General features: G+C 39.0%; 1 protein-coding gene and 2 long non-coding RNA genes across 3 annotated transcripts; 1 reads left to right on the top strand and 2 right to left on the bottom strand.

The window, feature by feature from the left end:
- Window positions 1-7,436: 7,436 nt before the first annotated feature.
- Window positions 7,437-13,860, bottom strand: LOC105728156 (uncharacterized). The gene is made up of 3 exons (XR_001109948.3): window positions 13,713-13,860; window positions 12,093-12,219; window positions 7,437-7,996 (listed from the first exon to the last, which is right to left on the bottom strand). It is a non-coding gene; the product is annotated as an uncharacterized LOC105728156 (long non-coding RNA).
- Window positions 13,861-39,782: 25,922 nt separating this feature from the next.
- On the bottom strand, window positions 39,783-111,155 carry ACTR3 (actin related protein 3). Its single transcript, XM_012468418.3, has 12 exons — window positions 110,915-111,155; window positions 88,938-88,993; window positions 85,442-85,566; window positions 75,182-75,292; window positions 70,993-71,088; window positions 68,613-68,720; window positions 62,962-63,105; window positions 60,405-60,578; window positions 47,299-47,391; window positions 47,004-47,129; window positions 42,588-42,671; window positions 39,783-41,021 (listed from the first exon to the last, which is right to left on the bottom strand). Exons 1-12 carry the CDS (start codon window positions 110,956-110,958, stop codon window positions 40,926-40,928), a joined length of 1,257 nt encoding a protein of 418 aa, XP_012323841.1. The 5' UTR covers window positions 110,959-111,155; the 3' UTR covers window positions 39,783-40,925.
- LOC105728158 (uncharacterized) lies at window positions 110,199-119,883 on the top strand. The gene is made up of 3 exons (XR_010344627.1): window positions 110,199-110,346; window positions 116,892-117,039; window positions 119,640-119,883. It is a non-coding gene; the product is annotated as an uncharacterized LOC105728158 (long non-coding RNA).
- Window positions 119,884-144,179: the final 24,296 nt, after the last annotated feature.

Raw genomic sequence — 144,179 nt, 5'->3', positions numbered from 1 at the left:
TAACAGTTCAGCCTACCCTAAGTAATATGACCCATAATGGCACAGCCCAATGATAAGCTTATTTTGATGTACATATTTACAGTTTATTTTGCATGAATATAAATTTTTAAAATTAACAAACCAGCTAATATTCTGTAAACTCTACTTTTTAACTTAAATGATTGTAACTACCTTTCTATGTTAATAAATACACTTTTTCATTTCATTTAATACCCAGCATTAAAAATTTTCTGTTTTGTGGTAGTTTAACATGTTAATTTTGACAAACTACTAAGCTTTATCCTTCCTTTTTATTTTGTCAAAGTAATGTTAATTTTTTAACTTTTATTTTTCCATTTCTTTTTGCTCTTGTTATGGTTTACATTCTGGAAGATTTCCTCAACTTTCTGTGCCAATTCTTCTATAATATTTTAAAATTCCTATCCTCTATCTTTTTCTCTGAATGGTCTTTTTAATAGTACGCTCTTCTTTTTCCATATATGTGAAATCCTCTCTTATGTCTCTGAAAATATTAATTATGGTGTTTTGAGGTGTTTGAGCTCTACACTGTCTGTTTCCTCTGGGTTCTTTTTTTCCTGTTTTTCAGTTTTGGTCTCTGTATTTTACATTAGAGGATGCTTCAAATGTATGTTCTTCATTGGGTTTCTGTACATGTTTAAAGTAACACATGAGAATGTAACCAGAAGCTGTGGGTGTGGGAGTGTAATATACTGACTGGTGTGTCTCACTGTACCGTCATGGGGTGGATATCTGGTCCCTTTGTTTTGATTCCTCAGATGTCAGTATCTGCAGTTCTTTTGTGTTCACTAGACAGTTTCTCCAGGCAAAAGTCCCCCAGCCTCCTGCCTTGCACACATAGGCATGGCTGCCAGTATTCTGACTGCTGAGAAAGGCAAGGGCACTGGTGGTTATCCTGCTCAGTGTGGAGAGTTTCCCTTGGTCCCTTTTTCACCTCCTTGCCTTGCTTCTATCCTCAGCTGTGTGGCTGACCCAGGCCCAGAGTTTCTCCATCTCAGTTTCCACCCAGGGCACCATTCTCTCCTCACCCCACTCTACTCAGTTTTCCATCATGATCTCTGCAATGAAGATGCTTTTGCCCAAGTCCTCAATGGCTTCCACCCTGCTGAATCCAAGGATGATTTTCTGCCCTCATGTTACTTAGTCTTTCAGAAGAATTCAGCACAGTTTTAGTGTTCTCGTAGTCTAAAAATTCCTTATTGATTCCGTGACAGGCAATTTCCTGGCTAAACTTGAAATCCATTTCCCACAAACATTTGTAAATGTAAAACAGTCATGACACTCTCCGGCTTAAAACACATGAAAGCTTCTCATCACACTTTGAACATACCCAGTTTTCCTTGCTGTGGCCCACAGACTCCACATCAGCTGCCCTCGCCTGTCTCTAGCTCATCTCTGACCACCCTCTGTGCATTCAAAATGTGCCACTGGCCTTCTTTCTGTGGCTCAAACATACCCAACTTAGTCCTCTTCAGGGAATCTGCATTTACATTCTTCTCCACTAAGTATCATTTCCTCAGATCTTCCCAGGACTGGCTACTTCTTAGGTATTATTCAATTCTCCGCTCAAACATTAACTCCTCAACCAATCCAATGACATATTCTCCCACCACTACTCCTGTCAACCTGTTATATCAATATGTTCTATTGCCACCATGACATTTATAATCATGTAATACAATCGTGATTTTTTTTTATTCTGAGTCCCCTACAAGAACGAAAGCCCCACATGGACAGAGGTGCTGTCTGTTTTGCTCCCAAATGTCATCAAACAGTGCCCAATACATAGCAGATCGTTGATAAGTATTTACTGCATGGATAAATGAAGTGGGCAAGCAGTCATGTGCTCAGTCCTCCACGGGAATCACTGCAATACTACCAAGTGAAGGATCCATTTTCAGCTCAGACTACCACCTAGATGGAACTCTTCCCACCAGAATAGATTTAAAATATTCCTCAACCATTATGGTACCCAAAAGTACTCATCACCTCAGGGAGCACAGAACTTCTACCTAGAAAGGCAGAAGACAGACCTCACAGTGCCATTTCTCATCCGTAGAAAAGCAGGCAACTAGTAAGCAATAAAATCTTCCAATGAAAATATTTAAGAAAAATCCAGTACATTAAGACGGAACATTGAGCAAGTTAGCAAGCAAATACTAAGAACTTAGCACAAATAAGTGCAGCATGTGAATAATAGAAAAATATCAGAAATAGCCTTTAAGAGAGATTATTCGCTTGGCCCCACCAGTTATGGATTCTAGTCACTTCTTTGATGTGAAATAACTAAAAGTTGCCATCAGAATTTGCTCTAAATATTTTATTATTTATGTTACATAATTATGCATAGCGAGCTGCATTTAGGTATAAATAAAATGATAATGGATTAGTCAATTACCTAAGTTAACAAATCCTGACTTAAAGGCTGTCTCTCAGTATTGCATGCATATAACATACAAACAGGTGGATACTAACTACGCTTTCTTAAAAATGTGAATACTTTTTGATTCTATAATTCTACTTTAAAGAAGTTAACCTAAGCAACTAATTAAGAATATGAATTAATTTTTGGCTATAAAGATAGTCATTACAATGTTATTTACAATAGCAATCTAAATGTCCAACAATAGGAGACTGGTTATAGTCATTCAAAAAATTATTCTATAGACAAATGTTTATTGGCAGAGAATGTGGTCATTAGATTGAAAAAACACGTTACAGAGCAATGCAATCCCATTCTATTTATTATATATACATGTGAACATGTAAATATATGTGTGAATATGTAAATGTGGAAGAGACAGAATAAAAGAGCAAGGAAAGGCATACACGAAACAGATTTTATTAGGTTGGTGCAAAAGTAATTACTGTTTTTGCCATTGAAAGTGATAGCAAAAGCCACAATTACTTTTGTACCAACCTAATAAAAACAGTTTTCGGAATAGGAAAGATATTTCTTTTACATATTTTTTGTTTTTCTTTATCCTAATCTAATTTTTCCTATAATAAACAGTTGTCACCATTGTAATATGAGAAAAAAACTGAATTTTTAATCAAAACTATGTTGGTGATCAGAATGGGTGTTTCTTAATTCATTTATTCTGTCTGAAAGTACCACGTATCATACATACATGGACAACACCACAAACCTTTAAGCACAAAATAGACCTATGTACCCAGTGGACACTTGAAATTTGTACCTTTTCTTCACACACTTGAACTGTCATTTCTCTTTACACCAGCTTAATTCTTTCACCTCTATAAAGCTATTATGCCCTGCTTCTCCCCTTAGCCCTCTTGTTAACCGTCTTATTTATTTATTTATTTATTGACAGAGTTTTGCTCTTGTTGCCCAGGCTGGAGTGCAAGGGCATGATCTCAGCTCACTGCAACCCTGCCTCCTGGGTTCAAGCGATTCTCCTGCCTCAGCCTCCTGAGTAGCTGGGATTACAGGCACCTACCACCACGCCCAGCTAATTTTTTGTATTTTTGTAGAGACAGTGTTTCACTATGTTGGTCAGGCTGGTCTCAAACTCCTGACCTCAGGTGATTCCCCACCTCAGCCTCCCAAAGTGCTGGGATTACAGGTGTCAGCCACCATTCCCGGCCTTGTTAGTCTTTTTATTCTTTTTTGCAGGCTCCTGGTTTTAGTCAATTTGGGCTACTATAACAAAACACCATAGACTGGGCAGATTAAACAGCAGAAATTTATTTCCCACAGTTCTGGAAGCTGAGAAGGCCAAGACCAAGGTACCAGCTGGTTTGGTTCCTGGCGAGGGCTCTCTTGCTGGCTGGCAGACAGCTGCTTTCTTGCTATGGCATCACATTCCTTTTCTCAGTTTATGCACATGAAGAGAGAACGAGACTTCTCCCTCTTACTTCTTATGAGGCCACCAATCCCATCAGAAAGGCCCCATCCTCATGGCTTCATCTAACACTAGTCACCTCCCAAAGCCCCATCTCAAAACACCATCAAACTGGAAGTTAGGGCTTGAACATCTGAGTTTGAGGGGAACACAAACCTTCAGTCCATAACACTTCTCTTCTTCTGATTAAATATGAATGTTTCACAGGCCCTGTCCTGATGTTCTGCACATCCTCCGTCCTTCGGACACACACCTTTTTAAAATCTCAAATATGTACTACTATCCCAGGGAGGCCCAAGCTGCAACTCCAGACCTAAATCTCTCTGGAGTCCCACAAACAGCTCAAGCACACATGCCCTTAAGTTTCTTCCCTTATCAAATCCTATTCTTTTCTTTGTATTTACCATAGGGTGAATGAATGGCATGACCATGTACCCAGTCACCTAAACCAGCAGCCTGGCAGACCACCTACGCTCTTCCCTTTATGATACAAAGAATCATATGGAGAATCATAGGGAGAGAAAAGAGAAATTTTCTCAGTCCAGAACTTCAAGACCCAGAATTCAGACTTTAGTGTGAGGAGTGTGACCTACCTTACACAGAACTATGAGCGGTTCCAGGTGCTAATGGAACCAAGCCCATACAACTCACAGATCTTAGCCTCTCTGGCCTGGTGGACATACCATTTAAATGGATCTCCAATAGCTGCAAAATATGAGAAATCTCTAGAAACAAGAAGAGCAATGGGAAGGCCTTTGTTCTAATCCCACAAATGGCATTTCTTTGCTGATTTGAGGTTCTGTAAGCAAACAAAAGTAAACGCAACCTTGAACAGAGGTGAAGTCCTGCTCCTCACCAGATTTGGCTTGCCTCCCATTGGTCCTGTAGATTTCTCAAATACATCTCAGATTTCCTTTTTCCACTTCCCTCCTTAGTTCATGCTCTAGCCATTTCTCTCCAAGATTAGGGCCCAGCTCCTAGTTTTCTCCCTCACTCAAATCTTTTCTGACTCTCACCTGTCCTCCACACTGCCCAGGAGCCGCCTTTCTACCACTGAAAATCCCAGGACGGCTCTCCATCTCCCCCTGAAATAGAAATTCTCTCCTGCGGGCTCCTGCTGGCCTGTCCACACCTTTGCACCTGCATCCTCTACACTGAGGCTGCACTTGCCATTCTCAAGCACTCTACGCTCTGCTTCCTCCACTCGGTGCAGATGCCTTCGCTCACCCGGGCTCTCCCTGTGCACAACCTCCCAACTCCTCTCCTATGAGAACTTCCCTGGGAACACTTCACAACACCACCCCCGAGAGGTGTCAGAGTTCCTTCCTACTTGCTCCTATCATTCCTCCAGGGTATAGCCTCCAGGGTAGCCAGACCTTGCCGTGTTTTATAGTAGGTGTTTATTGACCTCTCTCTCCACCACACTGCAGGCACTTAGAGGACAGGCATGGAGGCTTTTCACCTTTCTTCTGACATGTAATTCGGGGCTTAGACATAAATGGTCAAGGCGTATTTCTAATAAGTGGATTAAATAAAATAATAAACAAACCAAAGAATGACTGAATGGCACCCATGATAATAGGTATTCACCTCTAAGATGAAAACCTGCTTCGATAGAGCTTAGAAATTCTTGCCTTTAGAACATTGAAACTGGACAGTGAGGTTAGCCTTGTGAAGTTATTTGGGTTACATGGAAATCAGAGGAGTCGGGATAATCCAAAGAGAAAAAGGCATAAGATGCTGGCCTGAAGAGATTTGCAAGTTTCTATCATATTGGCGTTTTTTAAATAGCCGCAAGGAGATATTGCGGCTCAAATCCACCTTTTCTTAGCAAATAAGCTCCAAAAGATGATCCAGAGAAAACAAATTCCATTGAAAGCAACGTTCCATTAATCAGGGGCTCTGAGATGTGACCTGCCCAGGCAGCTATTGGCCTCTTCTGCCATTTTATATTTCCTCTTTAATCAAATCCCTGGATGCTACAGTTCTCAACTTGCAGAGATTTAAAAGGCACTTTGATTAATGGACTTGATCAGTGTCCGCTCTTGTTTAACCATGGTGCTCTCCTCTGCGTTTCACACCCACATCACACCATCCCCTTTTATTACAGGAACTGAAGAATGTGATGGCCTGCCAGACAGCAGAGTAATTTATGAAAAATATATTTTTAAAGGGAGAGTATATTAAAGCTTGAAAAGAACTCAGAGCCTGTTGCTATTTTAATTTTAAATAGGCTATGCAAATAATTAAATGTCAGGTCATATTGATGCCATCAAATTTAGGAGAGTATAGATGGTATACAACCCCAGAGTCCTAGAGAATATTAAATCAGATCTATCAGGGCACTGCATCATATCCTGCTTTTGACATGAAACAACAGTATCGATTGAGTTAAAAATGAGCCAATTTTCAAAAACCTCTACCTGCTACAAACGTTTCCATATATACCACAGTTCTTTAAAAAGAGATAAAAAGAAATTGAGATGAATTCATAAATATATTTAAGCACTAAATCTCTCTTTGGTTTTTTTTATTTTTCTTAAGCCTCTCCTGCCTCACAAAAGCCTATTTCAAATATTGACTTCAAGGAGATGATGGATAAGAACAGCCAATATTCAGGGCTAAGGTAATGGATGCTGCTCACTCTTCTTTAGAACGGTTTAATTTGGATATTTACCTGAACTTCACTCAAGGCTTTGTACACCGGAGTCTCAATCAGGCACACCAAAGCATACTGTGTACTGTGAGCTGTATACTGTGTTCTGTGGTGCAGCTCTTTCAGACTAGTAGGAAAGTTTTTTTTAAATCCTCTTAAAATGACATTGAGAAAACAGAAATTGTCAGTGAATAAACATTTATTGTGCACCTACTATGTGCTAAGAATTCGGCTACATTGTAGAAGTGTCAGGATGAATAAGGCAATGAGGAGAGGAGGTAGCAGAAAACGTGCCTTTCTTCTTTTAAGTTGCCTAACTGGTGATTCAGGGAATTCTTCCTTCCAGAGTACCTAATAACTGGTTATCTCACAATGGCTCAGAATCAAACTGAATGTCAAAAGGAAACCAGTCTTGCATCCAAGATTGGCTGGTTGGCCAATAACCACCAGTGACAAAAGCTCAGCATTAACCCTGGTAATTTGTCTCTCCATTGCCCATGGCAGACATCACTAATCAATTACAGCATTTGGCCATCTAATCCACAATTATTTATTGAGTGATTCCTACATGTCAGCACTCTAATAAGCACAGCAGACACTGCAGTGGACGAGATAAACAAAGTCCCTGCCCTCTTGAAGCTTACATTCTTACGGGGAAATGAGGCAATACACAAGAAAGATAATTTTAGATAATAAGAGGTGATAGGAATACAATTAGGCAAGGAAAGGGGATAGTGTGTGCCTGAGGGAAGCGGGGAGAGGGGACACTTTTTAGCTAGGATGGTCAAAGTTCTCTCAGTAGAGGTCACATTTGCAGAGAAACCATGAGATCTATTCCACTGGCTCCTCCTCAGGACAGCACTCTGGGCAGCCATTACCAGTCAAATGCTGATCAGACATTTCTATGCTATGAATGAGTCCTGAGTAAGGCATACTAGGGGATGGAGAAGAATCATTCAATGTAGCTATGGGATACATATTTAACAAAATCAGACATTGCAAGATTGAAAGAAGACTTGAAATACTTGGATTCTAGTCTTATTTTAACCTTTTAGACTCTCAGTTTCCTCATCAATGAAATAAGAAGGTTGGATGAAATAATCTATGAAATTCCTTTTAGATCCTATGGTCAATAATTCCAACTAAGAAGTAAAGTGGGTTTTTAGACAATTGGAGGGAGAGGGTAGTTTAAGTAGAAAAGTATTTTTGTAAAAGAAGTCATTTGAACAGTCAGAGGAGAAATGAGATGTAGCTATGACTTCCTGGAGGCTTCTGGGTGACCAGCAGCACCACAGTCAGCTCCTGGTTTTGCAAACAGCTTCAACTACCACCATCCAAAGCAGTCTTCACCTTGAATTCTGCATATAAGCCAATTGGTGTGGTCTTCTCAGCCACGTGCACATTCAAAATCTCCAGCATTGCAATCTGTCATCTGCTCATCTCGGAACACAAAGACCTACACGAAGGCAAATCATCATGTTGTGAGAGAAAGAAGAAAGGGTTTTTAGAGATTCCCAGGAAAGAATCCACATTTCACTGCTGCCTGCGACAGGAGAGCCACCACTTTCAGAAGTGTCACAGGAGAGAATTACTGGTTTGCACAGTAATGACGGGTCTGGATCAAGAGTCAGGTATTTATTTTTTAAATTCTTGATTTTGCTGTACAATAGCATTAAGAACAGGACCCCAGTGCATTAAGATGTCCCCTTTTTATACAGGTAGTAGTTCAAGATTAGGTCCTTAGCCATAACCCAGATACTTATATGTTACTATGACACTGTGAGTTTGGATGATAAATGATTCAAATTCATTTTGTGGGTACAAAGTGCTTCATAAATACTTAATATCCAGAGTGATTTCAACTTAGAATTTCTGACTTTATTTGGACTTCTCTTTATCCAAGCCATACCAGGTCCTTGCTCTATTTGTAAATATGTAATCTTCTACACCGGCCTCTGCACCACTTCCCCTGCTGCTGATGGATGCTGACTTGGGTCTTGCATCCAGGCAGACTGAGAGATGCAAGATAAGAGAGGGATGGTCTCTTGAGTAACCTACGATCCAAGAATAGCCCCCGCTGATTTATTGTATCTCCCATTTTCCATGCTCTGGTGCAAAGATGGAACTATCTTTGTGACTTCTGCCAGATCACAGGGATGGATGTTTTCATGAGAGGATGCTCTCTCCAGAGAAAAGCACATGATAGCAATCCAGCATTTTGGACCCACCAACTGTTCATCCACCAAATTACAGCCCCCACCCTTCTGCCAGGAGCAGAGCAGAAGGGTGACCAGGGGCTTGCTTTCTCTAGGAACATATAAGAAATGGCAGTAGAGGTGTCATTTCTTCTATTTCCTTCCTAAAATAACACTCCTGAAGACACTCACTCAGCATGGCTTTGGCCTACACTTCAGAGAGTCTGGAGGATCAGGCTGGAGTCTACTGCTGTGCTCTGTAAATAACCACATCAGAGAATGTGTGGTTAGTTACAGAGCACAGCAGCAAAACTACTTAATCTCTCTGGTCTTCAGTCTTCTCATTGATAAAAAGAAGGTTTGGGTTTGTCTCTTAGGCATTAATGTCACGGTAGCCTATTTGGTGAACAAGCCTGGTTTGAAATCCTGTCTGGCACTTACAGCTTGTGTTGTCTGGCCTCAATTTTCTTGTCTGTATTATGGAAATAATACCGTAAGAAAGAGATTAGTTAAGCACATAGCACAATTGATCAACTGCAGTAGCTGTCTCGCCTTATTTTTATAGGGAGAGTCCTCTTACATTACCATTCAACAGAAATCTCTTTCCCATGGAGGTGCTCGCTAAACCTGAGCACCTCCAAATCCAATTTGACAACAAAATTGCAGAGCAGCCCAAACCCTGTTTGAATGAAGAGTTTATCTGGATCATTTCTGTTGAAGATGAATACCCCAGGCTCATCACACCTCCCCACGCATTAAATCTGTGAGAACAACCAGGCACGCCACACAAAAAGGCGAAAGGAAAAGCAGGCCCCCAGGAGAGAGTGTTAAGTGCATATATATCTGTTCTATTATCTTAGTGGCTTGGGACAACAACTATTTTAGTTTATCTCATGACTTTGTGGGTCAGGAATTCAGGCATAGTTTATCTGGGTGATGATATCAGCTGAGGTCGGTCTGTGTTATTTAGATGTTGAGTGGGCTGGACTGGAAGGTCCAAGACAACTTTGCACATGGTTTGAGGGCTGGGCTCAGCTGGGACTGTCTACTGGAGCATCCACCCATAACTGTGCCAACAGGGCCATCTCAGGGCGTCAGACTTCTTACACAGTAAGGTGACACTTTGAGACAGTGTTTCAAGAGACCAAGGCAGGAACTTCAAGGCTTCTTTTAATCCAGCCTTGGAAGTCATGCAGCATCACTTCTACCACATTGTAGTGAGCAAGTCATCAAGGCTGGTCCAGAGCCAAGGAGGAGAATAAGACTTCACAGCTCAATGGGACAAGTAACAGAGAATTTGCAGCCATCTTTAATCAACCTCAATACCTGAGCCTCAATTCTACTCTGTGGGGCAGCTGGGATCCAGGAAAGATGAGATTGAAGCTTTGAAATTAGACTAACAAAGCTCCAGATGACTAGAGCCCAGGTGCACTGCTTACACCCCCACCTGAATTTTGAAGTCATATTCTTTTTTTTTTTTTTTTTTTAAGACAGGGTCTGGCTGTGTCACCTGGGCTGGAGTACACCGGCACCATCACAGCTCACTGCAGCCTCCATCTCCCAGGCTCAAGCCATTTTCCCACCTCAGCCTTCCACGTAGCTGGGACTACTGGTGCACACCACCATGCCTGGCTAATGCTTTGTATTTTTAGTAGAGATGGAGTTTTGCCATGTTGCCCAGGCTCCTCTCAAACTCCTGGACTCAAGCAATCCACCCACCTTGACTTCCAAAGTACTGGGATTACGGGCAGGTGTGAGCCATCATGCCCGGCCTTGAAGTCATATTCTAAATTGTATTTGAATTTGTGCCTCTTTGTTTTTCCCCCGAACCAAAGCCCTCAATTTGTAGTCTCTGTCCGCTTCTGCAGAAATCTGGAAAATGCCAGTTTTCCTCTCCCCCCTTTCTTTTCCATACAACATATTTATATGTTGGGCTATGGGTAGACCTCTCCCATCTTCGCACCCTTTCCAGTGTCACTGCCAATGTCTTTAATATCTAATGAAGAAGCCAAAGGCGAGAGGCCACAGGGCAACAGAAAAACTACAACAGGTAGGGCCTAGAGGCTCCCCTGACTTGCCACCATCTCAAAATGTCTGCTGGGTTCAACTGCCTTTCATCAGCCTGGAATCCAGAAAGCCAAAGACTCTCACAATGTCTGCTTCACAGAGACCTGTACTGTGGATGGGAGGCCATCTGGAGGCTGGCGCCGCTGGGATGCTCTCTGTCAACTACCGTTTTCCTGAGGGGAAGCCTGCTGACATGTGGCGGGGTGGGGGGGGAGGGGTGGGGCGGGGAGGGGCGGGGGGAGTCATTTCCTCAGGAAGGACAGGGAAATTGGGTGTCTGAAAAGGCTGTGTCCTTTTGCAGCTGTTAGCTATTATGCTAGAAGAACTCAGGCCCTGTTAGGTTTCTCAGGGTCCCCAAGCCCTTCCCATTAATTGTGAGCATCCAAGGGCTTGCAACAACAAAGAGTTAATTTTTCATATGCTGCCTTTGCTGTGGGTCGTTGTGGCTTTGTTCCACATCATCTTTACTCTAGAACCAGAACTGAGAAAGCAGCTTCTGTCTGGAACAGTGTCAGTTGCCATCACGGAGGGAAAGGTAAACACAGTGATTCCTAATCCTTCTACTCAGAGGCTGCACCTGTCAGTTACACTCGTGTCATTGGTTAAAGCAAGTCAAATGGTCACACTGCATTCAACAGAGCAAGAATGTAGAATCCTCCCACTGCAAGGAGAAGCCCCGCAGAGGAGGGTGACACAATATTTGGTGAACATTAATATGATCCTCCACAGTCTGTGCTCTGGTAACCAAATACACAGTCCCCTCCCCTCCTCTCACGCAGAGCACACTTACTGCTCCCCAAGGGAAACAGCCCAAAACTCCCCTCCAGGCACTGTTCGGAGCTGAAAGTCCAGAATCCGTGCCAAGGCAGGAGCCTCTCTAGAGCAAGGTTGGACACACCTCCTTCTGACGGAGACAACTAAGAAATAACAAGGCAAATCACCTGCTCCCACGCACAAACCCAGTATGCAACTTGAGACAGGGACACAATAAACACTCTCATTTGGAAACAGAAGCATAGGAGACACAGCAGTCACAGACCCACGTCGTATTAAAGTCCCCCCAGGGTACATCCGAGAAGCCCTTTTCCTAAGGAGGGGGACTATTCCTTGACCAGCCCCACTGACCGTTTTCCCTTGGAGAAACTTCCCGGCCCATTGCTCTCTCTGGCCCCAGGCTCTGCCCACTGGGAGGGCCTCTCAATTTCCTACCTGCCTGAGCTGTAGCTGAAAAGGGCCTTAGAGAATGTGCATTCCCTGGGGTGCCAAGCAGGCCTTCAGCCTGCTTCCTACCTGTAGACGTTGGGCGTCCAAGGCTGTTTTCAGTCTCAGGCACAGTCTCTTTACTCCAGCCACTGGCTCCTTCGCCTGTGCAATTCTCTTGCAACGTAAATTGGTTTCTTCTGTGTTTGAGTCTAGTCTGTATCCAGAACCATGAAAGATAATAATAAAATGATACTTTCGCTCCAGGACCCTTACTTTTAAGTTAGCTTGTTATGCAGCTCTCAATAACCAGAAGAACATTGTTTAAAGAATAGAGACCGGGAGCGGTGGCTCATGTCTGTAATCCCAGCACTTTGGGAGGCCAGGGTGGGCAGATCACAAGGTCAGGAGATCAAGACCATCCTGGCTAACACGGTGAAACCACGTCTCTACTAAAAATACAAAAGAAATTAGCCGGGCGTGGTGGCTCGTGCCTGTAGTCCCAGCTACTCGGGAGGCTGAGGCAGAAGAATTGCTTGAACCTGGGAGGCGAAGGTTGTGGTGAGCGGAGATCGCACCACTGCGCACTCCAGCCTGGGCAACAGAGCCAGACTCGATCTCAAAAAAAAAAAAAAAATGTACCGATACCCAGGCCCACTCAAGGCAGATTCAATCAGAATCTCTGGCAGAGAAGCCTCCACAGCACTGATTAATCTCTCCAGGTGATTCCACTGTGGTTGAGGGTTGAGAAGCTGCTGATCTTCTATTGGTGATGCCAGTGAAGAAACCCAGAGGCCTAGGCAAAAAGTCATCTTTGGTTTCTCCTTACCAGAAACTACCATTTTTTTCGGGGGGAGGGACTCTCACTCTGTCGCCAGGCTGGCATACAGTGGCACAATCTCAGCTCACTGCAGCCTCCACCTCCCGGATTCAATCGAGTGTGGTGCCTCAGCCTCCCGAGTAGCTGGGATTATTGGCGTGTGCCACCACATCCAGCTAATTTTTGTATTTTTAGGAGAGATGGGGTTTCACCATGTTGGCCAGGATGGTCTTGATCTCCTGACCTCATGATCCACCCGCTTCCACCTCCCAAAGTGCTGGGATTACAGAAACTACTTTTTTTATTGTTTCTCCCACTGCATTCACTTAGTGTATACAGCCTGCTACAATTCAGTTAGTATATATTACCAATGGTAAATAAAGTTCTGGAAATTACGTCATATGAGGAAAGTATAGTAAAAAAAATGGGAATGCACATAATCCTGAGAAGAAAAGATAAGGCACAATCTCAGCATTTACTTATTTTCACGTATTTAAATAGGCATGGAAAGCTTTTTTCTGCTCACTAGAAAGCAATGGTTAACCACTAGATAGAAATTACAAGGAAACAGATTATGCTCTATACAAATTTCTTTTTTTTTTTTTTTGCCTTCACCCCCAACCTCACCTCTAATTTTTTAAAATAAGATAGAGAAATCACTTTTTCCTAACAGCAGTTATGGAACTATCTCTCACCATGGTAGTGATTTGGGCTATTTACAAATTACCTGGCGCTCACGCCTTCTGAGCACAGGATAGGATTTCATATCCCGCCCCTTCCAGGTTAGGAATGGCCTGCTGCCTGGCCTTGACCACAGACATGCGATTGGAAGTGCTTTAGATTACTCCACCCAAAAAACTTCAAGCGCCAGTGTGCAAATTCCCACATACCTCTCTCTCTTCTGGGATATTGACATGTAGAGGCACTGTTAGCCTGAGTCCTGCGTGAGTCCATGGAACAGAGCCCCCAGCAAGACTGACAGCTCAAATACAGGACGCCCAGTTACATCTAAATTTTAGGAAACAAATAATTTTTAGCATGCAATATTTGAAACATACCTATACTAAAAAAAATCACCGATCATCCAAAATTCAAATTTGAATGTCTTGTATTTTTCTTTGCTAAATCTGGCAACCCTATCCTTAAATGATCCATGGTAGTCATGTAACATCAGGAAGAAATAAACCTTGTTATTTTAAGCCACAGAGATTAGGGATTGTTACTGCCAAATAACTTAGCCTATCCTGACTTGACAACTTCCAATCTTTGATGAGAAAATCTGTTGATGAGGCCTAAGTGTAGCCCCAATATTTGAAAGGAAGAAGGCAGTTTCTGTACATAGTAAAAGAGAAACTTGGGTGCTCTGGGATATAATTTGAGAAGAAAGGATGGGTGAAAAATTGGTATAACACAGCCTCAGCCATCAGGGAATTTCACCTCTACTTGGAAACTAAAAATTTTTTTAAAAATGAAAAATATAGGCCATGTGAGTTTGGAGTACACATGGAAGGACTTCATGAGGAAAGGTATGCCTGACCAGGAGATAACCAAAGAAGTAGGACTAGGGTTGCAGAAGGGCTGAGTATCATGGTTTGTGAGGTTATTTTCCAGAATTTCCAGAGCATACAGGACCAGCTGTCCCTGCAGGGCTGGAGATAAAATGCTAGGTGGTGTGGAAGTTGTAAGAATCAAAATAGGTCGGGCACGGTGGTTCACACCTGTAATCCCAGCACTTTGGGAGGCCAAGGCGGGAGGATCACAAGGTCAGGAGATAGAGACTATCCTGGCCAACATGGTGAAACTGCGTCTCTACTAAAAATACAAAAATTAGCTGGGCGTGGTGGCACGCACCTGTAGTTCCAGCTACTTGGGAGGCTGAGGCAGGAGAATTGCTTGAACCTGGGAGGTGGAGGTTGCAGTGAGCCAAGATCGCCACTGCACTCCAGCCTGGCGCCTGGCGACAGAGACAGACTCTGTCTCAAAAAAAAAGAATAAGAAAAAGAATCAAAATGAAGTTACTAATTTTTTTTCTTTAAAAAAAAAAAAAAAAAAACCTTGACAGGCCAGGCACAGTGGCTCACCCCTGTAATCCCAACACTTTGGTAGGCTGAGGCAGGTGGATCACCTGAGGTCAGAAGCTCGAGACCAGCCTGGTTAACATGGTAAAATCCCCGTCTCTACTAAAAATACAAAAATTAGCCAGATGTGGTGGCAGATGCCTATAGTCCCAGCTACTCGGGAGGCTAAGGCAGGAGAATTGCTTGAACCTGGGAGACGGAGGTTGCAGTGAGCCGAGATCCCACCACTGCACTCCAGCCTGGGTGACAGAGCAAGACTCTATCTTGGCAGGTGGGGTTGGGGCGTGGAAACCTTGACAAACAGAGCTGGGGAAGGCCAAGAAGGAAGTGTTCACACACTTGCATGCCTGATAATAAAAACTAACACAAAAGACTCTGCAAAACCACAGCCTTGCTCAAAGGCCATCACAGCCTTACATACTTAACAACAACAAAAAAAACTTCTGCAAGGACATCCACCCAGCAACTGCCTCTAACCTTGGACTGGCAACCCCTTTGTTATTGATCCTTGTAGCCAAGGATAACCATTTCAAAACAAGTATGAAATCCTCCTCATTTTTTTCTTTAAAAACTTTTCTCTTCTTTCTTCCTTTGCCTCCTTGAATACGCACATAGTTCACTATCACATGCATATTCCCATTGCAATGCCCTGCTCCTGAATAAATACCTTTCTTTAGAGAGCCTCTCTCCGTGTGTAATGTAGGTTGCCAGTGGCCAGCTGGACCCAAGTTTACCAGACGTCTCTGAAGCTGAAGGACTGAGTGCATCCACGAAGCCCACGTCGGTGCCTCTAGCAGGCAGTGGTGATGAGACGGAGTAAAAGCACCTTGGTGGCGGGTCGAAGGGGAAGATATTTCAAAGCACAAACCCAGGCACTTTTACTACCTTTTGTTTGAAGCATCAGTGTTACAGTAAAGCTCCTTGGCAGCAAGGGCCTGGCTCTCTTTATCTGCATGTATCCCCACCCCACGCGGATCCCATGCTTAGCCCATGGCGAGTTCAAAAAGCATAGACTGTATGGAGGAACAGGGTTTCCTTTGTATATATTGTGACACCCCTTTAGCCGCGACAGTAACTCCTTTTGACCACCAGGGGGAAGCATGGTGCCTCAAACTATAAACTGTTCCGGGCTTCAGAATCCGAGTGGAACAGCGAGTGATTTGCAAAAGCCAGTTGGTGCCTGGATGCCAGTCTCTGCCAGCATGTTCATGGGATCACGGCAAAGGGGGGTAGAAAACAGCATCACAGTCATTTTTCTTCCATAAAGCTATATGCATCTAACGTAAAGGATTATCCTTTCTTTGGAGATTGTCCTTTTCACTTTTGTCATTCAAGCATCCTTTCTTTTAAGAATGGTGGTAACTACATGCGGTAGAGTTTTTCGGTTTACTGTTAATATTTTCATATAAACAAATAAATAGTGGCAACCTTTCTGCGTTCCAGAATGTTTATAGAAAACTACTTTTTAGTCTTGTGAAATCAAAACACAGAGACCCATTAGCATGGAATGTGGGGATCAGCTCGGCAGCATAGGGGGGCAGTGACCCCCACCCCGGCTCCCAAGTCTTCTGCCCTGCCACCCACAGCTCCCTCCTTTCTGCTCACCCCTTTCCCGGTCAACAGGTCAGTTCAGGGTCCTGCTTCCAACTTCCTCCTCCTAGTTAAAGCCGGTTCTCAACAAAGAACCTGCCATCCACAGCCTACACCTCAGAGAGAATTTAAGTCACTCTTTTCCTGTCTCAGGAAACCATGCCTTTCCAATCTTATCTCTGATTCCAGCATGCAGGTCTGTGTGGCTGCTTCTAGGAATTTCAGGCATCAGCAGGCAGAGGAAAATACCAGCGTGGAAGGCAGTCTGCAAGATGTTGAAATCCTGCCACCCAGGGAGTCTGCAGATCCCACCCCGTCTACTAGAGAGTTTGCTGGGGAGCACTTCCAATGCAGGGAACAGGGTCCTCAGCTACAGTGGCCCCAACTGCTGATTCTTTCTTTATCTTTCTGGATAGTCACTCATCACCCCCATAAGCACTGTGATATTCTCATCCTGCTGACAGGGACCCTTCCATCTCGTAGATCATTGCAGCCCTGGTGAGAGATGTCACCCCAAATCATCGAGGTCCTGCTTCGGTCATAAGTCAAGCGATGTTCTCTGTAAGTGCCCTGTGGAATAGGGTCGTATTTTTGCAGTGATTACACCACACAAATCAGCAGGGCTGCAAGGAGGCTACCACAGGAGGCTACCTCGCCAGTGTTACAGGCGCCACATAGACGCACAAGAAGATGCTGCCTTCAAAGAGATCTCACAAATGCTCCCAAATTGCCAAGTTGAAAAAGAGATGCTGACTGTTTGGTGGGACTAAAGAAGGCTTCACACACTGGGTCTGGAACAATGGGTAGGTTTCTGACTGGCAAACATGAAAGGCAGAGCCTATCTGTCAAAGATACAGCCTGAACTAAGGTTCCAACTAGGAAGGACGAGGCTGTGTCCAGGACATGTGGCGCAGTGGAGCTTGGCCAAGATATCAGGCTGAGTAGCAGGAAATGGATGGAATCAATAACAGAAGGCAGGAGGGCTTGGCACGCAGGCAGAGGTGGGCCCAAGTCCCACTGCCCCAGTGGACCGTGTGCTGGCCTTGGCTGGCTTTCTAAGTCTCCGCTCTTTGACCCTCAAATGTGGATAACAGCCTTCACTCGGCGGAGAATTAAATAAGGGAATCGGTGTGCAGCTGGTATTCCATTTTAGTCCACAAAATCAAGGGTGAAAAAAAATGTACTTTTTACTTTTTTCTGACTCAATTTCTGTTCCAAGCCCCATTGCACCTAAGAGCAGGGAGGTCGTTGCTTCCTGTCAGGACTCCTGCTATAGGAGGTCCTGCAGCCCTCGGTGGTCCTTTCTCCGACACCTCTGTCTCCACCTGCTCCTCAGGTGTGACCCACACTCACCACTCCTCCATCCTTCTCATTCCTGTCTGTATTAGTTTGCTAGGGCTGCATAACAAAGAACTGTGCATGGAATGGCTGAACATAGCAGCAGCATATTCTCTCACAGATCTAGAGGCTAGAGGTCCAAAATCAAGGTGTTGCAGGGCTGTGCTCCTTCCAGAGGCTCCAGGGAAGAAGATTCCTTGCCTCGTCCAGCTTCTGGCCATTGCCGGCAATCCTTGGCCCTCCTTAGCGTGTGGCAGCGTCACGGCAGCCTCCACCTCCATCTTCACACGGCCTTCTCCCTCTCCACACATGGCTCTGTGTCCAGATTTTTCTCTTCTTGTAAGGGTGCTAACTCTTGAACTACAGCCCACCCTCATCCAGTATGACCTCATCTTACATTTACAAAGACCTTATTTCCAAATCGGGTCACATTCTGATGTTCCTTCCAAGTGGGTATGAATTTGAACAACTGTTCAAGAGACACCTTGGAGCCTAAAGATTTCCTCTGTTGTTTCTGTGCCTCTCAAAGGCACTGGAATCTCTCAGTATGCCCCTGCTCAGGGATGAGAAAACAGCCCTCTCCCCTCTGATACCTCATATCCTTCCTTTGTTCTACTCAGAAAAGGGGGCTCACTTCCCCACTCCCAGACCCCATGAATCCGTCCTTCCCCAGGCAGCATGGCTGAAGGCAGAGAAAGAGACATCCCTGCTCAGAGGCTCCAGCACCCAATCCCTCATTACCCCTTCACCACCCCCACCAGTACTCTCTTTTCTCTCCCCAACCTGGGAAAGTTGTATTTATTTACCAGATGTTCTCCCACATCTATTGGGTTTTACCTTTCCATAAGGCTTGAACTTCTAAAACTCAAAAGCCAAGAAAAGATCTCTTTCTCCAGAACTTTACCTGTTCTGACATATGCCTCGCTGGCAAAATGAAGTAGGGAGATCTGGTAAGAAAATGCCAAGAATAAAATGATTAATAATGTGAAGAGAGCATCTACCACCTCAAATCGCCCAGTTCATTGAACCTGCGTGAGGATCCAGCATTGTGCCTGGTGTGTACAGCTCAGCGCACCGAGATGACCAACCGCCTGGGTCTGATTTACTGTCAGTGTTAAAGGCAGGAAAGTACCTGCCAAACCAGGACAAGGTGGTTACCCATGGTAAACATCAGTTACCCTCCAGGGCCCACGGAGGCAAACAACCCAGGGAGACTACATCTCAGGGATTAGAACCCAAAGGCCTGAACAAATGAGGAAGTTTCTCCAACAAAGGCTTTCTTTGACAGGGTAACCAGCCATAATTTCTGAGCATTCCGGGAGTGCTGTGCAGACTCACAGGTATTTGGCAACTAGTGGGATAAGACAAAGGTGCCATTGAGGATGTTTACAGCCAACCCCTCCCAGGAGATAACCTAAAGTTCTTTCCCTTGCACTTGGCCTTTCCGTGACTCGTCCACAGCAGCTCCCTCCCTCCACCACATGAAGGACGCTGCACCTTCTGTTTCAGTATTCTTGAGAATAAAAACATTGTGGGTCATTCCGTGAAACTGGTTCTCACCCATTTTCTTTCCTTTGACTATAGCCAGGGCAGGCATCTAATTCTATAGCTTGTCCGTGGAGTGGAAAAACAATTTGGATTTTCACAATCTGAAACCTAATTTCTGGTAGGAAGGTACCATCTGGTGGATATTTGTGAAACTGCTCACGTCCTGTGTTTGAAAATGAGCATCTGGGGGCAGCGTGCCTCCCTGAATGTCAATGGGAACGTCGCTCCAAGAGGAGGAGAGCTCCACACTCAATGTGGATGATCCCCTTAACTACATGACACTGTGTATGTGACCATGTGTGAAGCAGTGTCATCCCTGTTTGCAGTTTGCCCAGTTTACAATGAATTCAAATCGCTTCGCATTGCCTCTTCCTCTCAAGCGTGCTCCTTGCTCCTCTGTGACAGGCACATTGATCTATGAGAGTTGTCTCTTGAGAAATCTAGTCATACCTCAGGCAAACATTTTCTAATTGGTGCGCTCGCCCCTCTGTGGGCATGTTCGCACACTGTCCTGGGCTCTTTGTGGAGGGTCGCCCCCTTTGCTCACTGCAGCCCCTTCTCTGAGACTCTGCACCCTCAACAGGAGGTCACAGGGTGTCTGACAGGTTTGTGGGACTAGCCCCCAAACAGCAGGGTGAGCAGGGGTGACTATTCGCTCAAGCTGGGCAGTCAGATTCTCACTGTCTTGAGATCTGGAATCAGTATTCAGAAACCATGAACAAGTGTGGCTGCATCTGCGGTGGGGTGGACCCCAGCACTCAGGGGCATGCTGCTTCTGCCATGTGCACAAAGCAGCAGCCCTGTCTGGCCTGCAGAGCAGAGAGCTGGAGAGACCCTTCTGCCTCTGCTCTGGGGCAGTCCACATCCCTGAGCTGCATTCTGGCCCTTGGACTTCCTGTGTTATTCTAACAATGAATTCCCCTTGACTACCGAAGCAGGCTCTGGTGGTTACTTACATTTAGTACTATACATTTAGATAGACAGACACACACACACACACACACACACACACATACACACACACACACATCTGCTGCTGAGGGTCTATCAGCAGATCCTGAAGCCTGCCCCAGGAGGTCTCACAGAAATTAAAAAAAAAAAAAAATGCTTCTAATAAAAAAAATGTCAAGGGATTTCAGGTTCCATGTAACATCTGCAGTCAATGGGGAGATAAACTAACTTGCCCCAAGCCTGTTCAAAGGTTTCAGCAAGGGAGGCCACTAAGCCTCTGCCCCAACTGAAGAGCAGGCTGTGTCCACAGGAGACATCCCCTGTGATGCAAACGGTTTGTGGAGGAAGTACATGGTGGAGGAGGAAGGAGGCACTCCCTCCCCAAAAGAAGGAAGTTGGAGTATTGGTGGGGAGAGATGAGGCAGCCAGAGAGCGTCTCCATGATGCTGCCTGGGCTCCCTGGAAGCAGATCCTGAGCAGAGTTCCGTGGGTAGGAGGTTTCTTAAGGAGTGTTCTCAGATCCATAACTGTGAAAGGAAGGGAGATGGGGCAGGAATGGGTAGAGGGAGGAGCTGAGCTGCGAGAGGGCACAGCAGTAACCTTGGCCCACCCCACGGGGAACTTTGGAGTTTTAATGGCCTGTCAGGCTTGCTCACAATGGGCTAAAATGGACTGGCTTTGTCCTTCTGTGTCAGTCAGTCACTGGATGTGGGCTGCCCCACGAACGCTGAGACCCTGGAGGAAGAGGATCTCTACAGCCTCTAGCCAGGGCCTGTCTGCTGACGGGGTCCTAGCACTGGGGTGGCAAGTCTTTCCCTGTGGGATTCCCTGATCTGTGAACACCAGAGGGGTTCCTCATGTGATCTTTACTGCCTTGTTAAGGTGTTGTGCTCACTAGGAGATGGCATCATCCTCATTCTGTTCCTTCAGTGAGAAATTGACAGAAATTGACAGTTTAAATTAAACTATATTCCAAAGGCCAGGGCCTAGGTGAGGAATATTATGAAGTCATCATCCATTTTGTTCCATTTCTACTTTTGCTCCTTTGCCCCTTCTTTTCACATACTATTCTTCCCTCTTTTTTGTTTTCTCCCCTCTCTCCATTCCCTCCTTCAGTTGTTTTTCTTTTCCCACAGGATAACCAACAGGACGGGCTAATTCATACTGTGGAGTAAATGACTGCTAACTAATCATTCCAGTCCAGTGCGATCTTCCCCATTCCTGCTGCTATCCAGATGTGCAGCATAACTGGGTTTAGATCATGTCCTACCTGATCTCCCTTCTCCATTTCTTCCCTAGTCCACCTTGACCACTGAAGCCACACCAAGCATCACTAAATGCCACCTTCATCATGTCACTCCCTTGTTCAGGAGAGTACAGTGTCTCCCCAATCCCTTCCATGCCTGGTTCAAGGACAAGCAGCACTGGCCCAGGAATCAGAGGCCCAAGGGATCATGTAGCTCAGAGGTTAGGAGCATAGGCCCTGGGGCCCAATTGCTGTGTGAGTCTCATTTCCAACAATTACCAGCTCTGTGACTTTGGGCAAAGTATTTATCCTCTTCTGTCTCAGTTTCTCCATCTGTCAAGCAAAAATAACAAGCTGCGGTGAGGATTTGATTAATCTAGTTAGTACATCTACAGCACTTAGAATAGGTGCTTGATCATCTTAGCCATTGGTAGTATTATTTGGACTATTAATCACTGAGTATTAAATACCTGAGTGACCTCGACCTTGGACAAATCACTTCACCTTGCCGGGGAGGGGTCTCAGTGTCCTCATGTTTAAATTGAGGGGATTGCCTACATCATCCCTCGGGTCCTGGCCAGCCCCAGGATTCAGTTTCTCTCATTCTTATCGTGTCATTCAAGGCTCACCCATCCACACACATTTCCACACTACAGCTATAGCTTTAGGCTCACTCTTGTATAAGCCTTTGTTCCTACTCCTGTTCAGCCTAGCACTGTCCCTGCTCCCCTCAGTGTGTTGTCAGTCTTACTAGATTATAGGACAGAAATGGGTCTCTTTTATCTTTGTGTGCACACAAGGATCTGGAATAGCTTCTTCTACATAGGTTTTCAGGAAGTATTTATTGACCAAATTGATGCGGAGCATGGAGTGCTTTTGGCCACTTTCCAGCTATTCATCTTGCCAGACTCTACCCCTCTGAAACCACTCCTCTAGCAGAAGCCCTGGAAACACTCTGGCTATTCCAATTGCCAGATTAATTTGCTACCATCTGTCACAAAGTATGAGCTCCTGGAGGCTGAGAGCACATCTTCTCCCAGAGGCTTAGCACAGTGCCCCATCCAACCCCAGGCAGAGGTAATTTATACACAAAAAAAAGACCAGGGTCATGGTGCAAGAGGGGAATGAAGATTGAAGTTGGAAGGAGACAAACCATTGCAGCCTTCAGTTTCCCACTCAATTTGCTTTGACCAAATTTTAGGAATACATTTCTAAATGTTTAGAAAAAGTAGTGTCTTTGCATAAAGGAATCTTCCAGAAAGAAGAGAACAACCTAGCTATAATGTTCATTATTTTGTATATTAACACCTGTGGCACCCACCGTAAGTTGTTTGGAGTTAGACCATGATAAGAGAAGAAATTGACAAAAACTCTTAAGATCGACAGGAGTGGGAAAGGGAGGTAAGAAGTGATATTTTTTTCTAGAGGTATCAATGATAAAATCTGTAATACAGAATAAAGAAGCCACGACAATGTGAATGCATAGGGCAGCTTTGGACCCGTGCCTTCCACCTAGAAGGTCAACAAATACATCCCTATTATGTTTAATAGACGTATATTTGGGCCTGTTACACTGGGCATAATAAGAACACTCACTAGAATTTCCAAGAACTCTAACATTCCTTTACAGAGTAGCCAAATTTCTATAGCCCTCTGGCACATAGCCAGGACTGTAGCGGTCAGGTAGGAAACACCACAGCATCACTGTTCCCCAGTGCCACCAACGGCTGTGCATTCAAGAAGCATAGAACAAACAATTCAAGCCTGAGCAAATCATGTACTTGCAAGCATCATGTTAATTGCAAAGCCAATTCGATCTTCTGGGAGTCTCTTTTGTGCTGCAGATAAAATTCTAAAAATGAGTGCAAACAAGAAGTGCTTCCGAATCCAAGGTCTGGTATTTCCCAGTTTCACCTTGCCAACCTACCCAGCCAATGCTAATCTCCATTGTTAACGCCATGTAGTTTGGTCTCTGATTAATCTGATTGAAGGACATGTGCCCAGTGTCTCTTATTAATGCTTCATGGGATGGTTCCTAACCTAGGGCTTGCTGCCATTTGCTACAAACACAATGCAGTGGTTACAGATTGACTTTTGGGGGGTGATTTCTAGCATCTTGCCTGGAGCTGTTGGAAAACACCTCCTCTATATGTGCTGCTTCAAAATCCTGCCTCTTGGTCCTTAAAAAGCACATTTTATAAATCTCATATATTCAGCGTAAATATAGCAAAAAAATCTCTTGAGGGGCTGTGGTCATGCTGGAGACGACCAGAGCGGGAACTGCTCCCTCCTCACCCTGAAATGTATCACCTATCCTCTCCTCCATTGCTTTCCAAGAAGAGGAGTGACCCCTCACTCTTTTCCAAAATTAACCCACTTCTCTCTTACTTTCCGTCCCGCAATCTCTTACCACTTGTGGGCGCTTTAGTCAAAACCCGCCCCATCTCACTTCTGCCTCCTTAGCCTCAGCGCACAGGCATGCTCAAGGCTGCCAGGTGAACAAACCCAAGCAACCCATTTCCAACTTTCCCTCCAGCCCTCACATAACCATTGAGCTTTTTTTCCTTCTTTAACTGCATATTTCCTGAAAAGTAAAAGCCGTTTCCAATGATTGGAGCTGTCTCATTACTCTCTTACTCCAGGGCTCCTTGCAAACCTCTTCAATTCCCATTTGCCATCTAAAGTTGACCCCTCAAAGGCCACCAGTGATCTTCCAACTGGGAAATGTAATGACCTTTTATTCAGTCTTTATCTTTGTCAACTCTCTGCAGTCTTTGGCGTTTCTGCCAGCTTTTCTATCATGTCCTTTGCTCTCCTGGTTCCCAGGACACTCTGCTCTCTCTCATCCTAATACCGTGGCCACCCCCTCCTTCCTTCTTTGGCTCCTCTTCTTCCTTGGGCCCCCCTTCATGTCATTCCCCGAAGCCCTGTTCTTGGCTTATTTCCCTTCCTCACCTTTCCCTTCTCAAGGTTTCAGCATTCACCTCTTCATGTATTACTCTTCATCTTCACTTTCAGTTCTGAGGTTGCTATTGAGCCAGCGATCTCTATTTCCACCTGCCTAGTGGATATTTCCGTTATCTTCCATATAAATCAACAGGTACCGAACTGCACTTACCATTTCCCCTCATAAATGTGCTCCTCTTATTTTAGATGTCGTACCAACATCCATCCTCACCTCTACCCCAGTCACCTTGGTCACCTCCCAGGCTAAACACTCAGCATTGACCTTCCTCCTCTGCCTTTCCCTAGGTCTAATTATGTCCTAAATCCCATCAATGCTGTCACTACACTAGCTTTCTCATAGCCCCCCTCCTCCACCCTAATTCAGGCCTTCACAGTCTCTTCTCTGAATAATTATGTGGCAGGCCAATTGTCTGAGATACTAACTTGTGTTTTTTGTGCTGCCTTTTCCCACCTCTATTCCGTGAAGAAATAAGCACTCTGTGCATCCTTGACTTCAGGTGAAGGCTTCCAGGCTTGTATTAAAGAAAGCACATTTAGTACTTTTGAGGACAAAAAGAGGAGAGGGAAAGACTTAAAGGTAAAAGAAGTGGAATACAATTCAGCAACAAAAAAGAAATCCTAAACAACAAAATGGTATGAACCATCGATTTCTACAAGAATACGGGCAAGTCTCACATACACAGTGTTGGGTAAAGTAGCAGGAGACACTATAGAGGGTATCCTGAGTGATTCTATTTGTATGAATCTCTAGAACAGGCAAATTAGTCTATGAGGATAAAATTCAGAAGAGTGACTGCTTTCGGGTAGAGAGAGGATGGTCTGGAAGGAAGCACAGGAAAATTTCTAGAGTGATAAGAATGTCCTATATCTTGATTGGGGTGTGCTTATGTGAGTATTCATCAGAGCACATCAAACTATAAATAAGGTCTATAAATTTCACTGAATGCAGTTTACAAAGAGGTCAGAGACTGAGGGAGGGTGTAGGGAGCAACCTCTTTTTTTTTTTTTTTTTTTTTTTTTGAGACGGAGTTTCGCTCTTGTTACCCAGGCTGGAGTGCAATGGCGCGATCTCGGCTCACCGCAACCTCCGCCTCCTCCGCCTCCTGGGTTCAGGCAATTCTCCTGCCTCAGCCTCCTGAGTAGCTGGAATTACAGGCATGCGCCACCATGCCCAGCTAATTTTTTGTATTTTTAGTAGAGACGGGTTTTCACCATGTTGACCAGGATGGTCTCGATCTCTTGACCTCGTGATCCACCCGCCTCGGCCTCCCAAAGTGCTGGGATTACAGGCGTGAGCCACCGCGCCTGGCCAGGGAGCAACCTCTTGAGCCATACTGATGGCGGCAGCCCAGAGGCAGCGCTACTTCAGAGGAGACATGGGCACCTGTAGGGAGCCTCAACCCTAGAGACCAAGCTCCTATGCCCTAAGCCACAGGAGGCCTCCCAGCTTCAAACATGTCCATGGCAACCATGATGGGATGGAAATTAGGACTCCTTCCCAGGACTCCTGGACTCCTGGACTCCTAGTCATCTTTCCAGACTGGAGAACATGCTTAGGAAAGCAGGAGTACCAAATCATGATTCAGACTGAATTTCCTACAAGCCCAGCAGAATGGAACTTGAACCTCAAATTTTTCTCTCAATTCTTCTTATCCACTTCTGACAAATTAATCTCCCTAATTATAGCTTGGGTGATGTCTTCCTCTGGATAACTCTTTCAATGAGTCCATATTCCTTAGGGAACACAAAAATCTATATCCTTTAACCCAACATTCAAGGGCTTCTTCTATCTGTCTACCTTCCCAACCTCATTAGCCACCACTCCCTAGTAGAGGAGAGAGTGAGAGGGACACAATATTAAAATGATTAACACCAGACAGAAGAAAATAAGTTTAAATGCATGTTGTCCTGTTATTAGAAAGCCACACTCTGCAAGGCCATAACTGGTTCCACACACCACTTGGCCAGTGTTCAGAGACAGTGAACAAATTTTAATATTTATCTAACCCAAATATAATTTTAAGTATTAACTGCTCAAAATCTAGGGTTTATTACAACCATATTTTTCATAATGGCCAAACACAGTAAGCCCCCATATGCGTGTGACTTAGGGAACGTGAGACAAATACAGGTTTGAGATGAGACAGACTGGGGTTTGAATCCCTGTTCTACTCTGTGTGTAGCAGACAATGCTGGTGTGTATCCAACAATGAACATGGACATTCCCCACGTCTTCCAAACAGAGAGAACTGGTTTTGTTCTAGTAGGACACACTCTTTCACTTTTTATCTCACTAAGCCTGTCTTTGAAATCTATTTAACCTAAGATAGACACATGGTGCAGTTCTGACCATTAGGACATAAAGAGTCTTCTGGAAGACTTGAAGGAAAATTTTCTTTCTTACGAAGGGCCACCCAGGAAGAAATATCTCTTCTTCACATGGATTTGATTATGTCTGGGCCTGAAACAGCAATCACCGTCTGTCAACAAAGGGAAGACACAACGTAAGGACGGAGTCTCCATGCTGAGAATGACAGAACAGAAAGATGAGAAAATACCGGGCCCCTGATGATGCTGGTGGGTCACTAAATGAATCAGCCCTGGAGCCACCTACCTATAGAATGCTTCGATGTGTGATGACATTCTTATTTAATTAGTGAATGCATTGGAATTGCATTTTTCTGTTACTTGCATCAAAAAGGGTCTAGCCAATACTCCCTGTAACCTTGGTCAAGTCTTTTGTCCTTATGAAGTGCCCATTTTCCGCTCTGTAAATGGAGTTAGAAATGCCAATTCATGAAATGGTTGCAGGATCAAATATAAAATATCTAAAACATTGCCTGGCACATAGTAGATGCTTGATAGTAATTTTATCTTTACCTTCTTGGCAGCTTTGTTTTCCAGATGTACTCCTTAAAGTACTTTCTCTTATTAATCATTTCTAAACCTGATTTATCTTAAAGAATTTAATTAATTTAATCTTTCATGGAAAAATGATCAAAACCAGACTCAGGATCATGACTAGGAAGCTTAGTTATTTTTAATTTAACACAGTGCATTCAGGGCTTGCTGATGCATGTAGATTCTTCCTGTCAAATGTGAGAAGAGGAACTTGACACAGGTCTGACAATCTCTGGCTATGCATCTGGTCCTGAAAACTAGACCCATTCCCTGGAGGACTGGGCAGGGAGGACTTGGCAGAAGGAATAGAAAGAGACCAGCCAGGAAGAAAACCATCCTGGAGACCTGGAGACGTTCTGTTTAGCATCAGGAAACTCCCATCAGCAGACACATAAGATAGTGATGTATAAAACAGTGGCTCCCTAATGAGCAATAAAGACAGCTGCAGAGGGAGAGAGCATTACCACCTCACAATAATTTTCTTCTCTAGAAGGCTTCTCTCTCCTTCCCATGGTACAAGGGAGGACTTCTGTTTATCCCCCAACTCCCTCCCAGGCTGGGGTACTCCAAGTAAATATTTCTTAGTGTTTGGAAATGTCTGCATTTTACCCACCAGTTGGAGGTCTGGACAGCCTCAGAGTAGAGAACTGAGTAGAAGGGAGCTGTGTGTGCTTCAGCTGTGGCTGCCTCTCCTGGGAGGCTCATGGCTGTCAGAGGAACCTGGGATGGCGCTGTTGTCGGCAGGGCCCAATCTTTCACCATCTTGCCTTAATAAATCTAGAGCATTAGGAATCAGATTGGCAGCAACAACTCATCACATAGAGGACAGCAAACTTTCCAACCTCTCATTCTTAATGGAGCAGGAGTAGGGAAGCGGGGAGAGAAGTCAGACCCTGGGCCTCTTAGCCCCAAGTTGCTGGAGCAGCCCCACCTAAGTTAGCTTGTGGTAAAGGATAGGAGCTCTGAAATGACTGCAGATGGCAATTTTAATAAACTGATTAGAACATGAAAGAGTGGACTACAATGGATTTAACAGAAGATACTGGGGTTCACTCTTTCCTGATTCCTTCAATGAGTTGGGCAAAGGAGGGGCAATAAAACTGTTTCAGGCCGTTCTTGGCATGTATGTTACTGAGGTACCCTCGCTTCATCAAACCAACTAGAGCCTAGAAAGATGTAGGGACAGGGACAAAGGCAAGTCCCTTGTCGCTAGCTGAAAATATAATATAGTGGCACTTGTTAGGGACCAAATACCAGAAAACAAAGCTTCAGAACTTCTCATTAAGCAAGCATGAACTGAGGAGACATACTATGTGGTAAGAGAACAGGCTAATTTAGAATATGAACTTGTATCAAATCCTTTTTGGCTACTCAAAAGCCTTTCTATTACTTCCCACTTTTGCAGGCTCTATGAATAGGTGAGGTCACTGTATATCCAAGTTTCAAGTAAGGAAAAGTGTCACTGTAGGTAGATCAATGACATAGATCCACTTCAAGCCATAGAGAGGAGAGATTTCTGTTCTCCACTAATCCTCTACCTAAAGGGCATGGTCCACCTTGAAAGCATATCCAGTAAACTGAAACTGCTTTTTCTATGCTACTATATTCAGATCTATTGATTTCTTCAGTGGCACTACTGAGCTATTTTTAATTTATGGTTTATTTCACTATGCCTTGACTAAAGTAGTGGATGAACCGTAAACATGCAAAGCTTTGAAAAACAAATTACATTGGGGTGGAGAATTGTCCACTTACTTCTGCACATTTTCAGGTGCAAATGGCATGCTATATTTCCTTAGAGTAAAACCTGACAGCTTATGACCTCTTAGTTCCTATGCATCTATTTCATTTCTAATGACACTACTAACAAGGGGCGGGTAAAGGGTTATTTGTGCTTATCACACATGATGACAAACACATCTATCCATTGACATTTAGGTGACTGCAGACAAATGGAGCTATAAAAGGCTTCAATTGAACAGCGCCTCATTGCTTAAGAGTAATTTGTGCTTTATTAGGCAGAGGTGAAACTGTGATGAGAAGGATGTCACTGATAATCTGTTAGGTTTCAAACTTTGGGAAAGTTTCAAGGAAATAGCTAAGATGGGAAACTTCTTTGATTCAACGTGGAAAGTATTTATTAAACATTTACTGTGCGTCCAATGCTGGTTAAGGCAATTTTTAAAATCCGGTGGAATTGGCCGGGCACAGTGAGTGGTTCATGCCTGTAATCCTAGCACTTTAGGAGGCGGAGGTGGGTGGATCCCTTGAGGTCAGGAGTTTGAAACAGCCTGGCCAACATGCTTAAACCCCATCTCTACTAAAATCACAAATATTAGCTGGATGTGGTGGCACATGCCTGTAATTCCAGCTACTAGGGAGACTGAGGCATGAGAATCACCTGAACCCAGGAGGCAGAGGTTGCAGTGAGCCAAGATCGTGCCACTGCACTCAAGGTTGGGTGATAGAGCAAGACTCTGTCTCAAAAAAAAAAAAAATTTCTACAGACAAAACCATTAAAAGTGAAAAAAAAAGATAAAGGGACATATATTACAGATTACATAAACACACACATACATAATGCTAAATTGAGAATTACTGAAATAAAAAATATCAATAGTTTTCTTGGTCTCACATCTGCAATATCAAATACTGCTAAAAATAGTGACAACAGCCAGGTGCAATGGCTCTTGCCTGTAATCCCAGCTACTCAGGTGGCTGAGGCAAGAGGATCATTTGAGCCCAGAAGTTCAAGACCAGATTGGGCATCATAGCAAGACCCCAGTCTCAAAAACAAAAAAAGTGACAACAAATATTATGAATACAAATGCCTTAGTAAAGTGTTCCTGAATACTCAGTTAAAATCAGTTTCTATCCTTTTGTACTTTTCACTTGGAACGTACTTCTGTCTAGCACAATCAGCCTAAAACCTCTAGAGACAAACCTATAGTTTGACAAAGATGATCCATTATCATGAAGAAAACTACACACAGAGGAACCATGGAAATTAAGATTCAGGGGAAGGGTAAAATTTAAATGAATCTGCATTGACATAGGCTCAGAACAAAGCAGGGCTGTGTTTAAAGGGATCAGGTGTGCAAGTGGACCTAGGATCCTGTATCTGTGGAAACTATAGTTAAGATAGATGTGGAATGTGTGTCCAAGAACTCCTTATCTGAAGTTCTGTATTTCCTTTGAGAATTAAGGCTGCTTCTCTTTGTCAAAGTGAATTATTAAAAAGGGAGTGTTTCATTCTTACTGATAGAATTTCAACAGTAAAATTTCTGATAGTCTATTATTTTAGAGAACAAAGTTTCTCAGTGAGTAAGACAGCAAGAGTCACTCAAAGGGAGTTATGACAAGTAACAGCTGCAGCAGGCCCTTGGGAGAAATACTGCCTTGGCTTTATCTGTGTGTGATGAAGGACAAGGCACTTATACTTTCTCAGTCTGAGTTAATTTTTACTTACTTCCATTACAACACTAAACACACTGTCCTGCATTTTGGTTAGTAATATTCAGGGCTGTCTCCATGCTAGGCTATAAATACAAAATGCACCATATTCCCACCAAGGTCTAGCACAGTGTCTCTCATATGGTAGATACTTAGAAAAAAATTTTGGACTGAACCTGATTACCAAGAAGCAGCAATATTTCAAGTTCGTCAACCTAAGGAAGTTAGGTCAAGTGGCAGGTTAGGGAGCTCTTCTGCAATTAGAAGAGCTTCCCACTTGCAAAACTGAGGGCAAGCCACTCCTCCTCAGCTGGAAGAAACATTATTTTAATAGGATTCCAATAGGAATCCATTCAACAAAGTTGCTCCTACAAAAGGAACTTTTCAAAGGAAACAGCTTTACACATAGGATAGCCTTCTGTGTAAATCCTGTTTACATAAAAACATACTTTCAAACCTGCACCTTTTAGATTTTGCTCTTTTTATGGATGATGACAATGAGCCTTTTCTGTATTATCTTACCCTAGGCATACATTAACTGCTTAAAAAGGCATTGCCTATCGAGTTTTTATTACTCAATGTATGTTCAATCATCTCAGCTCAAATACGTCAGTATTAAACAATCACACCCATTACAGAGAACATAATGAAACCATTTGGAGTGGAAAGCTGTTCTTAACCCCGTGGTACCCCTTGAGTAAAGGGCTTTTGTGTCATAGGAACACTTTCCACTTCATCTCATCATGAAATGTTAATACACTGCAAAGAGTTGTTTGTAAATGAGTCTGGTGGGTGTAAACCAGAGAACAGATAGTACAAAAAGCTGTTGTTCAGAAGAGTGAAAGACATGAAACTAGAACTTCTCTATGTGTTTAATAATTCTAGGGTAAACTTACTGGGATTTAGTGAACATGAAACTTCTCATCTGATAAAGCAGTTCAGCTCTGCACCAAAATATAATCAAGTTCATCAATGTTTAGATTACTTAATTAAAACTAGATTAATACATGAAAACCATTCCTAAAGCGAAGTCCTTACCAAGTATTCAACCATGTCCTGTTGATCAGCCACATGTGGAAGAACTGGCCCTTATCTCAGAGATGACACATAAGGTACACATTCAAAGGCAGCAGTGATGACAAGTGTCAGGAAGGCCTCTCCCTGTTAAGACTGCTTTTACTCAATATGTGGGGCTCCTTCTTGAGGTCAGGAGTGACATTACACATGCATTACTTACAGCTACTGCTTAAAGCCAGGTGTGTAAGACATCTTAGAGCAGGAGTCCTACTTGGCACAATATGAGATGCAGAGGGAAAGCTCCCTCACTCTAAAATAACTCAAGGCTACCTAAAAGACTTTGGCACTGTCAGAACACATATTTACTCCATTTTTCAAAATACTTACAATCCTTCATGTATCTAACTTCAGGCAGTTTTATCTCAATCTGAAGTGCTATCCCCCAAACTCACAACCTGGGATGAGGATCTTCTTTGTAAGTGTTAGCTTTAAGCTGTCCACTTTGAGTCCATTTTGCAGGTTTTATAAGAATACTCTAAAAGAATTTGGCAGCATATGGAGGAAAGAAAGCTGCTTGCTTTCTTGATAAAGTTTAGCTTCTGCTTGTTTGCTAACTACTTAAGCTAAAACGGCCTGCATCCACTTTCTTAAGGAACTTTACTTCCTTCTACAGTTGCTCATTTCTAAGTTTATCATGAGACCAAGGAGGCCAGTTGCTTTGGAAAGGATGATCTAACCAAGGATATAAGCGACCTAGAGCACATAATGCCCAGACCTCAGAACACCATGCATTTTTAGTTTTTAATGTAATTTGATAATTTTGAGCATTTTAAAGTTATTGAGATTTTCTGTGGAAAACAGCCAACTTAAATTATTAGGATACAGAAGCGAGTATACCTTGAGCAAATATATTTTGGAATATAAAATCAAAATCACAATCTTCTTTCATGCTAAAGCTCACCTTGGGAAAGTATCTTGGGATCGGGATGCCAACGGTCAGTTCTATGCTAAAATAATATAGAGCAATTGGTTAAACCAATCCATGCTATCACTTAGGATTCAGATTGAAACAATGAAAAACATACCACTTATGTAGTTCTAGATCACATGTTGCAAATATGGAAATAGTTTCTGCACCTTCTTTTCCTGGGAAGAAACCTTCATTTATAGTACATATATCATTAATGGACAAATGTAGGGCCAGTTTATGAGTGCCTCATATCTGCACAATGATTTAAAGCCAGTTATCATGTATGCATAATGTAATATTAAGGGATAAAGATATCTTATGTTTTAGTCGATTATGCAATTAACTTTGCCTCTTTTCAACTGGAGAAACTGTACAAAGTCTAACGTTAAAAAAAATGTAGAGAACACTAGCAAGTACTGTAAAAAGAGAATTTGAGGGGCAAAAAAAAAAAAAAAAAGAATCTTAGAAAAGTTACTCAATCCTTTACCTCTCCTGGCTTTCCTTAATGCAAAAATGTAAATAATCTTATTTGATTTTGAAACTTTAATATTGCTTTGCTGTAGCTTGAATATACTTTTAAAGTTCCAGAATGCAAAAATCATGTGTTTAGTTCACCACTACCCCCAGCACTCTGAAGAGTGCTTAGCATATAGAATGTTCCAAATCAATACTGCTGATAAATCCCACTGCATATTACTGTCACAGCCTAAAGAACACCTTTGGATTTACTGAAGTCATGGGTACATTACTGAAAATGGCATGCTTTAAATGGGAAAATGAAATGCATTATTTCCATAGTCCACATTCAATTTGCTTTCAATAGCAAGCCTTATTGAAATATATTCACTTATAGATAAGGGCAGCAAAGAGAGACATCTAGTGGGTGGACTCAACGAGCAAGCTGGGCAGCCACATCTGCCACTTCTTCCATCTCCTGGCTAAATGTCTGAAAGTCATTTGTCAATTTTGTGAAACAGTTCAAAGGCATGTAGCTACCTCAATTTCAAAGAGTACTAGAATACTAATGACTGAAAAATCTTCCACTTGGGGTTTAAGAAGTCATTTTCTTCTCCTTGAGGGGAAAATACATACAACTATTTCATTCATTGTTCTAGTACCCTGAGGAATATTGTCCACAGAATTGTAACCTTCTACTTTATAGAAATGAAGATAAACAGAAAAAGATAGTACTGCTCAGACCAAATAATGCTATTTCTTTTGAGATATACCAGTGACAGGGGACTCCACAGACACTCAACTCAGATGTTATCTAAAGGTGAGATCACTAGCAGATCTTTGAGCTAGAGGTCATTAAAACATATATACACACATAAGGGCTGATCCATTTTTTCAATAGACCATTTTCATTTTAAAATGAAAATTTTAAGACAGCTATAAATGATTGTGCAAATATAACTTTAATTTGCATCAATATGTAATCTGTCTTAAAAATAAATATCCCCTTGCCTGTACTGTAAATAATCTTTTTAATTACAGGATCAAAATAGTGATAAGCAACGGTCTCCATGTCCTTTTCGATCCAGAAAACTTTATTCAACAAACATTTAAGCATCTGCCACATGCCAAGCACTGTATTTTATAATATCACCACAAACTTCCCTTTTATTTGTAGCTTAAAAATGCTTTACCAGTCTTTAAAGCCAAGGAGGTGCTTTCTAATTCATAAAAGATCCAGGTTTGTCACTGGCAAGTTGAAACTTCAGTATTAGTGAGATCAGAAACAAGGTACACAAATCCAGCATCAATGTGGAGATACACAGCCAAAATGTGAAAGATCTCAAGTATGCCCGAGGACAAGCTAGATTAAGCAGTCTGAAATCCCCATGGTTTTTCTGTATATGAAATGTCATTTTTCTTATAAGAGCTCATTGTCTATTCATAAAGTCCAATCCAATCTCAACTAGATTGCTGAGTTTTAGGCTCCTGCATTAGGTTTAGCACATTAGACTGGTAACTATAGTATCAAGCATGACTTGGTCATCTGATACGTCCCTCTAGTAGTCTAGCACAATAATGTTGCTATCAACTTCCCCAATAGAATGGGTCAGAGAAAGTAAGAAATGTTGCCAAATTTTGAAAAAAAAAAATTTAATAAACCATATGCTACTCAGTAAAATATCAAAAGAATTATTACAAGTTCTATTCTGCCACTACTTGTGTGGCCTTTGCAGTCACTTTTCCACATGCTATTTATGTCAATCTTGTGTGATTCTACCCTGAACTGCATCAATTTTTTCAACCAATGTTTGTGTTTGAAGATGTCAAGATTTCCTTCAATCTTTTCTCCCATTCTTCTCCTAACTTACTTAACTTCTCCTAATCACAATATGCCAATCCCTTCAGCAACTGCTGTAACTCCTGCCATATCCAAAATATCTTCCCCACATATTCTCCATCTACTAAAATATTCATCTTTCAAGGTCTTGGGTAAGAAAAATCAGTCTACTGCAGTAGAATTTACCCCAGTAGTGCTTTAGTCATCTCATAAATGCAAATATTATTCCAACTAATCATTATGGCATCAAAAACAAGTCTCAGATTTTCTTGTTGCTCAGGAATTTATTTGGGAAAGATCCCATGTACCCCCAATAAGAAAAAGATGTTTGGTTCCAATTCCAATATCAACTTTCTAATATAATTCCAAGTAAGATTAACAATCTACTGCAATTTTTTTTTTTTTTTTGAGATGAAGTCTCACTGTCATCCAGGCTGGAGTGCAATGGCACAATCTTGGCTCACTGCAACCTTCGCCTACCAGGATCAAGCAATTCTCTTGCCTCAGCATCCTGAGAAGCTGGGATTACAAGCATGCGCCACCACACCCAGCTAATTTTTATATTTTTAGTAGAGACAGCGTTTCACCATGTTGGTCAGGCTGATCTCAAACTCCTGACCTCGTGATCTACCCAACTCAGTCTACTAAAATGCTAGGATTACAGGCATGAACCACCGTGCCTGGCCTAACCTTGAATCTTATCCATCAAAAACAGAGGAAGTCTAGAATTAAGTCATCTCTAAATCAAGTGGTTTAACTTGGGATCTGGACAACAAAAGAGAGTCAGTCTGATCAATAAAAGCCAGAGGTAGAAATTAGTCATGTTTCTACTGCTGATGTTGAATGTTACAAGACATTTTAGGACATTTCAACGATCTTAGTACAATGATCTGATTTAAAGCCTATGACCATTTACACTATAGAGATTTCAAAATGACTGAAGACCTAGACAACTATTTAAGACTTACTTCAAAACAGTTATGATCACTTAATCCCCAACTATTTTATATAGAATGTCACTTTTAAGGTAGAAACTACTGGAAGAGGAAAAAATGTAATCAACTTGGTCATATTTGACAAATATGGGTAAAGGAACAAAAGTTGCATACTCGTGTAATTCAAAGTTTTAATTTTAACATGAAAAATAATTTTTATTTATTCATTCATTGATCAAACACGTCTACTGAACAACTACTATATGCCAAGCAATACGTAAGGCACTGGAAACATGAAATGAATAAAGCAGATCCTACTGTAGAATTACTTTCTTCATCTGTTGTTGAATGTAACATTAGGTAAAAATTTTAGGAGCAAAGTAGTAATTTTTAAACCATAGTCCCATTTTTATAAGCCCCACTTCCACCTTACACAGCTGAATTTCCCCCTCTAAACAACTACCACTACTGTTTTTATGAAAAGAAATTCTACACTTACTATCTCTCAAATCTTATCTAGGCAAAATATTTGTCCCTCCTCTAAGAGTGCCTTCACTATTAGACTAGCCTCTAAGCCAAGGACAGAATATTTATTCATCTTTATGCACAGTATTTGAACCATAGTAGACAGTCAATAAATGCTTCTGGAATTGAAAGTCCAAAACCTGATGCAATATATAGGTAATATAAGTGAATGTTGGTGCTTGAATAAAAGTGAAACTTTGTCATCTTCATTTTAATGTAATTCTAAAAGTCACCAAAACTGACAGAACACTAGAAAACAAGTAATTGCTAAATCAAAATAGAAAATCGTATACTTTTTTTCATTCTTTTCTTTCAGGTTCTTCAATTGCCTTCTTTCCTAAATCATGTATTTCTATCATTGTTCCTTTTTTATTGTTCCTGTGACCACTGGAGCACTAGTAATAAATTCTTAACTCAAATAGGTTATATTTAATTTCAGCACCCAAGTTCCAAATTCATCAGCTACATAGGGTTACAGCATGGAGAATACCTCAGACGACCACAGACTTTAGTTTATTTTTGTTAAGATTCTATCAAGACCAAGGCAAATTTTTTAATGGAAAACAAATTATGTGGAAAAGGATAAACATTTATACAGTATTAAAGAGTTATCAACAATGAGTAGAACAAATTCTTTTTCACTGAAATCCAAAAGCCATTCCCCCAGCCCTTCAGCAGATCTAAAGATTCTTGCTAAAGGTCAATTCAGGATATAGACCTAATACAAGAGCAAAGTATTTACTGTCACAATGTGCTGTGAAAGTTCCACATAACTTGTCAATAACAACTCTGTCATTGGCCAACTATACATACAAGGTACTGTTACAATGAAATATATTCTAAAACACAGGATTCCAAACTGAGTAGAACATTTTGCTCCCAGAGTTTGCATAGCTTTTGGATAATTTATACCAGCTAATACAATTAGTACCAATTAACCTGAGTTGGAAATCTGGGTGCTAAAAGAGAGAGACTTCAGAGGGTTATTCAAGGTACTCATGCCTCACTGACTACGTACGAAAGATAATAAAGAATGAGTCATAGGAATCAAGGTTGAGCTGGTAGGAAAAGGGGAAAATGACTGACCTCACTATTGACAGATTAACCCAGAATGAAGAGGAAGAGGAACAAAAGCATTATTTTCTATCGTACAAATAAGCTTTTACAACACAAATAATTTCCTCAGTAATCTCATAAATATTCTAGTATCATCCTTAGGGTTATCTGAAACAAGAAGTTTCTATTTCTATACTCTCTAGTGCTTTTCTGTAGAATTTAAGAATAAAGATCCATAATTGGCCTATTATCCCTGTATTTCATATTATTTCTGAAAATATTCCTAGAAATATCTGCAAGGATAGTTATTTTGATCTTTAAGCAGCTGTAAAAACAACCCAAAAACTTGTATTGGGGTTCTCAATAGATAACCACTTTATCTCTTATAGAAAAGAAGATAGGTGAGAAGACGGTGAAAACTTACAGTATGTGCCATGAATTAATGTCTAAGGGTTAAGACATGAAAAATTGCTTACTTTTTAGAAAGCAGGCATCAAGTTACATAATGATTATTGATTTTGTCCATTACTACTTCCCACTTGATCAAAGCACTGCCTATTAAAAATAAATTAGATAATACCTTTACTACTACAAATGAATCAATAAAAAAGGCAAGGTTTTGCAGTCAGAATCTACTACACCGCTAATATTAAGCTACGTTATATTCCAACAACTCAAAGAAATTGCAGGATAATCCAGTAAAATGCCTCTACTTTACATGTAAACTGAATTAAGGTCCAGAGAGTTCAAATAACTTGTCCAAAATAATACAAATATATTTTCCAGGTTTTAACAAAAAACAAAGTTTAAGGAGCTATATCATCAATTATCAGAACCAGAATTAAAAATTCAATCACTGGCTTCAGTTGGTGCTTTTCCAATGTACCATGCTCATGTTGCGTGATACCTAATCAGTGTTACAGACTTTAGTTCACCTTGGCCAACCTCTAAATGTTTGCAACTGAAGTTGCTTTAAGTTGAAAAAATGGTATACAATCATAGGGGAGACATATAAACAAACAAGAATACTGCTTCCATCCCATTAGGGTTCACGCCTCTAAAAGTAGAGCAAAAGGGATATCAGGAAATACACAAGAAAGGCTGGAGTTTTGTTTCCCCAAATAAGTGTAAGATTAAAGAAAGTTTTTGACTGTCATGTTTTCGTAGTAAATAGTTAAGAACATCTCTATATAAATATGCCTGAGATTGTCATCAACAGCTTTATAAACATGTCTTTCTAGCTTATTCACTTACTACCCAACCATCACCGGTGGAAAAGACAGATTTATGACAATGCTAACAATACTTTATTGGGCCAGGAGCATGACATCTTTACTGCTTATCAATATAGTTCTGTATCAAAAAATCTTTAATAAAGCAAAGTGCAGAACAGTATATACAGTATGTTCCTATTTGTGTAAAATAAGGGAGCTACATTTATTTCTATCCACACCGAAAATTACAATACTAGGACATCTAAGACATTCCAAGTAGTCTGTGTAATGATGTAAACATGAGACAGGGTAGGGAAAAAAACTTACTTTTGTTAATATACTCTTTGGTACTGTTTGAATAGTATTTTTATAAAGTTTGTGAAATACTTTTTCAAGTTAAACAATAAAAGACCTTTGATACTGATAATATTACTATAGGATATACAATTTGCCTCTTACAATCCTGTACTACAAGAATGAAGATTCACAAAAATGATCATAAGATTTTAAATATTCAGATCCACTCTAAACAAAAACTAAAGTTTACTCCCCAATTCTATCTTTATAGTAAAAACAAAAGCAAAACACTTTAATGCTCCTTCACTTTTGAGTAGAAGTTTTCTAATCCTAATGTGTTATTTTCATGAATAATGGAGTTCAAGTGTTCACTGATATTGCTAGTAAAAAGATTATAAAACACTTCTCATTTTATCTTTCTATAAATAAATGGTAAAATTTTAAGTTCACAAGAAATTTTCTACCATACACATTACAGAGATTTCAGTAACTCCCAAATCTCAACACAATCAGAAATCGTATCACATAAATTAAAAACAAAGAATTACATTACTTTAAAAAAAAAAAAAAACATTAGAAAAGGTAATTCAGTTTTAATTTATTTTCATCACTTTTTCTTCATAATCCAGATATTTTAAAATGCAAAGAAAATTAACTTTCAATGATATGTTCAGGGAATGGCACTAAAAAAAATTTTCAGACTGCAAATGAGTTATACAAATGAAAATATCAAATGGAGATCCAGTTATCAAAATGAAAGCACTCAACATATTAAAAGTTCACAAGTATTTGTATAGAGCACATTAAAAAAGTCAGCTTGCTAACTTGTGATTTTAAAGAACTATTGCAGAAGTTTGAAGAAAATAGATTTATTAGTTAACTTATAAAGAGATTAAAGAGCCTGAAACAAGTATTAAAAAGAAATTTGTGCCTTTATTAGAATGTTGTTAGGCTTTAAATATGCCAATTTTGATAATCAAATTATTGTTGTTGTTTTGTTTTTTGTAAGAAATGACACTACAGAACTGCAATACTAGTCCAACACCCTTGTCTTTACTCTTCTTTTAAAGCAAGAAACAGAATGCGAGTAATCAGAAAGCACTGGCAGGCATCAGTTAATCCAAGATACTAGCTCTTAGTTCCAAAAGCACTTGCAAAGAAAACCTTTGGGGGAAAAGGGTGGAAGGGGATGGAAGCACTCCATAATAACTGGAATCCCATGAATGTGTATGCCAAGTCTCATGAGGCTATTCTTTAAATTTATCCTTTACTTGGTCATGGTTTTTTCCCTCAAATACAATTTTTCTTTGAAGTTTTTTCCTCAAAGTATAAAAAGTATGAAATATAAACAAGCTCTTGCATTGCACACTTAGAAGTGTACAATTCAAGCATTATAGAGCTATCTACACACAGATAAATCCCATCAAATCTTGGATAATTCATTAATATACAAAATATCAGGGCACAGAAAGAACTAAAACCCACTTCTTTTTGTTACATATAAGATTCAAATATTCAATCTAAAGAAAAACACAATCACTTTCGCTCTCTTCTACATCTGCATGTTGATACACTTATTAAAATATTCCTGTATAATCATGTTTGGTCTTACTATTTCAAGTCAGGTTTAAAACCTCAAAACCAGCCATCCAGACAAAACAGGTAATCAGAAAGATTATCTCTTCCCCACCTCCCTAACCCCAATAACTATGAAGTCAATTTTACGACATGACTCCAAACACTGGATTGTGACGACAAATGCTAGGTCCAATTTCTTCATAATCCTTTTTGGTGTGGCATACTTGGTAGAACTCAGGCTGAAAACAAAAATATATATTTTTGTAAAGATCAAAAATCTACCATCTTGAAAGTATATTGAAATATACTTTAAGAGTGATGCTTTAAAAGAGATGTTAAGTCTAAAATATTTATTAGTCCATTCACGGCATGAAAGCTTAGAAATTCCAGCAACCATGACTTAAAACCAGCTATAAATCTTTATCAGAACTCCAAAAGAACAATTAATTCCTGTCCCCCTATCCTCTCACACACCTGCTGAGAGGATTCTGAAATTTAGAAGACTAGAAGGTTCTCAAATGTCCAGTCTGTTCTGTTGGGACTTTCCCACACTTTCATTGCACCAATAATGTAAAGCAGCAGCATTCGCCTAAGGTACAGATAAACTACTCCTAGTCATGCTATGACTATTTTTCATCTAGTTCTAAAAAATGTCTAGATCATTTGCCTTCCTCACTCAAGGTCTGGAAAAGACAGACTGTTCCATGTTGTGTTACCTCATTTCTCAGGAGAAAGTCACAAACTCAACTAGGTTATATGGCCCAAATGAAGAAGACTAAAATTTAGGAAGGAAATAACTTTCACCTCCTATTTTGGAAACGGTTTTAAATCCAAAGTTGTATAGTTACACAATAATTCAGATGAAATCTCCTTCATTCAATACTTCTTATGCTAATGGTATTAGAACACCTTTTAAGGGGGTTTTTAAAGACATTTTAATTTGGGGACACGGTCCTTAGAACAACTCCCTTAACTCAGTGTAGAATAGAATATTTCCTATGCAGTGAAACTTTTACCTTAATGTTTTTAAATACTTAAACAGAACAAACAAGGACCTTCTAATGACTAAATTACCAATTTTAATGGATCTTTCCCTACAGATAAACTTTAAAACACAGGATAAAATGGTCACTCTAAAATGTCTAGCAAGCTAAAAAAATATAAACATTAAATTCAAATGACTTCGAATTAAATTTAAATTATTTTCATTTTTTAAAATACTACGAACATATGTATAAAAAGTTTCCAATTATTTTTAGATAAAATTTAAGGAATTTGCTTTGTTCTGTTCTAAGTACTGACTGACTCTTTTATCTTAAAAATATATATACATATAAATTTAAACATAAGCCTCAGCCAGGTATGGTGACTCATACCTATAAACTCAGCACTTTGGGAGGCTGAGATGGAAGGATCACTTGAGCCCAGGAGTTTGAGACCAGCCTGGGCAACACAGTGAGATAATAATAAAGGCTGGGTGCAGTGGCTCAAACTTGTAATCCCAACACTTTGGGAGGCTGAGGCGGGCAGATCACCCAAGGTCAGGAGTTCAAGAGCAGCGTGGACAACATGGTGAAACCCAGTCTCTTCTAAAAATACAAAATTAGCAGGTCTGGTGGCACACACCTTGTAGTCCCAGCCACTTGGTAGGCTGGGGCAAGAGAATCACCTGAACCCAGGAGGTGGAGGTTGCAGTGAGCCAAGATCATGCCATTGCACTCTAGCCTGGGCGACAAGAGCGAAACTCCGTCTCAAAAATAAATAAAATAATAAGATAAAATAAAAGTAAGCTTCATCACACTCACCGTGGAAGCCAGCATTGATCCTCCAAACCAAACTGCGTATCGCTGCATGTGGTGTGTAATGACTTGTACATCAATAGGTTTTGGCTAAAAAAAGACGTAAGATCATTTTAACAGTAAATTGAGATAACAATTTCTGTGTTATTTAACCTTAAATGTACATACACAAAAATAATATTTGTACCAAATTCAGGTGGTATCTTACAAACCAGAAACAACTGAGAATGGCTGTCTACAGAGGAAAGGGGTTGGGAACACAGTGAAAGAGATAGGGAGGGAATAAATGGAAGGAAAACAACAATGAGCACACATTTTATATAGTTCTGACTTTAAGAATCATGTTAGTGTTTTACATATTAAAAAGTAACACCTTAAAAGAAGGGGAGGTATGTGGGGCAAACAAAGTACAACAAAAACAAATTAAATTGTACTTTTTTCAAACATAAGCACACTAAGTTGAGGAAAGGGACTAACTGAAGCAACTTGTGAACACAGTATTTTGAATCTTACAAGCCTTCAGGCGGAAGATAAAATATAAGCAAATATTAAACTCTAGTTGTAGGTCTATTTTTCACAGTGGTATAGATTAACAATTCTGAAACTATTATATACATATTCCAGGATTAAGCAAAAACATAAATATATTACAGATAATAGGAGCCAGGATTCTCACTGTCAGAGAAGGGCATTACAATATGGAAGGGCAGAAAACTAGAGTGAACCCTCTATAACTGGAGACATCAGTATAAATTCACGGTTTTTAATTTATATAGAGAATTAGATATAGATGTACAGACACACACACAAACCCTAGCTCTGATCACTGAGAATGCCTAGACTCAGTGATACCCCAGTAGCAATGAGCACATCTAGTATCCAAAACTTGGTTCTTAGTAACATTCTCCACTAAAAGGAACAAGACAAGGGTGTCTTGAAGGAAGCAAAGGGGAAAAGTGGGCTGATTCCAGGGCCAGAAAAGAGAAAGTACAAGATCAGTATGAAACACTCTGCTGTGCCAGGAAGTACGGAAGTAGGCAAAAAAGGATGGGGCTGCATCAAAAACATCTAAGAGCCACTTGAATAACTCCCCCTCGTCAAATTTGAAAAAAAAAATGTGGCATTAAAATTAATGATATGAATGGTATTAATGATATTATAATATCACAGTGATGTTAAACATACAGACCAGCTGTGGCTCATGCCTGTAATCCCAGCATTTTGGGAAGCCAAGGTGAGCAGATCACGAGGTCAGGAGTTCGAGACCAGCCTGACCAACACTGTGAAACCCCATCTCTACTAAAAGTACAAAAATAAGCTTGCCTGTAATCCCAGCTACTCGGGGGCCTGAGACAGGAGAATCGCTTGAACCCAGGAGGCAGAGGTTCTGGTAAGCCGGTAAGCCGAGACTGAGCCACTGCACTCCAGCCTGGGTGACAGAATGAGACTTTGTTTTCAAAAAAAAAAAAGATACAAACTACAAAATGAGAAATCAGGAGTTCATAAAGATATTACTAAAAGAATCAATGAATGTGGGAGAAGGAAAAACTCCTCCTTATAGTAAAACAAGACTTAAAAACATAGAAGGAATGATGGAATTTGCAAAATGCCATTTAGCAACTACCATAGTAACAACTATTTTAGGAAAGAATCACAATGGATGCTAAAAACCAGTGACTGAAACTTTAATGAGAAACAAGATAGTCTGAAAGCGTCTCCTCATAAGATTCTTATTAAATATAAAGGAAAACATGTAACTTTATAGTGAAGAAACCTGGCAGACACAACTTCAACCAAATGCTCAAAGTTAACACACAGGACAAATCCTATCATGTGTTTACTGATACAATGCACTAAAAATGATAAAACATCAATTCTCTGGCATCACTGCCAAAAGTACATAATCTGAACCTACTCAAGTAGAAATACTGTACAAAATACATGACTGTACTCTTCAAAAATGTTATGGTCACGAAAGACAAAAAACATTGAGTATGTTATAGATGAAAGCGGCACAATAAGTAAATGAAACATGCAATCCTTGATTGGATCCTGGATATGGGGAAAAAAAGGTATTTTGTTTTCATTTTGCTATAAGGGATATTAGTGAAACAACTGGTAAAACTAGAATCAGTTCTACAACTGGATAACAGCACTGGATCAAGGTTAATTTCAGGATTCTAATAAATGTAATAATGTTCTTGATTTTAGAAATATGCTAAAATATTTGGGAATAATCAACCATCATATCTGCAATTGAGAGAGAGAGAGAGAGAGAGTGTGTGTGTTTACACACGTTTATAGAAACGTGTGTAATGATATGGCTTTTTTCAAAGCTGTCTGGTTGCCATTAAAAATTATAGACTGAAGGAGAATAAAGCCAGACATAAATACAGATATATAAAGACATGCTATTAAGACCAATAAAAGTTACTATTTAAGTAAAATTAAGGTGAAGAGGGCAGAGTCCTCCAGAACACAAAGTTTTTCTTTTACATGATGAGCATCCTAAGTCTGAAAATCCAAATGCTCCAAGATTCAAAAACTTTTTGAGCACCAACATGATGCTCAAAAGGAAATGCTCACGATTTCAGATTTTTGGATTAACGATGTTGAATCAGTTATATAATGCAAATACTCCAAAATCCAGAAAAACACAAAATATGAAACACTTCTGGTACAAAACAATTCAAAAAAGGGATACCCAACCTGTTTCTCTAGATATGTCGATACAGTACTGATCACTGGGTAAATGTATTTATTTACATTTCGTAATTACAAGTGTACAAAGAGCTTAAAAATGTTAAACATTCTTACTTTATTAAAATACTATACTCAAAAACATACAGTATTATTTCTTACTTATATATCTGTAATGAGTCATTAAGAGCTAAACAGTTACTTAATATATCTATAACCACACCATTAAGATAATCAACTTCAATCTTTCAAGTATTCTAACAAAAAAATTAGAAAAACTCCCAACATGCACAATATTCAGTCACATAATCAATGTAATTAGTATGATTCCCAGTACAGAGAATTTAAAACTATACTTGCAAAACTCAATGACTTCTTTTTTAAGGTAGAAGGTAGGGTAGATAGGTATGTGGGTAAGAGGAGTAGCTAGATGGGCAGATGAATGGATGAATGGGTGGGTGGCCTGGTGGTTTGGTTGGTTGGGAAGGGGATGCAAAAGCAAAGGAAACATTTTAAAAGTCTATTGAGTAGACTTCCTGAAATGTGAAGTCATGATATTATGGGGACAGAGTTCAATATTTTGCCTTCCACCCAAAACATAACTTTTTACTGCACTCCTAGGGATAAGTTTACTTAAGACAATCAAAATACAGGTGCTGAATACAGTCAACTGTCATGCAATTTCTCAACAATCAGCAAACCCTGGAGTGTTGTACTTTACATTCAAGTAATTCTGAATGATTGTGGAAATATCAGATAAAGTCCTAATTCTTGGTAATTTTCCAAGAAGGTATTTTATTTAGCAACTTATCCTCTGAATCAATGTTCTGCTTCAATATTTAACAAGGATTAAAAAAATGAAAAATCTATCTCTAAATACAGAAAGTAGACATCTGAGAATTTTAAATTAATTTTGATTTTTTTAACCTCAAATCCAAAGGTCCAGGACATGCAATACAAAGGTTGCTTTGCTAAACCACCAATTTGACTGCACATTTTGAGGTTGCTATGTGGGAGCTAAAGTCAGTTTTTTTTTTGTTTTTTTTTTGTTTTTTTTGAGACATAGCCGTCGCTCAGGCTGGAGTGCAGTGGCACAATCTCGGCTCACTATTACCTCCATCTCCCAGGTTCAAGCAATTCTTCTGTCTCAGCCTCCCGAGTAGCTGAGACTACAGGTGCCTGCCACCACGCCCGGCTAATTTTTGTATTTTTAGTAGAGACAGAGTTTCACCTTGTTAAATCAGGCTGGTCTCGAGCGCCTGACCTCAAGTGCACCCATCTCAGCCTCCCAAAGTGCTGGGATTACAAGCATGAGCCACCACGCCCAGCCCTGAAGTCTGTCTTTGATAGCAGGCTTGACTACTCAACATCGGCATCAATGTCAAAACTCAGTTGTGTTGTCCTTCTATAGTGGTATACAAAATTTTGTGAATTGTATTGTTGGTGTATGCAAAGAACTCTATGAATTATCTACGAGAGAAGTAGAAAAAAAAGTCTTTTCACAGAAATTACTAAAAATTATTTTCCAGAAACGCAGACAATATCCTAAAAGAATCAAATGATCCAGAATATCATGGACATGAATCTATAACATTAACCATTTCCTTTAGAGTACCTGACAGGTTCCTCTTATTTTCCTAAATCAGAGTGAATGTTGGCAAATATTTCTCATCCCAATCCAGGCACCCTCAACCTTCTCACCAATAATTGAGAAAAACCAACCTTCAATCTACCGCCACTCAATTCCTCACTTAATTTCAGCCGGGCATCTACAGTTCTTTTCAAATCTCTTTGCAAGCGACGTCCAAAGTCCCTGAACATGGTTGAACCTCCAGAGAGGACAATATTCTACATTAGTGGAGAGAAAATAAATATAATATTTAAAAAGAGAAAAGTTTAAAGATATACAGTACTGAAATGCTCTATCCTTTTTATGAAAGGGGTTTAAAATCAAAAAACAGAAGATATAAAAGTTTTTTTAAAGTAAGACCCTGAAGAACAATTTTGTTATAAATACCTTGTAGAGAGGACGTCTGACATCAATAGGACAATTCTGAATTACTTCATCTACAACTTCTGAGATAGGTTGTGTAAAGTCTGGATTAGCAAACTGAAAAATAAATTGGATATATAATAGAGATCATATCACTACTGACAAATATCACAATAAAAGGTTAAACAAAGTTTTCAGCTCAAAAACAAAAGGCCTTTTAGAAACTATTAATAGCAGTATGTAACAGATTCAAATTGAAGAAACTGAAATTAGAGAAAACTCAAATAAAATTATGATGATTTTATAACTATCAGAATAGCAAACATGTAAAGTTATATATGTATTATGAGCTGGCAAAAGTCTGGATAAATGGAAACTTTCATACAGTGCTTGTGGGAGTATATACTGACATAACCACTCTGGAGAATAATTTGGCAATAATAAAACAGTGACATAGTCTGGCTCTGTGTCCCCACACAAATCTCATCTTGAATTGCACTCCCATAATCCCCGTGTGTTGTGGGAGGGATCTGGTGAGAAATAACTGAATCATGGGGTGGTTTCCCCCATACTGTTCTCATGGTAGTGAGTAAGTCAAACAAGATCTGATAGTTTTATAGGGGTTTCTACTTTTGCGTCTGCCTCATTCCCTCTTTGCCTGCTGCCATCATGTAAGACAGGACTCCTCCTCCTTGCCTTCCACCATGATTGTGAGGCTTTCTAGCCATGTGGAACTGTAAAGTCCAATTAAACCTCTTTCTTTTGTAAACTGCCCAGTCTCAGGTATGTCTTTATCAGCAGCGTGAAAATGGACTAATACAAATAGCTAGTAAAATTTTAAATCCACATACTAGTAACTCCACTTCTTAGAACAAACCCTGAAGAAACTCCCCAAACATGTATGCTATTACATATGCATATTTACTGTAGCCTTGTTTATAAGAGGAAAATCCCATAAGTCCATCAATAGAGAATGAAATAAATAAATGTAGTCAAACCTCATTATTCATGATTCCATATTCGTGAATTTACCTACTCGCTAAAACATATTTATAACCCCAAAATCAACATATAGTCATTCATGGACAAGCACAATTATAGAGCAACAAAAATTTGACTCCACTGGTGTGTACTTTCCCAGTTGAGGTTGAACAGGATGACACTGCCTTCTGGTGTCAGCTCTCACCAGTGTCCTTTTCACAGTTCTATTTAGTGCCACAGTTTTCATATTTTTGTTAGTGATTTCACTATTTAAAACACCCCCAAGCATACTGCTGAAGTGCTGGCTAGTAAGCACAAGGAGGTTGTGATGTGTCTTCAGAGAAAAAGCAAGTCAGATCGCTTTGTTCAGACATGTGTTCTAGTGCTACTGGCTATTAGTTCAATTCAATCCTCATAAATGAATATACTAAAATTATACACTAAATGCAGTGCCTTTAAACAGAAACACACATGAAACAAGGGTAATCACTGATGGGATAACAAAAATGTTACCAGAGGGTCACAGAAACCTAACGCTGTATTTCCCCTAGGAGCAATAAATAGCTCAGTTTTCACTAATTCAGTGATCTCAAGAATTTTTGACACATCTACTTTGAATGACAAGTATCAGCTGTATATTCAAATCATGAAATACCATAGTCAAAATAAACTTACTATTTCCAAACAGCTGCCAGGCAAGAAGAGCACACTTTTTAAAAAACTAACTTAAAAAGAGATCGAGACCATCCTGGTCAACATGGTGAAACCCCGTCTCTACTAAAAATACAAAAAAAAATTAGCTGGGCATGGTGGCGCGTGCCTGTAATCCCAGCTACTCAGGAGGCTGAGGCAGGAGAATTGCCTGAACCCAGAAGGCGGAGGTTGCGGTGAACCGAGATTGCGCCATTGCACTCCAGCCTGGGTAACAAGAGCGAAACTCCGTCTCAAAAAAAAAAAAAAACTAACTTAATGCTGGGCATGGTGGCTCACACCTATAATCTCAGTGCTCTGGGGGCCAAGGCAGGAGGATCACTTGAGGCCCAGAGTTTGATACCAGCCTGGGCAACATAGTGAGACCCCGTCTCCACAAAAAATTTAAAACTTAGCTAGGCATGACAGCACACACCTGTAGTTCCAGCTAACTGAGAGACTGAGGAAGAAAACTTGTTTGACCATAGGAGTTCAAGGTTACAGCGAGCTATGATCAGACCACCACACTCCAGCTTGGGTGACAGAGAGAGACAGTGTCTCTAAATAAACAAATAATCAAAATCTAGCTCTATTTAGTCAAAAACAAATAAGTGTAGTTTATTAAAAATGAACAAAATATCTCCTCAGCCACTCATTTTTATAATTAGGTTGTAATAATTGAGAGACAATATTCCCTATTAAACTGAGTCTATAATTGTACTGATTATTAGGCATGTGTCAATTTTTTCCAGTTTTTAAGATTAGTTTTAAATTATTTACCAGCTGTGCATACAGTGAAGAGAGATTTAACATTATCAAAGTGACACATAATACGAAATCTTTTAATTTAGATAAAGTAAAACATCACTAAGAAAGATTCTACTGACTTTAATTATCATAAAAAAAGAAAAGAACCTGGCAGCCAAAAATCTATCTTTTTGAAGCATGCTGAGGATTGTACATAAGGAACTCTAAGAGGAATATACAGCGGGTATGAAAATGTGGCTCATATTGAATCTTGAGAACCTAACCTACAGACTAGGGTATATCTTATCTGTCAGGAAAAACACAATAGAGCTCAACTCAGCTGGCTCTATAAGTAATTTAAAGACAAGCTCATGTGCTGGCAGAAAATGGCTTAGTTATTAAGTGAACAGCAGAACTGGAATCCTAAAAATTTTATTTTCCATGAACATATCCACGATCTTCGACAACCATTTTCAGCTTCAGACTGTGAAATCTTCTAAAGAGCCTTCAGTTCTCAAAACATTGAGTTTTTATGATCCCAGAGTGACACTTTAACCTGATAACCTACCATTTGCTCAAACTATAAAAAAAGATTTACTTCTCCAAAATCTGTATGGAGAATATTAACAACCTGATGAAAATGTGTTCTGTAATACTCATTTTTAAAAATGTTATCGAATTGCTAACACAGAACTTGTAAATTCTTTACATTGTCCTTTTTTGGCTGTACTCTTCAGTATTTACCTAAAACAGTAATACACACACACACACACACACACACACACACAAATTAACCTTCCCACAGTCCTTTTCCTACGTATAAGATAGTTTATCTGCTATACCATCTGTAAGTAAAAGGAACAAACAGGTCCATTCATTACTGTGCTATATCTCTGTGACCTTTTTTTTTAGTAGTTTTTAACCAAAAATGCACAGAAGAGGCCAGGCGTGGTGGCTCAAGCCTGTAATCCCGATATTTTGGGAGGCCAAGGCAGGCAGATCACCTGAGGTCAGGGGTTTGAGACCAGCCTGGCCAACATGGTAAAACCAGGTCTCTACTAAAAATACAAAAATTAGCTGGACATGGTGGCAGGCACCTGTAATTCCAGCTACACAGGAGGCTGAGGCAGAAGAATCACTTCAACCTGGGAGGTGGAGGTTACAGTGAGCCAAGATTGTGTCACTGCACTCCAGCCTAGGTGACAAAGTGAGACTCTGTATTCACCCCCCAAAAAAAGAATGCACAGAAGAAAAAAAATACAGAACCTTTAAATATTCATATACCCTAGGATCCACCCACAGAAATTCTGATTTATAAAAAAATGAAGTCTGACTTGGGCACATATTTGGAAAATATATAGGGACTACTGGACTACAGAACCCCAAGTGAGAACCGGTAAACTATAGAACAAAACAGCAAGCAATGACTATTTAGTACTTAAGTGAAGAAGAAAAGGAATTAACAATTTTAAAAAGTGACAATAAATTGTCAGAGTATTCAATACTTTAATACTAATAGATTCAACCCAGGGTCTCTCAATATTTTTTAGACCTTCTCTTTCACTGTCAGCAAAAGAGTTAGTTCTGCATCTAACTGCTCCCCAGTCAAGTCTTAACACTACTGATGCTGAGAACAATAGAAGAGACTGTCAAGGGAAGAATATCTTTTCTTTCTTTCCTCCAAAAAATACAGAGAGTAGCAAATATACCCAAGTAAACACAGTAGTCCAAATCTTTCATATACCTGGAAACTTATTACACAAGTTTTAAAAACGTGCGATAATTGTTTAAAAAATTAATTTCCTTTTAAAAACAAAATCCACATGCCAAACCCATTCTTTCTAAAAACAGCTCTTTCTAATATTTGTGATGAACTTAAAGAAGTATAAACATAAATTTCCTTATTCTTTCATACATTTTATCTTCAGCATTGAAGTACTGGACAGTTCAGATGCCTACACTTTCGTCTAGCCAAAACAAAACACCAAATGAACCCTTCAAATGACAGAGGGTAGGACACAGAAGTCAATAAAAATTAAAATGTGTATGACATACTTCATAAAATACAAAAATCAGGTCTATTCTGAGAAAAGACGGTGAAGTAAACATATATGTATCTAATTTTGTTCTCTTCCAAAACACTACTAAAAATACAGTAACGAGAATTTTTTTAAAAGGCAAAATAAAAGTATTCAGAGAAAAGAAAACAAGCAATGAAATCTGGTAAGCTGGAAAGCAGATGGACAAGACTTTGCAAACACTCCAAAACACTTAATAAGTCATCAGTAAAAAACAACTTAAGAACCAAGCTATTTTATATCACAAATTTCCTCTCTACATCCCCCAAAGAACTGGCTGCCTCTGGTAGCTTGGAATTGAGGTGGAAGGAGGGCAGGAAGAAGGACAGATTTAAAGTCTCTCTGAGAAGCTATTAAAGCTCTAGATCCTCTCCAAAGAAGCATCAAATGATGCCTCCTCATCCAAAGAGAAAAGTGGTTAATCCTATTCTCTAAACTGAAGAAAGAGAGTTTCCAGGACTCTTACACACAGCAGCAAGTACTAAAAGGGGACTTTAAGTGAAGGTAGGCAACCTGGAAAGTCTCTTCCCGCTTTGGCTGTCAGTCTTTACCTAGGAGGCAGGAGTCTTCTCTGGGAACCAGACTACCTAAGAAGTCCTAAAGTAACACATACAGGACAGTCCCCCAAAGAAAAGGCCATAGTCAATAAGCCCCACCCACAAAACGCAGATATCTAATCAAGTTTTTAGTGTCCCCTTCTTAAATAACTGGCCTGCAAAAGTCTCTAGAGGGAAAAACACAGTAATCAAAAAGAGAAAAAGCAACTTGGAAGAGACTATAGAAAGAAGAAAACTAAAAAACAAAAACAAAACAAGAAACAACCCAATGATTAATATATTTAAAGAGCCAGAAGATAGGCAACAATGAGAATAGGGACAAGGCAGCATTTAAAAAAGAATATTCAAAAGCAGAGGTAGAAGGAAGCTCTTGAGAATTAAAAATGTTACCAGAAAATTTAAAAATCCAATAGAAAACTCAGTAATAACCTACAGATTAGAACAAAAAGACAAAACAGAGAGCATATCAGAATGCTAGGGGACAAACAGAAGATCCTACAAGCAACTGCACAGGGGGGAAAAAAGGTCCTAATACATAGAAATCAGCTTTTAATAACTTCAAGGTATAATGAAAAGCAATGAAGCAATGGCTTCAAAATGCTGAAGGAAAATTGTTCCAATCTAGAATTCTATACACAAACTATAAACAAGTGTGAAGATAAAATGAATACATTTCAGACACATAAGGTCTCGACATTTTCCTCTCATGCACCCTAAAAGAACTCTATTGGCAGATGATCACCAAAATAAAGAAGTGAACAGTAGGAGTGAAAAAGACAAAGGATATAGGAAAAAGAGATTCAACACAAAAAAGAGGGAATGGGAATCTCCAGAATGATAAAGGAATATGGCAGCTCTATACTGGGTGCAGATGGAAGCAAGTTCAGATTGGGACATAAGACGCTCCAGAAAATTAAATTGATAAATAAACCCTATACATCTGAATATCCTGAGAAGAGATTTATAAAACTACTGAAGAGAGTTTGGAGGTGAATTAATGATAATTATTTGAGCACTAAGCAAACAGTTTATTAATGACTCCATGGAAAACAAAGTTAGTTATAGGATAGGAAAAGATTTCATGGTCAACTATATGGCTCAGATCTGAACAAAATTTGTGGTCACAAAAACATAAGCACTGAATTTCAACCTATCTGAAATTATAATGTAACTATTGAGATGCAAAGGGAACAGAAAGATCCTTGTCTGTGATGATAGAAGAAGGATAAAAAAGACAATCTTCCTCTTCCATAGTTGGAAGTCAACAGACAATGCCTAACACTGGGCTGGGAACAGTGGCTCATACCTATAATCCCAGCACTTTGGGAGGCCAAGGTGGGTGGACTGCTCGAGCCCAGGAGTCCAAGACCAGCCAGGGCAACATGGCAAAACTTTGTCTCTACGAAAAACACAAAAATTAGTTGGAAGTGGTGGCACACACACCTGTAGTTCCAGCTACTCGGGAGTCTGAGGTATAGGAGGATCACCTGAGCTTGGGTAGGCTGCAGTGAGCCACAACTGAGTCACTGCACTGGGTGACAGAGCAAGACCCTGTCTCCAAAACAAAAAAAAAAAGAGCCTAACACTGAAAAAAATCTGAAGTTGCAATATAACCAAGTAATACACAGCTAAAGAGGCAATCAGTGAAAGAAGCAACTAAGAAGAGTTTCAAGAAGTGGCTGCCTCTAGGAATAGAAAATAGGGAGAGAAACATGCAGGGTACTCCTAGTTTTTGTTAGAGTATGTAGACCAATACTTTTAAACTATGTGCACATATATAACTGATTTTTTTAAAACAGCTATACCTTTCCTACCTAAGCAATATGAAACATATTTTATTTACATACCTAAAGCTTCAGGGTTATTTATTTATTTATGAGACAGGGTCTTGCTCTGCTGCCCAGACTGCAGTACAATGGTGCAATGCAAGCTCATTGCCGCTTCAACCTCCTGGGCTCAAGCAGTATGCTCAACTAAGCCTCCCAAGTAGCTGAGCCTACAGGCACACGCCACATGCCCAGCTAATTTTTTGTGTTTTTTGGTAGAGACAGGCTCTTGCCATGTTGCCCAAGCTGGTCTTGAACTCCTGAGCTCGAGTAATTCGCCCACCTTGACTTCTCAAAGTGTGGGATTACAGGTGTGAACCACCACAACCAGCCTACTTCAAGGTTTTTAACAAAGCCAAGGCATCAGCTAAGCTCATTTGTCAAGTGTATTCCATTCAAATGCTCATCTCCTATATCCCATGCTATTATCCATCTATCATCAAGATCCTATTCATATAGGATGTTGGTTCAGGATCTTCTGCAATTTTCTAATTCCTGTCCCCAACATGGAATTTAATATTTTTCTCTAAGATTTCAATTTCAAATTAATTGATGTGCCTTAACTGAAATGAGATCTGACACACTTATATTCATCTACTCACCCATACAATATATAAATGACCCATACAAAAATCTGTCCAAACTTCCAGCTACATATGGTTATCTCTCCAGTCTCTTGAATCTCCACTAAAATGACAGCAAGAAAATTAAAAGGAAAGGTAAAGTCCAAGGATGAATCAGGGGGTGAAAAAACAATAAATAAAATATTTCAATCCTGTTTTGATGACCAGAAGAGATACCAAAAGGGCATAATGGTAAGAAGTCAATCAAGAACCTTCACAAGTAAACATGAAACAAGGCGAAAGAAAAGAAAAGAAAAGCAAGCAAGCAACTGTTAAAATCCTCTATACAGAATGAAACTCAGCCTCCTCAGTTCCCTTCCAGACCTTGTATTACAAGAAATTTAATTCCAACCCCAATAAAGAATTAATAAATTAATGAACAAACAAAATTATGCAAATCAAACCATTGTGGACATAGGCATGGGCAAAGATTTCATGACAAAGACAGCAAAAGCAAAAAAATGACAAATGGGATTTAATTAAACTAAAGAGCTTCTGCACAGCAAAAGAAACTATCAGCAGAGTACACAGACAACCTACAGAATGGGAGAAAATTTTTGCAAATTACACATCTGACAAAGGCTTAATATCAAGCATTCATAAGGAACTTAAATAAATTAACAAGAAAAAAAAACCCATTAAAAAGCGGGCAAAGGACATGAACACTTTTCAAAGCAAGACATATATGGCCAACAATCATATGAAAAAAAGCTCAACATCACTGATTGTTAGAGAAATGCAAATCAAAACCACAATGAGATACATCTCATACCAGTGAGAATGGCTATTATTAAAAAGTCAAAAAATATTCTCACAATGTCCCTCCAAAAAATTAAAGAAAGAGAAAATATTTTTTAAAACTAAAATTAGCTAAAATAAACAAATGGGATCTAATTAAACAAGAGTTTCTGCACAGCAAAATAAACAATCATTAGAGTGAACTGGCAACCAACAGAATGGGAAAAAATTTTGCAATCTACCCATCTGACAAAGGGCTAATATCTAGAATCTACAAAGAACTAAAGTAGATTTACAAGAAAAAAACAAACAACCCCATCAAAAAGTGGGCAAAAGATATGAACAGATACTTTTTAAAAGAAGACATTTATGAGGCCAAGAAACATGAAAAAATGCTCATCATCATTGTCATTAGAGAAATGCAAATCAAAATCACACTGAGATACCATCTCATGCCAGTTAGAATGGCGATCATTAAAAAATCTGGAGACAACAGATGCTGGAGAGGATGTGGAGAAACAGGAACACTTTTACACTGTTGGTGGGAGTGTAAATTAGTGTAACCATTGTGGAAGACAGTGTGGCAATTTCTCAAGGATCTAGAAATAGAAATACAATTTGACCCAATACAAATACAAATACCCAGCAATCCCATTACTGGGTATATACCTAAAGGATTATAAATCATTCTATTATAAAGACACATGCACACGTATGTTCACTGTGGCACTGTTTACGACAGCAAAGACCTGGAACCAACCCAAATGCCTATCAATGACAGACTGGATAAAGAAAAGGTGGCACATATACACCATGGAATACTATGCAGCTATAAAAAACGATGAGTTCATGTTCTTTGCAGGGACATGGATGAATCTGGAAACCATCATTCTCAGCAAACTGACGCAAGAACAGAAAACCAAACACTGCATGTTCTCATTCATAGGTGGGTGTTGAACAATGAGAACACATGGACACAGGGAGGCAAACATCACACAATGGGGTCTGTTGAGAGGTGGGGGCCTAGCGGAGGGATAGCAGGGGCTGGGGAGGTTGGGGAGGGATAACATTGAGAGGAATACCTGATGTAGGTGACGGGGGGAGGGATGCAGCAAACCACTACGGCATGTGTGTACCTATGCAACAATTCTGCAAGTTCTGCACATGTCAACCCCAGAAATTAAAATATAATTTAAAAAAAAAGAAAAAATAAATAAATAAAATTTAAAAACTAAAAGAAAAAAACAAAACAGGTGCTGACCAGGTTACAAAGAAAAAGAAATGCTTATACTCTGTTGGTGGAAGTGTAAATTAATTCTACCATTGTGGAAAACAGTGTGGCGATTCCTCAAGGACCTAAAACAGAAATACCATTCAACCCAGCAATACCACTACTGGGTACATACCCAAAGGAATATAAATTGTTCTATCATAAAGACACAATGAATACGTATATTCACTGCAGCACTTCAGAATAGTAAAGACATGGAATCAACCTGAATGCCCATCAATGGTAGACTGGATAAAGAAAATGTGGTACTTATATACATGGAATACTACGTGGCTATAAAAAAGAATGAGGTCATGTCCTTTGCAGGAACATGGATGGAGCTGGGGGCCATTATCCTCAGCAAACTAATGCAAGAACAGAAAACCATGTTCTCTACTGCACGTTCTCACTTGTAAGTGGAAGCTAAATGGTAAGTACACACAGACACATAGAGGGAAGCAATAGACACTGGGTCCTATTGCAGGGTGGAGGGTGGGAAGAGGGAGAGGATCAGGAAAAACAGCTAATGGGTACTAGGCTTAATACCTGGGGACAAAATAATCTGCACAACCTCATGACAAAAGTTTACCTATATAACAAACCTGTGTATGTATCTCTGAACTTAAAAAAAAAAAAGAAAGCAAATGAATAAACAAGGTGAAAGTTTAAGAAAAGTTGAATTTTAAGGGAAAAGAATGACATTACACTACTTGCCTCAAAAGTGAACAACAGTCTCATGTATAATATTATAAATATTACAATACTATTGATTTACCTAATAACAATAACCTAACATGGGCAGACTAGAAGAAAAGAGAGTCTAGAAAGAACTAATCTAAAAGGAGGTTAGCATTTAAACCACTAACAGTGACATATCAAGAAACAGCTCCATCCACGTTCCTGTAATACCATCACAGTACTTGGAAATCTGGGAGTGATTACCAAGAGCAATAACTAAGAGCTAGTGGATGCTCTATAGAACACAATGGCAGCGGGAGGGTGAGGAGCTGCTAATTTTAAGTCTGTCAGTGTTATCTAACCTTTAAAACTGTGTGTATACATCCTCTTAATTTTTATTTTTTGAGAAATTGCAAAGAAAGTGTACCATCGAAAACCTTCACACTCCAGTATACTAGTCTGACCATAATTCCTTATCCTTCTTGTACTCACTCCTCTGCTACCAATTCACAGTAATTATGTGTCAATTCATCATGATCTCCAATCCCTGTATCCCTTACTATCTCTAAGTAATTTGTCTTTCGAGATTTGCTCTCTGTGCTGCAACACTTTAATCTCTGCCTTGTCAAAACCTTTTACTCCTTTGCCACAACTGTCTGTGAGAGGGGAAGGGACACTACTGTACAACTGAAAGTTTTGGGTATCCAACCTGCTACCGGGAGTACAGAATGAGTGCCCCATACTATTAATATACACTCACTAGTCACTCTCTCAATTGCCCTCAACAGTAAATATCAAAGTCATTATTCTTCACAAGCCCTCAACTTTATGTCCAATCCCTTCTCCCAAAACATAAGCTTGATTTCACCTCATAAAAAAATTAAAACTATGAACTATGACGATCAGCTTCTTCAACTACCCATTTGCGTCTCTGACCTTACTAGTTCATTTTCCTATACCTATACTTAATTCTTTCCCTCCTATCACTGGAGTAAACCCTCTTAAAAATTAAAACTATCCTCAGTCTTATTCTTGCAACTGACTTCTTACCAGTCCCCAGTAGCCACTGTTGTTTTCTTTCGTAGCCATCTCTCAGAATGTCCACACTGCTGTATTTCCAAACCTTCACCTCTCACTGAGGCAACAAGCTGCTCTAATACATCACTCCATTGAAACTGTTCCCCTATGATCACCAACAACCTAGAAGCTGAAAAACTCGCAAGTACTTCTAAGGTTTTCTCTGATGCTACGTCACTGCAGCAATTGGCACTATTTACCATCCCTTCTTGAAACATTCACTTCTCTCCAAAATGGAGAGAAGTTATATTATAAAATATGACCATAATCCTTTAGCTTGGCTTCCACCTCTGTCAGGTTCCACTTACTCAGCTTGTCCATTAAGTGTTTGTGTTCACAAAGGCCCTATTCTTCACCTTTCTACTCCACAGCCTCTTCTCAGTCAACCTCTTCCTTTGTGTCCCACACATGGTGATGACTTTACAACACCCAAGTGTTTGTTTTTGAACCTTTTAAAGATGCATATAATAAACTCATCTGTTTCTATTTCACCTACTCCTCCCTTTCAGTATTACAAATCTCAGTGGATGCCACACTGGGTTGCTAAAGTTACAAACCTGGGAATTATCAGATTCCTCATATTCTTACTCCCTTCTTATCTAAGCAATTACTAATGTTGATTTTATTTTTCTCTCACCTCCTTCCTCATTCTCATTGACCTACAAATATTATTCATCTTTCATCTGAAATACTGTACTAAAATCACCTATTTCCAACATAATTCACACCTTTGTTCCAATCCATCCAAACCAATGCTGCAAGAGTAAACTTTCTAATATCGTACATAAATCTGTCACTTCCATGCTTAAAGTTTTTGCATGACTACAGAATCCAGCAAACTCCCTTGCATATCTGCCCTTCAAGACTTGGTCCATTAATATCTCTCTAGATCCCTCTCCTACCAATCTGTTCGTTATACTTTTCTTATCTAGAACTCTCATGTCTAAGACCTCTCTCTGCCTAGCTAACCTTCTGACAGAAATACATATACTCCCCTATCACACATGACTGACAAACACCCATCCATCCTTTAAGTCTCAGCTCAACCATTATCTCCTCTGAGATGTTCTCCCAAGCAGACTTAGATGCTCCTTCTTCCTATGCCCTCAACAGATACATGCACTCATTAAAGCAACTATAGCCTTACCTGTTTAAATATTCATCTTTTATTCTTTGAACTCAATAAGAGCAAGATAAAATAATTTTTCGTCTTTGAATATCCAGTGCTTAAGCTGGGATCATGAAAATCCTAACCATATAACATTTGCTGAGTGAATAAACAAGATTTTAAAAATAACTGTTCTTAACATTAAATAAGCAGAGTATATAATATTAGTAATTCTATTAATAAAGTTACAATTCTAAGTTACCAGAAGAATTTTCCATTATTAAAAGCATGTATTTCTTAATTTATGTTGCTAAAATTTCACAGACAGAAGACTAGTTTGCTACTAGTTATATGTTTTGATGGTCAATTAAAGGCTTTTTGTATAATAATGGTCATTTTACACAAACAGGGAGGGGGGAACTTTCTAGAATCTTTTCCAAAATATTTTATTTAAACAGTTATAAAACTTTACCTGACCTGAGTCCATGAGTGAGGGAAGAAAAAAAAATTAAGGGCTCCCCTCTTCCCATGATCCCCCATAAGCCCCATATTTTTTTTTAAGTTTTTTCCTAAACATATAAAAAAATACCGACAATTTTGCCTGTTTAACAAAAGCAATTTTTTTCTTAAAAGATATGATTCAAACTGTTTATTTTAGTATGCCAATGAAAGTTTCTGAGATTAATTATTTCTGAATATCTATTAATTGATATTTGCTGCTGAGTGTTTTTAAATAATTCCGTTTAAAAAAACTTACCTCTGGATGAAAAAAGATTTCAGGTCCCAAAAATCTCTCATAACCAACATCAATGGAAAATTCTTTCTTTGAGATAGCATTGATTCCAGTATACTGTTTAATCCATTTTGACCCATCTGTATCATACTTGTTAAATTCTTTTACTAAATCTGGGCAGACATAACTATAGCGCTCCTAAAAAACAAAGAAACAAAAGTCACTTTTTTTGCTTATTACACAAACGGTAAAAAAGAATGGCATGTTTTCAGTAAACTAGAATCAAATAAAAAAAAAACTTTTCAGAAAATAAAATTAGGAATTTAAGCTGGAAGAAAAATTCATGTTAGGATATTATCATATGTGTAATACAAATAAACATACTCATCTCGTACATGTATTTTCTAACTTTATGTATAAACAATTAATATTTGAGAGACTGGAGGGCTGGTTTCTACTATTTTAATGTTATTTCCTGAAAATATTCTTTAATGTCATTCAACATTTTCTGTCTCAGTAATAACAAATCTTGTGCTCTAGGTAAGGAGAATAAATAAAATACAGAACTGAAGAATAAGTAATAATTGTGATAACCACACAAATTAATATAGATCCTTAATATCTATCTGAAACAAAACTGATTATGGTCTCAGTAAATAAATGACCAAAGAAAAAAGGCTGAAAATATAAGTTACTCTATTTTGCTGCATATTTGGTTATATGACTTAAGTAAAAGTTTTCATCAAAAACATTGAAAAATATATTATAGGTTATAATATCATATTTGTAATTTATAAACTCCCAACTGCCAGTCTATATTTCTTCAAATAAAACTTTCTTTTCCAATATTTTTACACATCACAGGCTCCATCCAAAACAGATGCAAATATTACTAGTAATAATTAAAATACACAAAGAGAAAAAATACTGGAAACAAAAGACATTTGATTACACTATTTAAGATCTTCTCCAAACCTTGGAAGTGGGAATGACAAAGAAATGATATTCCTTTAAAGATATTCGGACTGACCATCAATCTTCTCTGGAATAGATTTAAATCTCTGGTGTTTTCTCCTTTTGCTTTGTTTTAATTTCACAGATTTCCCAAAGATTTTGAATCAGTAGTATTCACATTAACTTTTTATATATTTAATTCTTATGCCACCAACTTGGGGTTACTTTTGGCAGTCATTTACTAATTTCTTTACTACCTATAGAAAATAGTTGGTAAATTTTCATTTTTAAGCTTTGACGAGCAAGGAAAATCCCACAAACATGAAGAGGCCCAGGCACGGTGGCTCATATCCAGCACTTTGAGATTCCAAGGCAGGAGGACTGCTTAAGGACAGGAGTTCAAGACTAGCCTGGGCAACATAGCAAGACCTCCATCCCTATAAAAAATTAGCCAGACATGGTGATAGGCACCTGTGGTCCTAGCTACTCAGGAGGCTGAAGCGGGAGATCATGTGAGTCTAGTTTGAGGCTGCAGTGAGCCATGATTGTGCCACTGCACTCCAGCCTGGGTAGCAGAGCAAGGTCCCATCTCTATAAAAAATAATCAAAATAAAAAATAAAAATTTAAAAAATTTAAAGATAATTTTTAAAAAATGCAAAGAGAGACAAGTAAAATTTACTTTTGCCAGGGCAGTTTTGCTTTTCAAAACAAGTGAGAGCCACTGAAATTTTTTAGTTATGTGGCAAATAGTAAGTTGGAACGGCAATGCTAAAGTACTCTGACAGTTTGCATGAAGCACTGATATAATACATAGCAGAAAAAATTAATAAGACTTTAGATAGCCTTCACGTTTTTCTTCTATGTGCCCTATCACTAGAGCCAAACACTGCTTCTATAGCATAATAAATCAACTGCATCAAGATAAGTTTTATGATAAAAGCTTTTAGGATTAAAATAAAGAATTCAGTGAAGAAACTGAGGTGCAAGGACTTTATAGTGAAATAATTATTTTTAATAAGGAGAATAATCACAAATATATATGTCATTTAGTAAATTGTTCTCATATATTACTCCTTTCAAATATGAAATATGAAGAAAACAGACAAACTGTTGTAATGCTCAATAATCTTCTTGCAAGAAATACAGAGATATATTTAAATAAATTTAAATATATTTAAGAGTAATAATTTATAACTGGTTAACAAGATTATTTTTTAAGTACTGTTGTTCAATTAAGAATTTCTCATGTTGGCCAGGCGCAGTGGCTCAAGCCTGTAATCTCAGCCCTTTAGGAGGCCAAGGTGGGTGGATCACGAGGTTAGGAGTTCAAGACCAGTCTGGTCAACATAGTGAAATCCCATCTCTACTAAAAATACAAAAAATTAGACAGGCATGGTGGTGTGCGCCTATAATCCCAGACACTCAAGAGCCTGAGGTAGGAGAATCACATGAACCTGGGAGGCGGTGGTTGCAGTAAGCCTAGTTCACACCACTGCACTCCCGCTTGGGCAACAGTGTAAGACTCCATCTCAAAAAAGAAAAAAAAAAAAAAAGAATTTCTCATGTTAATGTTATAAATGTGATTTTAATTTTTAAATAAAATACACTTCTATCGCTACTTTTTACCTTTACTGCCTTAGCAGTTTCCAAAGATTGTTCTGGAGGGATTCCTACTTCTCGGTCTCTCAGCAGTTGCTGAATAAAATATGTTATATCTCGTCCTGCAATTGGAATGTGTTTAATACAGCTGCCAATCACATACCCTTCAGCCTAGAAGGGGGGAAAAAAGACGTCAAATTTACTTTCAATGTTTTAAAAATTACTATAACCTAAAAATACAAACCATTAAAGATGAATTTCTTGAGTTAGTGCATTTATATTCTCAAGGACTACTTTATCCCAGAATTCACCTTTATTCCTCAGAAACTATGAATAAGAATGGCTAGCAACTTAGATTTATTTTCCCATTGACAGTTTATAACCACGACTAAAATGACTCAACAACATAGAAATAATGCATTTCAAAATATAAATATCAAATGGTTTAAGATAGCAGATTTTTTATCAGATGATACTATTTTAAAATCATTTATTGCATTATAAGAAATCTGATCATTTACCCACAAAGTGCCTATCATTTCCCTAATGAAGTAGGTTTCCATTTCACAAACCTGAAGCTTTCCATATACTATCATAATGTGAAATAACTAAATTCTGTAGAACTGATTCATATTTACTGATATGTCAGAAGTATAACAAATAATGTAGCAAAATTAAATCTAATTAGGAAAGAATATTAAGGATATCTTCATCTGGCATGACACAACATTAGGGATTGAACTTACCCTCCCAACTTAAAGAGAAAAACAGGACAGTTTATAAGAAATAAAGGTTTTCATACATTTGACAATCAGCAGAGTAGGGCAGAGATACTTTCTAAGAAAAGGGAAACAAATAATGTGAATGTTACAAACACCCTATCCCACTGCCTAAGGAGAGTTATTAGGCCACAACAATGGGAAAGAGAACTCAAACAGAACTGGTCTCATTAAGTTAGGAATATAGAATTTAAAGTTCAGAAAGGCCAAAGTGGCTGAAGTTTACAGGAGGGGAAAGAGGTGCACGGAGAGCTCTGAAGATGTAAAGAGAGTATCTCTGTAACTGACTACTGATCAGCACATTCCTGTGAGAAAACCATTAAGGTGAGACAAAGAACCCCTAGAAAAAAGTAGACAGAACAACCTACAGAGCTCACACATGGCCAAAAATAGTTCCTGATCCCCACTGCCAAAGTTGAAAGATGTTTTCAAAAACAAGACATCAAGTAGAGTCCAGAGAGGAACACTGCCTCAAGAATGGGGACAAACCAGCCTTGGAAAAAAACCTGTTATAGACCTGCTTAATAACATTTAAAAGAAGCCCCTAAGAGGATCAAACTAATTCCTAGTATCCTAACTATGTCCCAGGAAAAAATCCTAAACACTTATAAAGAACTCGAAAAATCCAGTACACAACAATGTATAGAGTGCCAAATCAAAAATTGTTAGCATGCAAGGAAGCAGAAAAACACAACACTTGACCAAGAGAAAAATCAAACAATAAAGAAGAATGACAAGGACAATAAAACAGCAACTATATACTCCACATTATGAAGGTTAACAATGAGTATGAGGAAGAGAGAAATGGAGGATATGAAAAGACCCAAATGGAACTTCTAAAGAAAAAAATACAGTATCTGAAATTTAAAAATCTAACAGATAAAAAAAAGAATCACCAGATGAGATTACAGTAGACTACACAATGAAGAAAAAATAGTGAATTTGAAGACAGAGCAATAAAAACTGTCTGAAAAATAAAGAAAAAAGATTACAAAAAAAAATGAACAGAGCATCAGTGACCTTTGAGACACTGTGAAGCACCCTAATATGTATGTGATTAGAGTACCAAAAAAAGGGAAAAGAGGAACAGAAAAAATACGTAATAAGTAACAGACAAAAACTTTCAAAATATGAAAATTACAACTCTCTATATACAAGAAGTTCAATGAACCCCAAGGATAAGAGACATAAAGAAAACTTTACTTAGATACGTCACAATCATATTGCTAAAAACCAATGAACTAGGAATAAAAAGAAAATCTTGAAGATAGGCACCCAAATAAACATTACATTCAAAGAAACACACACAAGAATAACAGCTGACTTATTTTCAGAAACAAGGTTAAACCAGAAGACAGTGGAGTGGCACCTATAGGGGAAAACTGTCAACCTTCTATACCAAGCAAAAATCATCTTTCAAATCTAAAGGAGAATAAAGACTTTTTCAAAGGATGTACAAAAGTTGAAAGAATTCAGAGCCAGCAGATCAGCACTATAATAAATGTTACAGGATGTCATTTTGACAGAAAGAAAATGATACTAGGTGGAAATCTGGACCTTCACAAAGGAATAGAGAGCATTAGATAAGGTATGTGAATAAAAGAACTCTGTTTTTCAAAATTTCAAGGCCGGGCACAGTGGCTCACGTGGACTCTGGGAGGCCAAGGCAGGTGGATTGCTTGAGGACAGGAGTTTTGAGACTAGCCTGGGCAACATGGTGAAACCCTATCTCTACTAAAAATACAAAAAAATTAGCCAGGCGTGGTGGCGCACATCTCTAATCCCAGCTACTCAAGAGGCTGAGGCACAAGAATAGCTTAAACCCAGGAGGCAGAGGTTGAAGTGAGATGAGACTGCACCACTGCACTTCAGCCTGTGTGAGAAAGCCAGACTCTGGTCTCCCAAAAAAAAAAAAAAAAAAAACTCTTTTAAAGATAACTTTTTGCTACTGGCTAAATTGTGTCTTTACTCCCCACCAAATTCCTATGTTGAAGTCCTAACCTCTATCTCAGAATGTGGCTGTTTTTGGAGATAGGGTATTCAAAATAGTATCTAGTTAAAATGAATGTACTAGGGTTGCTTCCTTTAATCCAATATAAGTGGTGTCCTTAAGAAGAGGACATCAGGACACAGACATGTATGGGGAGGACCAAATGAAGACATATAAAGAAGATGGACATCTAGAAGCCAAGAGAGTCTTCTGAAGAAATCAACCCTGCCAAAATCTTGATCTTTGACATCTAACCTCCAGACCTCTGAGAAAATAAATTATTCTTTAGGTACCCAGTCTGTAGTACTTTATTACAGCAGTTCTAGCAAACTAATATACCACTCAAAATCAAGTAAGTTAATAATGTATTAAAGAGTTCACAACATATAGAAGTAAAATGAATGACAATAAAAACACAAAGACTAGAAAGCCCAAGTTGTATAATTATTATTTATGAAACAGTAGAATGTTATTTGTAATTAGACAATGATAAGTTAAAGATGTTTACTACAACTCATATAGCAACCACCAGCAAAAACAAAATGACAACAACAGATACAGCATAGCTATTAACAAGAAAGAGAACATGGAATAATAAAAAATACTCCATTAATTCTAAAGAAGACAGAAAAATAAATAAATAAACAGGAATACCCTCCCATCTTTTTTTTAAGAGACAAGGTCTCACTCTGTTGCTCAAGCTAGAGTGCAGTGGTGAGACCACAGCTCACTGCAGACTCAACCTCTCCAGGCTCAGGTGATCTTCCCTCCCTAGCCTCCAGAGTAGCTGGGACTAAAGGTATGCACGACCACATCCAACTAATTTTTGCATTTTTGTAGAGACAGGGCTTCGCCATGTTGCCCATGTTGGTCTTGAACTCCTAGGCTCAAGGGATCCTCCCACCTTGGCCTTCCAAAGTGCTGGCATTACAGGCATGGGCCATCACACCAGCCGGAATAGTCATTCTTAATATCCTTACTAAAACACATTCTTTTTCATGTTGATAACTTCTATTTTGCAAATTACCTATTCTAATAATCAAGATACTGATAGTACTACTCAAATGTGTAGATGTTAAGACTGAAGAAAGGCAGAATCAGGTCAAATCCTAGCCTCACTACCTATTATTTGGTGCAAGTCACTAACTTGCATTTAAGTAATGAGTAAACTGAGGTACTCAAAGAAAAATATAATATTTATCACAGACTGATTTTCAGATTTAAATGAGAATTTTAAGATGAACAATTATTTTATGTACTACTAAGAAAGAAAAATAAACTGCCAAATAAACTATAAAAAGCTATCAGATCCTGGACATGTCCTAATTTCCAAGTTTACTAAAATACCTCCCAAAAGCCATATAAAATCTCATATATCCATACAATGAATTATTTAGCAATAAAAAGAAATAAAATACTATACATGCTATAACATGGATGAATCTTGAAAATGTTCAGCTAAGTTAAAGCATCCAGTCACAGAAGACCAGAGTGTATAACTTCATTTACATAAAATGGCCAGGGCAGGCAAATCTACACAAGACAAAAAGTAAATTAATGGTTGCCAGGGGCTAAGGGCATCAAGGGAAATAGAGGGTGACTGTTAATAGACACAGGGTTCCTTTGTGGGTGATGAAAATGTTCTAAAATTGTGGTGATAAATAGACTTTGTGAATATATTAAAAAGCAATAAACTGTACACTCTAAACAAATGAACTATATGATATATGAATTACATCTTGATAAAGCTATCATTAAACAATGGTAGTTATTACTAAAACTATTACAACACATCATGAGGGTGAAAGTGGAGGAGGACCAGGAGTCTAATCCAAAGGCAGTCACCCTGATGTAATCCTCAACAGACACTGCCTGATGCATTAAACAATGGAGTGAGAATTTTAAAAAGTTCAGAATAATTCCTTAAATGATATTCAAAATATCCTCAAATGATATTCCTCAAATGATATTCATAATATAAATATTACTTTAAAAGATAAACCTTTCTATATATACCCATTTAATAATAATCAGTATAAATTCTAATAGCCATTTTGAATTCATTAGGCATAATTTTTTTTTAAACCTGATTTATCATTAAGAATTGGAAGCACAAAGGCCTTGGAAGAAAAATGTTATTTCTGACAAATAATCTAATTTGATGCATTTTTCTTAATATGCTTTATTAAATACAAACCATAAAGCATCTATTAAAGTTTACGTACTTACAACTAATGGTTATACAGTCACCCTATATACCAGTGTGACATCTGTTAATTACAAATAAAAGAAGTCGAGGCTGGGCACGGTGGCTCACGTCTGTAATCCCAGCACTATGGGAGGCCAAGGCAGGTGGATCACCTGAGGTCGGGAGTTCAAGACCAGCCTGACTGACATGGAGAAACCCCGTCTCTACTAAAAATATAAAAAATTAGTCAGGCGTGGTGTTGCATGTCTGTAATCCCAGCTACATGGGATGCTGAGGCAGGAGAATCGCTTGAACCTGGGAGATGGAGGTTGCAGTGAGCCGAGATTGTGCCATTGCACTCCATCCTGAGCAACAAGAGCAAAACTCTGTCTCAAAAAAAAAAAAAAAAAAGGAAGTCATCAAATGGCTAAAACATATCCAACTGGAAAACAGAATGAAAGCCATTAATGCACTTCCATTCCAGATACTGCAATTCATAATTTTCTTAAATGCAGTACAAACCTACAGCAAAAGAAACATTCTGAAATGTTTATAAAATTTTTAAAAGGTGAGAAAAATAGCTATAACTGAACAAATGGCCAAATTATAGCAATATTTTAAAGCACAGTAAAGTTTTTTAAAAGTAATACTAGTTCGTATAATTTAACTTTGCCATATGTGTTATTTCATATTCTGCTCAGTAACTGTAAAATAGCCTTACCACAGGAATGACATGAGTGACACCATCTCCACTGTCTATTACCGTACCAGTCAATGTCCGTTCTCCTACTTGTCTTGAGGTCCAAGATGCAGCTAAGGCAAGAACAGCCTTGAGCACAAAGAAAGAAGAAAGGCAAAAAAGTAAAAACAAAGAGTTAATTGAAAAAAAAAAAAACAAAACTAGTTTCCTGGAGTACTTTATTCAATTTTAAATGTAGTATCTGTGGAAAGAAAATACATAAAATTAAATTTGTAATATGCAATGAAATAGCTCACTCCCTACATTTTAGTAAGACAAACTTACAGGTTTGCATTTGCTTTTAGAAGCATATTTGTAAGAGTTACATATTTTATAAAGGCTATTTCTGTCCTAATGCTAAAACATGGAAGACCACATGAAATAGTGTAGAACTAACTTGCCAGAACTTAAACTATGTCCACATGCGCTGGCCTGTTACAAATTGCAATGTAAGGCATAAAGTACACAAACACCCAACCTCCAGTTATTCAATACATATATGACTATGAACAATTATTATTCTTAAAAATTCTATCTTCAAATTTTTTTAATGCAACATATGTTTGGAACTATACGACTATATGCCATCACACACTTCCAAATACTACGATGATTTAATTACGAAGCAAAGTTGATAAAATTTTTCTATGTAAAACCTTGGTACAGACAATACAACACAATTCTTTAAGTGTGAGAATTAAGAAATTAACATAGTTCATTTTTTAAAAACTAAATTTCTTAAACAATCCAAGCCTCAAACAAAGTATATGACTAGTAATTAAAAACAACTAAACTTATACTGGCTTTATTTTACCTACCTGGACTGTAATAGCTAAAAGGGACCTAGAAAGCTATCTAGGTCACCCTCCTATCTGAACACAAGATCATTTTAGCACAATCACCACACAGTCACTATCGGCTAACAGAACTACACATTATTTTCTGAAGATCTTACAATGAAAAATTCTGTCTTAACACTAGTAAAATATATATATACACATACATATATATGTATATATACTGTTTAGACTTCATTGTGAGATATCTTTCCTTTTTAAGTAAGTTCAAAACTATCATCTACAACTAAGAATTATCTCTGATCACTTTTACAAGTATTTTGTGAACAGTTAAGACCCCAAACTAGAATAGTTATGTATCAGCACATCATGTTACAGAAATGTCATTGACTACTGAACATCAACAAAACAGAACAGAGATCAGATAATGAAATTAAGAGCACTCAGAGGCCACTAAAGAAATCACTGAAATATCAAATTACAACTCCAGAGGAATGAAACAAAACTCATGATGCCAGTGTTTTAAAGTAAGCTATACCTGACAATATGATTAAACATAAGTTCATCATATTTAATATAAGATGAGAAACAAAAACTCCCAAGTGAAAGATGAATTATCCCAACTCCTCACTTTATTCAGATTCTAAGAACTAAAAAAGAGCCTCCCACTCAAGACTGAATTCTTCTATAAAGTTCATGACAGGTATAAGCAGCTCCTTAAATATTTTTAGCAACAGAGAACTTAAAAGGCAGCTCATTAAATTTATGGACTTCATTAAACAACAAAAAGTTCTTTGCTACCCAAGTTAAAATATTCATCCATAACTATCATTTATTGATTCTGTGTACCCTGGAGTTACAAAAACTCAGTCTGTTCCCAAAAAAGAGCCAAGTCAGACAGACCTCAGTTGCCTTATGTCACAGCTAACCATTTAACGCTGAATAAGTTGCCTTCCAACTTTAATTTTCCTTCTCCACAAAAAAACAGAAACAAAAAATAGAAATTCTTTAATAGAAATAATGAATTAATACACACTTCCCATTTGTGGTATGTCAGGTATTGCCTTTGCTACAAGGAAGAAAAAAATGAGGTAAGCTCTGATCCTGAGGGGTGGAAAACTGTTGCATACAGATAAATGTACAAATTAAAAGAAATGAAGTATTACAGATTACCTAAAGTCAACCAAAAAAGATCAGAATAAAGCACAAAAAGATTTATAAGGATAAATTATAAAGGATTATTTACAAGGATAAATGAATATATATAAAATGTACTTCTCATGGAATAAGCATTCAATATTAGTTCCTTTATTTCTGTCCTATGAAAGACCTTGAAATACCCAAACACCATTAACTTACTTAACATTTCTCTTTTCCTGACTATATATCTCCATTTCCCATAATATTACTTCTAAACTAACAATTCAGGAAAGAAGTATAACATGCTTTGACATTATGTTTAAGCCTTTGCAGGAAAAAGAAAAAAAAAAGTATGTATTTTAGGCAGCAAATTAAAATAGGTTAAAATTTAAGAATCAAACTTAGATAAATATGAACTTGCTTACCTGCACAGCAATGTACAAGCCTGGAACATTGAAAGATTCAAACATTATTTCAGCAGTATATTCCCTGTTTTCTGGAGTATTCAATGGAGGTTCAGTCTATTGAAATAAATAACATTTTAAATAGATGATATCAGATTATTTTGGTAATTTTATAATTTTCAAATGAGAAGTAATTTATTTCAAACATTTTATTTAAAATGCATTAAATTTACAGGTAGAAAGACAGACACAGAGATCAAAGGAAAACTATAGAGAATTCAAACATATCCATACATATCTGAAAACAATATGGTAATTCACATTTAAAAACAAAACAAAACCCTGAATCCCTATATCCTGCCACTCATACAGATTAAACATTAAAAAGAAATGAAGCAGGGCAATAGAGCGCTGGAGGTAGGTAGGTAAAAGGTGATACAGTCAAACCATCCTTTAAATATGGTAATGACAAACCTCCAGGAAAAAACATCAATGTTATCTGCCAGCAGGACAGCCCTCATCTAAGTAATACTTTTAGCAGAATGTCTCCAAACTATCTAGGATTACAGTAAACAAGCTGAGATTCTACAGATCTAATGGTATAGCTTTCTGAAAAATATCCTATTAGTTTACCTGTTAAGAGCATAGAATAGAGATGTTTACACAGCACTCTTCTTTCTGTTTAAGTTATATGACTGCATACATCACTTAGAAACCTCAGGTTAAGTCTAGGACAGAACATACTCTAAAGAGGCAAAGAGGGACCCAGAGATCTGGCAATCTTGAACTTAATGTTTCACCTATGCCTTATGATCACTTAAATCGTTTCAATTTTTAACGATTGACACTAGGTAAGACCTCTTATTCTTGTGGGTCTGACTGACAATCCAATCCTTTGTGGTATCTCAAATACTTAAATATGAAGAAAAAATTTTTAAATTTAAAAAATACAGAATTCGGGCCAGGCGCGGTGGCTCACGCCTGTAATCCCAGCACTTTGGGAGGCCAAAGCAGGTGGATCACGAGGTCAAGAGATCGAGACCATCCTGGTCAACATGGTGAAACCCTGTCTCTACTAAAAATACAAAAAAAATTAGCTGGGCATGGTGGGGCATGCCTGTAATCCCAGCTACTCAGGAGGCTGAGGCAAGAGAATTGCCTGAACCCAGGAGGCGGAGGTTGTGGTGAGCCGAGATCGCACCATTGCACTCCAGCCAGCCTGGGTAACAAGAGTGAAACTCAGTCTCAAAAAAAAAAAAAAATACAGAATTCTCTTTTTGACCTTAAGGTAAGGAATGATTCCTTAAATTTAAGGAGCACAAATCACAAAGGTAAAAGTGATAAAACTTTAATCCATTAAAAATTAATGGATTAATTTTTTAAATTATTATTTCAAAAGAAACATAATAAAAGTAAAACTAAGTACACCTTACTTTACATAAAACCTTTATAAGCTAAACTCCCTGAGGTGTTTAAACTTATTTAGAAGAGTTCTGAAGCTATGTTTAAAAGTCTGGAGATAATTTACTGATGAACACATACCAAATTAAGTAAAAACCAAGGCAGTTAAATTATAAACTCCAAGAAAAAAAAAATCTACATTAAAAATAATCAGAGGACCCCATGAAGGAAAATATACAAACAGCTAATAATAATAATAGTACATGAAAGACTGCTCAACATCAGAAAATTTAAATTTAAATTTAAAGCAAATGAAAAATATTTTAATTTTAACCAGAATGGCTAAAATTAAAAAGACTGACAAGCCAGCAGAGCAGTGGCTCATGCCTATAATCCCAGAACTTTGGGAGGCTGAGGTGGGCAGATCACTTGAGGCCAGAAGTTTAAGACAAGCCTGGCCAACATGGCAAAAACCTGTATCTACTAAAATTACAAAAATTACCCAGGTGTGGTTACATGCCTGTAATCCCAGCTACTCTAGAAGCTGAGGCACAAAAATCGCTAGAACCTGGGAGGCGGAGGTTACAGTGAGCTGAGAGCACAGCACTGCACTCCAGCCTGGGCAACAGAGCAAGACTGTGTCTCAAAAACAAAGAAGTTTAAAAGACTGACAAACCAAATTGTTCAATAGAACCAGATTACTAGTGCATTACTGGGGGGGAGGAGGCATCTGCAAAAGTTTTCCTAAAAAAACCAATCATGCATCTACCCTATGACACTGCAATTCCATACCTACATATTTAGACAAGAGAAATGAAAACATATGTCCACAAAAAGTCTTGTATGGTCAAACTACTTTATTATAGTCAAAACCTAGAAATAGGCCAGGTATGGTGGCAGCACTCTGAGACGCCAAGGCGGGAGGATCACTTGAGCCCAGGAGTTCAAGACCAGGCTGGGCAACAAAGTGAGACTCCATCACTAAACCAGAAAACATTAGACAGGTGTGGTGGCCCGGGCCTGTTGTCCTAGCTACTCAGGAAGCTGAGCTGGGAGAACCGTTTGAGCTGGGTGGTCAAAGCTGCAGTGAGCCATGATTGCTCCACTGCATTCCAGCCTGGGCCACAGAGCAAAACCCTGTCTCAAAAACAAAACAAAAAAAAAAAGCACTGGAAATAACTCAGGTGTTCATCAATGGGAAAATGGATAAAGTGAGGCAAATTCATACAACAGAATACCACCCAGCAACAAAAAGCAACAGATCACCAGTATATGTAACAACATGAATCCATCTCGAGATTATGCTAAGTAAAAGTGTTTCACCAAAAAACACATATTGCATGATTCCATTTATATGACACTCATATATGGGCAAAACTAATCTCAGCTGTAAAAAGAAAGAAAACAGTGGTTGTCTCTAGGACATGGCAGCAGAGATTAATTACAAAAGGGCATGAGAAAACTTTCTAGGCTGATAGTAAAGTTCTCTGTATCTTGGTAAGAGTTTAGGTTACACAGATGTATGTAACCAACAAAGACTGGACAAATCACATCATGCATCCTGCAGGTCAAATGCAGCCCACCACCTGTTTCAGTAAAAAGGAATTTGTTGAAACACAGCCATACCTATGACTTTAAGTATTGTATGTGGCTGCTAACATGCTACAACAGCACAGCTGAGTAGCTGTGACAGAGACCCATTAAGTTCTCATTAAGTTTATTCAGAGACTATATCACCCACAAAGCCAAAAATAATTGCTATCTGCTCTTTTCAAGTTTGCCAACCCCTGGTCAAATGGTGCAGATCGGTGATTTTATGGTATATAAATTTTATATGAAAAGAATCACCATACACAAATCATAGCTCCAGCTGATTAAATACATGCTAAAGTATGTAGGGGTCAAATTACTCCCATTTGCAAATAATTTTGAAGTGATTTAAAAACTAAAATGAAGTGACAGATGGACAGACGTCATGAAGCAATTACAGCCAAATGTTAAGGTTAATCATCAAATCTAGATTGTGGGTATATGAGTGTCCATAGTCTGGTTCTTTCAACTTTATAGTCCATCAAAATCACCATAATAAGACACAGAATATGAATTTAACCAGAAACTGTGATATAACTAAATGTGAGGAGCAGGGAAAGGATAGACATTTTGTGTTGAAGGAGAGAAAAGGAAAAAAAGGAAATTCTCATTTTTCTTATTAGGAAGTTGGTAAATAATGTATAATATTTTTAAAAACATAAGAAATAGAAGAAACATGTTAAATTTGTAAGATTACTACCAGGGCAAACCTTTTCAAAAATTGAAATGTTTGCCTCCAGGGAATATGAATCAAAGGATGGGAGAGGTAAGAAAGGAAAGTGTTATTTGGTTGTTTTAAATCTTATAAAGGCATTTGATTTTTTAAGTTATGAAAATGCATTGCTTTAATAAAAAGATGTTCAAAAATTAAATTATATTTTTGTTAAGAAGAAATACCAATGAAATAATCAGATTATTTTTTAAAAAGCAAAAAAAGGAAGTGCCACTAACTTTTTTCTGAACATTACTTACTGCTCCTATCATAAGATTAGATACTAATTACCAAAGCACTTCTTAAGTGTTTAAAATGTGGTGCTTTGACATACTACTATTATCCTGTAGCCATAACCAGATGGTCTTAAAGATGATACAACTTTATAATAAAGTCATTCAGACATATGATAACTTAATAACCAAAGTATACCAAAGAAGTGTTATAAAATGTTTTCATTAAGTGTATTCAAAAATATCCTCAGTGAAAGTATAACTTGTAACTTACCAAAAGAAAATAATGGTCTTCAGGTTCTGCCCTTAAATATTTAAAGATCACTTGCTCCATAAACCTTTCCATTAAGTCCCAATCTTCAACTATACCATGGCGGATTGGCCACTATTAAAACAAAAAGGGAAATACAAATTAAATCTTATTAGTATAAAAAATAAAACCACAAAAAGGAAATATTAGATCATTAGGGGATATTAGATGAGGATACATTTTCTTAGGTGTGATACTACATACCATCTTTAAAAGATTTAAAGATAAATTAGTCCAACAATGCATCGTCAGATGGTTCAATAACAACAAAGTGAGTATGTAAAAATGTTAAAAACTATTAAATCTAAATGAAAGGTCATTGTACTAATCTTTCTAGATTTTAAAAGTTTTGTAATAAAAGGATAAGTTAACCTACAAAAATTAAGCCTAAAAAACCATACTTCATCAAAATCTCCTTAATTTTTAATTAATTAGCTCATTAACAAGTATTTGTCATATGCTAAATATAAAAAGTGCACCTAGTAAGTAGATACCTAGAATAATCATAAGAATCAAGCATATAAAATTTTATAAGAAAAGTTTTATAAATTTATAAGAATCCTGCTTCCAAAACTGTGTGCCAAGATACCTAACTACGATTTGGATGTGGTGTCTCCCCACAAAAACTCACGTTAAAATTTAATTGCCAAGTGTTACGGTATTGAGAGGTGGTGGGGCCTTTAAGAGGTGATCAGGTCATTACAAGAATTAATGCAGCTCTCAGCAGGACTGAGTTAATTCTCCAGGGAGTTGAAGGCAGGCTGTTACAAAGTGAGGCTGTCCCTTGTATTTTGTCATTTTCCCCTACCCTTCCCCAACATGTTATGAAGCAGCATGAGGCTCTTACCAGAGGTCGACCAGATGTGGCCAACTCATCTTGGACCTCCTCACCTCCAGAACGGTGAGTCAAAATAAACCTCTTTTCTTTATAAATTACTCCATCTCAAGTATTTATTATAGCCACAGAAAATGAAGTAGGCACCCCAGTGTACTACCATAAATTCACAAGGACACTACAAAGTAGTTTAAATTTTTCAGGGAAATACAGTGATACTCAACATCAGTTGGACACTGCATGATCTACAAGTCACGTAATTCAGTTTCAACAATAAATCATACTATCATATATTCCTTTTAATGATATTATTCCTTTGAGAAGCTGGGTTGACAGCAGTTGCTGGGACAAAAATCAAGTATCACTATTGAGAAACATTAAGTTTACCCTGCCCCCATGGCTCCTTTGTGGAGGATACCTTTTAGTTTGTAATTAGTGATAGGTGAGTAACAGCTGCCTACTTGGTATATTCTTGAGTTATGTGTATATGGAAAACACCTGTGTATTAATAAGAATCATCTGTCAAAGAACAAATAAATACGGGGACAAAAATCTGCTTAGGGTCTTCAGTCTGGAGAGCCATCAGCCCCGCAGGCTCTCAGGCTATTGGTCCCAGGATAGATGTACTCTGTTGTGCTAGATCTGGGTGTCTGCCTCTCAATACCTTCAGCCTGCCTGGGTCGGGGGGGTCTCCTGACCGAACTAGTACTCAGTAAGTATATCACAAAATAACATCCAGGTAAAACAAGAAATCAAGGTCGCAATGTACCATCTGATTCCAGGTTTGAAAAGTTGTGCAGTGCCTAACAGAAATAAGCATCCTAACGGTAATGTGATTACTCAGCAATGAAACAATAATATTTCCAATTTAAGCGTCTTATTTTTTTTCAAGTGGCTACGAAGTTGCCTAGACCTAGGTATTTAATGAACAGAGTTATTAGACATTTCTTTTGATCTAGGTAGCATGGTGAAAAATGTTACTGAAACACTAATGGCACTGAGGAATTCTGTGAACCTCTGTAACAGAATATAATTCCATATAATTCCATGAACATAATACATTTGATACCTAAAGTTAAACAAATTAATAACAAATATATCTTGTAGTATCCATCCCTAACATCTACTTCTTACTCTATTTCCACACTACTTTTTAAGGCATTATACTTATAAAATGACTTCTCCCCAGTTTGCTTTAGGGAAGGAAAAAACTGTAGTTACTGTATCATTCAATTTTTAACATTACTAGAAGTTTACTAATTTAAATGTTTAAAGTATTATTTTTTCATCAATTATCACTGTGTACCTACTGTGAGCCACTGGCACAAATGAATAAGGACATCCTGAACACAAAAAACTCAGTCTAGTGAAAGAAATACATACGAACAAATGTTACATTACAGGTTTTTTAAAAAATTAAGTTCTGACTGGGTACAGCGGCTCATGCCTGTAATCCCAGCACTGTGGGAGGCTGAGACGAGCAGATCACCTGAGGTCAGGAGTTTGAGACCAGCCTAGCCAACATAGTGAAACCCCATCTCCACTAAAAATATAAGCACACGCCTGTAATCCCAGCTACTTGGGAGGCTGAGGCAGAAGAATCACTTGAACTCAGGAAGCAGAGGTTGCAGTGAGCCGAGATCACTCCACTGCAATCCAGCCTGGGCAACAGAGTGAGACTCCGGTAATCCCAGCACTTTGGGAAGTTGAAGTGGGTGGATTATTTGAGGTCAGGAGTTCGAGACCGTCCTGGCCAATATGGTGAGACCCCCATCTCTACTGAAAATACAAAAATCAGTCAGGCATGGTGGCAGACACCTGCAATCCCAGTTATTGGGGAGGCTGAGGCAGGAGAATCTCTTGAACCCAGGAGACAGAGGTTTCAGTGAGCCAACATCACATCGCTCCACTCCAACCTGGGCAACAGAGTGACACTGTCTCATAAATAAATAGTTCCTCGAACAAGATGATCGCCTTGTCTTGTGAGAGAAAAGGTTTCACTGAGGAGGTCATATCTAACCTGGGTCTTAAAGAAGCAACATTCTCACTTTTGCTTTCTGTTTTTTGGATTTTTTTGGCAGGGGAATGAGAGGTATGGAGGAACTTGTGGAGAACAGAAAAAGATACATCAAAAGACAAACACTGCATGATATAAAACAAAAACAAAAACTGAGGGTATCAGTGAGAAATATATGTGCCAAAAGGTTTGAGGTGAGGTATGTAGAGAGATATACCAGTTCTAGATCAAAGGAAACAGATTCTCAAAAATTTGCCTGGCATTTGGGTTTTATTCTGTAAGAAATAGAAAAGCATAGAAATTTTTAAGCAGGGGAGTAAGAACAGTTTTTAGGAAGATTATTATAGCAGCATTGGGAAAGCTGAAATGAACCTCAATAGAACTGAGAGAGAGAACAAGAGTATCAATTGTGGTATGGATGACATTAGTCGACATTGAAGATTTCTCAGTCAGTAAGAATAAGAAAGGGCTAGGCATGTGGCTCACACCTATAACCCCAGCACTTTGGAAGGTCAAGGTGAGAGGATGGCTTGAGCCCAGGAGTTTGAGACCAGCCTAAGCAATATAGTGAGACCTTGTCTCTACAAAAACAAATTTTTTAATTAGCCAGGTGTGGTGGTACACACCTGTAGACCCAGCTACTCAAGAGGCTGAGGTGGTAGGATCACTTGAGTCCAGGGGGTCAAGGCTGCAGTGAGCCAGTATCTCACCACTACATTCCAACATGGGCAACAGGGCAAGACACCTGTCTCCAAAAAAAAAAAGAAAGAAAGAGAAAGAAAAGAAAACTCAGAAGATATATCAATAGGTTTCTAGCTTTGAAGTCAGGATGGACAAGATCCATTAATCAAAACATAAAAAGTGTGTATGGTCTGATCTTGGAGTAAACAAGAGTGGATTATATATAATATATTTTGTTTTGGATATATTAAAACTCAAGAGCCAGGAAATAGGTAGATGGAGATGTAGTCAAGGAACTGAAAGTAGAGATCTAGTCTGTGGCTGCAGACAAAGGAATGGATGAGACCACCTAGAGAAAGTCTTTAATGAAAGAATAAAAGATTGAGTCATACCATTTTATGAGAAGAGGAAAAAAAAGAGAACTGAAGGCAGTACCTGGAGAAACCAACATTTGAGCAGTGGCAAAGGAGAAATCAGTGGCAATACAAACAACAAATAAAAACAAAGAAAACAAATATTCCATGTTAGGAAGAGAACCATCAGAGTAATCCTGCAAAAGAAAGACAAATCAAGAAGGATGAAAATTGTTACATATAATTGGATTTAACAAAAAGCGTATCAAATATCTTGAGACTCAGTAAGAAGAATGGTTTTAAAAGGAAAGAGGAAAACAAAACAATAGTTAAATTGCTGAGGCCAGAAGGTAGGAATGAGAGAAGTTTTGTTCTGGTTTGTCTGTAGCACTCAGAAGACTTGAAAATGTGTTTAAAATGAGTGGACAGAATTAATGGAGAGGAACTCCAGCCTCTCGACTGACTGATTTCATCACCTTCAGGGGTTTCTCTTCCATTTTGGTCACAGTATAGATTTTATATCATGATCACTATCATCTCTCAATCCCTGAACTGTAGGCAAACCCTTCTCTAATCCCAACCTCTTATTATACTAGCATACTCAACCACCTCCAGATATCTCTTTTGAACACAATTAAGCCTTTCAGTCCATTGATTGCTTTAATTATTCCCTAACCATCAATATACACAGTCTAGATTTTGACCCATCTCTTTTACTTCACACATCCTTTTTTCATCCTGTCTACGAAAATCCAACTCAGCATATATCCCTAACATAAACTTCTCATTTCCAAAATGTTGACTGTACTGCAGAAACATTTGTAAGTGGGTTGTTAAAACTAAGAATTCATAATCATTATTCTCAAATGGGCCTAACCTTGCCTGGCAAGCCTTTGCTTCTCTACTCTGTTCATCTTTACTCTCCACAATGATGATTTTCTATTGCTGCCCCTACCACTCAGAATTCATCTTCTCCCCGCATCTATTCCATTACCAGCAGATGATGCCACCACACATTTTGCAGAAGAAGCAGAAGCCAACAGTCAAAAATTCAAACCTGTAAAACTGATTCCAAATCTGTAAAATGGATTCCATACTTAGTCTTTTTTTCTCATTTACTTCCATTAAAATGTAAGATAATCTTTCAATAGTTCTTTCATATTAGCATTCAGATACGTCTTCCATCTTATCCTTGAAATGTGTCTCTTCATCTCTCCCTCCCAATTACAACTAAAACTCAATGAACAGTACTCTTATTGTTACTTTTTCCTGGCCTACCACTCACAAGACTACTTTCATCTAGCCCAACTACTCATCTAAAACTATTCTCATTAAGGTTACAAATGATCACCTTGTAGCTAAAGACAGTAAATTATCTATGGGCTCTAGCTCATCTCAGCACCACTCCACAGTGTTTACCTCTACATCTCTACCCATGCTTTCTCAGCCTCTTTCGCAGACTTTTCCTCCTCTACTCAAACCTAACTGGCACACTGCTCAAGTTCGGTCCTTGGCCTCTTCCCCTGTCATACGCTCCCCTGGGTAATCTCAACCAAAATCCACATATTTGACTCCAACAAAATCTCAGATGTCTCACAGGTACCTCATACACAATCTGTTCAAAATTAAACTTACTTTCTCATCTCTACACTACCCCAGTCAAGTGTTTCTCCTTATGAAACAAGACCTCTATCTCTCACCATACAGAAAAATCAACTCAAAATGAATTAAAGATTTAAAAGTAAGACCCAAAACTATAAAAGTACTAGAAGAAAACTTAGGAAAAACCCCTCACAACATTGGTATGGGAAAAGATTTTACAAATAAGATCTCAGAAGCACAGGAAATGTAAGTAGAAATAGACAAAAGGGATTATATTAAACTAAAACCCTTCTACAAGGAAAACCATCAACAGAGTGAAAATACAAGTTATGGAATGAGTGAAAATTCCTGCAAACTGTACATCTGACAGGGAATTAACATCCAGAATATATAAGGAACTCAAACAATTCAACAGCAAAAAAAAAAAAAAAAAAAAAAAAAAAAAAACCACTGATTTTTAAAAAGGGCAAATAATCTAAATAGACATTTCTCAAAAGAAATCACACAAATGGCCAATAAATACATGAAAAAATGTTCAACATGACTAATCATCAGGAAAATGCACATCAAAACCACAAAGAGATACCATCTCACCACAGTTAGAATGGCTATTATCAAAAAATCAAAAAATTACAAATGCTGGCAAGAATGTGGAGAAAAGGGAACTCATATATAACATGGGGGGAATGTTAACAGGTAGAGACACTATGAAAAACAGCACAGAGGTTCCTCAAAAAACCGCAAATAGAAATACCATATGCTCCAGCCACCCTACTACTAGATATTTATACAAAGGAAAAGAAGTTACTATATCAGAGATACCTGCACCTTCATGTTTACTGCAATGCTCTTCACAATAGCCAAAATATGAAATCAACCTAAGTGTCCATATGGATATGTGTAGTATATATGCACAATACTATTCAGCCACAAAAAAAGAATGAAATCCTGTCATTCTTGGCAACACAGATAAGCCCAGAGGACATTAAGTGAAAATAAGCCAGGAACTAAAAGATAAATATTGCATGTTCTCATTCATGTGCAAAAGCTACAAAAAAATTGATCTCATGTAAGCAGATAGTAGAAAAGTGGTTACTAGAGGCTGGAAAGGGTAGGGAAAAGAAGGGAATAGGGAGAGCTTGAATAAAGGATACAAAATTACAGCTGGACAGGAAGAATAAGTTCTAGTGTTCTATAGCACTATAGGATGACTACAGTTAATAGTTTATTATTTATTTTCAGATAGAACAAAATTCTGAATATTCTCAACACAAAAAATAAATGTTTAAGGTGAATATGCTAATTACACTGACTTGATCATTATACATTGTACATATCAAAACATCACTACATACTCCATAAATATGTACAATATCATATGTCAAGTAAACATTTTTTAAATGCCAGGTGCAGTGGTTCATGCCTGGAATCCCATACTTTGGGAGGTCAACGTGAGAGGATCACTGAGCCTAGGAGTTTGAGACCAGCATGCGCAACAGAGGGAAACCCCATCTCTACAAAAAATAAAAAATCTGGGCGCAGTGACTCACATCTGTAATTCCAGCACTTTGGGAGGCCGAGGCGGGCAGATCACCTGAGTCAGGAGTTCGAGGCCAGCTTAGCCAAATGGTAAAACCCCATCTCTTCTAAAAATACAAAAATTAGCCAAGCATGGTGGCACACGCCTGTAATTCCAGCTACTCAGGAGGCTGAGGCAGGAGAATTGCTTAAACTGAAGAGGCGGAGGTTGCAGTGAGGTGAGATCACGCCACCACATTCCAGCCGGGGGACAGAGCAAGACTCCATCTCAAAAATAAAAATAAAAATAAAAAATGAAATAAATTAGTCAGGCATGGTGGCGTATACCTGTGATCCTAGCTACTCAGGAGGCTGAGGTGTGAGAATCACTTGAGTCTGGGAGTTCAAGGCTGCAGTAAGCTGTGATTGTGCCACTGTACTGCAGTCTGAGTGATAAAGTGAGACCCTGTCTCAAAAAAAATAAAATAATTTTTGGAAGTTTCTCCTTTAACATTCTCAATCTCAGCAGGTAAGGGATAAACAGACTATTAGGAACTGAGAATCACCCTTGACTGATACGCCTAGTTTATCATCAATATCCCATTAATCACACCCTGTTACTCTAATTATCCACTTTCTTTCCTTGTCAAAACAAACAAAAACCTCTCATAAATCTAATCAGACTTCTATTGAACTACCATTTATAACAAAAAAAGTAAATACAGAAAATACGGTACCCTGTTAAATGACCCAATAAGGATGTAATAATCAGAATCCCTAGAATATAGAAAATTTTACAAGACACCCAAGTTTTATTTCCATAAATAAACAGCAAGAACAAAAAAGAAAAGAAATATACACACAGCAAAAAGAACATAGATAAAAAGAGACCTAGGAGAATTACCAACTAAACCCAGTGAGTAGACCGCACTTTAATGTCAATTCAAACAGAATGACCAATATAGTAAATAATCAGAGAAATGTAAGCAATGACTAGATATCAGACAGTATTAAAAAACTGCATACTAAATTAAGGTCATATTTATCTTTTTAAAAAGTCTTCATATTTAAGAGTGAAGTATTTGTAAGTGAAATAATATGTACAATTTACTTTAAAATAATTAAAGGTTGGGATAGGAAGATTATAGACAAAATGAGATTGTCCCTAGATTGATAACCGCCGAAGTTGTGTGATGGGCACATGGGGGTTCATTATATTCTTTTCTCTTTTTCTTCATATGAAGTTTTCCACAATAAAAGTTAAATAGCTGCGTGTGTGAATGCACATACACAATTTCCATTTCTCTCTATCCCCACTGCCATCACTACAGTCCAAGTCACTAAAAGTCACTAAAATCTCTTGCCTAGACTATTGCAATAGTCAATTATCTGGTTTTCCCAGAATCATGCTTACCTTACCCAAATAATTTCTCTTCCTTGTCAATGTGGCCTGAGTAATCTTTTCTAAGTAAAAATGGCCAACATATATTGAGTAATTATCATGTTCAAAGTACTAGAGTATAACAATTTCTTTATACACATCTCCTTAAGCATTATAACAACAGTCCTGGGCCAGGCATGATGACTCGGGTCTGTAATCCCAGCACTTTGGCAGGCCAAAGCGGACAAATCGCTTGAGCCCAGAAGTTTAAGAATAGCCTGGGCAACATGATGAAACCCCATCTCTACCAAAAGATCAGCTGGGCATAGCTGCACACATCTGTAGTCCAAGCTACTTGGGAGGCTGAGGTGGGAGGATCACGTGAGCCTGGGACATCAAGGCTGTCATGAATCATATTCACGTCACTGAATTCTAGCCTGGATGACAGAGACTCTGTCTTAAAAAACAGAAAGTAAAAAAATCCTGAAGTACTAACAATACCTCCATTTTACAGACAAAGAAATCAAAACTCAAAAAGGTTAATTGAATGATATCACAAAGTCAGAAATTAGTATAGCCAGGATTCAAGTTCCAACAGGTAGATTCCAATATTTGCACTTTAAGCTCAAAAATTATTCCTCTAGGTATACCCATTAATGTCGCCTATAGGAAAGTGTTCAAATTCTTTAACATGGTCTAACAACATTTCCGGTGCTCTTTCCTGGCCAACCTATTCAGCCTCTGCACTTCTTTCCACCTCATTCTCCATGCTTCAGGCATATCGGTCATGAGCTTCTAGTCCCCCTCATACTGCAAAGCCTTTTCATGTATCAGCTTCTCCATCTAAAACAACTCAGCCTGCCCACCTCACCAGCTAACTCCTATTTCATTCTTCAAGACTCAGTTTAAAGATTTACTCCTCGAGGACTTTCCTGAATCCCTACACTAGGTTAGCTACTCCTGTGATACATGCCCAGAGCACTCTATGTGTGTTTCCCTTTCTCTAACCCTCATCACACTTGTAATCATTTCTTCAATGTCTTCCTTTCCACCACATTATAATAGCCTTGAAGTCAGGGAAATTATTTTTCTTATACACCATTTTACTCTCAACACTTGGCAAAGTATTTTACACATGGTAGTTGTTCATAAATGAATAAATTATGAGAAGGGAAGAAGTACAAAGGAAGATATTTGCAAATCGGATAAAGTCAATGTCAAAAAATCATAAAGGTCAGAATAGCATTTATTTTTTGGGGCAACTGGAGTGGTGACTGTGAACGGCACAAGGAAAGCTTCAGGGTTACTAGATTTGATCTGTATCTTTACCTGTTATGATTACAGTCATAAAATTATTCAAACTCTATAATTAACACTTACATACTTATACCTCAATTAAAAGAGGGAGGGAAAAGGGCAGAAAAGAAAAAGGGGAAGAGAAAAACGGGAAAGAGAACAGCACTTCCAGATAGTATAAACTTCAAATAGAGAAAAATGGTATAGGTTTGAATAAAGACGGGAAGAAAATATTTGCAGAAGTAGCAATGTGGAAGTAAGGGAAAGCTAATTTTATTGAGGGCCCTGAGATCCAGGGGATGTGGAAAAATAAATACTGCTAATTTGAACGGGCTAAAATTTTCTTCTTAGAGATTAGTAAAAAAAAAAAAAAGCAAAGTTAAAGCAACAGGGAAGGGTGCCACAAGGAAAAAGAAATTTCTACTGACAAGAGGTTTAAGGATATTAATAAGGCCTATTATAGAGTGAATTCCAGAGGGCATAAGCACTGAACAAACTAATTTTTGAAAGTGTTATTTATACAAACCAGAAAAAAACATACCTTTGTGGCATATGTAGGTTTTTCTATTGCTTCATCACCAATGAAGAAGTCTAGGTCATCAACACCTTTCATCACCCTCCTTTGAGCTTGATCACCCACTTTTGCCGACTCCTTAATAGCAATACCTTTAAAATAAGTTATTTAGATATGTCAAACAATTCATTTTCTTCAATTAAGACAAACTTTTACCTTACACTTCTTGCATTACAAAGTTCTACAAAGTAAAACATGACCTAGCATATTTAAATTGTCAAACTGATTCACAAAAGTCATAAGAAACCAGTGACAAAATTCATTACACAAAACCTCAGTTTCCACTCAGAGGTAAGGCCTGGAATGCAAAAAGCCAAAACACAGCTGTGCAAATGTTTCAAATATGTATTTTTAAAATTATATAAATTCTCTTTTGATTCTGAGTAAAACTGTAATCCCATCAACTCCACATATGCTTGGTGAACAACTGGAAAGAAAAAACTGAAAAACACTAACAAATGAGAAAAAAAAAATTCAAGGAGAATTTTTTAGGCTTTCCATATATCTCTACCCTATCACTATTGGGTCTAGTAACACCGATTGGGTCTAGTAATAGCAATTACTATTGTGGTCTAGTAATTTAAATGTAATACGGATCTGTTAAACTGCATATACAAAAGGAAATCTCAATTGATTTAGGTAACACCCACAACATATCCTTAAATAATTTCACAAATTCAGCATACGGTTTCAAAGCTAAAACTTGTTAGGTATTTTTAAATTAAGTTAATAAATGTCTGAATCCTTCAATATCAGTTCTTCCTTCAAAATAGTTGTCTGAATGCACTTAATCTGGCATTCAACTGTTACTTTCATTTAGTAACAGCTATATCCTTAAGAAAGTGGGCAGAAAATAACTGGAAGAAAAAAATTTTAAATCCACCATCTAGTCCTTCTAAATGCTAGAAATTCTCTCTAGCAATTTACTTATGATGTACATAGACATCCAGGTGGCTCACTATAAATATCCTAAATATAATATGTATATGAAAAAAACATTGAACCATACACATAGGCTTTCCAGATCAAATTTCGATACCTATCACTAAAAGACAGTGGCTATGTTTCTATCTGCTAATTATAAACACTGTACCTGCAGCATTAAAACTGGGTGAGTGAGAAAAAAAAAAAAACCCAAAAATCAAAAACCTTAGAGTAGGCAAATGCATTTTTAACATACTGTAACTACTCATAGGACATGAAAAAAAAAGCAAACACTTCATATTCTGGCAGAGAGATGAAATAAAAAATGGATTCAACAGTGATGAGATCCAATGGTTCAAAAGTTCAAGATTATATAGGCCTCCAACAAAAAGTTAACACAGCCATTTAAGAACATAACCAAAACCAATTTTGCTAAGATGGCAGAAATAACTTCAGTAGTCTCCTGATATAATCATAACAAAAGATTATACACAAAAGATTAAAAGTTAAGAGATCATACCACCAGCATTGTTACAGGTTGAATTGTGTACCCCCAAAAATATATGTTGAAGTCTTAATCCCCAGTACCTCAGGATGTAACCATGTTTGGAAACAGGATCTTCTCAGCTAAAATGAGGTTATCAAGGTGGCCCCTAATCCAGTACAACTAGTGTCCTTATAGAAAGGGAAAATTTGAACACAAACACACAGAAGGATGATGAGGTAAAGATGCACAGCAAGAGGACAGCCAGGTGACTGGAGTGATGCATCTACCAGTCAAGGATCCTAAGGAAACATCAGAAGCTAGAAGACAGGAAGGGAGGTTTCTCTCCTAGAGCCACCAGCAAGAGCATGATCCTGCTGATGCACTGATTTTGCACTTACAGACTCCAGAATTTTAAGTGTCTGTTGTTTTCAGCCACCCAGTTTTTGGTACTTTGTTACAGTAGCTTAAAGAAACTAGTAAGTACATACACAATGGTCTAACACTAAACTGAAGTACCACTAAGTCAAGAACTAGCCCACAGAAGTACCTCTACATTAGTCAGCAATAAAGCCAACCTGTATCAACGAATTCCTAAAACAGACAAAAAACAATCAATGTATTGTTGATATGTGGGAAAAACTGTAAAGAAAAGCAAACCTGTTCTTCAGTTCAGCAGACAATAAATATGCATGAATAAAATATTTAGAAGGTAATAATAAAGGCCACTAGACTCACATGAATGAGCTTTTTCATCAGTATCACCTAAAATCCATTCTGAGTTTTAAAAGAGCATTAGATTTAGGTAGTAGCCTAAGTTCTTACATAATCGGTTCCTAGAAAAGTATACCAAAATATGAGAAATGCAAAAGTCAAGTAAGTTTGTTTCTAGAAAATGAGGAGTAGATAAAAACCCTAAAAACATTTCCCCTTTTAGATGCAATTTTGACAGTGTATTTCTTCAATGTCACACACTTAATCTTGTTCTTACTATACAAATGACAAAACAGTTGACCTCTTGTGTCCAATGAGTGCTCAAGTGATACTAAAAATCTGCAGTTTTTGGCAAAGTCTAACAATTCCTATCTTATTCTCAACTTCATTTATTCTGAAACATACACTGCTTTCATTACTCTCTACATATTCATTCTTCCATTTTCTTTTCATAAATGAATAACAATACAAATTCAGTCACATCACTATGACTGTGAAAAATTAGTGACACTCTCAGAATTAAAATGTTTAGGAGTGAGACCCACCAAGCAATGGCTCAAAAGGTTTGTCATTTGGTTTGTGAAAGTTTTAATCTGGCTGTAAGACAAATAGATCAGAAGTGTTACTACATTTTGTACAAAAAAACGTGAACTGTTTGCAAGTCAAAAGTATAAAAGTATGTTCATTAAGGAACAGACATACAATCTATCCTAACAAACAAGAGCACTAATAGCAATCCAAATGTTAGAATATTTTTTAAAAACTACTGAAAGACAGTTAATGGTCAGCTTAAGCAAGATTAACAAAAATAAGATAAAAATACTCTGAAGACATGATATACAACAATATGTTTACAGGATATTAGAAAACAGCTGAGGTCAACATCTCTAAAGGTGAGATACTATCCTTCCATCCTTATTTTGAAACATGGGCACTCAGTGGGGACATCAACAGATACAGGCCCTGCAAGCAGTAGTCATATCCACAAACCAAAGGACAGTCTTCAAAGACATATGACGAGGAATGGACCAATTGATAATTAGTTACACCCACACACTGTTAACTGCAATATTCCCCCAAAAACTGGGTTGCTGTTTCAATATCAGCTCGTTTCTTTTTTGCTTTAAAAAGATATTTGGTAGACATGGCAAATAGGGAGCTAAACAGAAAGCCGAAATGAATGGTCAGAGGTACGAAGATGAGACCACACTTAGAACTTGGCAAACCATGTTTTTAAAGGATTAAATCGTATGGGATGTCAGAACTGATTACTTCTTTTACTTAAATTATTAGGGAAGGAGAGGTTTTTAAATAAGCTCATTTGTGGCTTAAAATACTTACAGGAAGGGATGATAAACTGTGGTTCTGTATTTCCAGCATATCCTAGTTTCGTATACCTGCAAAACAAAATAATGTTATAAAGATTTCACTAATATTTTAGCAATTATAAATTTCTTTCTCAGAATTTCTCTTGTAGGTAAACAATATACCAAATTCTTAGTTTCACTTCATTTAACCCCTACTTTCACAACTGTATCAAAATAATAAGTGCCCAGAGCTTTTGAACAGAAATTCCACTTCAATAAATTGATCCTTCAGGAATATATGTGAAATAATATGCAACCAAGGTCATTAGCTACAATCTTGTTTCTAACAGCAAAAGACTGGAAATAACCTAAAAATCAATCAATCAAACTGGATACTAGTGAAATATGCTAAGTTTATACTATGGAATATTATGCAGTTACAAAAAAGAGACTGAGAAAGCTCTTACTATAGTGAATGAAACAATTTCCAAAATGTATTACTAATTGAACAAAGATACAGAACAAAGATATCAAATATGGTATAGTCGCATAAAAGTAATGGGGAGGAGTAAAAACAAAATATTTTGTATTCTGTATAGGCACAAAATATCCCTAGAAGACTATACAAGAAATCAGTAATTTTGGTTGTCTCCCAAAAAAAAGGGAACTGGGAGGTAATGAAAAGAAATAAGAGGGAGATTTTTCATTGTACATCATTTCATATGATTCAAATTAATTACTATTCAAAAATAAATATAATATTTAATGCTTTGTCACAGTAGATTTGGCCTATATTCTTATAATAACAACAACAACATAAAGATTAGCAACTATATAAAAGCTGAGCTCTGATAAGCAGTACGGAGGGGCTACTTAGGTGATAGGTGGACACTTTTTGGCTATGTGGGAAAAGCTATTAACTACAAGTAGGCTTTAAAGAGAATGTAACATTTTATATTATTCCATATTCAAACTCACTGGTAAATAGCAGACAGGTAACTGCTATGACATTCTTGAACTCTAATATCTGCAGAATCTTTTTTTCTAAGATTAAATGGGAAAAAAAAAAAGTCTACTGGTGGCCAGGTGTGGTGACTCACACCTGTAATCCTAGCACTTTGGGAGGCCAAGGGAAGTGTATCACTTGAGGTCAGGAGTTACCAGCCTGACCAACATGGTGAAACCCCATCTCTACTAAAAATACAAAATTAGCCAGGCATGGTGATGGGCACCTGTAATTCCAGCTACTTGGGAGGCTGAGGCAGGAGAATCGCTTGCACTTAAGAGGCAGAGGTTGCAGTGAACCGAGATCACACCACCACACCCAGCCAGGGCAATAGTGTGAGACCCTGTTTCCAAAAAAAAAAAATTCTTTGGGGAATGTTTTAGCCTCCAAATCAAGTTCAAGAACTGAGTGTGCCAAGGACGAGGAGGAAGGATCACATCAGGTCAGGAGTTTGAGACCAGCCTGGCCAACATGGTGAAACCCCATCTCTACTAAAAATACAAAAATTGGCTGGGTGTGGAGGCAGATGCCTGTAATCCCAGCTACTCGGGAGAGTGAGGCAGGAAAATTGCTTGAACCTGGGAGACAGAGATTTCAGTGAGCCAAGATCATGCCACTGTACTCCAGCCTGGGTAATAATGCAAGACTTCGTCTCAAAACAACGACAACAACAACAACAAAAAAAACAGACTAACCTCTTCAAAAATTCCCCACTGTCCACATTTAAAAAAAATATATTCCTTGAAAGGTATACAAAAAAGTCCCTTTATTATTTGGCCTCTGTCAATCTCTCCCAGCTGCCCTGACACCACATTAAACTCCCTAACCATAAAAACAGCTGACAATTTCTCAACACTCCAACCCATTTCCTGCCACCAAGCCACTATTAACGCTGCTCCTGCTACATTAGATGCTCTCCTTCCTATCTGGTATAGTTTAACATTTCACCAGTGGTCAAATGAAACTGACTAGTATACCATATCAAAATAAAAACTTGTTTAATACAAGGCAATCTAAAACTGTTGAACCAAAACACTCTACCCAAAAGCCTACTACTATCTGACCAATATTCAGTGAAAGAATTGTTGATACCTAACTATTCCTTGGTCTGATCCCACATATTAATCTCTCTACATTTTTTCTTATTTGTCACCATCGCAATTCAAGTTGCTATACTCAACAATACCCTAAAACAGAACAAAGAGTATTTTCAATTCTAGAACTCCTACAAAGAACAACAGAATAATATACCTAAAAACCAATGCTCAAATTGTTTTTTTCTAGTTTTCACACCACCACAACAACCATCAACACAGACTTATGTGACCAAATGTGGGGAGGGTTTCTCCCAACAACAAAAAAAAAGCAATCAATTCTGCAGTGGACACCAGTTGGGTGTTTTCTAATTCAATTCCAACACTATCTGCCTGGAGACAGCATCAGATCCCACAGATTGAGGGCTCAGTCCCAAGGACTGCCCCACTTCTTCAGACACCAGTCACAAGCCCAGGCCTCTGGAACTTCTGATTCATGAGCTTGAAGATGGGTTTCCCATATGCCCTCTTTAGGTTCAATTAATTTGCTAGAGTGGTTCACAAAACTCAGAGAAACACATTAACTGGTTTATTCTAAATAATATTACAAAGCATACAGATAAAGACGCACATTGAGTGAGGTGTGTGGGAAGAGGCATGGACATTCCATGCTCTCTCCATTGTACCACCCTCCCAGAACCTCCATGTGCTCAACTATCTGAAAGCTCTCCAAACCCTGTCCTTTGGGGTTTCTATAGAGGCTTCAGTGCACAGATATGATTGATTAAACAACAGGCCACTGGTGATCAACTTAACCTTCAGCCCTTGTGGTGGGGCTAGAAGTCCCAACCCACTTATCATTCCTTGGTCTTTCAAGTGACCAGCCCCATATTAAAGTTACCTACAGGCAGCCAGCCAACAGTCATCCCATTAGCACTCTAACAGACATCACTTTGGAGTTTCTAAGAATTTTAGAAGTTGTATGTCTGAAAACAGGGTTGAAGACCAAATATGTATTTCCCAGTTTCAAACAACCTAACTCAAAAATCTTTTTTTTTTTTAGTTATGATGCTCTACTGCCTACAAGATTAAGTATGAACTTGCTTCCATATAAAATTATTCACTGTAAAATTGTTCCTAAAGGCCCATCCACATGAACAATCATAATATTCTTTGATTCCTTCAGCTGAATATTAAAGTTCTCCATAATCATTTCCAATTTTTTATAAGTATCTGCTATCACTTTTTACATAAACCCAGCTCTAAGCATACTACACCTACTATTATTTTTTCCCCAATATGCCTTGCCCATTCCCCCCCTCACATATTATCTATGTTCACAGTGCACCCTCTCAAAAAAAAAGCTTTTATCACAACTTAAAACTCCTCCAGGAAGTCTTTCCTGATCATTTTAACTATCATGCATCCTTTCTTTCAATTATTCTTCATTGCAACCATAAGCCTATATATTATTTTTATGTGTGTAAATATCATCTCCTAAATATCACAGTAATATTTGAAGTACAAACCACATTACAGTAGAAATTCTCTTAAGAAACACTCATTTAACCAGCTTACCAAACTGATCAAGACCCCATTCTTGGCCAAAATCAAGTTTCCTAGGCTAAGCATATTCATCAATGAATTACTTTCATAATAAACACCGAAAGGATCGAATGAACCTAATACAAAACAACCAATACATAATAAAAATAAATATGCTCTTCCCAAAATACAAAAATGCATATAGTATCCAACTGTATGGATATACCATAATTTATTTAATACTTCTAATGTATTTTAAATGCCACACCAAAATAATCTACTATATTTTGGGGGCAGTAACTAATGTTCTACTACCTTAGATTTAAATTTTAAATATCTCAAAAGAACAAAATCATGTAAAGTCTGTCTATATAAGTTATGCTGACTGCTAAATTACAGCATTTGATAATAAAGACAACAATATTTTCACCAATTCTTAAGAAATATGAGGGAAACTATCACAGGTAACTTTAGAAGTTGCTTAGACTCTAAAAACTAATTTGGTTCCTGGCTCAAAAAAAAAAAAAAGCAAAATGTGGTATAGGATACAATCTATAAAAATAATCTCCTAAACTTTAAAAAAAGGTTTGAAGGCTCAACCTTCAAAAAGCCACATTTTCTCTACCAGAAAGCAAAGTACTGAATGACAAAAAAATATCACTCTTTAAAACCAGTAGGCGCATACTATCAGCAAACTTTAAAAATTAAGATTGGAAAATAAAAAAAAAAATCACAAGTCAAAGTTCAGAGAATAAGCGTACAGAAAATACATTGCAAGAATTTTAAAAATCAGAATAGAACTGTAGAAATCTCAGACAAAAAAAAAATTTTTAATGCTCATACAAAAATATTTTAATGCTCATATATGAGTAGAGAAACATTTAAGCAAGGTCAGGAGGAGTCCTGGGGGAAAAAAGAGTAGTTCTCAACAAAGTTGAGTCTAGAAAAACATGAAGAAAATGATGAATTGAGTCAAAAGGATACACTGGGACCAGTATATTCGCAACCATTTTCAATTCAACACACATAAAGTACAGTAATATTAGAAGAGCACATTCAAGTTAAACTGGAAGGGATTTGGATACAGTTATATTAGTTTTCCTTACAAACTTCATTTAAATTTATAAGAAAAAAATGGAAAGTATAAATATTAAATTCGTTTAAAACTTCAAAATAAAAGCTTTTCAAACGTAAACTAGCCTCCATTAACCTACCAATTCTATTGAGTTTTACAATTGAAATAACTACATATTATCCTTAAGATATTTTTATGAACTCTCAAAATTCTCGATAGTCACCATAAAGGAGAAATTTTGTACAAGTAGACGGCAGAAGAATTTCTCTCACTTTTTCTCTCACTTAAAAAACTGCTATCTATAAAAAATAAATCAACTGAACGTAGCAGCTCACACCTGTAGTCCTAGCTATTTGGGAGGCTGGGAGGAAAACCTGAGCCACGGAGTAGCTATGACTGACCCCCTGCACTCCAGTCTGGACAACAGAGCAAGACTCTGTCTTTTAAAAAATTATTATAAAATTACAATTAAAAAAAACAAAAAATAAATGAAAAAGTCATTCATAAAAGCAACTTCTCCCCTGTTCTAAATTACTTTTAGCAAAAACTCTTTTTTGCACAGCTAGTAAACAATCTGATCTCATTCCCTCCTAATGAGCTTTAAAAATAGGTTTAAATGGCTTCAATTTGTCTTAAATTTGCCATTTGGAAAACAGCAGTCAGTAGAGAATTCAGACTTGGGACAAACTTTCACATCTGAAAGCTATTTACCCAAATTGATCCACAGATTCACACAATTCTCATCAAAATCCTAATAACATTTTTGCAGAAATACAAAAATCCATCCATATGGATCTGAAAGGACCCTGAATAGCCAAAATAATCTTGAAAAAGAACAAAGCTGGAGATCTCACACTTCCTCATTTTAAAAGTTACTACAAAGCTATAGTAAACAAAACATTATGGTACTGGTATAAGGACTAATGGAATAAGAAGCCCAGAAATAAACTCTCACATATATAATTAAATGATTTTTAACAAGGATGCCATAACTACTAAGATGAAGAAAGGACAGTCTTTTAAACAAACGGTGCTGGAAAACTGGATATCCACATGCAAAAGAATAAAGTTTTACCTTTACTTTATACCATACACAAAAGTTAACTCAAAGTGGATCACAGACCTAAACAAAAGAGTTAAAACTATAAAACACAGAGTGAAAAGCTTCATGATACTAAATTTGGCTATGATCTCTTGGCTATGACACCAAAAGCACAAGTAACAAAAGAAAAAAACTTCATCAAAATTAAAAACTTTTGTGTATCAAAGGATACTATCAACACAGTGCAAAGGCAATCCACAGAATGAGAGAAAATATCTGTAAATCACTATCTGTAAAAGATTAATATCCAGAATAAAGAACAACACAACAATCAAAAACAAAGCCCAACTGGCCAGGTGCAGTGGCTCACACCTGTAATCTCAGCACTTTGGGAGGCCAAGGAAGGTAGATCACCTGAGGTTTGGAGTTCAAGACCAGCCTGACCAACATGGAGAAGCCCCATCTCTACTAACTAATAAAAGTAGCCAGGCATGGTGGCAGCATGCCCGTAATCGCAGTTACTCGGGAGGCTGAGGCAGGATACTCGCTTGAACTCAGGAGGCGGAGGTTGAGGTGAGCCAAGATTACACCATTGCACTCCAAACTGGGCAACAAAAATGAAACTCCGTCTCAACAACAACAAAAAAAGCCCAACTGAAAAATGAGCAAAGAACTTGTATAGAAATTTCTCCAAAGAAAAATACAAATGGCCAATAAACACATGAAAAGATGTTCAACCTCACTAATAATTAAGAAAGTGCAAATCAAAATCAGAATGAAATACCACATCACACCCATTAGAATGGCTATCACAGAAAAAAAAAAAAAAACAGAAAATAACAAATGTTGCTGATGTAAAGAAACTGAAACCCTCGTGCAATGCTGGTGAGAGTTTAAAATGGTGCAGTGCTGTCGAAAACTATACAATAGTTCCTCCAAAAATTAAATACAGTAATTATATGAGCCAACAATTCTACTTCCAAGTATATACCCAAAAGAACTGAAAGCAGGGACTTGAACAGGTACTTGCACATGCATGTTCACAGCAGCAATTCCACCAAAAGGTGGAAGCAACCCAAGCATCCATCAACATGTGAATGGATAAACAAAATATGATATAGACTTCCAATGGAATATTATTCAGCCTTAAAAAGGAAACACATTATGATACATGCTACAATATGAGCCTTGAAAACGTTATGCTAAGTAGAATAAACGAATTACAAAACAACAACTATTGTACAATTCCACTTACAGGAGGTACCTAGAAAAGTCAAATTCATAAAGACGGGAAGTAGAATGGAATTTGCCTGAGAATTCGCATGTGGGGAGAAAATGGGAAGTTATCGTTTAATGGATAGTTTGTTTGGGAAGATAAAAAAGTTCTAGATCATGCAGGATGGTAACGGTTACACAATAATGTGAATATACTTTACGCCACTAAACTGCACACTTAGAAATGGCTAAATAGTAAACTTTATGTGTATTTTGCCACAATTTTTTTTTTTTTGAGACAGAGTCTTGCTCTGTTGCCCAGTCTGGAGTGCAGTGGCGTGATCTCAGGTCACTGCAACCTCTGCCTTCTGGGTTCAATCGATTCTCCTGCCTCAGCCTCCCAAGTAGCTGGGACTATAAGCACCTGCCACCACGCCAGGCTAATTTTTGTATTTTTGTATTTTTTTTTTTTTTGAGACGGAGTTTCGCTCTCGTTACCCAGGCTGGAGTGCAATGGCGCGATCTCGGCTCACCGCAACCTCCGCCTCCTGGGTTCAGGCAATTCTCCTGCCTCAGCCTCCTGAGTAGCTGGGATTACAGGCACACGCCACCATGCCCAGCTAATTTCTTGTATTTTTAGTAGAGACAGGGTTTCACCATGTTGACCAGGATGGTCTCGATCTCTTGACCTCGTGATCCACCGGCCTCGACCTCCCAAAGTGCTGGGATTACAGGCGTGAGCAACCGCGCCCGGCTAATTTTTGTATTTTTAGTAAAGACAGGGTGTCACCATGTTGGCCAGGCTGGTCTTTAACTCCTGACCTCGTGATCCACCCACCTCGGCAGTTACCAGAAAGAAATTAATACTGGAAAGCTACTGAACATGTTAAAGCAGAATAAATCTATATCAAATATGTTTTAAAAGAAAATGTGATATAGTTTATAACCCGGGAGTACAGGAATCTTTCTAACTATAACTTAAAATCCATACACTAAAAAAGGTTATTTCAACTATGTAAAAATTAAAAATTTATTTACAAAAACACAACCAAAGTACTCAAAAGAAAAATGAGTAATGGAGAAAAATAATCTATACTAAGAGACAAGAGATAATTTCTGTAACATATAAAGGGTACCTAAATGTGAACGACAAGGGAGGGAAGGAGGAGGAAGGGAAGAAACAGAAGAAGGAAAGGCAAAAGATACTAACCATTCTTAGAAAAATAGAAATGGCTATTAAATGAAGAGACATTCAACTCCATGGGATTTTTAAAATGCAAATTAAAAGTGCACTGAGGTGCTTTCAAACATTACTAGTTAGAGGGAGGGTTGTATAACAACAACAACAAAAACAAAAACATTACTAGTTAGAATGCAAAATGATACAGCCACTTATGAAAACAATTTAACATTCATTTACCATCTGACCCAGCAATTCTACCTCTAGGTAGAATCTACCCAAGAACAATCAAAACAGTTATCCATACAAATGTGTACACATATGTTCACAACAGAATAGTTCATAAAGACCCAAAACTGGAAGCAAAGCAAATGTTTAACAAGAGAATGAATAAACAAGAGTGCTATATTCATACAAACCAAAATTACTTCACAGAAGAAGAACCAGGAGAATGTAACCCATTATCCCAGAAGAAGACACTTAACAGAAAGCAATTCTAAGATGACACAAATGTTGGAATTATCAGATAATGACTTGGAATCAACAATGAGTATTAACACAGACCTGTAATTGATTAATACAGGAAATATCACCAGAGAAACTAAAATAAAGACAGAACAGTAGAAATTATCCATTCTGAAAATGGGGGAAAAAACAGAGAAAGAGAAAAGAACAGAGCTTCAGGGACTTATCAAGGACAATATCAAAAAGGTGACAAACTAAAGTCCCAGAAGGAGAAGAAAGTATAGTAAAAATCTTTTTTAAAAGAAATAGTGACAAGCCAGATGAGGTGGCTCATGCCTACAATCCCAGCACTTTGGAAGGCTGAAGCAGGCAGATCACTTGAGGCCAGGAGTTCAAGACCAGCCTGGCCAACATGGCGAAACCCCATCTCTACTAAAAATACAAAAATTAGCCAGGCATGGTGGTGTATGCCTGTAATCCCAGCTACTCAGGAAGCTGAGGCACAAGAATCGCTTGGACCTGTGAGACAGAGGTTGCAGTGGGCCATGATCACACCACTGCACTCCAACCTGGGTGACAGAGCGAGACTCAGTCTCAAAAACAAACAAACAAAAAGAAACAGTGGCTAAAAATTTTTGTCATTTAGTGAAAGACAGAAATTTAGAGATTTAAGAGGCTCAAGGTCACCGAAGAAGAATAAATCTAAAGGAAACCACGCTTAGGCACAAAGTGGAACTATTGAAAATCAAAGATAAAGAAAATATTATACTCGTATATGGGGATCTAAAATAGAACTTGACGTATAAGAGTAGAGTGCTGGTTGCCAGGTATTGGCAGATGAAGGAATTGGAGATGTTGATCAATGTGTGCAAACTTCATTATAAGATGAGTATGTACTAGAGATCTACATTACAGCATAGTAACTACAGTTAATAATTAATATACAGTATTTTACACTTGAAATTTGCCTAAAGGAGATCTTAAGTGTTATCACACAAAAAAGATAACTATGTCATGTAACAAATACATTAATTAGCTTGATTGTAAGACTCATGACACAAGGTTTACTTATATTAAAACACTACATTGTGGCCAGGAGCAGTGGCTCATACCTGCAATCCCAGCACTTTGGGAGGACGAGGCAGTCTGAGACCAGTCTGACCAACAAGGCAAAACCCCATCTCTACTAAAAGTACAAAAATTAGCCAGGCATGGTGGTGGGCGCCTGTAATTTCAGCTACTCAGGAATTGCTTGAACCCAGGAGACAGAGGTTGCAGTGAGCCAAGATTATGCCACTGCACTCCAGCCTGGGTGACAGAGTGAGACTGTCTCCAAAAAATTTTTTAAAAAACTAAACCAAAAATGTTTCTTTGTGACCTAGAGAAGCAAGTTAAATATACAGAAAAGCTTTTACTATGGCAGCAATGAAAAAAATCTACAATGCTGATTTTGGCTAGGAAAGGGAGGTAGTAAGGGACTTGGAAAATGACTTGCTTAGAGAAAGGAATGTAGATAAAAGAATTCAAAAGGACTTTTGAAGCTATCAAAGCCTTGGTGACTAGAAATTAATACTAGAAAGCTACTGAACATGTTAAAGCAGAATAAATCTATATCAAATATGTTTTAAAAGAAAATGTGATAAAAATATAAGAAGGCTAGGTGAGAGGGGAGGCTAGACTGGCAGAAATCAATAGCAAAAGAAAGATGAGTTTTATACTAAAAAAAAAAGGTGAGTCTGGCCCAACAGTAATTGCCTCTGAGGAAAGGGGAAGTGGATTTGGGGATAGTCATCAATAATGCTCTTGTGTGCCTTAAAACAAGAAAGATAAAGTAAGTACGATAAAATGTTCACAGGTAATAATTCTAATAAATAGAGGTATCCATTATATTATCGATGTTACTTACCAAAAAGAAATCTATTAATAGAATCTTTTTCAGTAGTAAAATAACTTATGCCTGTATTGCAAAAGCATTAATATCCCTTGCCTTACATATTATTTTTAAATTTACAAATTTCAAATGCTTGTACATTAAAAGCATATACAATCATACTCTCTTGTTAGGGGCTAATATAGTGGTGTCTTTGAGGCCAATGTTCCATTACAATTCCAAAAATTCTAGGGCTCCTAAATGATGCTAAATCTACTCTGCCTGTGCTCTATATATGGAACAAGTTTTAACTTTCAATATTTCAACAAATGAAATGATGTAACAAAATGAATATAAGACCCCAAAACTTAAGGATAGACCTAGCACAACTCTTTCAAAAACCTTCATACTGACAACCACTAAAGTTCAAATAATTCTATCCTAGTATGAATGACTTGCTTATAACCTAACCGTATTATAAAAATAAAGCACATCTTATAGAACTTATCTAAGACATGATTACCAAATAAATCCAAATGAAAACAGAGGTTTACAAATTGATCCCAATGCCTATACCCCTTGTATCTCAATTCTCAGCTTAGCCAGTTTTCTTCATACAATACCAAAGCTCAAAAAGGTAATTTGATGCTAGAAAACTTTTTTTTGGAGACAGAGTTTCGCTCTTCCTGCCAAGGCTGGAGTGCAATGGCGTGATCTCAGCCCACTGCAGCCTCCGCATCCAAGTTCAAGCAATTCTCCTGCCTCAGCCTCCAGAGTAGCTGGGATTACAGGCAAGCACCACAATCCCCAGCTAATTTTGTATTTTGTAGTAGAGCCGAGATTTCTCCGTGTTGGTCAAACTGGTCTTGAACTCCCGACCCCAGGTGATCCGCCCGCCTAGACCTCCCAAAACGCTGGGATTACAGGCATCATCCACCACACCCGGCCAGAAACTTCTAAAACAAGAACACAGTGGCTAATGCACAGGGAAATTTGTCAAGTAGAGTAAGACAATATTAGCTATAAAGATAAACAGCAATGGTTTAAAAAACTTTTCCAATTCCCTCCAATGTTTTTCTTACTACACACAAGTCAATGTTTAATCTGACACAAAAATACTGATGGACTCTTGAGTGGAAGAACCTGGACTCCTACTCTGTGTATCAACAGAAAATTCTCCTAAACCTTAAAATCTTAACTCCTTTTCATTAGTGAGGAGAAAAGAACATGAAGTTTGATATAAAAAAGACATGACTGAATGCTTGTTCCACCATTTACTAGCCTGTGATCCTGTGATCATAGACTACTCCTAATGCATAGGGAATAAAACTAAATTCATGAGGTTGTCATAAGGATTAAGGACATAACAGTGAACAGAACTCACTAAGTATTCAGTAAACATTTCCTTCCCAAGATGATTTTCCTTTATCCATAGGCCTTCCTTTATCCCTCTACCCATTCCTTTAATTTTGCTTTCAAAGATTCTCAACAATGTTTTCTCAATCCCTTTGCTGCAGGTTCAACTATCACCACTGAAGATAACAGTTATAGCAGTCAGTACATGCTCCATGAAAGAAATCAGTCACAAAAAGCCAAAAATTGTATGATTCCATTTACATGAAATGACCAAACTAGGCAAATTCATAAAGACAGAAGTAGGTCAGGTGCGGTGGCTCACACCTGTAATCCCAGCATGTCGGGAGGACAAGGCAGGTGGATTACAAGGTCAGGAGTTTCAGACCAGCCCAGCCAAAATGGTGAAACTCTGTCTCTACTAAAAGTACAAAAACTAGCTGAGCGTGGTGGCGCGTGCCTGTAGTCCCAGCTGCTCGGCAGACTGAGGTATGAGAATCGCTTGAAGCTGGGAGGAAGAAGTTGCGGTGAGCCAATACTGCACCACTGCACTCCAGCCTGGGCAATGGAGCAAGACTCCATCTCAAAAAAAAGACAAAAGTAAATTAGTGTTTGTCAATGGTTGAGGATAGAGGTAATGGAGAATGACTGCTACTGGGTGTGGGGTTTTTTGGGGCCATGAAAATGTTCTAAAATTGACTAGATGCCGATGAACGGTATCCAGGTATTAAAATAAAATTTACTGGAAATGGTTGCACAACCTTGTGACAATGCTAAAAACTACTAAATTACACACTTTTAAGAGTAAACTTTATGGTATATGAATTATAACTCAATAAAGCTGTTTAAAATAGAATAAAATAAAATACTAGACCCAGACTAATACTGGATAAATTTAACTTTTATCACTCTTCTGCTTAATGATTTACACAATCTACTACTATCAAATAAAAATCAACATTTAAAATCCTTCTGAAATAAGGCAAGATGAGTAAATAAACTACTTTCTATCCCACAGCTCCCAGTAGAAATATCTGAATTCCAGGTAGAGCAATTTCCTAACTGACCCATCTCCCAAATACTTTGAAACTCCTTCACGACTTCCCTTCATCAGTAAAATATTTACAGGGCATTATTAAATACCATGCAGGAGGCTATCACTTGAATAGATAATGAACAAAAACAAAATAATCCCCGCCATTATGGAGCTTTATCCTATTTATGCCTTTCCAAGAATCCGATCAAGTTCAGCTTCTTCATAAATCATCCTCCAAATACTAGAGGCTTTATTAATCTCCCGCAACAATTAAATACTAATAAACTATCCATAATTATTTCACACATTAGTTTCATCATTAGCACTAAACTGTAAACCTCAAGTATAAAATCATGCCTTAAGTTTTCTTGCATTTACCATAGCATTCAGCATAGAACTGAGATTGAAATAAGTACTTGATTACTTTCTTAAGTTCTTCTATTTTTTTAACTTTCATTTATGTGTTTTGTGCAGTCATTAATGAGCACACAATGCACAGTGAGTAAATAATTACAGTAAGTAATGCATGAGTAGGGCTTATTCATTTTCAAATTGCAGCTTCAGAAATATGTATGCCTTCGTTTTGAAGACACATGTAATTAGGCATCATTTCCTTAACTGAGCTGTCCTGAATTTATCAGCAATTATTAGTCCTCGCAATACCCAAATAAGCAATACATAAATCCATATTTCACTTTAATGTGTTACAGGTTAATCAAATCAGTGAACTGGTCACTAAGACCTCCCTATATGTTTCATATTTGTACTAAAAATTAGTAGCTCTCGGTTTAAGTATGCATAAGATGAACACTCTACTGGACTAACAATTCGACCACTCTCCTTGGATATATCTCAATTAGGGAACAGTAGAGCAGTGAGCTCTGGAATGAGACTACCCTAAGGCTAAAATTCTAGATCTACTAGTTAACTATATCCTCAGTTTCCTCATCCTTGAAATGGGAGTTACGTAATAGTAACTACCTCAAAAGGCTTCTGAAAAGGTAGTTACTAATATCAAAAACAAAACTTGTAAAGGGCCTTGAAATGGCTAATTGGTACCCATCCCATTTAGTACACCTTTAATAACTAAAATCCAGATATAAATCTCTGAAACCATAATGAATTTTTTTAAAAAAGAACATTCATTTTATGAAAGTCATCTGTCCTGGCAACTATAGAGTACAACTTAAAAAAAAAAAAATTTCTAGACTTGGTTTAAAAAGTTACATTAGGGAACATAAAACTAGTTTCTCCTCTATGCCATACGGTATGCCTCTGCATTACAACAAAACACTGAAGAATTCTGATGCAGGCCTCAACCAAAACTACTTTAACTATAAATAAAACACATTATGTTATTCCAATTAATTAATTTCAACTACTGTAACTCGTAAATGTGAACACACAAGAAAAGTTAAGAGAATTCAACAATATTATCAATAATTAGGAACAATCCCAAAAGATATTTCTCAACTCTGAGCCTCTGTTTCATTTGTAAATGAAGATTGGATTACATTATCTCTCAAAATCTCTTTTCAGCTCCATAATTCTGTGTGAGTCATTAGGCACTTCCCTTAATTCACTAAAGCAAGTTTCACAAATACACATTAAATGCTATATTTGTACACTTGAGTAACTGAATTTTTAAAATGCTTATAGCAGAAGAAAAGCACACTAGATTTAATTAAAATAATCTCTATAACTAAGTAAATACTTGAGTCCTGTCATAGACCAACACTAAAAACATGGTTTACATGTTTACAGTAGATTAAGCCAACCCTAAACTGCAAGGTCTTTTGCACCCTAATTCTCTTTCTAGGACTTTTATCCTCCTCCTCCTCATTGTAAACTCTCCTTTACATTAAATACTGAAAAACATAGACACCCTTCCTAAGAGTATTGCATTTTCACAAATGGCAAGATGTCTTAAAGCAAAGACAAAATGTTTAAAAATAAAATGTTTAGGTAGTGTCCTTGGGTGGGGAAAAAAAGATGGAATGTTGAGTATCCGAACAGATGAGTATTTCTCTCAGGTATGTTTAGGACTGGGGAGGAGAAGAGCAGAAGGAAGGCTAAAAGAACACATCTGGCCAAGGCGGGCGGATCACTTGAGCTCAGGAGTTGAGATCAGCCTGTGGCCAACATGGTAAAATCCCGTCTCTACTAAAAATACAAAAATTAGCCGGGCCTCGTGGCAGGTACCTAATTCCAGTTACTCAGGAGGCTGAGGCAGGAGAACAGCTTGAACCCAGGAGACGAAGGTTTCACTGAGCCAAGATCACGCCACTGCACTCTAGCCTGGACGACAGAGTGAGACTGTCTCAAAAAAAAAAAAAAAAAAAAAAAAAAAATCTGACTATACAAAGTCAAGCTATTCATTTCCTGGTTGCAAGGAGTATGTTAGAATGACTTGAATTTAAATCAACAGTTTGAAAAGAATATTGAAAATTCTGAAACAAAATTATTAAAATTCTGTAAAATCGTTCTTTAGAAAAACTACAAATTTTTTTTTGCTCTAGTATTTATCAATTATGTAAGTTATGTTGTTTTCTGATATAAAGGTCCATATAAAGTTATAAAACCAGAACACAAAGTATTAGTCACTATACTATTTTCAAGAACTAAGTTTAAAACAATCCAATAACATCACCTTATCTCACTTTTATCTAGTAATTCATAAATGTTGTGTTTGGTAAGCTACAGCACACATTTTTGAAGTGCTATTATTACTTAATTTCTTTACTCTTGCTTCTTTACACTCCTGCCTGTCACCGATTAGGTTGTATCATTAAAAAGCCTAGGAGTTCTAATAGAATTACAAGGGAGCATTCAAATGCTTTTTTTATTATAGTGGAATTCTGTTTCAGAAAACACATGTTGCTACATTTTAACCATTCCAAACTTCTGCTCCTAGTCCAATCCTTTAGTTGTTTCCCCAAGTTGTGGGAGGAGGAGCATGCTGGACAAGGGAAATTTAGCTAGAGCTAAACTCTCCTCCTGATTAAGGATTTTGCCTGTTAGAAAACTGAATGAGATAGGTGGAGATTGACTGTCAGCATAGTGATCAGTCACCACAAGCTGATCAGTCACTGTGATGCTCAAGAAACTAGATCACATTATCCACAATTTTTTAAAGAAGGGAAAGTTACATTCAGTCTTCCCGTTCTTTTCTCTCTGAATGCTCTCATATTATTAGCTTCAAATAACAAATTATAATGATTCCCAAATACCCACCTTCATTCCCAAAGATCCTGTATTTTTAATTTCCTCTAGAATGTTTCCAATTATAAATCATCATTCCAAATTCAACAACAAATTCCAGTTTTACTCAGTTTCTTAAAGCTAACTCCCTAATTGTCCCAATCACTCAGGCTTACAATCTTGAAATATTCATTGATGCCTATTTACAATCCACTGGAATCAACTAAAGTCCTAGCTATACCTCCTTCAATCTCTCAAATCAGCAGAAACATTTTGACTGTGCAGAGAACTGTGTGTGGTAGGCAGGCTAAGGTGTGCAGAAGATAAGAAAATAAGCGTAACACACTGTATTCCTTTCCTTCAGAACTTAAAACTCAGAAAAAGAGAAAGCCAACTGATTATTATGATTACATTGTGCCAGGTACTGTGCTGAACCATTCTCACGCATTACTTAAAAAAAAAAAAAAAAAAAAAAAAGGCTGCACATGGTGGCTCACACCTGTAATCTCAACACTTTGAGAGGCCAAGGCAAGAGGATACTTGGGCCTAGAAGTCTGAGACCAGCCTGGGCAATGTAGTGAGACCCCATCTCCACGAAAAAAATTTTAAAAAGCTGCCACACATGGTGGCATGTGCCTGTAGTCCCAGCTACTCAGGAGACTGAGGCAGGAAGACAGCTTAAACCCAAAAGTTTGAGGATGCAGTGAGCCATGATCTTGCCGCTGAACTCCAATTTGGGCGACAGAACCCCGTCTCAAAAACAAACAAAAAAACCTATAAGGTAAATACTAACATCTCCAAATTACAGATGGGAAGAAATAAGACCTACAGCAGCTGACGTGTATAAAGTCACATAGCTATTAAGTGATAGAGCTTGAACTCAAAAACAGATGACTACAAAGCCCTTGCTATCCACAAATAAAATAACACAAAATATAACTTGCAGAAAAAAACGTAAAAAGAAAAGAAAAAACACAATCTTGTCCTAACTTATCTCTTTTGCTCCATCTCCACTGGCAATACCAGGTTTCAGAATTTCTGCAAAGTTGGCCCTTGAGTGGGCTGCTGAAGAATCATCTAGGAAGCCTACCTAAATGAATATTCATAGTTCAACTCTTGAGATTCTGAGTCACTGAGTATGGGGTGTTTCTGATGCATAGTTTTTTTAAAAACCATACTCCTAACTCTCGTTCATTCATTCATACAACAAAGATTTGAATTCCTACTATGCACCAAGCCATGTCAAAGGTTCGTCTTTAATAGAAGGAAGATCTAGTGTAGAGGCTCTGCCACACTTACTTGCTACAATATCTTGGGTAAGTAGCTTAGCCTCCCTTAAGTCTAAATTTTCTAGTCTATAAAACAAAGATAATACTTCTCAGGTTGTTGTGAAAAGTTAATGAGATAATATAAAGCATTAAGCACAGGGCCTGACATACAACTCTTGATAAATGCTAGCTATTATTATTTCCTGAGAAACACAACCTAAAGAGTAATTTTTTTCTAAAGATTAAATTTAAGCAAAGTAACAAGAAAATAGTCCAGGCATTCACACATCCAGGAGGGGGAAAATGTAAACCAAGTAAGAAAGATTACACAGAAGGGTTTCTCTAAGTGAATCAAATTCATAAGGCTGAGATTTTTTTTTTGTAAGATGACTTTAAATAGGAATACAGTTAACTTTACTAACAAAAATAAAGCAACACACATAGTTCTGAAAAGGCAGTCAGGAGTCCCTAAAGTGTTAACAGAAAGAACACAGGACTTAAATACAGAAGAACTCATGTCCAAATAGCAGATCGAACCACCTCCTAGCTAGATGGCATCAAAAAAAGTAATTTAAATTCTCTAATCCTGTTTTTTCATTTATAAAATTAGGTTAAAAAATGGCTGTCATGGAAAGCATGGCCAGCAGGTCCTCCACAAGTGACCTTTCCCCTCTGTGCCTAAAATTCTGACATGTGTTTTACAATAAGACTGGAAAGTTCATTCACTGCAATACGGTATTTGCAATCCAAAGTCAATATTTCAACACAAAATTGGCAGGTAGGAAAGGAGAGAGAGTTTTTCGCTAAGTCTAAGAAAGAATCTGACATCTCACCAGGGGCATGTCTGTTGTACTTACTTCAAACAGCATGCAAACATGACTCATTAAGGAATAAGAATTTCTTTGAGTGCTTTTTGGTTAATAAGATATTGTGAACGTTTCCACCTTTGGAGATGGCTAAAGAAATAGCCATCTGCAATTATTAGGCCGGGCACAGTGGCTCACACCTGTAATTCCAGCACTTTGGGAGGCCAAGACAGGCAGTTCAACTGAAGTCAGGAGTTCAACACCAGCCTGGCCAACATGATGAAACCCCGTCTCTACTAAAAATAAAAAATTAGCTGGGTGTGGTGGCAGGCACCTGTAATCCAACTACTTGGGAGGCTAAGGCAGGAAAATCGCTTGAACCCAGGAGGTGGAGGCTGCAGTGAGCCAAGATACCATCACTGCATTCCAGCCTGGGAGACAAGAAACTCAGTCTCAAAAAAAAAAAAAAAGAAAAGAAAGAAAAAGCATTATTATTAAACAATATGTACAGAATTCATGGAAGAAACATGAACTTCCCCACATACACCTTCCCTTATCTACCCAGATTTTCCTCACATCTCTCAAACAAGATCATTCTTATCTGCACTAATTGCTGCAATGTGGCCACAACACGAATATGCTCCTCTTTCACTGACTCCTACAAAATATTTATGCTTACATTTTAAGATTGCTAAGAAGTTGAAGTCAATTAGCAAAACTCCTTAATTCACTCCAGACATGAATACACCCAAGACTCTGACATAAGGCTGTATTAGCCTCTGCTATCATAATAAATGGAAATAATTTACCAATATAGTATTTACCAGGGGAAAAAAAGGCATAAAGGGGGAAAAAATTCACCGTGCAGCTCTGTAACCAAGCTACAATATGACAAAAGTATATAAGGAGTCCCCCATTTGGCTTGAATGATGGAGAAGCTTGAGTAAAAACAGGCATTTAAAAAAAAAAAATTAAAAAGAGATTCCCCTCCCCCACCCAAAAAAAAACCTTAGGATAATCATACAAGTATTACAATTAAAAAAAAAAAAAACAAAGTTTGTGAATGCCTTTAAAAAAAATGCTTTCCTCACCACTAATAGCAGGTTTGAGTTCTGTTAGTTTTTAAGCAATCAATGGGAAGCTATGTGCTCAAACTGTATTTTACAATGCTTTCCAATACAGACCAAGAAAATGTGTAGGTAAGGGTATCAATGTGAATGAAGGATTTCTTTTCAAATTCTTTTCAAAATAAGTACTCTCTTTTATGACCTGAATCTACGTGATTCATATGTTGAGTTTTGCTGGACAGTTTTACCTAACAGTTTTGGTACTAAGTTTCAAGTGTCCTAACTCTTAATAGCCTTCTTATCTAAGACGATCAAGTTTTACAGATGGCCATTTTTTTAGCAGCCACCTTTTCCCTAATTTATATAATGAATGAAATGAACAACCTGATTCAGGTTATAATTTTTTACTTAAACTAAGTGAGTAATTGTAATTTAGACACCTAAGAGCTGAATGCATTCTCTAAAGCATAAAGAAATAGACAAATTATAGGTGCATAATTTACATTCGGGGACCACAGAATTTTGAAATGTAAAAATTCCCTATTAAGGTCATACTTAGAGATGCTTATCTCAGGGGCCCAACCTCAAGGACTTATCCATGTGTCAATAAAGTTGAAGGTGTAACTTTCCTGGAAGAACCATTGGCAACTTGAGAGACCAAAAAGCCTTCTGAGGACCTAAATAACTGAAACTCTAAAGTGGGTATTTCAGGTAATGACAAATTATAAAAGAGAGTGAGCTGGCAAAGGGACTCCTAATCGGTTCCATTAAAATCATGAATGCAGTTAACAACATCTCCTTGTTGGGGAAACCAATGTAATAACGTCAAAATATACTACTGTAAAAATCAAAATTTTAAAACAGAAATATCCTAGATTAAGTTGAACCCCTCTCCCTGATCCTACTGGTCATTCAGCATGTTTTAAATTCAAAGTTGCCCTTTAGGAAAGGAGGTCACTTAAGGACAGTTAACCTCAATGAGATATCTAGTATACTAATTCAAAACTATTTCAAAAGGGAAAAAATGGAAAGTATAAAAGTAACATACTACTTGAGATGTTACCATATTCTTTCTTAGGGCCACAATTATTTACACTAGTTTTATTGACAACTCAGTAATTTCTAAAACATTATGTAGCCGTATTGTCACTTCAACAAAACATATTTGAAAAGTCCTACTGACTCAGGCCAAATCTAATTTTAAACTGAACCTAGACATAAAACTACTCACCAATTAAACAAAGAAGTGAGAAAGAAAAAAAAATTATTGGTTCAGAGAAATGAGACTGGATTAAGAAGAAACTAATGAAGTGTTCATCGAAAAAATACATAGATGTTCCAAGGCTAATCTAGGCTAGTGTTTTCCTAGGGAGAATATTAAGTTGGTTGTTCCTCTACCTGACTGGGATTTTAGAAACTGTCACACTAGCTAGTTATGAGAATGAAGATTAAAGAAATTTTACATGGAATAAAGAGTGAAAGACACAATCTTTCAAGGAACAATAATGAAAATTATTAATAATTATGATTAACAATAATTTTTTTAAAAAGCCTTGTGGTCCACCTCTCACTGCCTTGCCCCTCAAAAATAAAATTGGGAGTGTTTGGGAATTACAGCGATGTAATCACAGAAAAAAGAAAACACTTTCCTATATGTCATCGTGAAGCAGTGATTCTACATTAAAATAAAAGTAGCCTATTCTCTATGTAGTCATACAAAGTGTGGTACAACTCTCTAAAATGTCTATTAATACAAAATGAATGACCATTTTAAAGTCATTCTATATTTTAGCAAACAACCCTACAGATCTAAGAGTAACTATCTGCATCTTAAACACATTCCTATATACCTCTATACCTTCCTTCCTCCTTCCTTCAAGATACTATCACAGAAGGAACGTATGCAACTTAAATTAGTTTATCTTCCAGGGTGCTTCCTTTCTCCCCTCTCCATGAAACACAAGTACATTTTTTTAAGTTACATAAATGGATACCAAGCACCGTTAATTCAGTCTCTTTAAAACCTGCTTAATTTTAAAAGTTCTAATAAGATGTGTTCAGGTTGGAAACGAAAAACTACCTTATAAGGGTATAAAAGACTGAAAGCAGGAAGCGGCTTTGACAAAACTAAGGAAGTTGCAGCGCGCTTGCTCACTGGGGGACTTTTTTGAGGCTACAGAAGTAACACATGACATTTTTCTCTCTCGAATTGAAATGTGACTTGGTTCACCGGTTAAAATGCAGAGGGAGATGGAAATGACCGGCAGTCGAAAAGAGAAGGTGGGTGGTCAAATGAAAGCCCCGCTGTAGGTTCCCATTTTCAGAGTCCGATTCTTCCCTTTCCCCACCCACACCCTGGACAGAGTGTTGTCACAGCGATCTTGCAAAACCTACCAGGAGCGCTTCTCTTTTCTAGCTCCTCTGCCAGGCCAGTCCCCGAGCACGGCCCCTGGGTCCCCAAACCCACGGGGAAAAGGGGCGCGGAGGGAAAGGAAAGCCAGCCAGGTCGGGCCCGGGGACCACCCCCAAAGCGACAGTCCCCAGCACTCTTTGGGCGGCACAGCCCACCGCAGTGGGGGAAGGGCCGGGAGGGGTCGCGCGGAGGAAGCCGCTGGGAGGGTTGGAGGTTGAATCAAGGGCCCGCGCCCCCGCCCCAGTCCTAGGAGGGAGAAACTAGGAGACCGGCGAGGCCCTGGCTCCGGGCCCCACCCCTTGCTAGCCGCCGGGACTAGGACTGACAGCCGGCGGCGGCACCTTGCCGCACCATTCATTTCCCGGTCTCCTCCCTCCCGCGCCATTTTCCTTCCTCCGCCTCAGTTTCCCCACCCCCGCCCGTCAGCCCCCTTACCCCGTGCCACAGTCCACTACACAGGCCGGCAGCCGTCCCGCCATCTTCTTCCTCGCCTGCTGCTGCTGCTGCCGCCGTCTGCTCCGTGCTGCTAGGGGCCAGAGATTGGCGGCGGGAGACAGGGGCTATCTGACCATCCACAGCCGGGGCGCCCTCACCGTCCGGGGGGTAGCCGGGAAGCCGAAGCAGTAGCAAGAAAGCAGCAGGCTCGGTCAGCGGCTATCACTTCCGCAACCCAGGCAGGCAGGCAGTCCCCGCCCTGCCCCGCCGCGGCCTCCTCCCCCTCTCTCTTCCCTCCTCCTCGCTCCTGCCCCCACCCTACAACTTCTTCCCCTCACGCCGCCTTTCCCCGGGAAGCCAAGATGGCCGCCGGTGCCGACGCCCCGGCCAGGCCAGGCTCAGGCCCCGAGCGCTCCCCCTTCCGCTCCGAGCGGGAGGGGCCAGCGAGCATGCGCAATAAGGTGCGTTCGCCTGCCGGGGCTCCGATCCCAAAGTTAGGGAAATCCACTGCGAGTTTTCCGGGAAGATAGAGGCGGAGAAGTCTAGCCGAGCTTCTAGTTCTGCTTCTGAAGCTGGCCGGGGCTTTTCGGTTGCAGCCCTTGGGTTAGTTTCAGTTGCTTCTTTGCTAGGTTGGGGAAAGAGTGGAAGCGCCTCCTGCAGCCACGAATATCCTCCAGTTCCTGGGAGAAAGCTGCCTAGTCGAAAACGTCCGCGGCATGCATCCATTCTTAAAAGTTGAGTGGCTGCTTTTCCGGGTGGAAAAGAGCGGTATCAGGGTGAGCAGTCGGGGAACGGATGAACAAAGACTTGTCACCGTGGCCCTTAGGCCTTTGTTGCGAGTTTTATTCAGTTGTACTTCTGCGTTGTTACAGGACTTTAGAATGTAGCCCTGCTCCCCAACCCCCACCTCCCAGGGCTAACCTGGGTCCCTAAGGAAGGCAAACCTCCCAGGAATATATTCTACATAGTATACGCTATCCAAATAGGCCTTTATTCAAGGCTTTTAGATTATGACAAAGATTTCCCTCAGGAGTAGTTAAGAGTCTACTAGCAGTATAATAGAAAGGATTGAGGGCACTCCCTCCCACCCCCCCAAAAAAAGTTTTAAGTTAAAAACGGAGTCCACCCAGAGTGGGTCATGCCTGTAATTTCAATACTCTAGAAGGCCAATGTGGAAGAATAGGAGAGCTTGAGGCTAGGAGTTCGAGACCAGCCTGGGCAACATAGGGAGGACCCCCCCCCTTAAAGAAAGCTTTCAAACTTCAGTGTGTATCAGAATCACCTCAAAGGTTTGTTAAAACAGATTGCTGGGCCACATCCCCAGAATTCTCTGCCGAGAATTTGCATTTCTAATAAGTTCCTAGTTCCACTTTAGGAACCTAGAATGTTAATATCATTCCTCTCCACCAAGATTTTCTTATGATGAACCATTCTGAGTTTGCTAATGTGAAGCTAAAATAAAAATATTTTTTAAAAGCAAGGATGTCTTATTCAGTCCATAAAATCATGTAGTGTGGTATTAAGCTGGCCTGGGGGATGGAATTGGGTGTTTCGTTTATTTATTTGACAGGTAAGTATTGCTTACCTACTCTATTATGGCAGTGACTGTGCTGACTCTGAATATTCGCTGGGATGGAAAATAGTTAAGGTCTTTTGTAGAGTTTACAGATTAGCGGGAAACAGACAAATTGTGTTAAGAGCAATAGAAAGAAGAGAACTGAGAACTCTGAGAAATGAGGGCGAGAAGTGGGAGAATGGAAGGAAGATGGAAGGCAGGAAAGGAGTCTGACCAGCTGGTATTTAAAACCTGAGATGGGGGGAAGAGTCTCCCAGGCAAGGGAACAGCAAGTGTCAAGGACCTGAGGCAGGAGCAAGCTTGGCTTCTTCCAAAAACTGAAAGAAGATCCATATGGTCAAAATGAAAGAGTCAGGAAAGATGCAATAAGAGATGAAGCCTGAGAGATAAGGAAGAGTCAAACAGTACAAGAATTAGTAGACTGCTCTAAGCATTTTAAAGTTTAATCTTTAAAGCAGCTTGATAAAGTAGATTTATGGTAGTTGGTTTTAAAACAATAAAACAACTTGAAAGGATTTAGGCAAGAAAATGTTGTGGCTGCTTTTTAGAAAATGGCTCCAGCAGAGTCCAGATTGAATCATGCATTGTATGATATGATGTGTTCCAGAGTTCCGGGATAGAAGTATGTGAGGGCCAGCATCCAGATGGGATCAGGTACGTGCAGAGGAGACTCACTAAAGGGCATCATGATCAATTAGTGTCCAGCATGTCTATAGCTATTCACAAGAGAAGTCTTTTCTTAGAGGTTGTTTTCAAAGAAGTCAAACAAGTGGTTCTCTGAGATGAATTGTCGTTCGTTTCTCTGCTACATTTTAGAAGACACTAGATGGGGATTCTTTGCTGCCACTTCTAATACTTGCGTCCTTTGAGGAAGCATATGCTTGAGGATTGGCTCTGACAGAAAAGACAGATGTGGCTGAGTAGGGGTAGAATCAATGGTTGTTTCCAGCAGTTACAAGTAGTAAGTCAGGCGGAAGCGATCCTACCAAAGAAGTCCCAAGAGCAGAGGTTAGTGCCCTAGATCACTTGGACAGCCCATGCCGGTGTCGCTCAAGATGGCTGCCCACACTCTGGCCTTGCGCAGTTGTCATGGAAGTAGTTAAGCAGGGTCGGACACTAGTGCTTCGAGGTCTAGGCAGGTACTGTTATTAATGGAGGGGACCATGAGGAGGATATGGCAATGCAAGGAGCCCACAACCCAACAGAAGGCAGCAGACAACTGTTGCTATGTGGAAATACAGGGAAGGTACTTCTCCCACCCCCACCTCCAAGGGAAATCTGAAATCTGCATTTTTTTTTTTTTTTTTTTTTTTTTTTGAGACGGAGTTTCGCTCTTGTTACCCAGGCTGGAGTGCAATGGCGCGATCTCTGCTCACCGCAACCTCCGCCTCCTGGGTTCAGGCAATTCTCCTGCCTCAGCCTCCTGAGTAGCTGGGATTACAGGCACGCGCCACCGCGCCCAGCTAATTTTTTGTATTTTTAGTAGAGACGGGGTTTCACCGTGTTTACCAGGATGGTCTTGATCTCTTGACCTCGTGATCCACCCGCCTCGGCCTCCCAAAGTGCTGGGATTACAGGCGTGAGCCACCGCGTGCAGCCGAAACCTGCATTTTTATCTTTGGTAACTGTTGCGGTTTGAATGTGTTCCCCAAAGTTCAAGTGTTAGAAATATAATCTCCAATGCAACAGTGTTGCAAGGTGGGAGCTTTATGAGGTGATTAAGTCAGGAGGACAGTGTCTTCATGAATGGATCACAGGACTGGGTTCCTGATAAAAAGAAGTTTGCCCCTCTTCCCTCTCTCATGTGCCCATGTGATGCCTTCCATCAATTTTGACACAGCAAGGACACCTTCACCAGATATTGGCCCTTTGATCTTGGACTTCTCAGTCTCTAAAACTATGAAAAATAAATTTCTGGTTTTTCTTTTTTTGTTTGTTTGTGTGTTTTTTTTTGACATGGAGTCTTGCTCTGTTGCCCAGGCCAGAGTACAGTGGCACGATCTCAACTTAGTGCAACCTCCGCCTCCTGGGTTCAAGCGATTCTTCTGCCCCAGCCTCCCGAGTAGCTGGAATTACAGTCAGGTGCCATCACACCCAGCTAAGTTTTGTATTTTTTTTTTTTTTTTTTTTTTTGATATGGAGTTTTGCTGTTATTACCCAGGCTGGAGTGCAGTGGCGCGATCTTGGCTCACCGCAACCTCTGCCTCCTGGGTTCAGGCAATTCTCCTGCCTCAGCCTCCTGAGTAGCTGGGATTACAGGCACACGCCACCATGCCCAGCTAATTTTTTGTATTTTTAGTAGAGACAGAGTTTCACCATGTTGACCAGGATGGTCTCGATCTCTTGACCTCATGATCCACCCGCCTCGGCCTCCCAAAGTGCTGGGATTACAGGCGTGAGCCACTGCGCCCAGCCAAGTTTTGTATTTTTAGTAGAGACAGGGTTTCCCCATATTGGCCAGGCTGGTCTTGAATTTCTGACACGTGATCCACCTGCCTCAGCCTCCCAAAGTGCTGGGATTACAGATGTGAGCCACCACGCCTGGCCAATTTCTGTTCTTTATAAATTACCCAGTCTCTGGTATTCTGTAAGCAGCACAAACCAAACTAAGACAGTAACTAATTTTTTTCTGCATGTCATATCTGACCTGTGGCCTGCCAGTTTACATCTTTCGATTTCAGAAGCTACATGTGGTTCAGTAGTTTGTTGCCTTCAAATATGAAGCTTATGTCAGTGCTAAGTACCATCTCTCATTTCATAGATATGAGGAAACTGTCACAGTCTCACATAGACAAGACTGTCCTGTATTTGTAAAGGCAGTAACTGTTAGAAGCATTTGGAAGCTTTCAATGCTTATTGGAAATGTCATTTGTGCGTATTCCTCATAATCTATCTACCCAAACACTTTGCTTGCTTAAGATCTCTTCTACTTCCTGTTTGCTGCATGCAAGATTGGCCAGCCTCTCTGCCACTGTGGTGACCCAGCCTTCCTCAGCTGCACATAGCCTTCAGATACACATCCGGCCAAAGCATTTCTGACCACCTTGTTTGCATATGCACCCCCTCCCTGCTTACTTGTCTCAAAACACAGAAGCAAAGGATATCAGAGACATTTCATATTCCATTTCATATTTCTCCCTAATAGCACGTCAATTTCCTTTTAGTTCAGGTCAGCGAGGTGCTTGGTTCTCACTCATTTCCAAACCTGTTCCCAACATTTCAAGCGTTTGTATCTTGCAGTATCCTTCTCCTTTGGCTCAAGTTAGCCACAGCAAGTTCCCATTACTTGCATCAAATTTAAGAAGCCTAAGCCCATAGCGTTTAAGTGATTTTTCCCTGATATCTTAAACTAAGAAACAGAGTCCAAAATGTTCTTACGTCTTTTGGGGGCTCTTTAATCTTAACGACAAATTAGCAAATGTCTTTGGATCTTAATAAGTGTCCAGGAAATGCATGTCACTCAATTTCCATTAATTTAAGATGAGAAATAGTATTTTTTTTTTTTTTTTTTTTTTTTTTTTTGGAGACAGAGTCTTGCTCTGTTGCCAGGCGCCAAGCTGGAATGCAGTGGCACAATCTCAGCTCACTGCAACCTCTGCCTCCCGGGTTCAAGCAGTTCTCCTGCCTCAGCCTCCCGAGTAGCTGGGACTACAGGCATGTGCCAAAATGCCCAGCTAACTTTTGTATTTTTTTAGTAGAGATGGAGTTTCACCCTGTTGGCCAGAATGGTCTCAATCTCTTGACCTCGTGATCTGCCTGCCTTGGCCTCCCAAAGTGCTGGGATTATAGGCATGAGCCACCGCGCCCGGCTGAGAAAACCAAGTTAGGTGTGTACTACAGGGATGACTATTTGCAAATTGGCAATGAATCAAATTCACAGAGAGCATTGATTGGGAGCAGGTAAGTGGTCAGAGGTGAGAGACTGTGAAAACTGTCTTCTCCCTTCTCAAGTTGTGTGATCTTAGCAACTAACTGTATAGAAAGAGTACTGAATTTTAGAATCAAGAGACTTGAATTGAGTATGACTCTTTCACTTTGTTTCTTCATTGATAAAATTGACAGGAATACTTAACCTATAGGATTGTTGGCCGGGCGCGGTGGCTCACGCCTGTAATCCTAGCACTTTGGGAGGCCGAGTGGGTGGATCACCTGAGGCCAGGAGTTCAAGGCCAGCCTGGCCATCATGGTGAAACCCCATCTTTATTTAAAAAAAAAAAAAAAAGATTTAGGAATATATTATTTGTTCCCAGCACCACCATGGCAAGGTAAATCTCAGGGGCTTTCTTAGCCCAGAAGAAGGCAAGGCTGAATCTTGAGCGGCAACTAGCAATCTCTTCCATCTGTCTCTAGTAACCTGGAAAGATATGGAACAGAGATTGATACTTACTCTTTCCTCCTTAGTAACAACCCCTGGATTTTATTCAGATGCTGTGTACCCAGCGAAAAGACTGCATTTCTCAATCTCCACTGTAGCTGGATGTGGCCGTGTGATCAAGTTATGACCAACAAGCTATAAGTAGAAGTAACTGGAAGGCATATATAAGTAGAAGTAAGTAGAAGGCACAGTGGCTCACACCTGTAATCCCAGCACTTTGGGAGACCAAGGAAGGAGGATCACTTGCACTCAAAGGTTGGAAACTGCATGCAGACCAGCCTGGGCAACATAGTGAGACCTTGTCTCTACATAAAATGAAAAAATTAGCTGGGCATGGTGGCATGTACCTGTGGTGCCAGCTACTTCCAGCTACTTGGGAAGCTGAGATGGAAGGATTGCTTGAGCCCAGGAGATTGAGGCCTCGGCGAGCCATGATCATGCCACTGCATTCCAGCCTGGGTGACAGGAGCAAGACCCTATCTCTCAAAAAAAAAAGGTAGCTGGGTGGAACATCTGGAAAACATCTTTAAAGAAGGCTGACTCTTAACTGCATTGGTTTAAAGGACATAAATAAAAATTTTAAAAAAGGCTCACTCAATTAGGCAGAGTGCCATTTTGTTTCTTGCCCTCCACCCTTCTTCCTGCCTGAAACAGGTAAGGTGACTACTGCTCTTTGGCCATTATGGATGACAAACTGACCTTGAGACTGGAAGCCATGTAAATAGAAGGAGCCCAGGTACCTCATGACCCTGGAATGTCATATTAGCCCTGGACTACCCACCTCCACACTTGTTTTATATGACAGAAAAATAAACCCTTAGTGTTTAAGCCACTACAATTTGGCATTTTTGGTAATATGCCACTGAATCAAATACTAATTGATAATACCATGTTACAATGTCAAATACAAAAAGTAAGTTGCTAAGTAATGCCAGAAGAATATAAACTCAAACGTGTATAGGTGATAGGCCAGTAATATAGAAAGGTGGATGGTGACAGTATAAACAGTAGGGATGCAGAGGACATGTTGAACTGGAAAGCCCCTGCAGCATTAATAATATTATTGTGGCTATGTGGATTGAACTCTTTCAGTTTTTCATGTTAAATTTCCACAATGTTCTGCAAACAAAACATTTTTCCAAATGTATCTACATTGCAGCTTACCAGTTTGTGACTTTTGATTTGTAGTATGATCTAATATTTTAAAAAATTGAATAAAAGGGAGAATGATGGAAGGGAGAAAAGAAGGAAGGGTGGCCCTTGACATATATATATTTGTATGTGGTATAGGCGTAGAGATTATATGGAAGGTTACATGCTGTATTAGTCCATTTTCACACTACTTTAAAGAACTACCTCAGACTGGGTAATTTATGAAGAAAACAGTTTTAATTGACTCATTTCCACAGGCCTAACAGGAAGCATGACTGGGAAGGCTCAGGAAACTTACAATCATGGTGGAAGGCAAAGGGGAAGCAAGCATGTCTTACAATGGTGGAGCAGGAGAGAGAGAGAGAGAGCCTAGAGGGGAAGTGCCATACACTTTTAAACAACCAGATCTTCTGAGAACTCTGTCATGAGACAGCACTGGGGGGATGGTGCTAGACCATTAGAAACCATCCCCATGATCCAATCACCTCCCACCAGGCTCCACCTTCAACATACGGAGATTACAATTCGACATGAGATTTGGGTGGGGACACAAAGCCAAACCATACCGCACACTGAACAGTGGAAACCCACAGGGATGAGATTGGAGGGGAGCATGTGAACTTTTCTGTTATAATTCTGTATTGTCTGTCCTGTTAAAATGAATATACATTAATTTTGTAACAATAAATCTTAAGACCAGCCTTGGTGGCTTATACCTGTAATCCTAAAACTGGGAGGCTGAGGTGGGAGAATTTTTTAAATTCAGGAGTTCAAGACCAGCCTTAGCAACACTGCAAGACCCTGTCTCCATAAAAAATAAAAAATTAGCCAAGCACAGTGCACGTACCTGTAGTCCCAGCTGCTTGGGAGGCTGAGGTGGGAGGGTCACTTGAGCCCAGGATGTTTAGGATAATTCAGTCTGGGCAAGTTTGATCTGTCTTAGGCATAGGCCATGAATTTAAGTGTTAATATCTAAAACTAAAGAATACAGATTTGAAAGGAAAAACAAAAGCAGTTAAGTTGCAGTGACTTTGGTTAGTTGTAGATGAACTGGGAGTCTAATAAATAAACATACGACCTTGACAGTTTGGAGAAAATCCAGGAACTGGTACAAATGGCACCTTGATTATTGTTTTTATTTTATGTATTTATTTTTTTGAGACACAGTCTCGCTCTGTCACCCAGACTGGAGTGCAGTGGCACAATATTGGCTCACTGAAACCTCCGCTTCCCGAGTTCCAGTGATTCTCCTGCCTCAGCCTCCTGAGTAGCTGGGATTACAGACATGTGCCACCAAATCCGGTGGCTACCTTTTGTATTTTCAGTAGGGATGGGGTTCCACCATGTTGTCTAGTCTCGTCTCGAACTCCTGACCTCGTGATCACACACCTCAGCCTCCCAAAGTGCTGGGATTACAGGCATGAGCCACTGTACTGGGACACCTTGATTATTTTTTAAATAAAAGCTGAATAGAGGCACATTCTTATTTTAGATTACAATGTGGCCCAATGTATACATTTCACTTAGTGTAGCACATCCCATTGTTCTTATTAAAACTGTTTCTAGTTTTACAGCAGCTCCAATTTTTAAGTATTCATTGCTTTTTTCTACTTCTTTCTTAGGCATTGCCATTCTGTTCAAAACACATTTGAGAAATGTTCAGGCTTCTCATTTCAATCTAAAACTGTGCAGTTTGTTCCAGTGTGATGAGAAGAAATTGGACTGAGGATACATTTTTTTATGACACATCCATTTTCATCCTTTGATGAATTTGACAACTTGTGACAGTTCTCACGTTTTGGAACATATCTCCTAATTACAGAAGAAGCTAATAATGATAATACAATAAATTATAAGTTATTTGACTGTTTCAAATTTGTCCAAAGGGAAGTTTGTTAAACTTTCTCCTCCTACTTTCTGCTCCACCCCACCCCAGCCCCTGATGCACACGTTGTGCCATCACAGCACTTATGCCTAGGGAATTATGATCCTTAAATAGCAGTCACTTGTTCTTAAATAGCAGTCAGTTCTTCTAGCAGTGTATCAGTTAGATATTCGAGAATATTTCACAAAATGACAATTTTGCAGAAGGAACATTATAGCTCCATAGTCTAGCAAATGAGGAAACTAGGGTACAAAGAAACTGAGTGACTTAAGATCTCACAACAAACTAGCAGAGTACTTCTACTTAAATATGTCTTTAGATACTCATAGAATGTAAAACCTACATTGAAAATTCATACAACTTCTGGAAAATGGCAAATTCAATGGTGCTATAAAGTCTGACATAATATTCTAGTGGTCAAGACACTTTGGGTAGTAAATGACAGAAACCAAATTCAAATGAGGTTAAGAACAAAAAATTTTTTTTCAAGTGGGTGGAGCTCAAGAAAGTATAAATTCCAGGGGATAAACTGGATTTAGGCATAGCTGGATGCAAAGGCTCAAAAATGTCGTCAGAATCTGCCTCTCCTTCTCTCTTCGTGTTGCTTGCCACTGTGTTGTCTTCATTCTCAGGCAGCTTTACTCACACAGTAGCAACAATGGCTAATGGTTGATCAACCACAGGGCAAAGAGTACACATTTCCTCACTGATCCAAGCGAAAGTCCTGAGACTGACTCTCATTGGCTGACTTGGATCAGGTGTCCTTCCTGAGGCAACACCGTGACTCCAGGTGGCCAGTTAGGTTTTACCTCTAGTCTGTACAACTCCCCGAAGCCAGAACTATGGTTTATCTGTAGTCTCGGGCTTGAGTCTCGTGCCGCATCCCTACCACCAGCTCCACTAAAAAGAACCACATGGACAGAAGGGGAGGAATGGTTACAAAGGGAAAAATAAATGTTTATTACCCAAAGAGGGATAATGAATGTAAGGCAAGAAAAAAACAGGAATAAAAATTCCATTTACACTATTTACACTTACGTTGCACTGTAAACTAATACAATTAATAGTCTCATTTCTTGCTTAGTGGTCAGGGATTTATATTTCATGTAAAAAAATACTACCAACACTAAGTAAGGGGATACTGTAAAAGAAGAAAACAAAGATATGCAATGAAGAAAACAGCTTTGCAAAAAAAAAAAAAAAAAGATGTACTGTGAGTGTGTGTTTATATTGTTAGTCCATAAATGAACACAAAGGCAAATGAGAGATAAAAACACTGGACATCTGCCAGATATTACATTAATCTCAATGTTTGATGATTCCATCAATCCTGCACTGGGGAAAGCAGTCATTATGTTTTTGTGGTAGCATTTGTTTATTTTTGTTTCCATATCATCTCAAATGCTGATGAGCTTGTGCTTAGCTACATGTAATAGTATTTTATTGAAAGGTATATAATTATTCAGTTCATAAAGAGAAGTGTTCTCATACATGGCCAATTCTTTATCATAACTAGCATTCTCTTCACTCATTTGTCCATTCATTCATTTGTTTATATTATGTGCCAGTTAGGAAGTAGGAACAAGTCTGGATCCTAAGATTAAGGAGATGACTAATTTCAGCCCCACCCTTTGAAGTCAAAGTACAGTAAAGGGAAACAGACAAATAAAAATTAAAGTACACTATGACAAGTGATTAACACAGGGCTTTAGAAGCAGAGGAGGACTCTAACTTAGAGATCAGAGAAAGCTTCAAAGATGGCTTAGGGAATGCTTTCTAGCATGGAAAGGGGGTTAAAGGCAATTCTAGAGAAAATAATTGTGCAATGACAGAGACTTAAAAGAACCCTGAGTGTTTAAGAAATGGGTTACAACTCTGGCTATGACATAGGGTGTGTACAGGAGAAGAGTTGATGTGAATGACTGTGTGCTAAGTTTGGACTTTGCCTTGTAATTCTTTTTTTTTTTTTTCCTTGTAATTCTAAAACTATCTCAGCCAGAACCAGACTGACAGTAAAGAGCCATCTGGATGACTTGTTAAAAATACAGATTGCCCAGACCTCACTTCTAGAAATTTTGATTCAGGAGAAATCGGTGTTTTAAAAAAATTTTCCAGCTGGGCTCAGTGGCACGCACCTGTAATCTCAGCTACTTGGGAGACTGAGGCCAGAGGATCACACGAGGTCAGGAGTTTGAGACCAACCTGAGAAACATAGCAAGATTTCAAGTAAAAGAATGAAAACTTTCCTATTTAATTCTGGAGCACATTCAAGTTTGAGAACCACTGTGTGTAGGAAATAAGGATCCATCATAGGATCTTGGGAAAAATAATAGCATATTTTGGAAAGAGAGGTCGGGAACGGGTAGCTCACACCTGTAATCCCAGCACTTTGGGAGGCCAAAGCAGGTGGGTCACCTGAGGTCAGGAGTTTGAGACCAGCCTGGCCAATGTGGTGAAACCCATTTCTACTAAAAATACAAAAATTAGCTGGGCGTGGTGGTGTGCACCTGTAATTCCAACCATTAGGGAGGCTGAGGCAGGAGAATCGCTTGAACTCAGGAAGGCAGAGGTTGCAGTGAGCTGAGATCACGCCATCACACTCCAGCCTGGGCAACAGAGTGAGACCCCGCCTCCAAAAAAAAAAGAGAGAGAGAGAGCCCTTTTTTCCAGTGGCAAGTTGCATTACAGCATGTCAAAACGGGAGATGAGGAGACCTGATAAGAAAGAGTGTGACAGAACAAATCAGAAATGGCAAGCACCTTCACTGTAGCAGAGGCAGCGCGGGTGGAGAGGAGGCGAATGTTCAGAGGCATTTCTGAGAAATGTAATCCACAGGACCAGATGATCTGTTTGATGTGGAAAGTGAAAAGGGGTGGATTTTAGTTTGCATAGGGTGCCCTTGAGAACCAGAAGTGACAGGTAAGCAGGAAGCATGGCTATGTGTACAAGAGCTGGATGTTAGCTCAAGGTGGGAGACCAGGCTGGAGCTTGCCATGGCAGGAGGCCAAGGCTTGGGGCTCAGCTAGCCAAGAGCCAGAGGCTCAGATCTGGGAACCCTGAGGTTGCAGGCTTGCTGACTACCCTTTGCCTGGGGACACATCCCCTTTGTTCTACCTGTGGCTCCTTGCCAATAGTCATCTCTAGTAGCCCTGTAGTTAGGTTTGTTTTTTTTTCAAGACAGGGTCTCACTCTCTGGTCCAGACTAGAGAGCATGGTGCAATCTTGGCTCGCTGCAACCACCACCCCAGGCTCAAGCGATTTTCCTGCTTTAGCCTCACGAGTAGCTGGGATTACAGGCACACACCACTACTGCCTGGCTGATTTTTGTATTTTTAGTAGAGAGGAGGTTTCACCGTGTTGGCCAAGCTGATCTCGAACTCCTGACAGGTGATCCACCCACCTCGGCCTCCCGAAGTGGTGGGATTACAGGCGTAAGCCACCATGCCCAGCCCCAACTAGGTTTTACCTCTAGTCTTTATAACTCCCTGAAGCCAGAACTATGGTTTATCTGTATGTTCTCAGATCCTAGCCTAGTGCTGACACATATTTGATGCTAACAATTTCTAGGTGAATGAATTTATTAATTTCCTAGATAATTACAGCTACCACAGCCTCATTATATCTGAATAGTCCTTTGGCCTCATTTTTTGTGATGATAATTATATACATTTGTATTTCTGTAATTCTACATGCTTCCATTATTACTTTCCAAAATTCACATTTTTGTGATAAGAGAGTAAGCAAAAGACATTCCTTTCTCCCAAACATTAATTACTGCAAAATGCCTGTATAATTAGTGAAACAGGCATCTCCTACATGTATTAATTTGGATTCCACCAAAAAGTGCTTGGTTAACAACATAATTATTTTAAAATTTTTCAGTTGAATTAATTTAAAACAAGGAATAATTTTCAATTTAGTTATCCAGACAAGTTATATGGATCCAGATATATTATTTTTAAATAAGGTGTTATGGAACGAGTACGGTGGCTCACACCTATAATCCCAGCACTTTGGGAGGTTAAGGCAGATGGATCACCTGAGGTCAGGAGTTTGAGACCAGCTGGGCCAACATGGTGAAACCCCGTCTCTACTAAAAATACAAAAAGTTAGCTGGGCTTGGTGGTGCATGCCTGTAATTCCAGCAACTCAGGAGGCTGAGGCAGAAGAATTGCTCTAACCCAGGAGGTGGAGGTTGCAGTGAACCGAGATTGCACCATTGCACTCCAGCACGGGCAACGAGAGTGAAACTCTGTCTCAAAATTAATTAATTAATTGTGATGATTATGTCTAAAGTATCTATTTGTCTTTTTCACATATGATGTTACATGGAATAAATTAGAGAGGCTTTACTCAAGCCCTAAAGTAGTCACTACCATGTATGATAAAAAAGTAATATTAGGAAGAAAATGTAAGACAAGTAAGTTTCTTCGCTGTGTGTATGATTTTGTTCTGTTCATGGATTGGATGATTCCTTTTTCATTAACTTTTCCATTTTCTTTGCCTTTCTTACAGATAATTGCCCTCTGAGTACCAAACAGGAACATCCTGTTTATAGAGAATTCAAATCAGCAGAAAATTCAAATAGCTGTAGCTTTTCTTTATAATCTATCATGAGAAAGAGTAATGACCAGTAAGCAAGCTAGTATCAGTGATTTCAATTGTTTCTTTTCCTTTTTTTTTTTTTTTTTAAATAGTATCTTGCTCTGTCACCCAGGCTGGAGTGCAATGATGCAGTTATAGCCCACTATAGCCTCTAACTCCTGGCTCAAGGGATCTTCCCACCTCAGCCTCCTCAAGTGCTGGGATTACAGGCATGAGCCACTGCACCTGGCAGCTATTCCTGAATACAATCTCCAAGCAGATGTGAGAGTTAACTTTGGAGAACAAAAAAAGTGTAGCTAAGATATTGGCAAAAACTAAGAAAACATCTTTTTTGGATTCTCATGTCTACATTTCAGCCTAGTTATTTGGACTGAATTCCCACATGTGCATAATGAATTGTATCACCCTAAGCCTATTGACTCTTTGTTATTTCCCTGTGTGTGTTGATGTTCTGTTTCCTTGATATGGCCGAATTATCCTGAAAATCTATAACTACCTGTTTTCCCTGATCTCCAGGAGACTGTTTTATGCTTCTCTACTAATATTTATGATGTGTATATGCTAGTCTCCTGTATGGAATCCGTTCCTGTTTATGATCCTCTTCCTATATGCAATACCCATCAGATCTCACTGGCTTTGCCCACCCCCTAGTTCTGGCTTCTCTGACCTGCCTTCATCTTTTGCTACCCCAAACCCAGTATAACACACTGCACTAGGCTTAATGTCCTGGTCATTTGCCTGCTTGCTCTCAGATTCTTCATTTTTGTTTTTGTCTTTGTCTTACTCTGTCTATATCACAGGAAGCCGATTCCTGCCAAATCCATTTCCTGGGCGCATTTACCCATGCCCAGAAGAAATCAGGGCAATGAAAGATAAAAAGATAAAGTTAGGAGCATTGGTAGAATAAGAGGAAGAGCCAACATATCCTCTCCCCTTTGATTCGGACTTCTCCACCATCACCTTCTTCACAATGGCCAGTTTTCCTCTGCAGCTGAGTTCTTCTTCCCCAGCAATGGCTCCAGGGCTCTGTTGACTTAGCTCCTCCCCAGCCCTAGAGGTAGATGGTAGTGGCCTCCAGCTATTGCTACTCTCCAGGGTTTCCCTTCTTCTCCAGTTTGGCTTTCCAGCCCTTCCAACTCCTTTGTAACTAGTTCATGGTATTAAATTCACTTACCTGAACTATCTGACTTGGGCCCTGATGTTTGACTGGGCCCCGCCTCACACACTGAGATCGACAACACTTGGCAAGTTGTTAGGCAAATAATAAAATAATTATCATAATCCTAGAAGCATTCATGTAGGTATTGCAAGGCTCAAATCTCCAAAATGTCCAGTGGAGACATAAAATAATTAATGAACATGTTACTGAAAATATGCAGTACATAGTGACAGCATCATTTAAAAATTTTTAAAAGCCACTTTCATTTTGTTCTTATCTTCATTCTTTAGTAATCTCCCATCAGTAGGGAAACCACTGGGGAAGGGAGCAGAATGTACAAAGAATGATGCCCACGCTGAGCCCAAAATAGTTCCAAGTGGATTTGCCTGCACAAAAGAAAGATGTAATCAGCACCTAGAGTAGGTAGTGAAACACAGTCAACACTGCTGTTCCTCTCAAGACCCCTGCTGCTCTCCCACCAGAAACGGACTCGCTCTCTGCATTAAGTTGATCTCTGTGACATGAAAGCATCGATTATATTATAAGTCGTATAATAAGTCAAGCTTATTAGATGTAAGAGTCCAGGGCAGTTGTCAGTGGCCTAAATGACTAAAGAGTAACCCATCTTTTGAGACAAGCTTTGAAAACTCAGACTTTTGTGCTCTGTAAAGGGTTTTGTGGTTTTATGACCTTGGGCAAGATCCAGTTCATCATGTCTAGCTTCTAAACAAATCTTTTTCTGTTTTTTTTTGAAATGGAACAGAACTAGAAGTTACAGGGGGTATTCGTTTTATTATTTAAATGAAATAAATGCATGGAAATGCATGGCTCCAGTGAGGAACTATGTGTTTGCTAAGACTGCTATAACAAAGTACCACGCACTGGCTGGCTTCATAAGAGAAACTCATTGTCCCCAGCTCTGGAGGTTAGAAGTCTGAAATCCAGGCGTCAGGAGAGTTGGTTCTTTCAGAAGACTGTGAAGGAGAATCTGTTCCACGTGGCTCTCCCAGCTTCTGGTGGTTTCTGGCACTCTTTGGCATTCCTAGGCTTCTGCTACGTCATTCCAATCTCTGACTCCATCTTCACTAGCACTCTTCCTATGTGTGTGTCTGTATCTCTGTTTAAATTTTCCCTTTTTATAAGGATACCAGTCATATTGGATTAGGACCCACCCTAGTGATCTCATTTTAACTTGCTTACCTCTGTAGATATCCTACCTCCAAAAAAGACCACATTCTGAGGTACTGGGTGTTACCACTCAAATGTATCTTTTTTGCAGGGAGGAAAACACAGTTCAACCCATAATGAGCCATTTATAGAGATTAGCTTATTGTCTGTTTCTGACTCTTCCTTCCATACCTGCCTACACATTTCTCTCCACATTGTCTTGCTAGAACCTGTGATCTGGAAAATATCTGGTCAACTTATTCACACTGAGGAGTAAGTGGCCAAAGCTTCCTTTGTCTGTCTGTAGTATACAATAGTTCAAAAGGATAAAAATACTGATAGGAAACTGTTAAATTTTCTGTGTTATCCTTCCTGGAAATATCTGTATTGTAGCGAATCACAAAGAATTATACCCATTCCTCATTATAAGTCACAAAACTTGGAGTTATGAGTAAAAACTTGCTAAGCAACCCTTGATTTTCATTGTAATTAATAGAAAAACTGCATTGCCTATTAACAGAAAGATAAAATTGAGTCCCAGGTTGGTGATACAATGATATGCACTCATAATTCTCTACTTAAGATTACCATAAACCCGGTGCAGTGGCTCATGCCTGTAATTTCAGCACTTTGGGAGGCCAAAATAGGAGGATTGCTTGAGCCCAGAAGTTCAAGACCAGCCTGGGAAACATAGAAGACTCCGTCTCTACAAAACATAAAAAAGTTAACTGGGTGTGGTGATGCATGCATGGGGGTCTTAGTTACTGGGGAGGCTGAGGTAGGAGAGCTTGGAAGATGGAGGCTGCAGTGAACCACAATCAAGCCACTGCACTCCAGCCTAGGTGACAGAGTGAGACTCTATCTCAAAAAAAAAAAAAGTGATTACTATAAATTTCTTCTTTACCTGCAGTAAAAGATATAAGCATTCCTGAAGGAGCTACAAACATAGCTACTGACATATCATCAGCATTATTTTATAAGTGGTTCAGAGACTATGAAATTAGCAATATATTTAAAACACTTAAGCCAACCATGGCTTCCTCAAAGGTCCAGCCCCTCCAAAAATGCACTCAGGAGCCATTTCTGTACCCAATAAAAGATTAATTTTTTAATCTCAAGAATGTGGGATATGATAGCACAGCTATCATATTTTTAAAAAACTTAAATCAAATGGACTCTAAGAACTAAAAACCACGATGGAAAACTTGACTTCAGGTATTATGATCTAAAATATAGTCAATTCTTATTATTCATGGTAGGTATAGTTTATAAAGCTGTTGTAAACATTGAATTACTGAATAATGAACCATTGCTCCTAAGGGAAATACAGGGTTAGGTTTCTGCAAGCTTCTGGTCACATTTTTGCCAACTAAACATATAAATTTGTTTTATGTGTATTTCTGTTTAAAGACACTTTCTTTAGAATATATTGTTGATTTGTTAACATTGAACTCATAGCTAATAGCACTATAACTCATGCCTGAATGAAACTGATCTAACACACATATTTTCTCCGTAAGGTACATCATAGCCTTCTCGTGCTTAAGAACCCTAGGCAGCACTTAGCACTATACTTGGTAGCCCTTTTAAACAGCAAAATCACCACCAAAAAGAACAACAGTGTGAAAAACGTGGTACTAAATAAACAGAAAAAGGACACACATATAGTACGAAAGTGAAGTAGGAAGGCAGAGTGTTGCTTTGTTGAAATTGATCTGGGAATGTGTCCAATCAACAACTCAATTCTTTTTTTCTTCTCTGTGCATGTCTGCCAATGATCACAAAAGTGTGGTGGGTATTGATTTGGGGGTTACAAATAAGTTTTAATGAGTAGGAGAATTTGCAAATATGAAAGCCATAAGAAATGAGGTTTGACTGTACGTCGACCTGGCTCCTATTGCCCAAAAGCCAAACATTAAAAAATGTTTTTTAAAAAAGAGGACTTTATTTGCCTGGCAAAATGGGTTACATTTACACTCCATATTTGTAATCTGTCATGTGACACCTCAAAGGATGTTGGATAAGTGTAATTAATGTCCAAGTCCTGCTGCTGATTCTCTGAGTGAACTTGGTCAAAGGGACTGGTTTTTCATGGGTGTCCTCTTATTATTCATAAACTGATAGTCTTGGACTACTATGCACACACACACACACATACACAAATATACACAAATTATCATAAAACTCTTTTTAAACCCAACACTCATATCCAACACTCACATTTAAAAATACTTAAAAGTCAGGAAAATATATAAAAAATACTCTAGACATGTGAAGGACAGTGATACGATAGGAAATTTTTTACTGTATTTAGCTATGAGAATGTATTGCCTTTTAAAAAATTATTATTATTAATTATTTTGAGACAGAGTCACTCTGTCACCCAGGCTGGAGTGCAATGGCGCGATTTTGGCTCACTGCAACCTCCACCTCCCAGGTTCAAGAGATTGTCCTGCCTCAGCCTCCTGAGTAGCTGGGATTACAGGTGTGCACCACCACTCCCGAGTAATTTTTGTATTTTTAGTAAAGATGGAGTTTCGCCAGGTTGATCAGTTTGGTCTCGAACTCCTGTCCTCAGGTGATCTGCCGGCGTCAGCCTCCCAAAGTGCTCCAAAGTGCTGGGATTACAGGCATGAGCCACCATGCTCAGCCATTTTTAGAAATTAAACTTTAAGGAGAAGAAGAAAGAGGAGGATGAAGAGGAGTCAAGAGCAGGAGGAAAAAGAAGGAGAGGGAGAAGAAAGAAAACTCCTAACTGGCATTTTGCTATCTATAGGGTAGGAAGTAGGGATTTTAAGCTCAGATTATACTGTGACCATTAGACCACAAGGGTTTACATACTTACATATCTTTTTATAAATCATGTACTTACAAATATCTTTCACATATCTTTTTAATAAATCATGTATATTTTAAGTACTTATTCCAGGAACAGTTGTTAGCATGTTATTCTATTTACTTTTTTCCTATGCCTGTGAAATATTAGGTTGAATCATATGAAAATGCAAATATTCAACCATTTTTGACCTGCAGAAATGTCCATTTCTTATGCTCAACCCAACGTTAATATCCCTATTTTAATAATGGAGAACCCAGGGTTCATAAAAGCTGAGCAACTGCTCAGTGGTGCCATAGTTGGCAAAAGAGACTCTTGACCTGAAAACCCAGATCTCCTTTTCTACTAAATAGTGGGGATGAATTTCAGAGTAAATGCATAATTTTCTTTACCTATGTGTGATCTTAAATGCCACCAGGTGGCATTTCTTTAATCTTGATATCAAGTAAATCAAGAGTTTCTCCCATCACCACTTGCCATCCATTCCTAAGAATTGTGTCTGGTAGGCGGCACAGGCCAGGCTGCCCTGTTCTTCCCTAGACATTCCTTCTGCTACTGCTGCACAAGGCAGGCCCCTGGAACTCTAGTATCTTGCTGCCTACCTCAGCTTTGGAGGCACACATCCTGACTGCTCTTAAGCAGAAGGTCTACCTCACAGACCACTTGACCACTTCCTCTGAAACCATGAAGGCTGTCTTGGATCCAGACCATTATCTAGTCTCAGGAAGGAGGAAAGTCCAGCTCTGACATACTGTACGCACTCCAAGCCTCGAGTCCCTTCAAGACATTGACTTTGAAATGTCACAACCTTCACTTTTGGCTTTGGAAAGACTCTTAAACACCTCTTTGCTTATGGTTTCAAAGGCCATTTTAAAATGCAAAAAAAAACCAAAAAACAAAAAACAAAAAATCAGAAGCAATTCTGTTACCTTTTGTTCCTTTCTTGAGGCAATAAAGGCAAAATGATTTGCCTGAATAATGAGGCTGAGGGGAGGGGAAGGGATAATGGAAGAGAACAGATGGGAGAAGAGGCAAGGGGAAGTTCACGTTCAGCTTTCTGTCCTGCCACATTCATTGGTTGTTCTTTTCTCAAACACAGCTTTTCAAGTAGTTCTCAAATTTGAGGATGCCCATGAAATTGTTCAGGGGAGTTGCTTAAAATGCTCAGACCCTGCTTTATTTGGAGAATACTCTGGACCAATGGAAACAGGCTAATCTATAAGGTTATGTTAATGTCCACTTGTGAACAAGTCCAGATTGAAATAAAAGCATATGATCCTACAAAATAGAAGGAAATATTTTAGGTGAATGAAACTGAAATTTATTTTTCAACCAAGCGTTGAATAGCAACCCGGTGCTGTTTGAATAGCAACGCCCATTGTGATTATGGATCCGAGGGCTTATTGATTTGCCTGTGAAGCAGTTCTTTTAAACACAGGAGGGGTGCTGGGCCATTATTTAACCAAGACTCTGGTACCATAGAACCACATCAAAACAGCATGGCAGTTCAGAGGAGAGTCAAGAAAAATGTACTTCTCTGCTATATCTAAATTGCAAAGGAGAGGAAGGACTCGGGAAAACAGTGTAATTAGAGGCACTTTAAGCTCCCTAGTAGGAGGAAAAGCAAAATACTCTATATTTAAAATTGTACTGGGAACTTGAAGTTCTAAGGTGGTAAAGGTAAGGCTCAGGGAACAAGAAGGGAGGGATAAGAGGAAGAAGGCACAATGTGTACTCAGCTATCTTAAAGAATCAGAGAAACCGTTCTGGGAGAAAGGAATAGTAACATAACATTTCTCTTAAGCAGTACAATGAGACGTCAGGCTGGAGAGAAAAAGAATAGAGAATATGGGGAGAGATTTGACAAGGTAGGAAGAACTGAGATGAAAGCACATTGAATATAAGAGAGAAAATAAAATTTGATTTTTTAGTTAGAAATATTCTTCTAATACAAAGTTTCCAGGAATGCTATTCATGTTTAATTGTGCTCACTATATATTTTTTTCTTTTTTGAGATGAAGTCTCATTCTGTCACCGAGGCTGGAGTGCAATGGCACAATCTCAGCTCACTGCAATTTCCACCTCCCAGATTCAAGCAATTCTCCTGCCTCCTCAGCCTCCCGAGTAGCTGAGATTACAGACGGCTGCCACCACACCTGGCTAATTTTTGTTTTTTAAGTAAAGACGGGGTTTTACCATATTGGTCAGGCTGGTCTCAAATTCCTGACTGCAGGTGATCCACCCGCCTCAGCCTCCCAAAGTGCTGGGATTACAGGCATGAGCCACCATGCCCGGCCTTTTTTTCTTAAACTACTCTAAAAAGTGCTACCCAACCTTCTTGGCCACAGTTCAGAGGAGGGTTAGGGAGCCTCATATAGTCTCAGGTAATTCCCTCTCCCAAGGGCTAATTTTGCTTTCCTACACAGTCCTGCCATACAGGAAGATAAACACTGGTTGTTTTTTCAAAAAGAAACCACTCTCAAAACAACTCTAGTTGTTAAAAAGGAGGCAAAAATACCAATGTTTCAAATTTTTCCTGTAAAACCTTTCTTCTTGTACAAATAATCCTTCATGGCTGCATAATACTTCACACTTTTAAAAGTAGTTGTGATGCTCCCCTCCCTGTGTTCATGTGTTCTCATTGTTCAACACCCACCTATGAGTGAGAACATGTGGTGTTTGATTTTCTGTTCTTGTGTCAGTTTGCTGAGAATGATGATTTCCAGGTTCATCCATGTCCCTATAAAAAACATGAATGGGGTCTGTCGAGGGGAAATAGTGGAGGGACAGTGGGAGGTCGGGAGTTGGGGAGAGAGAGCATGGGGAGAAATGCCAGATATAGGTGATGGGGAGGAAGGCAGCAAATCACACTGCCATGTGTGTACCTATGCAACAATCTTGCATGTTCTTCACATGTACCCCCAAAACCTAAAATGCAATTTTTAAAAAAATTAAAAAAAAAAAAAAAAGTAATTCACTTGGCCAGGTGCAATGTTCATGCCTGTAATCCTAGCATTTTGAGAGGCCGAGGCAGGTGGATCACCTGAGGTCAGGAGTTTGAGATTGGCCTGGCTAACATGGTGAAACCCCGTCTCTACCAGAAATACAAAAAAAAAAAAAAACTTAGCCAGCTGTGGTGGTAGGCACCTGTAATCCCAGCTACTGGGAAGCTGAGACAGGTGAATCGCTTGAACCCTGGTGGCAGAGGTTGCAGTGAGCTGAGATAGTGCCATTGCACTCCAGCCTGAGCAACAGAGTGAGACTTCATCTCAAAAAAAAAAAAAGTAATGCACTTTCAGATGCAGTACCTCATTTGAATTTCAGTACAGTCTAGCATAAAACACATTTTCCATACCATGTGTTTTTACATACTGCTTTTTCCACTGTCAAAACCAATATAAGGTTAACATGGTTAATTAGTTTCTTGTAACCTCAATACTTCAACCTTTCACTGTTTTCTCTTTATTGTTTCCTTTCTCTTTCCTCCTGACTAGAGAGCATTTTATGCTGCTGGGCAGTTCTCTTGACTCTGACAAATTGTTAGTCTTTCACTTAGTGAACTAACCAGGACTTGTAAGACCTAGAAGTCTGGATTGGGATACATATCTTGCCTCCTATGTCATAATAGCCAGCTGCCCAGGTCACTCAGTGGTAGTGGGAGAGCCACTATGGCCTATTGAGGCTGCTGAAGGACATCCAGGGCTATCACTCAAAGTTTGAAAGCCAGACTAGACTTGGCTTTGAACCCTAAATTTACCATTTAATAGCTCTGTGGTGTCCTCTGCAAATGGTAATATCCACTTAATGTTGTAAGTTTCTGAGTGCAATAGAGTTCCTGCCATATAGTAGGTATTGAAGGAGTTTCATTCCTCTGCCTTGTCTCATAGAAGGAGCACCACCAAAGAGAGGAGTCACCCCCCCTCTTAGGAGACAGTGGTAGGATATGATCTCAATAGAAATAGAGAAGTGAGGCCTGGTACAGTGGCTGATGCCTGTAATCCTAGCACTTTGGGAGGCTGAGGCAAGTGGATCACCTGAGATCAGGAGTTCGAGACCAGCCTAGGCAACATGGTGAAACCCCGTCTCTACTAAAAATACGAAAATTAGCCAGGTGTAGTGGCACATGCCTGTAGTCCCAGCTACTTGGAGGTTAAGGCAGGAGATTCCCTTGAACCCAGGAGAAGGAAGTTGCAGTGAGCCAAGATCGTGCCACTGCACTCCAGCCCGGACAGGAAAAAAAAAAGAGAGAAATACAGAAGTGAATTTCTTGAGTAACTGTATGCCTCGTTAAACTCTGACCAGCTCATCAAGCCTGCTAAAGCTGGGGCAACTGCTGACACCCAGGTGGATGACATAGTCCCCATTTGGGCAGGTTGCAAGGCACCTGCATGCCATAATCCCAAGATGGCCCCAACAGTGCACAGTGACCAGCCCAGTGAGCCCTAGAATTATGTAACAACAAAGCCAGACCTTGCTGACCAATCAACATCACACAGACATTTTAATTTCATAATGTGGGACAGAGACAGTTTTAGTGTTTCTGCTTTAAAGGGCCTACCTGGCCAGGCGTGGTGGCGCATGCCTGTAATCCAAGCACTTTAGAGGCCAAGGCAGGCGGATCACCTGAGGTTGGGAGTTCAAGACCAGCCTGACCAACATCGTGAAACCCCGTCTTAAAAAAGGACCTACCAATTTTTCTTCTAAATCTCATCCCTGAGGCTCTGCTAGATCGTTACCTCTGTCTGTGCCAAGTTCCCCACGTGGTAGTAAAACTTTTCCATTCAGTCTCAATCTTAGGTCCCTAATAGTCTTTTTTTGTTGTTTTTGTTGTTTTTTAACAGCACTGTGGAAAAATTTGTATCTTAGCCTTGGAGGAAGAGGGATGGCAGTTATTCCCCCATGAGAGAAAATATAAGAAAGCCCCTGTGAACTTAATACAATAGCTGTTGATTGCCTAAAGAAGAGAACAGAGCTTCAAGGGCTGCATGAGGAGGCAGGAAGAAGTTGCTTCAACAGCACAACCCATCTCTCTGTGACTAGCAGTGGATGGGCTGACTCAGTGAGGATTGACATTGGCCAAATACCACATCAAGTGCCAGAGATGGGAAGGTAAGAACATGCTTCTTATCCTAAAGACTTCAAAGCCAAAGGCCGGGCATGGTGGCTTAAGCCTGTAATCCCAGCACTTTGGGAGGCTGAAGCGGGTGGATCATGAGGTCCAAAGTTCGAAACCAGCCTGACCAACATGGTGAAACACTGTCTCTACGAAAAATACAAAACTTAGCTGGGTGTGGTGGTGCATGCTTGTAATCCCAGCTACTCAGGAGGCTGAGGCAGAAGAAATGCTTGAACCTGGGAGGCGGAGGTTACAGTGAGCCAAGATTGCGCCATTGCACTCCAGCCTGGGCAACAGGAGTGAAACTCCATCTCAAAAAAAAAAAAAAGACTTCAAAGCCAAGTGGGAAAGGACAAATGAAATAATGTGACACATTATGATGGTGGTTCATGCTAAAAAATGAGCTAAGATGAAAATCCTCTGTGGTTATCGGAGGGGGAATGGTCAGTTCTAGCTGAGGGTAAAGAGGACGTGTCACACAAGGGGGAATACAGATGCTAATTAGGGTCTTCATGTTGGGGCTAGCCAGCAGTTATAATGTGAAAATGAAATAAATTATGGAGTTTATTGACAACTCGGGTTTGTCCTTATTTTTCCATTTTCTTTTGAGACAGGGTCTCACTCTGTCACCCAGGTTGGAGTACAGTGGCATGATTTCGCCTCACTGCAACTTCTGCCTCTTGGGCTCAAGCAATCCTCCCATCTCAACCTCCAAAATATCTGGGACTACAGGCACATACCACCATGCCCGGCCAATTTTTTTGTATTTTTTGTAGAGATGGGATTTTGTCATGTTGCCCAGGCTGATCTTGAACTGAGATCCAGCAATTTGCCTGTCTCAGCCTCTCGAAGTGTTGGGATTACAGGCGTGAGCCACTGCGCCTGAGTGATCTTTTTGATTTATACAAAAATGTTTATTTAACAAGTGTGTGTTTACATGTGTATACATATGTGTATGTAAGTGTGTGAATGTATGTGTACATACATATATATATGCATAGGTGTGTTGGGGGTATATATATTAGAAATATTGGACTTTCTTTTGGGACTATTGCTCTTGCTTCTCTAGCTTAAATGTTCAAGGACTTGAAGCCATGCTGCTTCTGTTATACATTGTAGATATAATTGATGGTTTCCCCTGAATAAGTGAAAACTGGGCTCAGCTTACTGTACAGTTAATATTTTATATATATGTATGTATATGTATATATATGCATGCACACGCGCACACACACACACACACATTCCTTTGACATTAATTCCAAAAATATCTTTCTTTCTTCTTATAGTTTGCCAGCATCAACCAGTCTGGGACCCAGCAATGTGCACCCAGATCCCTGGAAAAGTGAGAGCTGAGCAGGCCCAGTATTATGGTATTATATGTAGCCCCTGTTCCTATTTTCAAAGCTCCATTTGATTCATTGACTTCGAAATAGGCTTACACTTTAGAAAGTGCTTGCTGCTTTATTTGGAGGAGATGCTCCATGCCCCACATTGCTCTCTTGTCAGCACTTAAGAGTCTTTTCTCCTAATAGTATATATACTGGAGCTCTGTTTCAACCTGAGCTATCTCTCTTCCAGCTGTTTCAGAGTCACACTGATCCAAGGAACAGGGATTTATTCCTCTCACATTTAACAGGAGGAAAGCTTGAAGTAGCATAACCTGATAAACATTCCCCAACTGGGCCAAAGACTATTTTCTGTGCTGTTCCAGTAAGGTGTTCCTCTCTAGCTGCTGAAACTAAGAGGCAGAGATTCACCTATTCATCATTGCGGATCCACTCTCGGGTAGTGAGGCAGCCGTGGTTGAAGCTTACCTCACATCCCCTCTCTTGTGGAGGCCACAAAAGCACTTTGAAAACTATAATGCATTATAGCAATGTAGGGTACTATTGCAATTATGTTAGAAACAGCAACCCATTAAAGAGTAAAGTTTTTTTGCATAGATCATACCCACCCCTCCTTCCTTTATCACCATTTATGTGAACTACTTTGGAACTAACTTGTCTTGTTCTTTGGCGTCATTAACAGTCTATTCATGTTATCACAGAGGGGTACAAAGAAGACTTCAAAGTTTTGGGAGTATTCTTTTGTTTTTAAAAAATGTCTGCCTGGGCACCATGACTCATGCCTGTACTCCCAGCACTTTGGGAGGCCAAGGCAGGAGGATCGCTTGAGCCTAGGAGTTCAAGACCAGCTTGGGCAACATAGCAAGACTTCATCTCTACTAAAAAATTTAAAAATTAGCCAGATGTGGTGGCCCATATCTATAGTCTCAGCTCCTCAGAAGGCTCAAGCAGGAGGATTGCCAGAGCCCAGGAGTTCAAGGCTGCAGTGAGCCATGATCACACCACGACACTCCAGCCTGGGTGACAGAGTGAGACCCTGTGTCTAAAAAATAATAAATAAATGTGATGAACATTGATTAATTGTAGGTGCATGAGTATTTTTATTAACATCTATGCTTTTTCTAATTTATATATATATCTCCAAATTTTTTTTAATTCTGTGAGCAGAACATCATAGCTACTAGGTAAGGCTAAAACATAATTAGCGTATAAGAAACAGGACCCAATTCCATTAAATCCAAAGGTAACTTCTTTTTTTTTTTTTTTTTTTTGAGATGGAGTCTTGCTCTGTCGCCCAGGCTAGAGTGCAGTGGTGTGATCTCGGCTCACTGCAACGCCCACCTCCCGGGTTCAAGTGATTCTCCTGCCTCAGCCTCCCGAGTAGCTGGGATTACAGCTGGGATTACCACCGAGCCTGGCTAATTTTTGTATTTTTAGTAGAGACGGGGTTTTACCATCTTGGCCCAGCTGGTCTCGAACTCCTGACCTTGTGATCCACCTGCCTCAGCCTCCCAAAGTGCTGGGAGTACAGGTGTGAGCCACCGCACCCAGTCCAAGGTAACTTCTGCATTTCTCACATTTATTTTTTTTCTTTAAAAAATTTTATTTTCTTAGCATTCCCTTCCCCCATTTATGCTAAGAATACCCAATGTACTTATAGCAGCATCATTTATAATAGTAAGCAACTAGGATGATAGGCACAATATCAAATGATATTCAGAATGGTAAGTTTAATGAATGAAATCGTGTCAATAAAAATGTTAAAATTTAAGTGTGACATACAAAATTGTATATTATACTTTTTTTTTGGATACAGAGTGTCCCTGTGTCACCCAGGCTGGAATACAGTGGCACAATCTTGGCTCACCACAACTTCCACTTCCCAAGTTCAAGTGATTCTCCTGCCTCAGCGTCCCAAGTAGCTGGGATTACAGGCATGCACCACCATGCCTCGCTAATTTTTTTATTCCTAGTAGAGTCGAGGTCTCACCATGTTGCCCAGGCTGGTCTAGAACTCCTGAGAGCAAGCTATCCACCCGCCTCAGCTAGATTTGTAATCCAGCCAAAATGCTAGGATCACAGGGTGAGCCATCATGCCCAACCTCATATATTATGTTTATGGATGCCAAAGTATGTGTCAAAAGTATAAAATCATGTGGTAGAATGGTAAATGCTAAGTTAATAAGAGTGATTTTGATATAGTAATAAACAAATTGAGGTAGAAGAGAAATATAATCAGTCAATAGTACACGGGCCCTCAGTGGATTGACAATGCTTTCTCTTTATTTAAAGGGAAGCAAATATGTGATAATGTTAAGATTTGAAAAAGCTGAGTTATGGATGGATGTGTGCTCCTATATGAGTTTCTTGCTTATGTGCGTGAACAACTTCACAGTTTTTCAAATGTCATTGTTAAAACTTCATATTCCATTGTGCTGGTCATTTGAACTTTTTCACTTATTTTATTGAAATCTTCTAGAAAACAACATGCAGAGATAATTTTGGAAGTATAAGGGAAGAGGACACACACAAAGTGGGGACATGAGAGATACAAGTTACAGTTAGCAGAACAGGAAATGAAGATTCATATATTAAGAAAATTACTAAAGAGGAACTTATGTAAGTAAGTTGCCTGAAATTACAATAAAGGAACTAAAAATAATGAGAACATCCATATTGGGAGGGAGGAGGGTGTAAGTGAACTAAGTTCTCATCTATCAGAATAGGAAGGAAGTCCACAGATAAAGCCTGTCTGTCTGATAAATAAAGAAGTGGTGATATGACTGTATTATTTAGAGATAGGGAAGTAACCACCCAGAAGAATTTTTTAAACTGTGGCTGTTAAAAAGTCTGACTTGGCCAGGTGTGGTGGCTCATGCCTGTAATCCAAGCACTTTGGAGGCCAAGGCAGGTGGATCACCTGAGGTCGGGAGTTCAAGACCAGCCTGACCAACATGGTGAAACCCCGTCTTAAAAAAAAAAAAAGTCAGACTTGGTCTACGGTTTGAGTGGAAGGTAAAGGGATGTGTTGGGGGGTGGGATGGAGCAGCAACGCTTCTTATTTTTTACAATAAGCTTTTCAGCATTGTCGACTTTTTTGTAAATATGTACATATACTGCTTTGGTTGAAAAATTTTGTTGAAGCTAACACAATAGTAAAACAAACCATCAGACCCAAGAAAATGTTCTTCTCTTCAGTAATCTGATCAAGTGCCTGTTCACTACTTCTTCTTCTTCTTCTTCTTCTTTTATTTATTTATTTTTTTTTTGATGTAGAGTTTCGCTCTTTTTGCCCAGGCTGGAGTGCAATGGCGCAATCTCAGCTCACTGCAACCTCCACCTCTCCAGTTCAAGAGATTCTCCTGCCTCAGCTTCCTGAGTAGATGGAATTACAGGCTCCTGCCACCATGCCCAGCCAAATTTTTGCATTTTTAGTAGAGATGGGGTGTCACCATGTTAGCCAGACTGGTCTCAAACTCCTGATCTCAGGTGATCCACCTGCATTGGCCTCCCAAAGTACTAGGATTACAGGCATAAGCCACCTCGCCTGGGCCTATTTACTATTTTTTTTTTTTAAGTGAAAGCCAGTTTATTAATCAAGTAAAGGAATCAAAGAATCCCTATTCACTTCTTGACCTGTGTTGCATACTTGCTAATAAATTATGTATATTTTCATCTTTTAATTGGTATCCTGAATGATTCTTTTACTTTCTGTTTTTCTTCGTTTTATATTTTGCCCTCTGCAAACATTTTAGAAGTGATTTTTCTATTCAAAAATTTGAAGACTATTCACTTCTGGAAAGCTTGTTTCTGACAGACAGTTAAATGAAACAAAGAAGGCTTCTACAATTCAGCTGGGTTTAAAACATGCCTATGACAAATAGAGACAGAAAGTAGATTTGGGCTGGGGGGCAGGGATGAACAGTAACTGCTAATGGGTTGCCATCATTTTTTCTGGGGTGGGGAATGAAAACATTTTGGAATTAAACAGCGGTGATGCTCACACATCTTTGTGAATATACTAAAATCTACTAAATTGTACACTCTAAAGGAGTGGATTTTATTGGCATGTGAAATATCTTAACAAAAAATGCCTGTGAAAATATCCCTGTGAAAAATACTGAAAGAGAATAAACCAAAATGATCATCACTGTGTTATACTCAGGGGATATTTTTTCTATTTTCTGTTTCCCTAAAGTTTTGGTAACATGATAATAGTTTCATAATTTAAGAAATATTTTATTTATTTTATTTTCGAGACAGGGTCTTCCTCTGTTGTCCAGCCTAGAGTACAGTGGTATCATCACCACAGCCTCAACCTCCTGAGTTCAAGTGACCCTTCCACTTCAATCTCCTGAGTAGCTGGGACCACAGGTGCACTGAACCATGCCTGGTGCTAATTTTTTATTTTTCATAGAGGCAGGTTCTCACTGCATTGTTCAGGCTGGTCTTAAACATCAGGGCTCAAGTGATTCTCCTACCTCAGCCTCCCAAAGTGCTGGGATTACAGAAATGAGCCACTGTGACATACATGAGAGTTTTTATTTATTTATTTATTTATTTATTTATTTATTTAAGACAGAGTCTCACTGTTGCCTAGGCTGGAATGCAAGGGTGTGATCTCGGCTCACTGCAACCTCCCCTTCCTAGGTACAAGCGATTCTCCTGCCTCAGTCTCCTGAGTAGCTGGGATTACAGGCATGTGCCGCCATGCCCAGTTAATTTTTGTATTTTTAGTAGAGATGGGATTTCACCATGCTAGTCAGGCTGGTCTTAAACTCCTGACCTCGTGATCCACCCGCCTTGGCCTCCCAAAGTGTTGGGATTACAGGTGTGAGCCACCGTGCCTGGCCAAGAAATATTTTAAAGTAACATCATTAGCCTGGATGTGTGTTACCATCCAAGTTTTCCTCTTAATTCCACAACATTTTTTATTTTCTCTTGCACCCTAATGCACATAATTTTTCATACTTTAATCTGTTTTGTTTATAGTTTTGGCTTTGGTGTTACTCTTTAAAAAAAAAATTTTTTTTTGAGGCAGCATCTCTTTCTGTCACCCAGGTTAGAGTGCAGTGATGTAGTCATGGCCTACTGCAGCCTCTACCTCCTGGACTCAAGGAATCCTCCTACCTCAGCCTCCCAAGTAGCTGGGACCACAAGTGTGTACCACCATACCCAGTTAATTTTTTTTTCATAGAGACAGGGTCTCATTATGTTGCCCCAGGCTGGTCTCCAACTCTTAGGCTCAAGCGATCTACCTACCTCGGCCTCCCGAAGTGCTGGGTGTGACCAGGTGTGTGCCACCATGGCTGGCCTGGCATTACTCTTATAAAGAGTTCACCATGGTAAGGTTATAAAAACATTTCTATGAATTTGTAATTTTTTTTTTTTTTTTGAGACGGAGTCTTGCTCTATTACCCAGGCTGCAGTGCAGTGGTGTGATCTCAACTTACTGCAACTTCCACCTCCCGGGTTCAAGTGATTCTCATGCCTCAGCCTCCAGAGTAGTAGTTGGGATTACAGGCATGTGGCTGGCAATTTTTATAGTTTTAGTAGAGATGGGGTTTTGCTGTGTTTGCCAGACAGGCCTACAACTCCTGGCCTCAAGAAATCCACCCACCTCAGCCTCCAAGGTGTGGGGATTACAGGCATGAGCCACCATGCCCTACCATACTTTGCATTTTTATTAAAAAATCTTCAAGTTCTTCATCTGTCTGGAATTTAGCTTTGTATATGGTTTGAGAGGAAATTAATATTATTTCTCCTAATCAATGGCCAGATGTCATAAACCAATTTATTTTATATTATATACTGATTTTGCTTAAAATGATAAATATAGACAGGGCACAGTGGCTCATATCTGTAATCTCAGCACTCTGGGAGGCTGAGGCAGGTGGATCACCTGAGGTCAGGAGTTCAAGAGCAGCCTGGTCAACTTGGTGAAACCCTGTCTCTACATAAAAAAAAAAAAAAATACTGGGCTGGGCGCGGTGGCTCACGCCTATAATCCCAGCACTTTGGGAGGTTGAGGTGGGTGGATCACGAGGTCAAGAGATCGAGACCATCCTGGTCAACATGGTGAAACCCCGTCTCTACTAAAAAAATACAAAAATTAGCTGGGCATGGTGGCGCATGCCTGTAGTCCCAGCTACTCAGGAGGCTAAGGCAGGAGAATTGCTTGAACCCAGGAGGCGAAGGTTGAGGTGAGCCAAGATCGCACCATTGCACTCCAGCCTGGGTAACAAGAGAGAAACTCCATCTCAAAAAAAGAAAAAAAAAACATATTAAATATGTATGTGTGTGTGTATGTGTGTGTGTGTGTATACAAACTTTATCTCTAAATTTTTAAATTTTTAGTCTGTTCCTTTGACTGTTCCTAAACCAGTACCATGTTGTTAGGTTTTATGTCTAGGAGAGCAAATTACATCTCCTTGCAGTATCTTTTAAAAAACAAAAATTTCACAAATAAATAAATAAAACTTGCATCCAAGTATGCTAAATGACTTGCTCATATATCATTTAGAGATATAATTCAGAGAATAATCCCAGTCTTCAGAGTTCAGTTATTTATTCAGTCTATTTAACAAATTTTTATTGAGCATCTACTATATAATGGAGCCTGTTCCAACTTCTAAGGATCCAGTAGTGAAAGAAACACAAAAATCTGTGCCCTAATGGAGCAAACATGTACTCAACATTCATTATTATTCTTATTTTTTTTATTTGAGATGGAATTTTGCTGTTGTTGCCCAGGCTGGAGTGCAGAGACGGGATCTCGGCTCACTGCAACCTTCGCCTCCTGGGTTCAAACAGTTCTCCTGCCTCAGCCTCCTGAGTAGCTGAGATAACAGGCACCCACCACCACGCCCGGCTAAATTTTTGTATTTTTACTAGAGAAGAGGTTTCACCTTGTTCGTCAGGCTGGTCTTGAACTCCTGACCTCAGGTGATCCACCTGCCTCGGGCTCCTAAAGTGTTGAGATTACAGGCGTGAGCCACCGCACCCAGCCTATTCATTTTTAAATAGATACATCTCTGATAAATTTTCCAGGTTTTGAGAAATAATTTTTAGTTATTAATTTAGCATAATTAGAATAGTTGAAATCTTACACTTCATGTCTCACAGCTTATTTTTCTTACGCATACATTTTTTTAAAATTAATTATTTATTTATTCATTTTGAGATGGAGTCTCACTCCGTTGCTCAGGCTGGAGTGCAGTGATGCAATCTCAGCTCACTGAAACCTCCACCTCCTGGGTTCAACAAATTCTCCTGCCTCAGCCTCCTGAGTAGCTGGGACTACAGGCTACCACACCCAGCTAAGTTTTGTTTGTTTGTTTGTTTGTTTGTTTTTTGAGACAGAGTCTCACTCTGTTGCCAGGCTGCAGTGCAGTGGCAGGATCTTGGCTCACTGCAACCTCTGCCTCCTGAGTAGCTGAGATTACAGGAACCTGCCAACACACCTGGCTAATTTTTCTATTTTTAATAGAGATGAGGTTGTACCATGTTGGCCAGGCTGGTCTCAAACTTCTGACCTCAAGCAATCTGCCCACCTCGGCTTCCCAAAGTGCTGGGACTACAGGCATCAGCCACCATGCCCGGCCACTAATTTTTGTATCTTTAGTAGAGAGGGGGCTTCGCCATGTTGGTCAGGCTAGTCTTGAACTCCTGACCTCAGGTGATGTGCTCCCAGCCTCCCAAAGTGCTGCGATTACAGGCATGAGCCACTGTGCCTGTCCACATTTATTTTAAAACTCTACAGTTTCATTTTTCTTTTTTTTATGTGAAGTAATCTCTTCTCTGCATCCAAGTTTGATATCTTAAAACCCCTTTGTAAGAGAATTTCTTGTAAAGAGCATAAGACTTTATGAAGAAAATTGGGAAAATTGAGGTCACTATTAAACTAGAAAGAATACGTGTTTTCCTTTATGAATACGTATTTTCCTTTACCATTTGCTCAAATAGGACAATACATCTGGCACATATTATGTATCTAAAATTAGTACTTAATTCCCATTCACCACTTCTTGCTTTGGGTGAACTTT

This window comes from Aotus nancymaae, unplaced genomic scaffold (assembly GCF_030222135.1).
Source record: "Aotus nancymaae isolate 86718 unplaced genomic scaffold, 86718_ANA_hifiasm-v0.15.2.pri h1tg000029l, whole genome shotgun sequence".
In the NCBI taxonomy this organism is placed as follows: domain Eukaryota; kingdom Metazoa; phylum Chordata; class Mammalia; order Primates; family Aotidae; genus Aotus; species Aotus nancymaae.
This window is presented reverse-complemented; position numbering and strand designations above follow the sequence as displayed.

Coding starts and splice junctions, on each gene's coding strand:
- ACTR3 (XM_012468418.3), bottom strand. CDS start 110,958: ATGGCGGGACGGCTGCCGGCCTGTGTAGTGGACTGTGGCACGGG. Junction 75,293..85,441: donor AACCTACATATGCCACAAAG/GTATGTTTTTTT, acceptor TTGTTTTAATAG/TGGCCAATCCGCCATGGTAT. Junction 47,392..60,404: donor AAATCTTTTTTCATCCAGAG/GTAAGTTTTTTT, acceptor TTTATTTTTCAG/TTTGCTAATCCAGACTTTAC.